Raw genomic sequence first — 144,179 nt, 5'->3', positions numbered from 1 at the left:
CAAAGGGAAGAAATCTTATTTTGTTAAATTCAATAAAACAACCTTATCTAACCGCAACAGTTCAATTTGAGTTTCCTCTGCTGTTATTCAAAAGTTGAGCCCCAATATATATTAGCTGTGTAAACTCATGACCTCTGTTCACTGTGAATGACTGCAGCCAGAGTCAGCATTAATAGTCGCCCTGCAGGGCTCCCACCTTGAACTCACCCTGCTGCTTGTTCCTCCCTATTATAATGGCTGTACAAAGACAGGATTATTCTGTTGATGCTGAATGCTGTTCCTGCCAGTGCAAGGGATTAGTTCAACACTGGATTGCCAAATCCAGACCACTTAAAACACTGTCTAGAACTTCATTCACATCAGTGTCTGAAATAATTTTTTGGCAACATTTTTTGTTTTTTTTTAAACGTAGAAATTTGAGCTCCTCTCTTATAATAGGAATTCTGTGCTGGCCCTGTGCTAGCATCACACACCCCAGTTCCTGATCTCTGACAAGTTGCTGTGGGGGAGGGGGGAATGCTGAATGGAGAAGACATTTCCCCCCACATAGAGCAGGGAGAGCAAGGGGAGGCCAGGAGAGCAAGGGGAGACAAGGAGAGCAAGGGGAGGCCAGGAGACCTGGGGAGTAAGGGAGGGCCAGGAGAGCAAGATAAGGCCAGGAGAGCAAGGGGAGTCTAGGAGAGTAAGGGAGGGTAGAAGACCAAGGGGAGGACTAGGAGAACAAGGGGAGGGCTAGGAGAACAAGGGGAGGGCTAGGAGACCAAGGGGAGGGCTAGGAGACCAAGGGGAGGGCTAGGAGACCAAGGGGAGGGCTAGGAGACCAAGGGGAGGGCTAGGAGACCAAGGGGAGACCAACAGAGCAAGGAGAGATGGGAAAAGTCACCACAAGCTAGACATTATTAGAGTAGAATTGGTTAGACCTGGGAGGATGTTGCAGCGACTGGGAGGAGATCATCCAGCCATAGATGAATGATTAGACAAAATCCACTGTGCCTTCCTATATATGAGAAATAGGTCCCTAATGGCACAAAACTGACAATTACTTAAAGCTGCAATATAATTCGAGCGATCAGAATGTGGCTGGAGATGTCTAAGGAGGAATTGGGGGGGGGGGTCCACTGGGAAATTAAATATCTAATAACAATTGGAAGACAGGGTGTTTATAAATTATAATCCCCAAAATGACGATTTGAGCAAAGCTGGGGCTATGTCTGCGCATGGCACAGGCAAACCTGTGGCAGCAGAGAGGGCTGATCTCACCATATCTGCAAAAGGAAATCACATTCTTAGAAATTGCAGGCTTTGTTAGTGAGTCAGTAATTACAGACAAAACCAAGCACAGTCTTATTTTTCATCAAAAGAGCATTTATACCCCAGGTCTCTACTTCCCACCTTTTTCTGATGTAACAGCTGCAATTGGGAACACACCATATGAAACTGTAGCCGCAAACACAAGTCCTTCCGCTTTATGAGACACTACATCATAGCTCCACAAAAGCATTCATAAGAACGACAATAAAACTGCTTTTTGGAAGAGAAAAATAAAGCTTGGAATTTTTTCTCCTGGACTTTTGAGGGCGAGGGGATTATTATACAACCAGTGAAGCATGTATTTTTGGGGTTATCAAAGGTGATTTGTAAGGCTTCTCTCTGTTAGTTTATTTTGTTGTAACGGATAACACCATGACTGTGCACAAAACTGTTTTATACCATAATTTGGTATATACTGGTCTTGGAAGGAGTGCAGCGCAGATTCACCAGAATGATACTGGGGCTAAAACGGTTAAATTATGAGAACAGGTTGCATAGACTAGGCTTGTATTCCCTTGAATATAGAAGATCAAGGGGTGATTCTAATTGAAGTGTTTAAGATGATTAAAGGATTTGATAGGGTAGATAGAGGGAAACTATTTCCTCTGGTGGGAGAGTCCAGAATAAGGGGGCATAACCTTAAAATTAGAGCTAGGCCCTTCAGGGGTGATGTCAGGAAGCACTTCTTCACACAAAGGGTAGTTGAAATCTGCAACTCTCTCCCCCAAAAAGCTGTTGAGGCTGGGGATCAATTTCAAATTTGAAAACTGAGATTGATAGATTTTTGTTAGGCAAGGGTATTAAGGGTTACGGAACCAAGGCGGGTAGGTGGAGTTAAGATGCAGATCAGCCATAATCTAATTGAATGGCGGAACAGGCTCGAGGGGCTAAATTGCCTACTCCTATTCCTATGATACTTTTGTGTTGTTTAGCTTAATTGCTTTCATGCAAAATAGACTGTTGGTTTCTTATTATAGAGCTGTGCAGTGCAGTATTATTTTATCTAGCTTTGACTTTTAAAACTTCCTGTTGGTCATGCTTGTCCTTCTTGTGGTTTTAGAATGCTAATCGTGGCATAAGGATGTCTGTGCGATTCTCTTATTTTGTTGCTCCTTTCTTTCTTAAAAAAAATGTTCTTTCTTTCTCCTTCCTGACTCCTTCTTGTGGTATGGTTCCACAGGCATCAGGAACCTGTGGTATCTCACCAAGTGCTATTATTCATGTTAGAGTCTTGACACGGTTGTGTGACCGTGGTGAGCATGGCAGCCAAAATCAATCCTTTCATCCCCCAGCACCTATACACAAGCACTTCCTGCATATGGTCACTGAATCACAATCAGGAGCAAGAAGCCTGGATGACTATTCCCTCCCTAACCTAGAGGCACTATGGCCAATTGTAACAGTTATCATCTGCCCAGTTGAGATCAGTTAACTCAGCTCAGCCAGATGGGTTAAACCTGGAACCTTCCTGGTCTGTATGGCTCAGCCACTCACTGAGCCATCAGTGTTATCTGGACCCTAAAAGCTTGTTACCTACTTCTTATATTTTTGCATTTTGTTTCCTATGTCTCACTCATATTTTGTTCAGTTCTGTTCCAAGTTTGCAATTCTGTGATGTATTCTAATAGGATAAAGCTGTAGCCAACTCTGTCACTGACTTCCCCTTGTCACTGTCCCCATGGGGATACAGCTGGCCTCCCCACAGATCCTCCTTACAGTAGCATAGCTGAGACTGTGAACTCAGTAAAGTGACGAAAGCTAAACCTGTAAAATAGTCTGTTCTCTGGAAGTGGATTGGTGGCAAATAGCTCTTCTTTTGGAGATACATGATGCGAGTTAGGCTATATGGAGTTATGATCGCATACAATGAGGAAGTGACACTTGGAAAGGTAGAGATCATCTAATAGATGAACACAGTTTATTCCATCCCGTTGTTCATAGCTCACTCTACATTTGACCCGTTTCATTTATCCAGGTGCACTAGATGCATAATTGCCAATACTGTTCTTCCTTCAAACAAAAGACAATAGTAACTAGAATAAAGGGCTGACTCTGCACATGGGGAAGGTGCCCAGATACACCTAAATACATAGAAATTACAACACAGAAATAGGCCATTCGGCCCAACCAGTCCATGTCGGCATTTATCTTCCACGCAAGCAATTAGTCCAAAACACATTTACCCACTCTGTTCTCATATCCCTTTATCGCTTTTATCTCATCCAATCTAATCTTGAATGTTGCCATAGTTTCTGGCTCAACGGCTATCCCTGGAAGTCAATTTCACAGCCTCACAACTCTGTGTAAAACAGTTTCTCCTGCTCTCAGCTTGCTTAGACTAGTCTTGTATTCCCTTGAGTATAGAAGATTGGGGGGTTATCTGATTTTTTTTTTATTCGTTCATAGGATGTGGGTGTTGCTGGCGAGGCCAGCATTTATTGCCCAGGGTACAGATGCTATAGGAAAGATAGAGCAGGAGGTAAGAGAGGAGGGGGAGTTGCGTTCTTGATTAGGGAGAACATCACGGCAGTAGTGAGAGGGGATATATCCGAGGGTTCGCCCACTGAGTCTATATGGGTAGAACTGAAAAATAAGAAGGGAGAGATCACTTTGATAGGATTGTACTACAGACCCCCAAATAGTCAACGGGAAATTGAGGAGCAAATATGTAAGGAGATTACAGACAGCTGCAAGAAAAATAGGGTGGTAATAGTAGGGGACTTTAACTTTCCCAACATTGACTGGGACAGCCATAGCATTAGGGGCTTGGATGGAGAGAAATTTGTTGAGTGTATTCAGGAGGAATTTCTCATTCAGTATGTGGATGGCCCGACTAGAGAGGGGGCAAAACTTGACCTCCTCTTGGGAAATAAGGAAGGGCAGGTGACAGAAGTGTTAGTGAGGGATCACTTTGGGACCAGTGATCATAATTCCATTAGTTTTAAGATAGCTATGGAGAAGGATAGGTCTGGCCCAAAAGTTAAAATTCTAAATTGGGGAAAGGCCAATTTTGATGGTATTAGACAGGAACTTTCAGAAGTTGATTGGGAGAGTCTGTTGGCAGGCAAAGGGACGTCTGGTAAGTGGGAGGCTTTCAAAAGTGTGTTAACCAGGGTTCAGGGTAAGCACATTCCTTATCAAGTGAAGGGCAAGGCTGGTAGAAGTAGGGAACCTTGGATGACTCGGGAGATTGAGGCCCTAGTCAAAAAGAAGAAGGAGGCATATGACATGCATAGGCAGCTGGGATCAAGTGGATCCCTTGAAGAGTATAGAGATTGCCGGAGTAGAGTTAAGAGAGAAATCAGGAGGGCAAAAAGGGGATATGAGATTGCTTTGGCAGATCAGGCAAAGGTGAATCCAAAGAGCTTCTACAAATACATAAAGGGCAAAAGGGTAACTAGGGAGAGAGTAGGGCCTCTTAAGGATCAACAAGGTCATCTATGTGCGGAACCACAAGAGATGGGTGAGATCCTGAATGAATATTTCACATCGGTATTTACGGTTGAGAAAGGCATGGATGTTAGGGAACTTGGGGAAATAAATAGTGATGTCTTGAGGAGTGTACATATTACAGAGAGGGAGGTGCTGGAAGTCTTAACGCGCATCAAGGTAGATAAATCTCCGGGACCTGATGAAATGTATCCCAGGACGTTATGGGAGGTTAGGGAGGAAATTGCGGGTCCCCTAGCAGAGATATTTGAATCATCCACCGCTACAGGTGAGGTGCCTGAAGATTGGAGGGTAGCAAATGTTGTGCCTTTGTTTAAGAAGGGCGGCAGGGAAAAGCCTGGGAACTACAGACTGGTGAGCCTGACATCTGTAGTGGGTAAGTTGTTAGAGGGTATTCTGAGGGACAGGATCTACAGGCATTTGGAGAGGCAGGGACTGATTAGGAACAGTCAGCATGGTTTTGTGAGAGGAAAATCATGTCTCACGAATTTGATTGAGTTTTTTGAAGGGCTAACCAAGAAGATAGATGAGGGCTGTGCAGTAGACGTGGTCTACATGGACTTCAGCAAAGCATTTGACAAGGTACCGCATGGTAGGTTGTTACATAAGGTTAAATCTCATGGGATCCAAGGTGAGGTAGCCAATTGGATACAAAATTGGCTTGACGACAGAAGACAGAGGGTGGTTGTCGAGGGTTGTTTTTCAAACTGGATGCCTGTGTCCAGCGGTGTGCCTCAGGGATCGGTGCTGGGTCCGCTGTTATTTGTTATTTATATTAATGATTTGGATGAGAATTTAGGAGGCATGGTTAGTAAGTTTGCAGATGACACCAAGATTGGTGGCATTGTGGACAGTGAAGAAGGTTATCTAGGATTGCAACGGGATCTTGATAAATTGGGCCAGTGGGCCGATGAATGGCAGATGGAGTTTAATTTAGATAAATGTGAGGTGATGCATTTTGGTAGATCGAATCGGGCCAGGACCTACTCCGTTAATGGTAGGGCGTTGGGGAGAGTTATAGAACAAAGAGATCTGGGAGTACAGATTCATAGCTCCTTGAAAGTGGAGTCACAGGTGGATAGGGTGGTGAAGAAGGCATTCGGCATGCTTGGTTTCATTGGTCAGAACATTGAATGCAGGAGTTGGGATGTCTTGTTGAAGTTGTACAGGGCATTGGTGAGGCCACACTTGGAGTACTGTGTACAGTTCTGGTCACCCTATTATCGAAAGGATATTATTAAACTAGAAAGAGTGCAGAAAAGATTTACTAGGATGCTACCGAGACTTGATGGTTTGACTTACAGGGAGAGGTTAGACAGACTGGGACTTTTTTCCCTGGAGAGTAGGAGGTTAAGGGGTGATCTTATAGAAGTCTATAAAATAATGAGGGGCATAGATAAGGTCGATAGTCAAAATCTTTTCCCAAAGGTAGGGGAGTCTATAACGAGGGGGCATAGATTTAAGGTGAGAGGGGAGAGATACAAAAGGGTCCAGAGGGGCAATTTTTTCACTCAAAGGGTGGTGAGTGTCTGGAACGAGCTGCCAGAGGCAGTAGTAGAGGCGGGTACAATTTTGACTTTTAAAAAGCATTTGGACAGTTACATGGGTAAGATGGGTATAGAGGGATATGGGCCAAGTGCAGGCAATTGAGACTAGCTTAGTGGTATAAACTGGGCGACATGGACATGTTGGGCCGAAGGGCCTGTTTCCATGTTGTAACTTCTATGATTCTATGATTCTATGATTCTATCCCTAATTGCCCTTGAGGAGGTGTGGTGAGCCACCTTCTTGAACCGCTGCAGTCCATTTGGTGAAGGTTCTCCCACAGTGCGGTAGGGAGTTCCAGGATTTTGACCCAGCGACAATGAAGGAACGGCGATATATTTCCAAGTCGGGATGGTGTGTGACTTGGAGGGGAACGTGCAGGTGGTGTTGTTCTCATGTGCCTACTGCCCTTGTCCTTCTAGGTGGTAGAGGTCGCGGGTTTGGGAGATGCTATCAAAGAAGCCTTGGCGAGTTGCTGCAGTGCATCCTGTGGATGGTACACACTGCAGCCACTGTGCGCCGGTGGTGAAGGGATTGAATGTTTAGGGTGGTGGATGAGGTGCCAATCAAGCGGGCTGCTTTGTCCTGGATGGTATCAAGCTTCTTGAGTGTTGTTGGAGCTGCACTCATCCAGGCAAGTGGCGGGTATTCCATCACACTCCTGACTTGTGCCTTATAGATGGTGGAAAGGCTTTAGGGAGTCAGGAGATGAGTCACTCGCCGCAGAATACCCAGCCTCTGATCTGCTCTTATAGCCACAGTATTTATGTGGCTGGTCCAGTTAAGTTTTTGGTCAATGGTGACCCCCCCAGGATATTGATGGTGGGGGATTCGGTGATGGTAATGCCGTTGAATGTCAAGGGGAGGTGGTCAGACTCTCTCGTGTTGGAGATGGTCATTGCCTGGCACTTGTCTGGCGCAAATGTTACTTGCCACTTATCAGTCCAAGCCTGGATGTTGTCCAGGTCTTGCTGCATGCGGGCACGGACTTCTTCATCATTTGAGGGGTTGCGAATCAAACTGAACACTGTGCAATCATCAGTGAACATCCCCATTTCTGACCTTATGATGGAGGGAAGGTCATTGATGAAGCAGCTGAAGATGGTTGGGCCTAGGACACTGCCCTGAGGAACTCCTGCAGCAATGTCCTGGGGCTGGGATGACTGACCTCCAACAACCACTACCATCTTCCTTTGTGCTAGGTATGACTCCAGCCACTGAAGAGTTTTCCCCCTGATTCCCATTGACTTCAATTTTTACTAGGGCTACTTGGTGCCACACTCGGTCAAATGCTGCCTTGATGTCAAGGGCAGTCACTCTCACCTCACCTCTGGAATTCAGTTCTTTTGTCTATGTTTGGACCAAGGCTGTAATGAGGTCTGGAGCCGAGTGGTCCTGGCGTTGAGGTGTTTGGGATGATTGGAGGAGTTGATAGGGTAGATAGACGCTGTTTCCTATGGTGGGGGAGTCAAGAGCAAGGGGGCATAACGTTGGAGTTAGAGCTGGGCCGTTCAGTGGTATGTTGGGAAGTACTTCTTCACACAAAGGGTGGCCTGGAACTCTCTCCCCAGAAAGCTATTGGGGCTAGGTCAATTGAGAATTTCAAGACTGAGACTGATGGATTGTTGTTGTTGGGCAGGGGGTTGAGGGTTACAGTTAGGATACGGATCAGCCATGATCTACTGAATGGTGGAACAGGCTCCAGGGGCTGAATGGCCTATTCCAGTTCCCATGTTCCTTGTATTTTATGACCCCCCACGTTCTTGACCCCTCATCAACTGGAAACAGTCTACTTCTATTTACCCTTTCCCACCTTTCCATAATTTTAAACATCTCGATCATATTGATGTGGAGACAAAATTTCCCGGCATACAGGCAATTTTCTATTTCTTTCAGACATGTTGGAATATACTCATGACCTATAAATCGTTGTGGCAAATCTGATAATCTAGTGAGGTATGGCCCTCTGCTGTTGCTCTGTAATTGTAATTGCAGTGTCTCTAAGTCCATGGTGGTTTTCTGTCTTCATCAAAACTTACTCAAAAATCTCACTATCTGTACTATATGTCAATAGAATCAATTAATATGATAAATTGTAAAATAGCCCATTTTTATTTTATATAAGTTTACACGTTCTTAGGACATGATTTCATACAGAGTACACGCTATAGTACATATGTAACAAAATTTGCAGCTATATGCAGTGAGGTTCATATATAGTTATACAGCTTTTATACATCAGGGTGAGGGGTGCTTGGTGACAGGGGGAATTTCATCCCTAACTTTGAAAAGGTTAATTGTGTGGCTTCTGTTCATAAGTTAGGACATTCTTCATCCGAACCTTCAACCCACTTTATTTCATCCCACCAACCCTATTACTTTCCCATTACAGCTTTAACGGCTTCCTGAACAAGCACACAGAACGCATGTCTCATCTAAAGGATGGCATCTCATACAATGCAGCATTCCCATAGTGCATAAGCTTAAATTGTGAGGAACTCAAACCCACAACCTTCTGACCCAGAGGCAACGGTGCTGCCAGTCAAGTCAAGCTTTTTCCTCTTAAGGTGATTGAATATTTTGTGCTGGAACTCTGATTCAGCTTTAGTTTTAAACTGTTTATTGGGCTGTTTCTGTTACCTTGGAGATGGAACAAATTGGTCTGGGTCTATTTGGGATTATGAAGAAAAGAATGTTACACTGACAAAAAAAATGGGATCATTTGGAATATCCATTATCCCACAGAACATCCGGTATCCCAAAATTAATGCCATTGATTAATGTTCCCAAATGCTAGATTTATTTTGCTGTAAGCTCAACAATATTTCATCTCTTTCTCCCCTTAATGTGGAGACAAGTGAAACAAAGAAATCTTATTCACCTCTACTAGTACCTAACTCACCATAACAGTTTGCGATTTTTTTTGAGCCAACAATGAAAGCTTTACTCACATCTCCTGGTACAATTTGGACGTAATGTTAGGTGTGTGAATCTGGCAGTATGTATCCAGTCTTTGGTGGCATAGTTGTAGCATTCATCTGAAACCCTGTTGGTCCCCATCATAGCTGCCTCGGTATATTACAATCCAAGTATCCCAAAAGTTATTTTACTGCGTATGAACAGAAAATGCAGGAAAACGCTTAGCAGCTCAGGCAGCATCTGTGGAGAGAGAAACAGAGTTAACAGCCCTGGTATTTACGGGGAGGCGGGGAGGGTGCGAGGGAGTGCTGTAGCGAGTCTAAAACTCAGAAGGTCTGGGATGCAGAGGTCCTGCTGATATTAATGGCACGACCTCATTAACATTTTCTTTTTCCGTTTCTCAACCAACAGCCGGCCAGATTGGCAGGAGGCCACAACCAGGAGAGATCGGAGCTTGGTTGGGGGTGGTGGGCCCTAGGGAGCGTCAGAGCCCAGAAACCTGGACGGCAGCTGTTAAATTTAAATCAGGCTCCCAAATGCATCGTGGGAGCCAGATTGAAATATGATAATGCTGTGTCTCACCTCTCCAAGACGGGACACTTGCACACCTCGCTACCCGTCACGATGTGTTCCCCGATTTTTAATTTTTAAACCCCCGACCTTCTCCTGCCCTACGTGGGAGGATTAATGTCGAGGCCAACATTTCAGGTCGATGCCTTTCGTTAGGCCTGAAACGTTAACTCTGTTTCTCTCTCCACAGATGCTGCCTGACCTGCTGAGTGTTTTCCAGCATTTTCTGTTTTTATTTCAGATTTCCAGCATCTGCAGTATTTTATTGCATGCTGCCCTGAAACTTGTGTTCTTTCAAAAGGACATCTTAGCATTCCTAGCTCAGCGAGGACCCCTAGTGTCCTTAGTACAAATGCACAATTTATATTGGCATTCATTTTAAAGTATGTATTACACACAGCTTACGATGAAAGAAACAATAGCAATTGATAAAAAATGAGGAATTTACTGATAAGCATATGGACGTACATCAGAGCTCACAAAACTGGTATTACTGCCCTAACAAAGCATTTACACCACATGCCTGGTGGATCTAGCAATGGGTGCTACGTGATACTGCTCACACTCATTGACAGCCAGCAGCCAGTCAAACAGAGGCCGAGCCAACATATGGATGAAATTTAATGTGAACAAATGCAAAGGCATAAGATTGGAGAAGGATAATAAACAGTTGCAATAAAAACATGATATTATTTTACAGGACACAACACAGGAGAGAAATTTAGAGTACTGGTGCTTAGATCGCAGAAGCCATTCACAAAGTTTGCAGCAGCAGCAAAGAAAGCAAATAGGACCTTGAGCTGTATTGTCAGAGGATATAGAGTGCAAATCTCAGGAAGGAATGCTTAATTTGTATGGAGCATTACTCCAGCCCCACCTCGAGTACTGTCTACAATTCTGATCACCATATTATAATGCAGACATCCACGCATTTGAGAGGGTGAAGCAAAGGGCAAATAAACTGAAGGCTGAGTTATGAGGAGAGGCTGCAGAAGCTGGAAATGTTTACAACGGAGAAGAGAAGGTGCCAGGGTGCTCTTATTCAAAATCTTAAAAGACATAGACAAGATCAATATTTAAACATAGTCACAAAGTCCATAAGAATGTATGGCCTTAAACTCAGGAGGGTGAAATGACAATTCAAATTTAACTATTTTATGCAGACAGTGGTGAATGTATGGAATGAGCTTCCAAGAGAGGCAGTGGGGTGGAATGCATTAACAAATTCAAGAGCGTGGATATGGAGGAAAAACTGATAGAGGGGTATGACAGGTGTTGTGTGATACAATATTTCCTAGACACTGGGACCAGACAGATGGACAGCTTTGGTCTTTTCCTATATTCCTATGTGCAGCCAGCAGACATGGTCAAACAGAAAGCAAGCTAACCTGTAGTAAAAAAACATAAATAACAAAATTTTCTGCAAAGTCCACTAACAGCAATGTGAACTTCCATTCTCACATTCTTAACATGAAAGGGGATCGGTTAAGTAAAATACTAAAACAAAGTGAGTCAACTGGAATGTACTGAAGTTGTACCTTCTTGTAAAAATTATGAAATAAGGGTACAAAAAGATGGAGGGGATTTAAACACCACTGAGACCCTGCTTTCAAACTTACACAGACTGGTGTAATGGAACTCTTCTTGCTCCCTAGCTGCTCTAAGCAAAATGCATTTAAGAAAACTGAGCTCAATTTCTAGTAGGTATAGTTCTAGTTGGTATAGTTCTAGTATGTATAGTTCTAACCAGAATGTCTTGTTCAGACTCCCTGATAGCAAAGCAAGTTTATCAATTAGTAGCTGAGTTATACAGCCCAATGAAGGTCCTGGTTCAAGACCAGTTTACGCCGAGTTAGCTGATCTCAGCTTGGAGGTGCTAACGTTGGACTTATCACCCTGCTTTGGGGAGGATAAAAAATCTACCAGGATTCCCACTCCTGATCACTGACTGCGACATCTACGTGTGGTCATCATATGCGTGCAAGGGAGGTTCGTCTGTGATGCCCTCCATAGTGGAATAGCCCAGCACTCAGTGGCAAAGCTCCCACATGAATAACAACCACATGGCAAAATACTATAAGATGGTTGATGCTTGTGAAAATGTACTCCAGCAGGGAGTCAATACCTTCAGGTGAGAAAATTAGCAAGAAAAGAGAAAAATAAATGTCTTGTTCAGAAAAGCCACTGAACTAGATACCAGCAGCTGTGTAAGCGTAGTGCAAGTGGTCTTGGCCTCTCGTATTTTTTCTCCTATTACTTCAGGGAAGTACCTAAGCTCTTATATCAAATATCAACTGATAGAATATGCTGTTGTACTGACTGTTCCCTATTTGCTGTTGATAACTGTTTTCTGACAGCTGGTCTGAATGGTTCTTGTCAGACAAATCTGAACTAGTCTACTGCATTCTACATGCAGCAGTTGTAAGCCCTATCAGTATGTCAAACACAAGCTGGTAAACTATGCCATCCGAAGAGATTAAATTAAAAAATACAAACACAAGAAAACAAAAACATCTCAGTCATGCTCCTTGGAATCATGTCAGCGTTGGACGGTTTCTGCAATCTCACTGGCCAAGGCAAACAGCATCCATTTAAAAGTAATTCTAGCTGTTATAAACCATTGCAGATACTTTGCCCTGAGCAATATTTCTTACAGCTCAACAGGAATGTTAAATTATAGAATCATAGAAAATTTACTTCACAGAAGGAGGCCATTCGGGCCGACGTGTCTGCGCCAGCCGATAATGAGCCACCCAGCCTAATCCCACTTTCTAGCACTTGGTCCGTGGCCTTACAGGTTATGGCACTTCAGGTGCATATCCAGGTACTTTTTAAGTGTGATGAGGGTTTCTGCCTCTAACACCCTTTCAGGCAGTGAGTTCCAGACCCCTATCACCCAATGGGTGAAAAAAAATTTCCTCAGCTCCCCTCTAATCCTTCTACCAATCACTTTAAATCTATGCCCCTGGTTATTGACCTCTCTGCTAACAGGAATAGGTCATAGAATCATAGAAAGGTTACAGCATGGAAAGAGGCCATTCGACCCATCGAGTCTGTGCCGGCTCTATGCAAGAGCAATCCAGCTAGTCCCACTCCCCATCCTGCAAATTTTTACCTTTCAAGTACTTATCCAGTTCCCTTTTGAAGGCCATGATTGAATCTGTCTCCATCACCCCCTCTGGCAGTGCATTCCTTTCGCACTCTGGGACAGTGGGTCAGACACTGTCCTTTCACACTCTGGGAAAGTGGGTCAGACACTGTCCTTTCACACTCTGGGACAGTGGGTCAGACACTGTCCTTTCACACTCTGGGACAGTGGGTCAGACACTGTCCTTTCACACTCTGGGACAGTGGGTCACTCCCTTATCTGTGATAAATTTCGTCTGCCATGTGTCTGCCCATTTCACCAGTTTGTCTACGTCCACCTTCTCAAAGGCAATTAGGGCTGGGCAATAAATGCCAGCCTCGCCAGCGACGCCCACATCCCATGAACAAATAAAAAAAAACCTGAAGTCTGTTACTATCCTTCACATTGTTTGCTACATTTCCAAGTCTCATGTCATCTGCAAAATTTATTTTCCAGGCCTGTGTCTTGCTCGACCTGCTCTTTCCCGTTATAGCTCCTTATTGTGGGGAAAGAAAGAACCTCTCTACAGCGCACAATACTCCAGCTGTGGCCTTACCAGCATTTTATACAGTTCCATCATTACATCCCTGCTTTTGTATTCTATACCTCAGCTAATAATGGAGAGCATTTCGTATGCCTTCTTCACAACCTTATCTACCTGTACTGCCACCTTCAGGGACCTGTGCACATGCACTCCAAGGTCTCTCACTTCCTCTACCCCTCTCAATATATTCCCGTTTACTGTGTCTTCCCTATTACTGTTTGCCCTCCCTAAGTGCATTGCCTCACAATTCTCCGGGTTGAACTCCATTTGTCACTTTTCCGCCCAATCCACCAACCCATTGATATCTTCTTGGAGTCTACAGCTATCCTCTTCACTATCAACGACATGGCCAATTTTTGTGTCATCTGCAAATTTGCCAATCATGCCCCCTACATTCAAGTCCAAATCATTAATATATACCACAAACAGCAAGGGACCCAATACTGAGCCCTGTGGCACACCACTGGAAACAGATTTCCATTCGCAAAGACATCCATTGACTTTTACCCTTTGTTTCCTGTTACTGAGCCAATTTTGGATCCAATTCGCCACATTTCCCTGTATCCCATAGGCTTTTACCTTTCTGACCAGTCTGCCATGTGGGACCTTGTCAAATGCCTTACTAAAATACATGTAGACAACATCCATTATTTGTTATTTATATTAATGATTTGGATGGGAATTTAGGAGGCATGGTTAGTAAGTTTGCAGATGACACCAAGATTGGTGGCATTGTGGACAGTGAAGAAGGTTATCTAGGATTGCAACGGGATCTTGATAAATTGGGCCAGTGGGCCGATGAATGGCAGATGGAGTTTAATTTAGATAAATGTGAGGTGATGCATTTTGGTAGATCGAATCGGGCCAGGACCTATTCCGTTAATGGTAGGGCGTTGGGGAGAGTTATAGAACAAAGAGATCTAGGAGTACAGGTTCATAGCTCCTTGAAAGTGGAGTCACAGGTGGATAGGGTGGTGAAGAAGGCATTCAGCATGCTTGGTTTCATTGGTCATAACATTGAATACAGGAGTTGGGATGTCTTGTTGAAGTTGTACAAGACATTAGTAAGGCCACACTTGGAATACTATGTACAGTTCTGGTCACCCTATTATAGAAAGGATATTATTAAACTAGAAAGAGTGCAGAAAAGATTTACTAGGATGCTACCGGGACTTGATGGTTTGACTTATAGGGAGAGGTTGGATAGACTGAGACTTTTTTCCCTGGAGAGTAGGAGGTTAAGGGGTGATCTTATAGAAGTCTATAAAATAACGAGGGGCATAGATAAGGTCGATAGTCAAAATCTTTTCCCAAAGGTAGGGGAGTCTATAACGAGGGGCATAGATTTAAGGTGAGAGGGGAGAGATACAAAAGGGTCCAGAGGGGCAATTTTTTCACTCAAAGGGTGGTGAGTGTCTGGAACGAGCTGCCAGAGGCAGTAGTAGAGGCGGGTACAATTTTGTCTTTTAAAAAGCATTTGGACAGTTACATGGGTAAGATGGGTATAGAGGGATATGGGCCGAGTGCAGGCAATTGGGACTAGCTTAGTGGTATAAACTGGGCGACATGGACATGTTGGGCCAAAGGGCCTGTTTCCATGTTGTAAACTTCTATGATTCTATGATTCTATCCACTGCACTACCCTCATCAATCCTCCTTGTCACTTCCTCAAAGAATTCAATCAGGTTTGTAAGGCATGACCTTCCCTGAACAAAGCCATGCTGACTATCCCTGATTAAACCACGCCTTTCCAAGTGACAGTTTATCCTATCTCTGAGTATTGATTCTAATAGTTTGCCCACCGCCGAGGTAAGACTGACCGGCCTATAATTGTTCGGCCTTTCCCTCGTACCCTTTTTAAACAATGGTACTTCGTTTGCAGTCTTCCAGTCCTCTGGTATCTCCCCTGTATCTAGTGAGGATTGGAAAATGATCCTCAGAGCATCCGCTATTTCCTCCCTGGCTTCCTTCAATAGCCTAGGAAACAATCCATCCGGCCCTGGTGACTTATCAACTTTCAAGGATTCTAGTCCCTCTAGTACTTCCTCTCTCGTTATGTTTATCTTATCCAATATTTCACACCTCTCCTCTTTAAATACTATGTCCGGATCATCCCTTTCCTTTGTGACTACGGAGACAAAATATTCATTTAAAACCCTACCCACATCCTCTGCTTCTACACACAAGTTACCCTTATCATCCCTGATAGGTCCCACATTTTCCTTAGCTATCCTCTTGTTCTTAATGTACTGATAAAACATCTTTGGGTTTTCTTTAATCTTACTAGCTAGTATTTTTTCATGCCCTCTCTTTGCTTTCCTTATTTCCTTTTTTTCATCATACCTGTACTTTCTATACTCCTCTAGGCTTTCTGCAGTATTTAGTTTTCTGTGACAATCATAAGCTTTCTTTTTCTGCTTTATCTTGCCCCATATACTTCTAGACAATCAGGGGGCTCTAAATTTGGCAGTGCCACCCTTTTTCTTTCAGGGGACGTGTCTGCATTGTACCCGTAGAATTTCACTTTTTAGTGCCTCCCACTGGCTTGCCTCTGACTTCTCCTTAAGTAGTTGTGTCCAGTCCACTTCTGCCAAATCACCTCTTAGTTCTGTAAAATTTGCCTTCCCCCAATTTAAAACGTTTACTCCTGATTTAACTCTGTCCTTTTCCATAATAATGCTGAAACTAACTGAATTGTGGTCACTATCCACAATATGGTTACCCACTGTCACTTCACCCACTTGCCCATCTTCATTTCCCAGGACAAAATCTAGAATTGCATCCCCTCTTGTTGGGCTTGTCACGTACTGGCTAAAAAAGTTTTCCTGGACACCAATCAAGAATTTTGCGCCCTCTGTGCCCCTCACACTGTTTGAATCCCAGTTGATGTTCGGGTAGTTGAAGTCCCCTACTATTATTGCCCTCTTATTTTTGCACTCAGAAATTTGCCTACATATTTGTTCTTCTATCTCCTTTTCACTATTGTAAACAATTTTACAACACCAAGTTATAGTCCAGCAATTTTATTTTAAATTCACAAGCTTTCGGAGATTTTCTCCTTCCTCAGGCAAATGTTTCACTATTTAGGGGTCTATAGTACACTCCTAGTAGTGTGACTGCCCCTTTTTTATTTCTTAGCTCAACCCGTATGGCCTCGATTGATTTAGCATATCATCCCTTCTCACAACTGTAATTGATTCTTTAACCAATAATGCTACTCCCCCCCTCCTTTTTTATCACCCACTCTATCCTGCCTGAAAACTCTATATCCAGGGATATTGAGCTGCCAATTATCCCCCTCTTTAAGCCAGGTTTCTGTTATAGCAATGATATCATGCTGCCATGTGTCTATCTGTGCCCTTAGCTCATCTGCTTTGTTTGTAATACTCCTTGCATTGAAGTATATACCCTTTAACCCCATCAAATTCCTGTGCTGAACACTATTTAGCCTTTGCTTCTTTTGCCTTTCTATCCACTCTACTTAGGCCCCTCATAATTTTCTACACCTCAATTAAATCTCCCCTCAGCCTCCTCTGTTCCAAAGAAAATAACCCCAGCCTATCTAATCTTTCCTCATAGCTAAAATTCTCCAGTCCTGGCAACACCCTCGTAAATCTCCTCTGTACCCTCTCTAGTGCAATTACATCTTTCCTGTAATGTGATGACCAGAACTGTATGCAGTACTCAAGCTGTAGCCTAACCAATGTTTTATACAGTTCTAGCATAATCTCCCTGCTCTTATATTCTATGCCTCGGCTCATAAAGGAAAGTATTCCGTATGCCTCATTAACCACCTTATCTACTTGTCCTGCTACCTTCAGGGATCTGTTGACAGGCACTCCAAGGTTCCTCACTTCCTCTGCACCTCAATATCCTCCCATTTATTGTTTATTCCCTTGCCTTGTTTGCCCTCCCCAAATGCATTACCCCACACTTCTCCAGATTGAATTCCATTTGCCACTTTTCTGCCCACCTGATCAGTCCATTAATATCTTCCTGCACTCTACAGCTTTCCTCCTCACTATCAACCACACAGCCAATTTTTGTATCATCTGCAAACTTCTTAATCATGCCCCCTATACTTGAGTCCAAATCATTAATACATACCACAAAAAGCATGGAACTTAGTACTGAGCCCTGCGGAACCCCACTGGAAAGAGCCTTCCAATCACAAAAACACCTGTCGACCATTGCCCTTTGCTTCCTGCCACTGAGCCAATTTTGGATGCAACTTACCACTTTCCCTTGGATCCCATGGGCTTGTGCTTTTTTGACCAATCTGCCATGTGGGACCTTGTCAAAAGCCTTGCTAATATCCATGTAGACTACATCAAATGCACTACCCTCATCGACCCTCCTTGTTACCTCCTTAAAAAATTCAATCAAGTTAGTCAGGCACGATCTTCCCTTAACAAATCCATGCTGACTGTCCTTGATTTCTCCATGCCTTTCTAAGTGATGGTTTAGCCTGTCCCTCAGAATTAATTCCAATAATTTGCCCACCACCGAGGTTAGACTGACTGGCCAGTAATTCCTCGGACTATCCCTCTCTCCCTTTTTAAACAACGGTACAACGTTAGCAGTCCTCCAATCCTCCAGCACCACGCCTACATCCAGGGAGGATTGGAAAATGATGCTCAGAGCCTCCGCTATTTCCTCCCTTGCTTCTTTTAACAGCCTGGGATACATTTCGTCCGGGCCTGGTGATTTATCTACTTTCAAGGATGCTAATCCCCTTAATACTTCCTCTCTCACTATGTTTATCCCATCCAATATTTCACACTCCTCCTCCTTAACTACAATGTCTGTATCGTCCCTCTCTTTTGTGAAGACAGATGCAAAGTACTCATTAAAAATCATACCAACATCTTTCGCCTACACACATAGGTTACCTTTTTGGTCTCTAATAGGCCCTATTCTTTCCTTAGTTATCCTCTTGCTCTTAATGTATTTATAAAACATCTTTGGGTTTTCCTTGATTTTACTTGCCAATATTTTTTCATGCCCTTTCCTAATTTCATTTTTAATTTCACCCCTGCACTTTTTATACTCCTCTAGGCTTTCTGTAGTATTGAGTTCTTGGTGTCTGACATAAGCTTTCCTTTTTTGCCTTATCTCACCCTGTATGCTCCTTGACATCCAGGGAGCTCTAGATTTGCAGTCCCACCCTTTTTCTTTGTGGGAACATGTTTACTCTGAACCCCTTGATTCTCTCCCTTGAATGCCTCCCACTGCTCTGACATTGATTTACCTTCAAGTAGATGTTTCCAGTCCATTTTTGCTAAATCACTTCTCAGCTTAGTAAAATTGGCCTTTCTCCAATTGAGAACTTTTACTCCTGTTCTATCTTTGTCCTTTTCCATAACTATGCTAAATCTAACTAAATTATGATCACTCCCACCAAAATGCTCTCCCACTGCCACTCCTTCCACCTGCCCTGCTTCATTTCCTAAAACTAAATCCAGAACTACCCCCTCTCTTATTGGCCTTGCTACGTACTGGCTAAAAAAGTTCTCCTGAATGCAATTTAAGAATTTTATGCCCTCCATACTCTTCACACTGTTTGTATCTCAGATAATATAAGGGTAGTTGAAATCCCCTACTATTACTGCCCTATTGTTTTTGCACTTCTCAGAAATTTGTCTCTATATTTGCTCTTCTATCTCCCCCTGACTGTTTGGGGGTCTGTAGTACACTCCCCGTAGTGTGACTGCCCCTTTTTTCTTCCTTAGCTCTACCCATATTGCCTCATTTGATGATCCTTCTAAAATATCATCCCTCCTCACAGTTGTAATTGTTTCTTTGCCACCCCCCCCTCCTTTTTCATCCCCCTCTCTATCTTGTCTGAAAACCCTGTAACCAGCAACGTTGAGCTGCCATTCCTGCCCCTCTTAAAGCCATGTTTCTGTATTAGCTAAGATATCATACTGCCACGTGTCTATCTATGCCCTCAGCTCATTTGTCTTATTCACCATGCATTGAGGTATATACCTTTAAGCACTGCCAAACTCCTTCGTTGTTTATTTTCTAACCTTTGTTTCCTTTGCCTTCCAAACTCACTTACTAATTTTCTGCCTTCCATTTCCAGTTCTGATTCTTTCCCATCTGAATCTACACTCAGGTTCCCATCCCCCTGCCAAGCTAATTTAAACCCTGCCCAACAGCACTAGCAAACCTCCCTGCAAGGAAATTGGTCCCGGCCCTGTTGAAGTGCAACCTGTCCGGCTTGTAAAGGTCCCACCTCCCCCAGAACCAGTCCCAATGCCCCAGGAATCTAAAGCCCTCCCTCCTGCACCATCTCTCCAGCCACGCATTCATCTGCTCCATCTTCCTATTTCTATTCTCACTAGCACGTGACACCAGGAGTAATCCGGAGATTACTACCTTTGAGGTCCTGCTTATTAATTTTTTTCCTAGCTCCTTAAAATCTGCCTGCAGGACCTCATCCCTCTTTCTACCTATGTCGTTGGTACTGATATGGACCACAATCTCTGGCTGTTCACCAGCCCTCGTCAGAATGTTCTGCAGCCGCTCAGTGACGTCCTTAACCCTGACACCAGGGAGGCAACATACCATCCTGGAATCATCCCTCGTTCTACCTATGTCGTTGGTACCGATATGGACCACGATCTCTGGCTGTTCACCAGCCCTCGTCAGAGTGTTCTGCAGCCGCTCAGTGACATCCTTAACCTTGACACCAGGGAGGCAACATACTATGCTGGAATCATGTCTGTAGCCGCAGAAACGTCTGTCTATTCTCCTAACTATTGAATCCCCTATCACTATTGCTTTCCTGACCTTTCTCCCCCACCACCCCCTGCACAGCTGAGCCACCCACAGTGCTATGGAATTGACTCTGGCTGCACTCCCCAGAGGAACCCTCTCCCTCACTAGTATTCAGAACCGAATACCAGTTAGAGAGTGAGATGCACTCAGGGGCCTCCTGCAATAGCTGCCTGGTTCTCCTTGTCTGTCTAATGGTCATCTAGTCCCTGACTACCAGCACGCTCTTAAGCTGCGGGGTTACCACCTTGTAAAACGTGCTATCCACGAATCACTCAGCCTCGCGGATGCACTGCAGTGACGTCAGCTGCTGCTCAAACTCCAAAACCCGGAGCTCGAGCTCCTCCAGCTGACAAAACTTTCTGCACCTGTGGTTGTCCAGGACATGGGAAGCATCCTGGAGTTCCCACAAGGCACAAGATGTGCATTCCATGGGTCTGAGCTGCCCTGCCATATCTTGATTTATTAGATTATTAACTAAACTTAATAGAAACGAACTAAAGACTTGAAAAAAACCACTCACCAACTGCCCACCAATCAGCTCCTTCCCTTGCACTGATGTCACTTTAGGTTTTCTTGCCTCGCTCTTTATCCGCTCCGCCCCCGAACTCCTTCAGGTCCGCCCTCCTTACCTTCAGGTCCGCCCTCCTTACCTTCAGGTCCGCCCTCCTTACCTTCAGGTCCGCCCTCCTTACCTTCAGGTCCGCCCTCCTTACCTTCAGGTCCGCCCCCGAACTCCTTCAGGTCCGCCCTCCTTACCTTCAGGTCCGCCCTCCTTACCTTCAGGTCCGCCCTCCTTACCTTCAGGTCCGCCCTCCTTACCTTCAGGTCCGCCCCCGAACTCCTTCAGGTCCGCCCTCCTTACCTTCAGGTCCGCCCCCGAACTCCTTCAGGTCCGCCCTCCTTACCTTCAGGTCCGCCCTCCTTACCTTCAGGTCCGCCCTCCTTACCTTCAGGTCCGCCCTCCTTACCTTCAGCTCCGCCCTCCTTACCTTCAGGTCCGCCCTCCTTACCTTCAGGTCCGCCCTCCTTACCTGCAGGTCCGCCCTCCTTACCTTCAGGTCCGCCCTCCTTACCTTCAGGTCCGCCCTCCTTACCTTCAGGTCCGCCCTCCTTACCTGCAGGTCCGCCCTCCTTACCTTCAGGTCCGCCCTCCTTACCTGCAGGTCCGCCCTCCTTACCTGCAGGTCCGCCCTCCTTACCTTCAGGTCCGCCCTCCTTACCTTCAGGTCCGCCCTCCTTACCTGCAGGTCCGCCCTCCTTACCTTCAGGTCCGCCCTCCTTACCTTCAGGTCCGCCCTCCTTACCTTCAGGTCCGCCCTCCTTACCTTCAGGTCCGCCCTCCTTACCTGCAGGTCCGCCCTCCTTACCTGCAGGTCCGCCCTCCTTACCTTCAGGTCCGCCCTCCTTACCTTCAGGTCCGCCCTCCTTACCTGCAGGTCCGCCCTCCTTACCTTCAGGTCCGCCCTCCTTACCTGCAGGTCCGCCCTCCTTACCTTCAGGTCCGCCCTCCTTACCTTCAGGTCCGCCCTCCTTACCTGCAGGTCCGCCCTCCTTACCTGCAGGTCCGCCCTCCTTACCTTCAGGTCCGCCCTCCTTACCTTCAGGTCCGCCCTCCTTACCTGCAGGTCCGCCCTCCTTACCTTCAGGTCCGCCCTCCTTACCTTCAGGTCCGCCCTCCTTACCTTCAGGTCCGCCCTCCTTACCTTCAGGTCCGCCCTCCTTACCTTCAGGTCCGCCCTCCTTACCTGCAGGTCCGCCCTCCTTACCTTCAGGTCCGCCCTCCTTACCTTCAGGTCCGCCCTCCTTACCTTCAGGTCCGCCCCCGAACTCCTTCAGGTCCGCCCTCCTTACCTTCAGGTCCGCCCTCCTTACCTTCAGGTCCGCCCTCCTTACCTTCAGGTCCGCCCTCCTTACCTTCAGGTCCGCCCTCCTTACCTTCAGGTCCGCCCTCCTTACCTGCAGGTCCGCCCTCCTTACCTTCAGGTCCGCCCTCCTTACCTTCAGGTCCGCCCTCCTTACCTTCAGGTCCGCCCTCCTTACCTGCAGGTCCGCCCTCCTTACCTTCAGGTCCGCCCTCCTTACCTGCAGGTCCGCCCTCCTTACCTGCAGGTCCGCCCTCCTTACCTTCAGGTCCGCCCTCCTTACCTGCAGGTCCGCCCTCCTTACCTGCAGGTCCGCCCTCCTTACCTTCAGGTCCGCCCTCCTTACCTGCAGGTCCGCCCTCCTTACCTTCAGGTCCGCCCTCCTTACCTGCAGGTCCGCCCTCCTTACCTTCAGGTCCGCCCTCCTTACCTTCAGGTCCGCCCTCCTTACCTTCAGGTCCGCCCTCCTTACCTTCAGGTCCGCCCTCCTTACCTTCAGGTCCGCCCTCCTTACCTTCAGGTCCGCCCTCCTTACCTTCAGCTCCGCCCTCCTTACCTTCAGCTCCGCCCTCCTTACCTTCAGGTCCGCCCTCCTTACCTTCAGGTCCGCCCTCCTTACCTGCAGGTCCGCCCTCCTTACCTTCAGGTCCGCCCTCCTTACCTTCAGGTCCGCCCTCCTTACCTTCAGGTCCGCCCTCCTTACCTTCAGGCTCTTCAAGATAATTATTCTTAGTTTTGTTAACTAATTAATTTATCGAGTTTAAGTTATTGACTTAAGCTCCTAAATCCACAATGTTTGTCACTGAAAAGATATTATGAATCTAAATAAAGTTAATTACAAAGTATTGTGCTATCAGCACGGCCACTAAGAGTGATGATATTAACTCTGTAATAAAGGGCTCCGTGCGTTTCTCCAGTTGGAAGCTGAGCCATAAAGACCAGGAGGGTCCCAGGTCATCACAATTGGCTTCAGCATTGACGAGCTAAGGAGAGGAAATTGGCCAGGACTGCCTACTCCTGATCATTTCCAACAACCTCTGCTGGACATGCAACTGTGTAGACATCAGGGGGCCGATTTTCAGGTGACGGAGCGGGTGCATTGGGGGCGGAGAGCTCCGAAAATCACTGAAATGCCGAGCGGGTTCGGAGCCCAGCTCCAACGCGCTGACTTCTGGGTTCCACAGTTACGTGTCCGGGTGTGCATGCGCCTCCCGAATGCGGGAGTCCCACCGGCAATTAAAGCCGCAGCATGATAATTTGCATAGTTTGTCCAATAGTTGAGGTACTTGAACTACTTGAACTACTTGATTGACTAGACATTTTGGCAGGGGTGCGATTTTGAAGCATCCTCAGCGTGTTTACCGTGCTGTGGGAAACACTCCCTGTTGCAACAGACGTGTTTCAGCCAGCAGCCAGTGGGAGATGCAAATGATTATTTGACAGGTGGGGAGAAAATGTCATTTATTGCAGCAGGGCACTCTGTCACTTCAGACAAAGTTTTAGCTGCAACACCTTTGTGTTTTCATTCAAAATTCTTACTTTCCACCCAAAATTCTGCTGTGCAAACATATTTAACTACTTTGCGGACCCCCTCAAACACACCATCAGGATGGGGGGGGGGGGGGGCGTCATGGCTGCATTCACCACTACATCCAAGGAAGAGCACCATCACCAGCCTCGCCAGGCACGGCGTCCACCTCCACCACGTGGAGCTCCATAACACAATGCTGCGCCACAGGCATTTGTACAAGAGCACAGAGGGCAACAACAGAGAGAGCGACGTCGTAGGAGGCACTACCCTCGCAACAGGGTCTACAGACCGAGGCTCAGCTTCCTGGACCTCTCTGAGGAGCAGTGCATACGGAGGCTTAGAGTCAGTCGCCAGGTAGTCGTAGACATCTGCAGCCTCCTTCATGCCGAGCTGCTCCCGGCTGGGCCGAGCAGTATTTCCTTACCTGTCGCCGTCAAAGTCACCACTGCCCTCAACTTCTTTGCCTCTGGATCAATCCAGAGTGCCACAGAGGACATCGCCGAGGTCTCTCAGTCGTCTGCACACAAGTGCACAAGGCAGGTCACCGACAGCTTGTTTCGCAGGGCTTCGCACTACGTCAACTTCCCGATGGACAACCTCAGCCAGACGGAGAAGGCAGTGGGATTCTACACTGTGGCTGGCTTCCCACGGGTGCAGGGTGTAATCGACTGCACCCATATAGCAATACGAGGACCTCCACACAAGCCAGGACTGTTCAGCAACAGGAAGGGCTATCACTCCATCAACACTCAGCTCGTTTGTGACCAACGCAAGAGATTCCTTGACATGTGCACGAGCTACCCTGGCAGCTGCCACAATTCCTTTATCCTCCGGGAATCCAACATCCCGCCCCTCTTCCATGCACCGAACACCCATAAGGGCTGGCTCCTCGGGGACAAGGGATACCCCCTGCACACATGGCTCATGACACCTCTGAGGATCTCCATCACCGACCAACAGTGTAGATATAACGACAGCCACATCGCTACCAGGTCTATAATTAAGCATGCTTTCGGGCTGCTCAAGATGCGCTTCAGGTGCCTTGATCGTTCTGGGGGAGCGCTTCAACATGCACTGGACAGAGAGGGATGCATCACAGTCGTATGTTATGCCCTGCACAACATGGCACAACAGGGAGGGGTGCCGCTTGAGGAGGCTCCATCCACATCTGCCACCCACACTGAGGAGGAGGAGCAAGAGGAGGAAGAGCAGGCGCAACCCATGGGCAGAACAGCGGCTCACCTGGCTGCTCATGAGGCCAGGGAGTCACTGATACGTGAACGGTTCTCCTAACATCAGACAGTGTGAAGAGTCCAGTCCTCACACCACCTGGATAGCAGCGCCCACGCCAGCACCCCTCCTCCCTGCTCAAAACAGTCTTGCAACTACTCATACACCCACTGTAGAATGACCCAATGGGTGACATCAAATGTCGGCGTTCATGATGAACCTCATGAAAGGGCCTTATTACAGAAGCCAGTCATGCATGGCCAAAACGTGGCCGTAGTGGTGACAATAACAATATTTAATGTGAGTTTAACAAAAGGCAAATATAAATAAAAAACATGACCAACCGTCAAACACCCTTGTGCATCCCCTTTGTGCTCACAAAACCTTTGCCTTTCGCTTCCGACTACTTCTATGTGATGCATCCCCTGTGGCTGCAGCAGAGGTAGTGGCAGGTTGCTCTTGTTCATGCCATGACCGATTAGATGCTTTGGGCCTATGCCCTCTGGGTTTCGGTGCCCGTGAGGGCCCCTCCAAACTTTGCTCCGCCTGCACCTGTGCAGGGGCAGACTCGACCACCTGGAGAGGAAGCAGCATTGCGGGTACTGGTTGAGAGGGGGGCAACGAGTGAGACGTGGGGGCACTTTGAGTGGCTTCCTCACTTCCATGTCCCCTTTTGCCATCATCCCTCCCCTGGGCCAGGCCCACACCACTCCTACCACTCTGCTGGACGACAGTTTGGAGGACACGTGTGAAGCCTTGTAAGGCCAGTGCCTGCCCGTTTAAGGCGGCAGAAAGCTGCTCACCCAGAGTCCGAACAGCCGTTGTCAGGGCCTGAATGGACTCATTTGTGAGCCGTGCTTGAAGCTCCATGGGGGCTAGCCTTCCCTCCATCGCAGACATTCCCGCACTTACCCGCGACGCTATCTCAGAGATGCCCTCACGTCCCTGTGACAGTATCTCAGAGATTCCCTCCCGTACCTGTGCCACCATTCCACTCATGCAGGAGTTGGACTCCTCCATCCTGTGCGCAATTGTGGAGAGTGCGAGTGGCACCTGTTCCAGCACCTCGCAAATGTGCTGCTGCCCCTCGATCATTCTCCTTTTAAAGGATGGCCCCCAGGGTCTATGTCCAGCTGAGCAGAGCCTGGAGAGGAGTGCTCCCACCAACGCAGACTCTCCACAGCTGCCCCCGCCACCAGTGTCTGCTCGTGCTCACGTGTGTGGTAACTCATCATGTGCAACCCCAACTAACTGCGGAATGGGACCCATCGAGGTGTGTGTATCTGCGCTGGTGGATGGCTCGCTCAGATGTGATGGTGCGCCCTCAGAGGCCGGCTGGTCCTCTGAGCAATCGTCCTCTGCCGTCACAGTGGTCGCTGAAGGCCCTGTAAGAGAACAGAAGGCAATATTAAGCATGATCACATATGTGTCATGTTGCGATAAGCATACTGAGGTGCTGAAAATGGCAAGGCATGTTAACACCAATTCATATTGTGTGTGCTGGATGTTAAAGTTCTGTCACCAGACATTCGTCGGGTGCCAGTCTCGGCGTCCCCGACGGACAAGCACTCGAGGGTGCGGCTCAGCTCCAGCGCCTCCTGCTCCGCATCTGTGAGGACGACGATCTGTTGCAGCCCCCCTCTGGTCCTCGCCCTCTCCCGTGCATTCTGGGCTCTCTTCTCTTACAAGGGGAGAAAGTACAGACGCGTGAGTGAGTGATGGTGACGTGGTCAATCGATGAATGCATTAGTTTGGGAGCGGCTGACCGTGAAAGAGATGCATCAGAGGGTGAGTATGAGACAGTCATGACATTGTATGAGGATTGGGTTGCGTGGTAGTGGTGGGGTGATTAATGGGGAGGTAAGGAAGTGCTGGTAAGTTGAGGATGAGCTTTCAGTGGGTTTGAGGAGTGATGTGATAGAGTAGTGTTGGTAGTGCAGAATGAATTGGGGGGTGGGGTGGTGATGTGGAAGACAGAATGTAGGAGAATGAGTACTTTGGCTGACCTAGTTAGGTCATTGAAGCGCTTCCTGCATTGGATCCAGATGCGGGAGATGTTGCTGCTGCTGGTGACCTTTTCTGCCACCTCGAGCCAGGCCTTCTTGGTGGCAGAGGCAGGCCACTTCCTCCCATCCGCCGGGTAGAAGACATCCATCCTCCTCCTCACCCCATCCAATAGCACCTGGAGTGAGGCACCACTAAATTTGGAGCAGCCTTTCCCCTGTGCTGTGTGGGTGTTTGCTCCAGGAACAGCCATTGGAGGACTGCCCCTTTAAGTAGAGCTGCTCCAGCTGACAGCCTGTGATGCGGGTGCGCAGTCCTCCCGCTACGCAGCTTTCGGACGGCAAACTCAGAAGCCACGTTAAGTGGCTCCAATTGACCCATGATCGCGTGAAGAACAGACAGATTTTATTGGGCAGGTTACCCATGCGCCCAATCGCCCCCTCGCTGCCATCTCGCCTCCCCACTAATATCGGGGCCTAAGTGAGGGAAGGATCAGGCACTCTTGCCAAAGTTCACCACTATCCATTTACTTCACCGATTCTCACCATATCTCTCAGAAAATTCTACCATATCCTCTGACTCACTGAGCAATATCATGGAAGATCCACTAATAACAAAAATTAATGCAATTCTTTTCAAGAAAAATGTTTCAAATTTAAGGAATAGTTTGTTTTTTCCAACTCAGAACCTGCAAGGACAGTGCCAAGGTGTGTTAGAGTTTACATATCAAATCATTTTAAATTGAATCACAGTAGATTGCACTGTAAAGGATATTTCAATAAATTGAATTTGGTCCAAACATTCATCCAGATGCTTCTCAAGAATATAATAATCTCACATTGCTAGATCCTATCTTTATCCCACTGTACTGTTCTCTTCTGAATACAAACACGCCATGTTCCGTCAGTGTCTGAGGTACTTTGCTAAACACAATCAAGCTGCTTTAAGAACAATTTACCATTAAATCTAAGGCCTATTCAATGAAAAGATTAACCCAAGTAGAAAAAGCATCAGCCCACTAAAACTTTCACATCTTAGCATCCAATTACTTTCTGTACATCCTTAATGTTTTTGTCTCTATTTACCTCCCTAGTATATTATTGCAGACATTTATTATTCTCAGTAAAGAAGTGCTTCCAAATATATGTTTTAAATTTGCTTTTCACTAATTTAATGTCCTCTGTACCTTTTTATATATGTTGATGAGGATTCCCCCCTCAACTGGATTCTTTCTAGATTCTATGTCTTAAACTTCTCTTATCTTTCCTCACAGCTCACCCTCTATACTTGGGATCAGTCTTGCTTTCTCAGCAGCATTAGACTGGCACACACCAAAATATGTAAACTCGGACTAACTGTGTATCACCTCACAATCATTTTACATTTAATTTGTCTTTACACTATTTTCCTCAATCAAGAGTACTAGACCATCTAATCAACAGAAAATTCCAGATTCCATTAATAATGTTCCACAGAAAGATACATTTAAACAGTGCAAAATGGATTCTTTTACTCCTTCTGTCAGACAACCTGGTTGAAAATACAAACATAACTAAAATGTATCCTGTGGTTGGTATTAGAATCATAGAATGGTTACGGCACAGCGGGAGGTCATTCAGCCCATCGAGCCCATGCTGGCTCTTTGTAAGAGCAATCCAGTTAATCCCATTCCCCTGCTCTTTCCCCATAGCCCTGCAAATTGTTTCCCTTAAAGAATTTATCCAATTCCTTTTTGAAAGCTGCAATTGAATCTGCTTCCACCACCCTTTCAGGCAGCACATTCCAGGTCATAACTACGCACTGTAAAAAAGTTTTTCCTCATGTCGCCTTTGGCTCTTTTGCCAATCACCTTAAACCTGTGTCCTCTGGTTCTCGTCCCTTCTGCCAATGGGAACAGATTCTCTTTATTTATTTATCTAAACCCTTCATAATTTTGAACACTTCTATCAAATTTCCTCTTAACCTTCCCTGCTCTAAGAAGAATAACCCCAGCTTCTCCAGTCTATCCACATAACTGAAGTCCCTCATCCCTGGAACCATTCCAGTAAATCTTTTCCGCACCCTCTCTAAAACCTTCACATCCTTCCTAAAGTGCGGTGCCCAGAATTGGACACAATACTCCAGTTGTGGCCAAACCAGTGTTTTATTAAGGTTCAACATAACTTCCATACTTTTGTACTCTATGCCTCTATTCATAAAGCCCAGGATCCCGTATACTTTTTTTAACCGCTTTCTCAACCTGTCCTGCCACCTTCAAAGATTTATGCACATATACCTCCACCTTGAAACATATAAAATTCTAACAGGACTAGACAGACTAGATGCAGGGAGGATGTTCCCGATGGATGGGGAACCCATAACCAGGGGTCACAGTCTCAGGATACGGGGTATGCCATTTAGAACAGAGATGAGGAGAAATTTCTTCACTCAGGGTGGTGAACCTGTGGAATTCTCTACCACAGAAGGCAGTGGAGGCCAAGTCATTAAATATATTCAAGAAGAAGATAGATATATTTCTTAATGCTAAAGGGATCAAGGAATAGGGGGAAAAAGCGGGAACAGGGTACTGAGTTAGACGATCAGCCATGATCATATTGAATGGCGGAGCAGGCCCGAAGGGCCGAATGGCCTACTCTTGCTCCTATTTTCTATGATTCTAGGTGTCTCTGTTCCTGCACCCCCTTTAGAATTGTATTATTTAGTTTATATTGCCTCTCTTCATTCTTCCTGCCAAATGTGTCACTTCGCACTTCTCTGCATTAAATTTAATCTGCCATCTGTCCGCCCATTCCACCAGCCTGTCTATGTCCTCTTGAAGTATATTACTATCCTCCTCACTGTTTACTACACTTCCAAGTTTTGTATCATCTACAAATTTTGAAATTGCACCCTGTGCACCCAAATCTAAGTCATTAATATATATCAAAAAAAGCGCTGGTCCTAGAACCGACCCCTGGGGAACACCACTGTATACCTTCCTCCAGTCTGAAAAACAACCGTTCACCACCACTATGTTTCCTCACCTTTAGCCAATTTTGTATCCATGCTGCCACTGCCCCTTTTATTCCATGGGCTTCAATTTTGCTGACAAGCCTATTATGTGGCATTTTATCAAATGCCTTTTGAAAGTCCATATACACAACATCAACCGCATTGCCCTCATCAACCCTCTCTGTTACCTCATCAAAAAACTCAATCAAGTTAGTTAAACACGATTTGCCTTTAACAAATCCATGTTGGCTTTCCTTTATTAATCCACACGTGTCCAAGTGACTATTAATTTTGTCCCGGATTATCGTTTCTAAAAGCTTCCCCACCATCGAGGTTAAACTGACTGGCCTATAGTTGCCGGGTTTATCCTTATACCCCTTTTTGAACAAGGGTATAACATTTGCAATTCTCTAGTCTTCTGGCACCACCCCCTCCTTATCTAAGGAGGATTGGAAGATTATGGCCAGCACCACTGCAATTTCCACCCTTACTTCCTTCAGCAACCTAGGATGCATCCCATCCGAACCGGGTAACTTATCTACTTTAAGTACAGCCGGCCTTTCTAGTACCTCCTTTTTATCAATTTTTAGACCATCCAGTATCTCAACTACCTCCTCTTTTAGTTTGTCTTGGGCAGCATCTTCTTCCTTGGTAAAGACAGATGTAAAGTACTCATTTGTTACCTCAGCCATGCCCACTGCCTCCATGCGTAGATCTCCTTTTTGGTCCCTAATCAGCCCCACCCCACCTCTGACTACCTGCTTACTATTTATATGCCTATAGAAGACTTTTGGATTCCCTTTTATGTTAGCTGCCAGTCTATTCTCATACTCTCTCTTTGCCCCTCTTAGCTCCTTTTTCACTGCTTTGTACTTTCTATATTCAGCCTGGTTCTCATTTGTATTATCAACTTGACATCTGTCATATGCCCCCTTTTTCTGCTTCATCTTACTCTCTATCTTTTTCGTCATCCAGGGAGCTCTGGCTTTGGTTGCCCTACCTTTCCCCCTCATGGGAATGTACCTAGACTGTATAAAAGGAATTTTCTAATTAAGTAGGGTATCTTCTACTTTTCTCCTTGGGTGGAGATTGTACCTACAATTGCAGCATGTGAGCATTATAAAAGTGGAATAAACAGATAGTGCTGAGTATCGCATACCAATCTAACTCTAGAAAGGGATCCCCCATCTCCAATTAAAATTGGTCTCTTTCCACATACAGTTTTGTCCACTAATCCTAAAATGGACATTCTACCAGTGAGCTCATTCTGCCCAGAATAGAAACAAACATAATGTCAGAGCGTGGAGCTTTTATCAAATGGTAACAATTAATCAATAGTGTTTTCAACTTGCCACATTTGCAGACCAACTACACCAATGAAAGCTTGGTGGAGGGAAGGGAAGCTCGCCTCCCTCCACTAAGAGCGTTAGCAGGCCTCCTCCATTTACATTAGAGTTTCCCTTCCTTTGCTCCTACATTCTGATCCCCCTGCTTGTTCCCCGCTCCCCATTCTTCACCCTCTCCCCAAATTAATACTGCACTTGGATTTGGCTTCCCATGTGCAATGCCATGGGAGATCAACTAATTATGTATGAAAACTGGCAGATGAGTCACCAATTCCACACCAATTCTGTCATACACAGGTAGCTTTGGGGGGGGGGTCAATTCAATGTTAAATGTCACATATTTCATGTCATGCTGTGTCCTAGGCCCAACCATCTTCAGCTGCTTCATCAATGGCCTTCCCTCCATCATAAGGTCAGAAATGGGGATGTTCACTGATGATTGCACGGTGTTCAGTTCCATTCGCAACCCCTCAGATAATGAGGCAGTCCGTGCCCACATGCAGCAACATCCAGGCTTCGGCTGGTAAGTGGCCAGACAAGTGCCAGGCAATGACCATCTCCAACAAGAGAGAGTCTAACCACCTCTCTTTAACATTCAACAGCATTACCCATTATCAACATCCTGACGGTCACCATTGACTAGAAACTTAACTGGACCACCCACATAAATACTGTGGCTACAAGAGCAGGTCAGAGGCTGGGTATTCTGCAGCGAGTGACTCACCTCATGACTCCCCAAAGCCTTTCCACCATCTACAAGGCACAAGTGATGGAATACTCTCCACTTGCCTGGATGAGTGCAGCTCCAACAACACTCAAGAAGCTCAACACCATCCAGGGCAAAGCAGCCCGCTTGATTGGCACCCCATCCACCACCCTAAACATTCATTCCCTTCACCACCGGCACACTGTGGCTGCAGTGTGTACCATCTACTGGATGCACTGCAGCAACTCGTCAAGGCTTCTTCGACAGCAACTCCCAAACCCGCGACCTCTACCACCTAGAAGGACAAGGACATAGGAACAACACTACCTGCACGTTCCCCTCCAAGTCACACAACATCCTGACTTGGAAATATGTCGCCGTTCCTTGATCGTCGCTGGGTCAAAATCCTGGAACTCCCTACCTAACCTCTGTGGGTGAACCTTCACCAGACGGACTGCAGCGGTTCAAGAAGGTGGCTCACCACCACCTTCTCAAGGGCAATTAGGGATGGGCAATAAATGCTGGTCTTGCCAGCGATGCCCACATCCCATGAACGAATTTTAAAAAATAAATATTATTAGCGGCTGTCAAAATAGCTGCAATCGTATACAGGTGATAAGAGGCTATATTATATTTCACACAGTGGCCATTGGGTGGCTCTGCTCCAATGTTTGCTCTATCTCAAATGCTTGGTAACTGGATTCATCATTTTTTGAGAAAGTACATTAAAATCCTGGGATAACCTATGTCAATGGTAGAAAATGGACATCTTTCCTTTTCATCCTTTTCCCATCTTAATAGTCTACCCTTTTCCTCTCCTCTGATGTTTGCCACTTAACTCAATTTTGTACTGAATATTTCCCTTCTCCCTACGCTGTTTGATGTACACTCTTCCCTTCATTGAAACCTCATTCAAATGTTGGAGATCCTCTTTTCCAGGCTTGCATTGGCCCACCTGTTTGCCAACTTATCTGCAAGCTCTGGAGATGCGGGATTGTGTATCTGCACAATTTGTATCACATTACCCTGATCATCCCGGAGCACTCGATAACTTATGGGTTCCATTGGTAGAGTGGTGGGTGCATGTTAGAACATAAGAACATAAGAAATTGGAGCAGAAGTAGGCCAATTGGCCCCTCGAGCCTGCTCCGCCATTCAATAAGATCATGGCTGATCTGATCCTAACCTCAAATCTAAATTCATGTCCAATTTCCTGCCCGCTCCCCGTAACCCCTAATTCCCTTTACTTCTAGGAAACTGTCTATTTCTGTTTTAAATTTATTTAATCATGTAGCTTCCACAGCTTCCTGGGGCAGCAAATTCCACAGACCTACTACCCTCTGAGTGAAGAAGTTTCTCCTCATCTCAGTTTTGAAAGAGCAGCCCCTTATTCTAAGATTATGCCCCCTAGTTCTAGTTTCACCCATCCTTGGGAACATCCTTACCGCATCCACCCGATCAAGCCCCTTCACAATCTTATATGTTTCAATAAGATCGCCTCTCATTCTTCTGAACTCCAATGAGTAGAGTCCCAATCTACTCAACCTCTCCTCATATGTCCACCCCCTCATCCCCGGGATTAACCGAGTGAACCTTCTTTGTACTGCCTCGAGAGCAAGTATGTCTTTTCTCAAGTATGGACACCAAAACTGTATGCAGTATTCCAGGTGCGGTCTCACCAATACCTTATATAACTGCAGCAATACCTCCCTGTTTTTATATTCTATCCCACTAGCAATAAAAGCCAACATTCCGTTGGCCTTCTTGATCACCTGCTGCACCTGCATACTAACTTTTTGATTTTCTTGCACTAGGACCTCCAGATCCCTTTGTACTGCAGTACTTTCTAGTTTCTTGCCATTAAGATAATAACTTGCTCTCTGATTTTTTTTTCCCCCATGATGTTCCCCCATGATCTTATCCGGGTCATCAGGCCGTTGTTCAGAGCCTGGATCTTCACCCAAGCCTGACGTGGTAAAGGCCACAATAACACCCTTGTGGGCTTTTAATTTCTCCTCTGATTGCCTAATTCTTTTGCTACACTCGGCATGATTAGCCGAGGGTCCTTTTCATAATTCTAGTATAGCGTTTAGTTGTTGTCCAAGGGTGCCTTTAACTCTTCGTTCTTCTGCTGTTAAGCTTTCTTCTTCTTTAAAATCTTTAGTTCTGTTTCTAATTGCTCTATTGCTTTGGTCTCATACTCTAAGTTAACAGCAAGTCTCTATCATCCCACCTGTTTAACCCATCCTTTTTTACTAGATATTTTTAACATTTCTTCCTTTCTTAATTTTCCCACCTTTCATTTTTGCAATTATTCTTTAGGTAATTAATTCCCTCACTTAAGCATACAAAGGAGTCCGCACATCTTTTCTTTTGCTTCCTGATCCGTATCAGCTTTATGTTTGACCTCCTAAGCGAGGCCTCCTACTTATTTAGACGTTAAAAATGTAATTATATAAACCTCCCTACCGATGGCTCGCAGGTTGAGTAGCCCAGTCCAAGCTTCATGAGTTCAGCTCAAACTGTAGAACCTCGCTGTAACCCAGACATACACAGGCCATAAGTATCGACCACCGTTGCCCAGATAACAAAAGCCCCTCAGACTTCGCCCCCCCACCACCAACACCCACCCAATCACGAGGCACCGGCTTGCGACCCCTGTACCCTGCGATGCAGCTTTGAACTCTGAATTCACTGTTCGGAAGCCAAATATTAGTCAAAATGTTATATTTTATTTAATTAATTCTCGGGATATGGAAGTCGTTAGTAAGGCCAGCATTTATTATCCATCTCTAGTTGCCCTGAGAAGGTGGTGGTGAGCCTTCTTTGTAGCAGTTTGATACAACTGAGTGGCTTGCTTGGGAAGTTAAGAGTCAATCACGTTGATATGGGACTGGGTAAGGACAGCAGGTTTCCTTCCCTGAAGGGCATTAATGAACCAGATGGGTTTTTACGACAATCCAACAGCTTCATGGACACTTTTACTGACACCAGCTTTTTATTTCCACATTTAAAATAAAATTGAATTCAAATTCTCAAACTGCCACTGTGGAATTTGATTTTAATAAGATGCAGGATGGCAGCGGGGGTGGGGGGGGGGCGTCAATGGGCATGCGGCAAACCCGAAAAATAAATCCTTTCTGTTCCCCACATGATCGCAACTTAATTGATGGCCCTTAACGTGGCTTCCAGGTTTGTCGTCTGAAAGCTGCGCAGTGGGTGGACTGCACACCCGCATGACCTGCTGTCAGGTGGAGTGTCTGTATTTAAAGGACTATTGCATCAATGGCTTTTGTTGGACAATGGAGCAAGCACGCAGAATGGAGCAGCAGAGGGACAAGCCAGCTTCACAATTTAATGACGCCCCACTTGAGGTGCTGCTGGCCAGGGTGAGGAGGAGGAGGAGGGAAATATTCTACCCGGCTGACAGGAGGAAGCGCCCTGCCTCTGCCACCAAGAAGGCCTGGCTCGAGGTGGCAGAGGAGGTCACCAGCAGGAGCAACATCTCCCGCACTTGGGTCCAGTGCAGGTAGCGCATCAATGACCTAACTAGGTCAGCAAAAGTGAGTACACTCACTGCTTCTCCTGTGTTCCGTGGTGCACATCACACCCCACCCCTCACATTCTGCCCTGCCAAGCCTACTCCGTCACATCATTCCTCACACCCACTTAACACTCATCATCAACTTACCTTCACTTCCTCAGCATTTCCCCACCACCACCCCCCGCCCACCCCCACCCGCCCCCTCCCAATTTGTGAAAAGGAGATGAATCCACCACTACCACACCCCCAATCCTGATCCAATATGATGTCTCTGTCTAATAGTCACCCTCTGATGCATCTCTTTCATGGTCAGCCTCACCCAAAGCAATACATTCACCGGCTGACCACTTCGCCCTCATTCACCCACACGTCTGTACTTTCTCCCCTTGTAGAAGAAAGCGCAAAATGCACACGAGAGGTCGAGGACTGGAAGGGTGCCACAACAAATAGTGGTCTTCACAGAGGCGGAGGAGGAGGCCCTCCAGATCAGCCGCACCGTCAAGTGCCTGTCCATCAGGGACACCAAGACTAGCACCCCACAAACGTCTGGTGACACAACTTTAACATTCATCACACACAACATGAATTGATGTTATTAATGATTGGCATGTTGAACATCCCAGTATGCTCATCGCAACATTACACATCCGTAATGATTCTTAATATTGCCTTCTGTTCTCTTCCAGGCCCTTCAGTGACCGAAGTGAGGGGAGAGGGCAATTCCTCAGCAGAGCTCCCGGTCTCTGAGGGTGCACCATCACATCTTAGCGAGCCATCCACCAGTGCAGATACTCACACCTTGGTGGGTTCCAGTAGTCAGTTAGTTGGGTTGGCACCTGGTGAGTCACCACACACAAGTAAGCACGAACAGACACTGGTGGCATGGACAGCTGTGGAGAGTCCACATCGGTGGGCGCATTCCTCTCCAAGTTCTGCTCAGGTGGACACAAATGCTGAATGACGGGAGCCAATCTTTAAATGGAGAATGATCGAGGGACAGCAGCCCTCTGAAATGGCCTAGCAAGCCACTCAGTTGTAAAATCTCACTACGAAAAGTCACAATAAGAATAAAACCGGACGGACCACCCGGCATCGGACCACTAGGCACCGGACACGACAACGGCAAAACACCAAGCCCAGTCGACCCTGCAAGGTCCTCCTCACTAACATCTGGGGACTTGTGCCAAAATTGGGAGAGCTGACCCACAGTCTAGTCAAGCAACAGCCTGACCTAGCCATATTTACAGAATCATACCTTTCAGCCAACGTCCCAGACTCTTCCATCACCATCCCTGGGTATGTCCTGTCCCACCGGCAGGACAGACTCACCAGAGGTGGCGGTACAGTGATATACAGTCAGGAGGGAGTGGCCCTGGGAGTCCTCAACATTGACTCTGGACCCCATGAAATCTCATGGCATCAGGTCAAACATGGGCAAGGAAACCTCCTGCTGATTACCACCTACCGCCCTCCCTCAGCTGATGAATCAGTCCTCCTCCATGTTGAGCACCACTTGGAGGAAGCACTGAGGGTAGCAAGGGCACAAAATGTACTCTGGGTGGGGGACTTCAATGTCCATCACCAAGAGTGGCTCGGCAGCACCACTACTGACCGAGCTGGCCGAGTCCTGAAGGACATAGCTGCTAGACTGGGCCTGCGGCAGGTGGTGAGCGAACCAACACGAGGGAAAAACTTACTTGACCTCGTCCTCACCAATCTACCTGTCGCAAATGCATCTGTCCATGACAGTATTGGTAGGAGTGACCACCACACAGTCCTCGTGGAGATGAAGTTCCGTCTTCGCACTGAGGACACCATCCAACGTGTTGTGTGGCACTACCACTGTGCTAAATGGGATAGATTCAGAACGGATCTAGCAGCTCAAAACTGGGCATCCATGAGGCACTGTGGGCCATCAGCAGCAGCAGAATTGTATTCCAGCACAATCTGTAACCTCATGGCCCGGCATATTCCTCACTCTACCATTACCAACAAGCCAGGGGATCAACCCTGGTTCAATGAAGAGTGTAGAAGAGCATGCCAGGAGCAGCACCAGGCATACCTAAAAATGAGGTGCCAACCTGGTGAAGCTACAACTCAGGACTACATGCATGCTAAACAGCAGAAACAACATGCTATAGACAGAGCTAAGCGATTCCACAACCAACGGATCAGATCAAAGCTCTGCAGTCCTGCCACATCCAGTCGTGAATGGTGGTGGACAATTAAACAACTAACGGGAGGAGGAGGCTCTGCAAACATCCCCATCCTCAATGATGGCGGAGTCCAGCATGTGAGTGCAAAAGACAAGGCTGAAGCGTTTGCAACCATCTTCAGCCAGAAGTGCCGAGTGGATGATCCATCTGAGCCTCCTCCCGATATCCCCACCATCACAGAAGCCAGTCTTCAGCCAATTCGATTCACTCCACGTGATATCAAGAAACGGCTGAGTGCACTGGATACAGCAAAGGCTATGGGCCCCGACAACATCCCAGCTGTAGTGCTGAAGGCTTGTGCTCCAGAACTAGCTGCACCTCTAGCCAAGCTGTTCCAGTACAGCTACAACACTGGCATCTACCCGACAATGTGGAAAATTGCCCAGGTATGTCCTGTTCACAAAAAGCAGGACAAATCCAATCCGGCCAACTACCGCCCCATCAGTCTACTCTCAATCATCAGCAAAGTGATGGAAGGTGTCGTCGACAGTGCTATCAAGCGACACTTACTCACCAATAACCTGCTCACCGATGCTCAGTTTGGGTTCCGCCAGGACCACTCGGCTCCAGACCTCATTACAGCGTTGGTCCAAACATGGACAAAAGAGCTGAATTCCAGAGGTGAGGTGAGAGTGACTGCCCTTGACATCAAGGCAGCATTTGACCGAGTGTGGCACCAAGGAGCCATAGTAAAATTGAAGTCAACGGGAATCAGGGGAAAAACTCTCCAGTGGCTGGAGTCATACCTAGCACAAAGGAAGATGGTAGTGGTTGTTGGAGGCCAATCATCTCAGCCCCAGGACATTGCTGCAGGAGTTCCTCAGGGCAGTGTCCTAGGCCCAACCATCTTCAGCTGCTTCATCAATGACCTTCCCTCCATCATAAGGTCAGAAATGGGGATGTTCGCTGATGACTGCACAGTGTTCAGTTCCATTCGCAACCCCTCAAATAATGAAGCAGTCCGAGCCTGCATGCAGCAAGACCTGGACAACATCCAGGCTTGGGCTCACAAGTGGCAAGTAACATTCGCGCCAGATAAGTGCCAGGCAATGACCATCTCCAACAAGAGAGAGTCTAACCACCTCCCCTTGACATTCAACGGCATTACCATCGCCGAATCCCCCACCATCAACATCCTGGGGGTCACCATTGACCAGAAACTTAACTGGACCAGCCATATAAATACTGTGGCTACTAGAGCAGGTCAGAGGCTGGGTATTCTGCGGCGAGTGACTCATCTCCTGACTCCCCAAAGCCTTTCCACCATCTACAAGGCACAAGTGAGGAGTGTGATGGAATACTCCCCACTTGCCTGGATGAGTGCAGCTCCAACAACACTCAAGAAGCTCGACACCATCCAAGATAAAGTAGCCCGCTTGATTGGCACCCCAGCCACCACCCTGAACATTCACTCCCTTCACCACCGGCGCACAGTGGCTGCAGTGTGCACTATCCACAGGATGCACTGCAGCAACTCGCCAAGGCTTCTCCGACAGCACCTCCCAAACCCGCGACCTCTACCACCTAGAAGGACAAGAGCAGCAGGCACATGGGAACAACACCACCTGCACGTTCCCCTCCAAGTCACACACCATCCCGACTTGGAAATATATCGCCGTTCCTTCATTGTCGCTGGGTCAAAATCCTGGAACTCCCTTCCTAACAGCACTGTGGGAGAATCGTCACCACACGGACTGCAGCGGTTCAAGAAGGCGGCTCACCACCACCTTCTCAAGGGCAATTAGGGATGGGCAATAAATGCTGGCCTCGCCAGCGACGCCCACATCCCGTGAACGAATAAAAAAAAAGCACATTTGCGAGGTACTGGAACAGGTGCCACATAAACTCGCCACATTAGCGGAGAGGATGGAGGAGCCCACCTCCTGCATTAGTGGATGACGCGGGACTGTCTGTGATGGACAGAAGGCTAGCCTCCATTGAGCTTCAAGCACGGCTCACAAATGAGTCCATTCAGGCCCTGACAACGGCTGTGCAGACTCAGGGTGAACAACATTCTGCGCCTTAAACAGGCAGACAGAAACTTTACAAGTGGGCTTCCAAGGCATCACACATATCCTCCAAGCTGTTGTCCAGCAGGGTGGTAGGAGTGATGTGGCCCTGGCCCAGAAGAGGGATGACGGTGAAAGGGGACATGGAAGTGGGGATGCCACTCAAAGTGCTCCCACATCTCACCTGTTGCCCCCCACCCCCAACCAGTACCCACAATGCTGCCTCCTCTCCAGGTGGCCGAGTCTGCCCCTGCACAGGTGCAGGTGGAGCAGTCTTTGGCGGAGCAAAAACCCAGAGGGCGTAGACCAAAAGCATCTCAACAATCAGGGCATGAACATGAGCAACCTGCCGCTACCACTGCTACAGTCACAGGAGATGCAGCACATAGAAGTAGTAGGAAGTGAAAGGCTACGGCTTGGTGATCACAAAGGGTATGCACAAGGGTGTCTGACAGATTGTCATGTTTTTCATTTATGTTTAGTTTTTGTTAAATTCACATTAAATGTTAGCATTCTCACCACTATTGCCACGTCTTGCCCATTCTTGACTGCCTTTTGTGATAGCGTCTTTTCACTTGCTTCATCATGAACGGCGAGACTTGTGCCACCCAGTGGGTGGGTTTACAGTGGCTGGATATGTAGTTGTAGGACTGTTTTGTGCAGGGTTGGGGGTGGGGGGGGGTGTTGTCTGGTGGTGGTGCTGCTCTTTCCAGGTCGTCTGAGGACTGGACTATCCTCACTTTGCAGATGTCCGTATGAGAATCGTTCAAATATTAGTGACTCCCTGGCCTCACGAGCAGTCAGGTGAGCCGCTGCTCTGCCAAGGGGTTCCTCCTCCTCCTCCTTCTCAATGTTGATGGCAGATGTGGATGCTGGATGAGGGCATGGGGCCTCATCAACCGGTAACCCTCTGTGTTGCGCTATGTTCTACAGGATGCAACAGGCGACTATAATTCTACCCACTCTCGATGGTGTATATCATCAAGCAACAGCCTGACATAGCCATACTCACAGAATCATACCTTTCAGCCAACATCCCAGACTCTTCCATTACCATCCCTGAGTATGTCCTGTCCCACAGGCAGGACAGACCCACCAGAGGTGGCGGTACAGTGGTAGACAATCAGGAGGGAGTGGCCCTGGGAGTCCTCAACATTGACTCTGGACCCCATGAAATCTCATGGCATCAGGTCAAACATGGGCAAGGAAACCTCCTGCTGATTACCACCTACCGCCCTCCCTCAGCTGATGAATCAGTCCTCCTCCATGTTGAACACCAGTTGGAGGAAGCACTGAGGGTAGCAAGGGCACAGAATGTACTCTGGGTGGGGGACTTCAATGTCCATCACCAAGAGTGGCTCGGTAGCACCACTACTGTCCAAGCTGGCCGAGTCCTGAAGGACATAGCTGCCAGACTGGGCATGCAGCAGGTGGTGAGCGAACGAACATGAGGGAAAAAATTACTTGACCTCGTCCTCACCAATCTACCTGTCACAAATGCATCTGTCCATGACATGCAACGGGATCTTGATAAATTGGGCCAGTGGGCCGATGAATGGCAGATGGAGTTTAATTTAGATAAATGTGAGGTGATGCATTTTGGTAGATCGAATCGGGCCAGGACCTACTCCGTTAATGGTAGGGCGTTGGGGAGAGTTATAGAACAAAGAGATCTGGGAGTACAGATTCATAGCTCCTTGAAAGTGGAGTCACAGGTGGATAGGGTGGTGAAGAAGGCATTCAGCATGCTTGGTTTCATTGGTCAGAACATTGAATGCAGGAGTTGGGATGTCTTGTTGAAGTTGTACAGGGCATTGGTGAGGCCACACTTGGAGTACTGTGTACAGTTCTGGTCACCCTATTATAGAAAGGATATTATTAAACTAGAAAGAGTGCAGAAAAGATTTACTAGGATGCTACCGGGACTTGATGGTTTGACTTACAGGGAGAGGTTAGACAGACTGGGACTTTTTTCCCTGGAGAGTAGGAGGTTAAGGGGTGATCTTATAGAAGTCTATAAAATAATGAGGGGCATAGATAAGGTCGATAGTCAAATTCTTTTCCCAAAGGTAGGGGAGTCTATAACGAGGGGGCACAGATTTAAGGTGAGAGGGGAGAGATACAAAAGGGTCCAGAGGGGCAATTTTTTTCACTCAAAGGGTGGTGAGTGTCTGGAACCAGCTGCCAGAGGCAGTAATAGAGGCGGGTACAATTTTGTCTTTTAAAAAGCATTTGGACAGTTACATGGGTAAGATGGGTATAGAGGGATATGGGCCAAGTGCAGGCAATTGGGACTAGCTTAGTGGTATAAACTGGGCGACATGGACATGTTGGGCCGAAGGGCCTGTTTCCATGTTGTAACTTCTATGATTCTAGTATTGGTAGGAGTGACCACCGCACAGTCCTCGTGGAGACGAAGTCCTGCCTTCGCACTGAGGACACCATCCAACGTGTTGAGTGGCACTACCACCATGCTAAATGGGATAGATTCGAAACAGATCTAGCAGCTCAAAACTGGGCCTCCATGAGGCGCTGTGGGCCATCAGCAGCAGCAGAGTTGTATTCCAGCACAATCTGTAACCTCATGGCCCAGCGTATTCCTCACTCTACCATTACCAACAAGCCAGGGGATCAACCCTGGTTCAATGAGGAGTGTAGAAGAGCATGCCAGGAGCAGCACCAGGCACACCTAAAAATGAGGTGCCAACCTGGTGAAGCTACAACTCAGGACTACATGCATGCTAAACAGCAGAAACAACATGCTATAGACAGAGCTAAGTGATTCCACAACCAACGGATCAGATCAAAGCTCTGCAGTCCTGCCACATCCATTCGTGAATGGTGGTGGACAATTAAACAACTAACGGGAGGAGGAGGCTCTGTAAACATCCCTACCCTCAATGATGGCGGAGTTCAGCACGTGAGTGCAAAAGACAAGGCTGAAGCGTTTGCAACCATCTTCAGCCAGAAGTACCGAGTGGATGATCCATCTCGGCCTCCTCCCGATATCCCCACCATCACAGAAGCCAGTCTTCAGCCAATTCGATTCACTCCACGTGATATCAAGAAACGGCTGAGTGCACTGGATACAGCAAAGGCTATGGGCCCCGACAACATCCCGGTTGTAGTGCTGAAGACTTGTGCTCCAGAACTAGCTGCACCTCTAGCCAAGCTGTTCCAGTACTGCTACAACACTGGCATCTATCCGACAATGTGGAAAATTGCCCAGGTATGTCCTGTCCACAAAAAGCAGGACAAATCCAATCCGGCCAATTACCGCCCCATCAGTCTACTCTCAATCATCAGCAAAGTGATGGAAGGTGTCGTCGACAGTACTATCAAGCTGCACTTACTCACCAATAACCTGCTCACCGATGCTCAGTTTGGTTTCCGCCAGGAACCACTCGGCGCCAGACCTCAGCTCTTTTGTCCATGTTTGGCCTTGGTCCAAACATGGACAAAAGAGCTGAATTCCAGAGGTGAGGTGAGAGTGACTGCCCTTGATATCAAGGCAGCATTTGACCGAGTGTGGCACCAAGGAGCCCTAGTAAAATTGAAGTCAATGGGAATCGGGGGGGAAACTCTCCAGTGACTGGAGTCATACCTAGCACAAAGGAAGATGGTAGTGGTTGTTGGAGGCCAATCATCTCAGCCCCAGGGCATTGCTGCAGGAGTTCCACAGGGCAGTGTCCTGGGCCCAACCATCTTCAGCTGCTTCATCAATGACCTTCCCTCCATCATAAGGTCAGAAATAGGGATGTTCGCTGATGATTGCACAGTGTTCAGTTCCATTCTCAACCCCTCAAATAATGAAGCAGTCCGAGCTCGCATGCAGCAAGACCTGGACAACATCCAGGCTTGGGCTCATAAGTGGCAAGTAACATTCATGCCAGACAAGTGACAGGCAATGACCATCTCCAACAAGAGTGAGTCTAACCACCTCCCCTTGACATTCAACGGCATTACCATCGCCGAATCCCTCACCATCAACATCTTGGGGGTCACCATTGACCAGAAACTTAACTGGACCAGTCATATAAATACTGTGGCTACAAGAGCAGGTCAGAGGCTGGGTATTCTGCGGCGAGTGACTCACCTCCTGACTCCCCAAAGTCTTTCCACCATCTACAAGGCACAAGTCAGGAGTGTGATGGAATACTCTCCACTTGCCTGAATGAGTGCAGCTCCAACAACACTCAAGAAGCTCGACACCATCCAGGACAAAGCAACCCGCTTGATTGGCACCCCTTCCACCACCCTAAAATTCACTCCCTTCACCACCGGCGCACTGTGGCTGCAGTGTGTACCATCTACAAGATGCACTGCAGCAACTCGCCAAGGCTTCTTCGACAGCACCTCCCAAACCCGCGACCACTACCACCTTGAAGGACAAAAGCAGCAGTCACATGGGAACAACACCACCTGTACGTTCCCCTCCAAGTCACACACCATCCCGACTTCGAAATATATCGCTGTTCCTTCATCGTCGCTGGGTCAAAATCCTGGAACTCCCTTCCTAACAGCACAGTGGGAGAACCTTCACCGCACAGACTGCAGCGGTTCAAGAAGGCGGCTCATCACCACCTTCTCAAGGGCAATTAGGGATGGGCAATTAATGCCGGCCTTGCCAGCGACGACCACATCCCATGAACAAATTTTTTAAAAGCGCTCCCCTAGACCGATCCAGGCACTGAAATCGCATCTTCAGCAGTCCTGTTGTATCTTAAATGACTGTCATTATATCAAAGCTGTGCCTCGCTGATGGGGCTTCTCACAGATGTCATGAGCCATGTGTGCAGGGGATAGCCCTTGTCGTGGAGCAGCTAGCCCTTAAGGCTGTTTGGTGCGTGGGAGAAGGCCGGGATGTTGGATTTCCGCAGAATGAATGAATCATGGCAGCTGCCAGGGAATCTGGCACACATTGAAGAAATCTTTTCTGGTGGTCTCAAACGAGCTATGTGTTGATGGAGTGATATCTCTTTCTGTTGATGAACAGTCCTGGCTCGTGTGGAGGTGCTCGGATTGCTACGTGTCCAATCAATTGCACCCCTTACCATTGGGAAGTCAGCCACGGAGCGGAAACCCACTGCCCTCTCCATCTCGCTGAGGTTGTGCATGGGGAAGTTGACATAGTGGGATGCCCTGCGAAACAAACCATCGGCGACCTGTTGTGTGCACTTGTGGGCAAATGACTGAGAGACACCGGCGATGTCAACAGTGGCGCCCTGGAAGGACCCGGAGGTGAAGAAGTTGAGGGCAGTGGTCACTTCAACTGCCACAGGCAACGCGATGCCACCAGGCCCAGCCAGGAGCAGCTCTGCATGAAGGAGCGCACAGAGCAGTTCTGAGTGTGAACCAAGAATTTTCAGTCTAAACACAAATAACTCCCAGCCAAAAGTTAGTCTGAGAGAACTGAGTGCCCTGCTGCAATAACTCACCTTTTATCCCCATCTGTCAAACAGGGATTTAAATGGCTGCCGGCTGCAACCCGCGTAGTTTCCCATGGAGTGCTTCACACAGCATGGCAAACATGTTGAGGCAGCGTTGAAATTGTTTCCTGGCATCAATAACAAGATTAATCAGAATTCCAATGAGTTTAACTACCTTAATTCATGCTTTAAATATCGTCCCCTGGCTTTAATTGCTGATGGGACTTCCGGGTTCCTGAACCATGCACGCACCCAGATTGCTGTGGGTCGTGCGCATTTTTCGGCGAGTTGGAGCCAGGATTCCTTCCTGCTCTGGGGAAATCCCCGATTTTGTTTGCCCTCCCGCCCCCAACGCACCCGGACTTTGAAGTTAAAATCGTGCCCATGTTCTCTAGATTTTGGTTCAGGCCTGTTGAATCAGACATGACTACAAGTGTATATTTTTAAGTATCATTTCAATCTTTAATTTATGACAGATTTCAAGTATCAACAAAGCAACAACATGACCACAGCAGCAAAAGAAAGAAAGACTTGCATTTATATAGTGCCTTTCACGACCTCATGACGTCCCAAAGCGCTTTACAGCCAACAAAGTACTTTTGAAGCGTAGTCACTGTTATAATGTAGGAATACTGCACTATATTTCTGCTATGGGGCAACCTTACCAATGGAACACAGTAATTGTCTCTGTTCCAGGAGCTATGCCAAACATGGCCTTCTTTCTTCTGTAAAGGATTTGTCGTGGCTCCCCTAATAGCCGTAGATTCTCTCCCTTTATATCCTTTCTTATATATCACTGCTATGTGACGGCTTTGTTGCAACTCCCTTTTGTTTCTCAGCTTTCTCATGAAATTTATAACACTTCTCTGAACAGATGTCACCTCTTTGCTGCAGGTGTCCTTGCAATTAGCGTTGGTAAACATCAACTATCTTTCACCCAGCATTTTCTCTCCCTAACCCTATAATAAGGGTACAGTCGCGTCGTGGGTTTTTTTCTGGATGACTACTCCAAATGCCTGGACTAATAATCCAGCAAACATGAATTCAAATCCCACTGTGGCACTTTGAGAATTTGAATTCAGTTTTAAAAAAAAATCTAGAATAAAAAGCTTATATCAGTAAAAATGACCATTAAGCTGTCAGATTGTCATAAAAACCCAACTGGTTCACTAATGTCCTTTAGGGAAGGAAGCCTGCCGTCCTTACCCTGTCAGGTCTATATGACTCAGTCCCACATTAATGCGATTGATTCTTAACTGCCCTCTGAAGTGGCCTAATGAGCCATTCAGTTGTATTACCACCTTCTCAGGGCACCTAAGGATGAACAATAAATGCCAGTCTTGCCAGCAACGTCCACATCCTGAGAATGTATGAATGAAAAAGATATCTGATAGCTATTAAACTCTAGCAGCCATCTCAGGCACATCCACAGACCTCAGCATTTTCCAACGGCATTTCCACATTAACTTATTTGTTTCTACAGGCTACTTTCTCATACAGTACCATCTGTTCAGACATTCCAAAACATTAGTTATTTCAAAATATTATGGCCTAAAACTACATTATTATGTTCAACTTTCACACAGCTACAGTATGCTCAATGACAACACAAGGCACTAGTAAAACTCCATCAAGTTCAGCTGTTACCCTGATTAACCCTTTCCATCCGGGTTTCTTATAGTCACCCAAAGTTATTATCCAACAGTGGCAGCCATTTTGCATGTTGCATAAACTCACAAACGGCAATAAGATAAATGGCCAGATAATCTATTTTTCAGTGATGGTTCAGGGTGGAATATTAGCCAGGAAACTCTGCTCTTCTTCGAATAGTGTCATGGATTTTCAACATCCATCTGAAACACTGCAATAAGCAGACAGACCTCCCTTTAAAATCTTACCCAAAAAGACAGCACCTCACTGGACTGGAATGTCTTGGAGTGAGGATTGAACTCAAAACCTTTTGACTACCAACTGAACCAAAATTGCTTTTGCTCAGCACAGCATCGGGAAAGCTTTGGAGTGAATCTACAAAGCTATCAGCATAATGATGCTCTCAAGAGTGTTACACAATGGAGTGTATCACTGTTGACATAGGAGGTGTTATCATCACCATCAGATTACAGAGTCAGATTAAGCTAAACCTTCAGCACTCACCCTAGTTCAACTTGTACCACCATTTTAAATAATTAAACTTAATAGAAGAGGAATAATTTAAACTTTTTTTTAACAATTGAAAAATCTTGGGCTGAATTTGATTTTTGTTGTCCATCAGCATTTGGTTAATATTCACATTTTTGGGAGTTTTTCTATGTAATATATGTGCTGAAGTCACTTTGATCAGGTTTTTCCTCTGTAGGTTCTCCACGATGTTACAGTGATAACTGTTCTTTCTATATTCTTGTAGTTTGCTCAAGTTTGACTTCCCAGTTTTATTCTTTGCTTCTGTTGTGGTTGGCATCCCATTATACGACACCTTTGTGTCAGTGTGAAGTAATTTCTGATGCATACTGAAAGAAAAGTAGCTGTACAACTCAAGAGTTGACTCCAAAGCTCATTTAAACAACAGCTGTGAAACCATCTCCCAACCATCTTACATCATCCGACTTTGGACCAGGTGAAGTATGACTTCCATCCAAGTGTGAAGTCACATTTTAAGATTGCCCTGGTGTCTATGCAACTTCCTTGGAACTTTACAAGAAACATAAGAAATAGGAGCAGGACTAGGCCATACAGCCCCTCAAACCTGCTCCGCCATTCAATAAGATCCTGGCTGATCTTCGACCAACTCCACTTTCCCGCCCGATCCGAATATCCCTTGATTCCCTTTGGGTCCAAGAATCTATCAATCTCAGCCTTGAACATATTCAACACTCAGCATCCAGAGCCCTCTGGGGTAGAGAGTTCCAAAGATTCACAACCCTGTCAGTGAAGAAATTCCTCCTCAACTCAGTCTTAAATGGCTGACCCCTTATCCTGAGACTACGCCTAGTTCTAGACTCGCCAGCCAGGGGAAACAACCTCTCAGCATCTACCCTGTCAAGTCCCCTTAGAATCTTGTATGTTTCAATGAGATCACCTCTCATTCTTCCAAACTCCAGAGAGTATAGGCCCATTCTACTCAATCTCTCCTCGTAGGACAACCCTCTCATCTCAGGAATCAATCTAGTGAACCTTCATTGCACCGTCTCTAAGGCAAGTATATCCTTCCTTAGATAAGGAGACCAAAACTGTACACAGTACTCCAGGTGAGATCTCACCAAAGCCCTGTACAATTGTAGTGAGACTTGCGAACATACGAATTAAGAGTAGGAGTAGGCCATTCGGCCCCTCAAGCCTACTCTGCCATTTGATAAGATCATGGCTGATCTGATTGGGACCTCAACCCTACTTTCCCGTCTACCTACTATAACCTTTCACTCCCTTGTTAATCAGGAATCTATCTAACTCAGCCTTAAAAATATTCAATGACTCTGCCTCCACTGCTCTCTGGGGAAGGGAGTTCCACACACTCACGACCCTCTGAGATAAAAAATTTCTCCTCATCTCCATCTTAAATGGGAGACCCCTTATTTTTAAACTGTGGCCCCCAGTTCTAGTCTCTCCCAAAGTGGAAACATCCTCTCAGCATCTACCCCTTCTAGCCTCTCAGGATCTTATATGTTTCGATAAGATCACCTCTCATTCTTCTAAACTCCAGTGTATACAAGCTCATCTTGTCCAACCTTTCCTCATATGATAACCCCCTCATCCCAGGAATCAGTCGAGTGAACCTTCTCAGAACCGCCTCTAAAGCAATTATGTCCTTTCTTAAATAAGGAGACCAAAACTGCACACGGTATTCTAGATGTGGTCTCACCAATGCCCTGTACAACTGTAGCAAAACATCTCTACTTTTATATTCCATTCCCCTTGCAATAAATGACAACATTCCATTTGCCTTCCTAATCACTTGCTGTACCTGCATACTAACTTTTTGTGATTCATGTACTAGAACACCCAGATCCCTCTGTACCTCAGAGTTTTGCAATCTCTCTCTATTTAAATAATATACTGCTTTTCTATTCCTCCTGCCAAAGCGGACAAGTTCTCATTTTCCCACATTATGCTCCATCTGCCAAATTTTTGCCCACTTATCCTATCTAATCCCTTTGGAGGGTCCTTATGTCCTCTTCACAACTTTCAAAACTGAGATGAGGAGAAACTTCTTCACTCAGAGGGTGGTAGGTCTGTGGAATTTGCTGCCCCAGGAAGCTGTGGAAGCTACATCATTAGATAAATTTAAAACAGAAATAGACAGTTTCCTAGAAGTAAAGGGAATTAGGGGTTATGGGGAGCGGGCAGGAAATTGGATATGAAGCTGAGTTCGGATCGGTCAATGCCCTGTGGGTGGCGGAGAGGGCCCAGGGGCTATGTGGCCGGGTCCTGCTCCGACTTCTTGTGTTCTTTAGATTTGTGGTTGGGATCAGATCAGCCATGATCTTATTGAATGGCGGAGCAGGCTCGAGGGGCCGATTGGCCTACTCCTGCTCCAATTTCTTATGTTCTTATGTTCTTATGTTCTTATGTACTTTCCTACTTACCTTTGTGTCATGAGCAAATTTAGCAACCATACATTCAGTACCTTCATCCAAGTCATTGATATAGATTGTAAATAGTTGAGGCCCAAGCACTGATCCCTGTGGCACTCCACTCGTTACATCTTGCCAGCCTGAAAGTGACCCATTTATGCCTACTCTCTGTTTCCTGTTAGCTAACCAATCCTTTATCCATGCTAATATGTTACCCCCTACACCATGAGCTCTTATTTTGTGTAGTAGCCTTTGATGTGGCACCTTGTCAAAAGCCTTCTGGAAATCCAAGTACACCACATCCACAGGATCCCCTTTATCCACGTTGCTTGTTACTTCCTCAAAGAGCTCTAATAAATTAGTTAAACTTCCTTAATCTTGTACTCCAACCCCCTTGCAATAAAGGCCAACATGCTATTTGCCTTCCTAATTGCTTGCTGTACCTGCTTGCTAACTTTTTGTGTTTCTTGTACGAGGACATATGTACCTTTAACTTTTTTTAATGTTATAAGCCAAGCACTGTTCATGCCCACACTCAACATTAAATTAGGCAGATGAGAGCACAGACTTGCACATATCCAAGCATGCATCCATAGAGCTTCTTTGTTGCTGAGTTCAATGCAAGACGCAGCTAGCAGTATGGCTTGGGTTCGCAACTGCGTTTCACACTATACAGATAGCAATCGGAGGCTGGTATCTCTAGAATAACCGCTGCCTATGTGAGTGATGATCCATGAATCGCCTATAGACTACTAACCTGCTAGTTTCTAAAAAAATTGGTATTACTACAATTTTCCTTTACTAGCACAGTAATGACAGTGCACTATCAATGCACATACTGAGGCAACAGCAATAAACCAGAGTAGTCCCCCAAATCATACATACTAACAACTTGAACCATTCAAAAATCAAGACATCAAAGAATACAGTGAATTTTATACCTTGGAGTCCTGGAATTGTGCCCAGAATAAGGAGTGTTTTTTGGCAGGCACTTAATTGCCCATTTAGACAAAATAGCTGTGGAACAAGGTATCTAATATAGGAAACATGGTACAAGTATGCAACTGGATAAAACACCTGGGCCAAATGGCTTCATCAGAACTTTTATATCTATTCTTGCTGTAACTTGCTTCTCTGCTGATTAAAGTGCTTAACCAACTTAATCCTCGGAACATGGATAGGAATAAAATTCTTCCTTTTAAAAAAAAAGGTTAACTGCTGTTCATGTAGGCCTTTAGCTTTACTAAAAGAAATGGAGTGAGAATCTAAAAATCCTCACACTCCAATTGGAAGATAATTTTAAACACAGTGCACCAAACCACCAATAATGCAGGAAGATGACTGAATTGTAGTCACGCAACAGTCTGGAAAAAGACAAATAAAACGCCTTCAATCATCTGGAATAAAGACAACATCACTATGAGAAAGAGGGATTTAATCTTGTTGGCATCTTTGTACACTTGATTCAAATACTATACTCAAGCCAATAGTTTCTAACAGAACATAACAGAGCAGAACCCCCCATGCCCACCCTCCTAAAAAGAGGCACAGGACAAGCATATTCTTCAATGCCCCTACTTTTTACCTGGTTATTAAGACCCGGCAGTCCTACAAAGATCCAGTAACAACAGTTGTGGATATGTTACTTGACTAGTGATCCAGAGGCCTGGAAGAATAACCCAGAGAACAGGAGTTCAAATCCCACCATGGAGATTTGAGAATTTGAATTCAGTTTTTAAAAAATCTGGAAATAAAAAGATTTCTGTAAAAGTGACCACGAAGCTGTCAGATTGTCGTAAAAACCCAACAGGTTCACTAATGTACTTTAGGGAAGGAAGCCTGCCGTCCTTACCCAGTCTGACATTTACGTGGCTCCAGTCCCACACCAGCATGGTGACTCTTAGCTGCCTAGAAGTGGCCTAGCATGCCACTCAGTAGGACAACTAGGGGAGGGGCAATAAATGCCGGCCTTGTCAGCGGCGCCCGCATTCTGAGAATAAATACATTTTAAAAAATGTGGCATGTTGTGTTCAAGGTGTGGACCATCACATCTTATTTTATGTAGACTATGTCCTGCTATACGTGATTGAAGCTGTTTTTATATTGTGCTAGCACCATGGCCTCTGACGCATGGATCTCACTCAGCTGCTGAAACACTAAAGATAAACTTTCCAAATTTGCTAAGGCCAGTAAAGAAATCGATATTCCCTGTTGCCATTCTTCGTGAATCTGGATATTGTATCTTTTATGTTGCCACAACTCTGTAAGCTGCCGACTGCACTAGCACAACTAGCAAGCCGACCCTTTGATATTCATCCCTAATATCTTGAGTAAGTTTCTAAAATTATAGCATGCTTTGGGCCTGTAAAATTAATCTTACTACAAAAAATAAGTGTACTGATATCTAGCGGCATAACATAAATACTGCACCAGCTTTTATTTTTATAAGACATCTAATTCAAATGTCAACCATCCATTGAACACTTGGAAATATTATTGGGTCTGTTGTATCCCACAGGCTCAATCCTATCTCCTTTAAAAGGCTTGCCTCATGGACCCCTCTGTCAAGATGGATAATTATGATCAGTGGTGTCTGAATTTACAGTGGTGCGGAGAACAAAATTGTTTACAAATTTCCTAATTTTACTAAATTATATTACAATAGATGCACAATATAAAGTAATACCATGTTACGGCATTCATTTTTAAAATTCATTCATGGGATGTGGGCGTCGCTGGCAAGGCCAGCATTTATTGTCCATCCCTAATTGCCCTCGAGAAGGTGGTGGTGAGCCACCTTCTTGAACCGCTGCAGTCCGTCTGGTGAAGGTTCTCCCACAGTGCTGTTAGATAGAGAGTTCTAGGATTTTGACCCAGCGATGATGAAGGAACAGCGATATATTTCCAAGTTAGGATGTTGTGTGACTTGGGGGGGGAACGTGCAGGTGGTGGTGTTCCCATGTGCCTGCTGCCCTTGTCCTTCTAGGTGGTAGAGGTCGTGGGTTTGAGAGGTGCTGTTGAAGAAGCCTTGGCGAGTTGCTGCTGTGCATCTTGTAGATGGTACACACTGCAGCCACGGTGCGCTGGTGATGGAGGGAGTGAATGTTTAAGGTGGTGGTTGGGGTGCCAATCAAACGGGCTGCTTTGTCCTGGGATGGTGTCGAGCTTCTTGAGTGTTGTTGGAGCTGCACACATCCAGGCAAGTGCAGAGTATTCATGTTGCTCGATACTTCTGTTTATGTCATTTGAAATATTTTGAAACCTTAATTTTCCAATAGAACTTTATCTGAAATGGAACTATGGGATAAAAAAAAAATTCATATTCCAAAACATCCTGCATTATATTGCCCTTTACCCTTCGTTAGTCTAGCCCCCTCCTATTTTTAATTTTTGCCCCCTTCCGGCTGCTGTCAGGCAGGTCTCACAGGTTTCTCTGCATTCCAATGGGTAAGGGCTAGGCCTCACATTCTGGAGTTGCCTCCCTAAACCCCTCTGCCTCACGACCTCCCTTTTCTCATTTAAGACCCTCCTTAAAACCCACTTTTCCTTCTCCAAGCTTTAGGTCATTCCTCTTAATACCTCTTTCTTTCTTAGCAACCATTTTTTTCTGATTATGCCTCTGTGAAGCACCTCAGAACTTTTTTCTTCATTAAAAGCGTTATATAAATGCAAGTTATTGTTATGGATCAGGTCCCCTCTCTTCCAGATAAAGCAGCAGTTAGGTGATCTGCTCCCAAATCTTTGTCAATTGTGCTCTAGATCGACAAGAGTGGCCCTGGATAACACACATGCCAATTTTCTCCAAATTTGCTGTCGTTAAAGCCTAACTGCAGCCCTGCAACTCCACCCAAGAACATCGCGATACTGGGAACTTACCATAGGTAGAACTGCAAGGACGAATCTACACTCTTTCATGACTCATCATAGATAATATATGAACCAATAAAAATCAATTACAATATATGAAGATTAAAGGTACAGAGGCAAAGGTTGAAGGTGAACAAAGATATGTGCTTTGAGTCAATCAGAAATATGAACCAGCAAGTAGGAAAGCTTATAAGGGAAAGACAGTCCGCAGCAGTACTTTTGTTTATAGCACTATTCCCTTCTATACAGAAAAATGATAACGTATATTTGACATTTAGTAAATGTGTCAATTTTAACGAAGGTGCTTGTGCCAGGTTCCTCTCATTGTCAGGCTACTCCTGCGATGTCACTGATGAAGAGAATCCTTGTTTCACTCCATAGTAAACAGTGGTGAGTGCAACTTCAGACTGGTCTCAAAGTCACTTTGAAGCCACAGGACATTGGGAAAGTGTCCACCAGCTGAGAATACAGATTTCTCAGACTATTAAATAGATTGGGTATTTTTTGTGCTGCTCCCAGGCTGTCCAAGTAATGTGACTCTGCAGCAGCTCTCAGGCTACTCTGAACTCAGCCTCTCTCCCCATTTAATATGGACCACTCAATGCCTGCAATAAATTTTGTTTATATAACGTATATAAAATTTTATCGAAATAAAAGTTTTGAAAGCATCTGTCACAATCCAGATGTCACAGTTTGTATAAAACATCAACAAATCACAACACACTATTGGAAGGCTTTGAGGTTTTAGAGATGGCACAATGTAAATTCACTAGGATGCTACCTGATAGGAGGAAATATGTACTCCAACCCAAGAGAACCCATGAACAATGACATGATACATGTACTTTGAACAAAAAGTACTCTCCAAACATTCCTTCCACTGCCTTGATTCCTGAAGAGGAAAAGACAGCAGAATAGGTTTAAATAATTTCCATTGAGAGAACATTTTCACAAAGCACTGACAAATTTCTACAAAATTTGCATTTTTTGAGTTTAACCATTTAAGACAAAAAAATTCCAAACATTTTAGAAGTACGTATAAAAAACTAGCGATTCAGCCCTTTTAAATTAGGATTGCTACCTGACTGGTTTTGGACTGGAGAATCCAGCTTTTGAACAAATTGCCAGGAAATTTGTAACATGTATACCAGGCACCAAAAGTCCAATTTCAAAACAGATTATTTTTTCCACTTCCTTCTATGTCTTATAATGTACAGGTATCAATTCACTGAAAACCTTAAACCCATCACCTGCAAAGGAAACTTCACAAAATTAGAAGATAGTTATGAATGAGGAACACCATTTGGCCCCATTACAAATTTCAGGTCTGCCTTAGATATTCTCTCAGGGTTTAGCAGCACTGATCACTTCCACGTGAACCCGCACATTCAGGAGTTCGTCCATACTACCCAATATCTAGTAATACGACAGTATAGTGTGTGGGGTGCAACAATAAGACCCTTGTTACATGAACTGGCTATCATGATCTGATCCTCATACATGCCCTCACATGTTTCTCCAGTCTTCCAAAAGATAGTGATTAACACTTTAATGAGATGAATCCAGATATGAATAGTTAAGCTGTTTTATTTTGTAGTCAGTGAGTATACAGACTAATAATTATAATAAATCTCACCTTACTTAAACTTAACTTTGGCCCTTTCTCATAAATAAGAAAAATGTTGAACTGTGCCAGTTTGAGCTTGTATATCTGTGTCCTACTCTCACAATTTAATTTAAAGTAATATTCTAGAATTACATTTTCCATTCCCTTATCCTCTACAACATCAGCTCTCGAAAGTCTCCTTTCTGAGCTGACGAGCCCAATTTCTCCAGTTTTTCTTCATAACTCAGACCTTTGACACTAGGTATCAACCTCGTGGCCTTTCTCTGAGCTTGAATGTCTGTTATGTGCCACATTGATCAGAAATGGACATAGTATTCAAGGTGTCACCTGACCAAAGCACTGTACAGTTGGTTCACAACATACTCTGACTTACTGTTTTGGTTATGCAGTTCAATATTCTATTGGCTTTGCTGATTGCTGCTTTGCATTGTTTTACTAAGATTCATAGGCTTGCCTATCCTTCCTTCCTATGTATTAATTTTCTGTTCCGCATACATATTTTCTCCAAAACATTCTGCAATTTCTGAGCTGACTCCTCATATTCCACCTTCCCATCTAGTTTGGTGACTACTTTGCATTCGAGTTTCTGAATCCGGGTCATTTATGTAAATTAGAAAGCATAATGATCCCAATACCGACCTTTGGAGCACCTCACTTCAACAACTTGCATTTAAATAGTGCCTTTAACATAGTAAAACGTCCCAAGGTGCTTCACAGGAGTGATATCAAATAAAATTTGACACCGAGCCACATAAAGAGATATTAAGACAGGTGATCAAAGCTTGGTCAAAGAGGTAGGTTTTAAGGAGCGTCTTAAAGGAGAGAGAGGCGGAAAGGTTTAAGGAGGGAATTCCAGAGCTTAGGGCTTAGGCAGCTGAAGACATAGCCACCGATAGTGAAGTGATTAATATTGGGGATGTACAAGAGGCAAGAATTGGAGGAGCGCAGAGGTCTCGGAGGGTTATAGGGCTGGAGGAGGTTACAGAGATAGGGAGGGGTGAGGCCATGGAGGGATTTGAAAACAAGGATGAGAATTTTAAAATCGAGGGGTCCCCGGACCACGAGTCAATGTAGGTCAGCGAGCACAGGGTTGATGAGAGAACAGGACTTGGTGCGAGTTAGGATATGGGCAGCAGAGTTTTTGATGCGCTCAAGTTTATGGAGAAATGTAAGGAATCTTACACCATGTTATAGTCCAACAGTTTTATTTGAAAATCACAAGCTTTCGGAGCTTACCTCCTTCATCAGGTGAGTGAGTGAAGGGTTCTAAAATCTCATAGCATATATTAGCCTGGGAGACGATCACAGCAATCAAAGGTGTCGTTGGTGTTCAGACAGGTTAGCCATGGAAAACATTACATCCCAGAATACTGAATACACAATGGGTCAGATTACAAAGCCAGAGAGAGAAAGAGACCTGAAAGGCAGAGAGAGAGAGAGAGAGAGAATGTCCAGTTGTATTAAAAACAGATAACTTTTTTTTCCGCTGGTGGGGTTACGTGTAGCGTGACATGAACCCAAGATGCCGGTTGAGGCCGTCCTCATGGGTGCAGAACTTGGCTATCAATTTCTGCTCAACGATTTTGCGTTGTCGTGTGTCTCGAAGGCCGCCTTGGAGAACGCTTACCCGAAGATCGGAGGCTGAATGTCTTTGACTGCTGAAGTGTTACCCGACTGGGAGGGAACCCTCCTGTCTGGCGATTGCATGCAGACACTGCGACAACGGATGAACGGACACCGCACAACAATCACCAGACAGGAGGGTTCCCTCCCAGTCGGGGAACACTTCAGCAGTCAAGGACATTCAGCCTCCGATCTTCGGGTAAGCGTTCTCCAAGGCGGCCTTCGAGACACATGACAACGCAAAATTGTTGAGCAGAAATTGATAGCCAAATTCCGCACCCATGAGGACGGCCTCAACGGGGATCTTGGGTTCATGTCACGCTACACATAATCCCACCAGCGGAAAAAAAAGTTATCTGTTTTTAATACAACTGGACATTCTCTCTCTCTGCCTTTCGGGTCTCTTTCTCTCTCTGGCTTTGTAATCTGACCCATTGTGTATTCAGTATACTGGGATGTAATGTTTTCCATGGCTAACCTGTCTGAACACCAACGACACCTTTGATTGCTGTGATCGTCTCCCAGACTAATACATGCTATGAGATTTTAGAACCCTTCACTCACTCACCTGACGAAGGAGGTAAGCTCCGAAAGCTTGTGATTTTCAAATAAAACAGTTGGACTATAACCTGGTGTTGTAAGATTCCTTACATTTGTCCACCCCAGTCCATCATCGGCATCTCCACATCAAGTTTATGGAGGGTGGAAGATGGGAGGCTGGCCAGTCAACACCCAATCATATCCATTCCTCAGCTTTTAACTTGGCCAAAAGTTGCAATCCCATTTAAAAATCTATACAAATTTGCTCTTTAATAATAAATATGGACCAACAAAGTCTGTAGCTATGGGGGGAGGGGATGCACTGAACAAGACCTTCCAGTAACTGCTGAATTTCAATCAACATAAGAAAATGCATAATCTAGAAGATGATAAATATATTGTATAAATATCCCCAACTTTCTTTACATAACCTGTTGAAGGAAGACAGCACCTAGGCCTTCCCACATAGTTACACTACCTCCACTGGTTCTGAACTACCATTGTGAACCAGGAAGAAGCATGGTCTTTGGTGGCAGGTGATTTAGTACAAACCACACACCAATCACTGCATTAAAATTCCTCTTTGCACAAATAAAAAGCTGTCAGGTTGACCAACCTTTGAACCCAAGTTTTCTGAGGATTTAGGTTGCTTTCGCCCCCAGAAACCCCTATTTTGTTTTTGTTCGATACAAACTATACCAGTAAAGAAGTAATAGCGAATGAGTTGGAATTGTATGAGTTGAATTTTGTGTGTGTTGTCCTTCTACCAGCAACACGAGCACAAAAAGAATCAGCTCGACAATTTAAAGAGGGGCTAATGATAGGGATCATTTCAAAGGCCGATAGACACTCAACATTTGCAGGGGAAACGGGTGCCCCAATTCGCCTGACTCTACAGAAACCAAATTTTACTCAGCGGAAAACAGCTTTCCAGGCAACCGGAAAACACCTGTATGAAGATACCCAGGACCTTCTGGGTTACGAGCAGAATATACACATTCTGTAAATAATGCGTCCTTTCCTCTCCCCACTCCACCCCACCAAAAAAGGGACGCGCAGCATTCATTTCAGAATTTACATCAATAGGGCGCAATGTGTGTGGGAGCCTTTAAAATAAATATATATATATCTATCTATACACTTGTTGAAAATCCTACCCAACTGAATCAGCGCGCGACTTTCCGAACCAACTGCCGTGGACGGAGCGCGCGCGCGTGACCTTCCGAAGCAACCGTCGTTGATTGCGCGCGCACGCGACCTTCCAAAGCAACTGTCGTGGAGCGCGCGGGCGCGCATGCACGCGACCTTCCGAACCGACTGTCGAGGAGAGCTCGCGCCTCCGAGATGACGCTGCCGGTGAGATGGCCGATGCGGTAGTCGGGCTTCAAGCGCTGCTTTTCGATTTGGACAACACCCTGATCGACACAGCCGGGGCCAGTAGGCAGGCGGAGCGGCAGGTACAGCATCCGGGAGTGGGTTGGTGGAGGGAAAAATGGGAAGTGCTTCCTCATTCAAAGAATGATCAGCACTTGGAATGGAATAAGGGAGAGGCTGAATAACCTGGATGCTATCTTGCAGCATTGATGAGTCACATTGGACCTCATGCCCTGCTGAGACAGGCAGCAGGTCTGTCAGCACTTGGACAGGTAGGTCAAGGTCTTGGGACCCTGTGTCAGAATCCAGTTCCTTGTTCGCTTTAGGAAGGGGGTGCAGAGGAGATTTACTAGAATGGTACCAGAGATGAGGGACTTCAGTTATATGGAGACCATATTCTCCTTAGAGCATAGAAGGTTAAGGGGCGATTTAACAGAGGTGTTCAAAATCATGAAGGGTTTTGATAGAGTAAATAAGGAGAAACTGTTTCCACTGGCAGGAGGGTCGGTAATCAGAGGAAATAAATTTAAGGATGGTGGAAGCAGATTCAGTAGTAACTTTCAAAAGGGAATTGGATAAATTCTTGGAACAGAAATTTGCAGGGCTATGGGGAAAGGGCAGGGGAGTAGGACTAATTGAATAGCTCTTTCAAAGAGCCGGCACAGGTACGATGGGCCAAATGGCCTCCTTTTGCACTGTATCATTCTATGATTCTCGGGATGTGGGCAATGCTGGCAAGGCCACAATTATTGTCCATCCCTTGTTGCCCTAGGAAGGTAGTGGTGGGCCTTCTTGAACCGCTGCATATCCTTGTGTTGATGATTCTGCCATGATGGTGTTATGTAGGAAATTTCAGGATTCCAACCCAGCGACAATGAAGGAACGGCGATGTATGTCCATCAGGATGGCGTGACACTAGGAGTGGAACTTGGAGATCAGAGTGTTCCCACAACAATGCTGCTATCGTCCTTGATGGTAGAGGTTGCTGCTCTGTGAGATGCTAGCAAAGAAACCTTCACAAGTTGCTGCAGTGAATCCTGTAGATTGTGCCTATTGCAGCCACAGTATTCTGGTGATAGAGGGGATGAATATCAAGTACGTACTGCAACCACAGTACACTGGTGATAAGAGGGTATGGACATCGAGTACATACTGCAGCCACAGTACCCTGGTGATAAGAGGGTATGGACATCGAGTACATACTGCAGCCACAGTACCCTGGTGATAAGAGGGTATGGATATCGAGTACATACTGCAGCCTCAGTACACTGGTGATAAGAGGGGATGGATATCGAGTACATACTGCAGCCACAGTACATTGTTGATAAGAGGGATGGATATCGAGTACAGTAGCAGGAATGGTGTAGAGCTTCTTGAGTGTTGTTGCTCCTTCACTGATCCAGGTGCGTGGTGAGGAGCCCAGAGGTCAGCCACTTATCACAGAATAACCAGCCTCTGCGCTGCTCTTGTAATCGCAGTGTTGATATGGCTGGTTCTATTCAACTTCTGGTCAGTGGTGACCCCCAAAAATTTTGTGACTGACCAGTTTTTTATGGTACTCTATATTCCTATGTTCCAATTTCTTTAGTTCTAGAACCTTCCAAAACGGCACAGAGACTCTTGGGAGCATTTCAGCTATTTGGTCTGCTGGCAACCACCATTTTGGATGCTTCTGCCTTGAATGGCATGCTGTCCTGGCATTTATATTGGAGGTGAAAGAGGCAGCAGCAAAAGCCATTTGTGCAGTTGATGCCAAGCATACTATACAAAAGGGGTATAATCATAGAACGTTATGGCACAGAAGGAGGCCATTCGGCCCGTCGTGTCCGTGCTGGCCGATAAAGAGCTATCTGGCTTAATCCCACTTTCCAGCACTTGGTCTGTAGCCCTGTAGGTTACGGCACTTCAAGTGCATATCTAAGTACTTTTAAATGAGTTGAGCGTTTCTGCCTCTGCCACCCTTTCAGGCATTGAGTTCCAGACTCCTACACCTATGAGGTGGCTTGACAGGGTAGTTGCTGAGAGATTATTTCCCCTAGCTAGAGTGTCTAGAACTAGGGGGCATAGTTGCAGGATAAGGGGACGGCCATTCAAGACTGAGATGAGGAGGAATTTCTTCACGCAGAGGGTTGTGAATCTTTGGAATTCTCTAACATAGAGGGCTGTGGATGCTGAGTCATTGAACATATTCAAGGCTGAGAGGGATAGATTTTTGGACCCTAGGGGAATCAAGGGATATGGGGATCAGACGGGAAAGTGGAGTTGAGGTCGAAGATCAGCCATGATCTGATTGAATGGCGGAGCAGGCTCTAGGGCCGTAAGGCCTACTCCTACTTCTTATGTTCTTACACCCGCTGGGTGAAAAAAATTCTCCTCAGCTCCCCTCTAATCCTTCTACCAATTACTTTAAATCTATGCCTCCTGGTCACTGACTTCTCTGCTAAGGGAAATGGGTCCTTCCGATTCACTTTATCTAGACCCCTCATAATTTTATACACCTCAATTAAAATCACCCCTCAGCCTCCTTTGTTCCAATGAAAACAAACCCAGCCTAGCCAATCTTTCATCATAGCTAAAATTCTCTAGTCCTGCCAACATCCTTGTAAATCTCCTCTGTACCCTCTCTAGTACAATCACATCTTTTCTGTAATGTGGTGACCAGAACTGTACACAGTACTCAAGCTGTGGCCGAATTAGTGTTTTATACAGTTCTGGCATAACCTCCCTGCTCTTATATTCTATGCCTCGGCTAATAAAGGAAAATATCCAGTACGCTTTTTTAACTGCCTTATCTACCTGTCCTGCTACCTTTGAGGATCTGTGGACATGCACTTCAAAGTCCCTCTGTTCCTCTACACCTCTCAGTATCACCTAGGAAAGCTGCTGCGTAACGAGCTTTTCTGGGGTCAGGCAGCTCTCAGGCCAGCCCAAAGTCTTGGTTTCCAATGCTTTCAATGGAGCCACTCTTGAACGCTCTCCATTGATAAGCAGCCTCGCAAGGGTAGGGCGAATCTTCATAGCAGGTAAATAGTTGATTAACTTTTTTAAAAAAGTAAATATCTTTATGTAAAAATTGGGAATACTTTGAATAAAACAATACAGTCCTCCATAGACTTTAATGATTGTGGTTAATGAAAGTAAATTGTGGGTTTGTATGTGGAAGCCTTGCAGTCCTAGTTTAAGATGAGTGATGAAGAAACTGAATAGAACTGTTCAAGATTATTTGGAACGTGTAAACTTCTAAGTCTGAGTTTAACCTGATTTCCTCTCCTCCCTGCCCCCCCAAACAAAAAAAAAACAGGTTAAGAATCTATTGAAATCACAATACGGTTATGAAGACTCTGTTGCTGGCCTAGTTATTCAGAAGTTTAATACTAAGTTAGAAGAGCATTTTGATTCCTCTGCGGAGATAAATGTCGATGAACTGCGCACATTACTGTTGGAACGGGCTATACAAGAAACAAATGGATGTGAACCAGATCATAGTTTGGCTGCTGAATGTTATTTTCTGTGGAAATCCACAAGGCTCCAACACATCCACATCCCAGATGAGGTGAAGGCTATGCTGAGGAAGCTGCGTCAGTCCTACAAGTTACTTTTATTAACCAATGGGAGCTCCACGGTACAATGGGAGAAAATTAATACTTGCCTGTGCCAGCAATACTTCGATGCAATTGTCGTAGGTGGCGAACACGAGGAGCAGAAACCAGCTCGCTCTATATTCCAGGAATGCTGCAGGCTCCTGGGAGTGAAGCCTGAGGCCTGCGTGATGGTTGGTGACAGTCTAAAGACAGACATTGAAGGCGGGGTGAATGCTGGCCTTAGTGCAACTATCTGGGTAAACAGTACCAATCTAAAGCCTGAAGGAGAAAGTGCAGTGCCTGACTACACTGTGAAATCTGTTCTAGATGTTATGGATATTTTGGAAGACATTAAATCTAAAGTTTAACTGGAAATAGTAATCTCCTCCTGTTTGTGTACTTTGCACAATTTTAATGGGGAAAATGTTTTGAAATAAAAGTTTACAGATATACTCTGTCGACTTTTCATCTTAATTGGGAGGGTGATCTTCTGATGTTTACAAGAATATCATACTATTACCCAAAACAGATGATAAATAATTTTACTTTTTCCAAAAACAAAATCTAAAAACATAATGGGTCCTAAAAATGTTAAATTTTAAAACTTAATGGTGGAAGATATGCAAGTGCTTTGGCCAATTTTTAAAATTTAGTGGTGGAAACTTTACAAATGTTTTGAACATTTATTGTTATTTCTGATGTCAAGGCTAATATTGTTATTTCTAATGTCAAGGCTAATATTCAATTTAACAAAAAAAATGAGAATCAACTAGAAGAGATGCAATGAAGGAAACCATGTTATTTTAGCTCTTCAGAGCATTCATTTTGTTTCTAGAAAGCATTGTCTGGTAGCAATTAATGTCAATTGTCAGAAAATACAATACATAGTTCAAAAACAATGTCCAATTGAGCAGAGCAGAATGAAAGTTATTAATGTTTTATTTGGTATGATGAGTTTTGATAGGGTTGTGAAAGATTATGCAAATGTTTTAATTTCTATTTTAAAACCTTAACAGTGTTCCAGTACATAGAATTTTAAGCCGCAGTGCCTTCTCCCTTCACACTCCTCCCCAGCTGATTAATTGTGTTCTGATGCCAATCCATATGGACTAGGAGGCACCATATTCAAGCTAATCTCAGCCAGATCAAGGGTTGGTTATTGGGCTCAGGAAGGTGGGAACATGCTATCTAGCAGCTCCTCCTTCATTTGAGAAGAGGATTAAGATTGCCTTTAGTCACATCCATGATTGTTTGCAGGTGATTCAATCATTGTCTAGACCCACAGATGATGAATAGGCACGTGGGTGAGGTGGAGAGAATTTTTTTTTTTTAAAATACATATTCGTTCATGGGAGGGGGGGGGGCGTCGTTGCAAGGCCAGCATTTATTGCCCATCCCTAATTGCCCTTGAGAAGGTGGTCGTGAGCTGCCTTCTTGAACCGCAAATCTCCCTGAAACTGTGAAAGATGGAGTAAATTCCACATAGAATTATGGAGGTGGATTCAGGCTTCCTAATGATTGATGGGTTGTAAAGTTCAAGAAAGTGCATGAAATATAAACAAAGACATTACATTGTGGGGAGGGGAAAATGAGATGAAACATAAACTTGCAATGGCTGAGGTAAAAATTATGCAAAAGAAAGTATGGTATCTAAATGGGATATCAGCCTACTCTTCATCTTAGTTCTCTTAGTTGAGGGGTTTAACTTTAGTTTTGAAAAACTTGAAATGACTTGTGCAGGGTGTTATATTTATGTTCCCACTAGTGGGTTATCATTGTACTTAACACAAATGAAATATGAAGTTTAAATCAAAATGCTTTTAATACATTAATTTCTCAATTTTTTTGGTCTGGAAATCACTAATGCAGTTATTTCAGGAAAAAACACAGAAGATTAAAGTGTTTGTCTTCATGCTGAATTTCTGGATCCAGTCTCTCAACTAATTACCATCAAGCCAGGGGATCAACCCTGGTTCAACGAGGATTGTAGAAGAGCATGACAGGAGCAACACCAGACGTACCTAAAAATGAGGTGCCAACCTGGTGAAGCCATAACATAGGACTACATGCATGCTAAACAGCAGAAGCAACATGCTATAGACAGAGCTAAGCGATCCCACAACCAACGGATCAGATCAAAGCTCTGCAGTCCTGCCACATCCAGTCGTGAATGGTAGAGAACAATTAAACAACTAACAGGAGAAGAATGCTCAGTGAACATCCCCATCCTCACTGATGGCAGAGCCCAGCACGTGAATGCAAAAGACAAGGCTGAAGTGTTTGCAACCATCTTCAGCCAGAAGTGTCAATTGGATGATCCATCTTGGCCTCCTCCCGAGATCTCCACCATCACAGAAGCCAGTCTTCAGCCAATTCGATTCATTCCACGTGATATCAAGAAACGGGTGAGTGCACTGCATGCAGCAAAGGCTATGGGCCCCCAACAACATCCCAGCTGTAGGACTGAAAACTTGTACTCCAGAACTAGCCACGCCTCTAGCTAAGCTGTTCCAGTACAGCTACAACACTGGCATCTATCTTACAAAGTGGAAAATTGCCCAGGTATGTCCTGTCCACAAAAAGCAGGACAAATCCAATCCAGACAATTACAGCCCCATCAGTCCACTCTCAATCATCAACAAAGTGATGGAAGGTGTCGTCGACAATGCTATCAAGCAGCACTTACTCGCCAATGCTCAGTTTGGATTCTGCCATGACCACTTGGCTCCAGACCTCATTACAGCCTTGGTCCAAACATGGACAAAAGAGGTGAGGTGGGAGTGACTGCCCTTGACATCAAAGCAGCATTTGACAGAGTGTGGCACCAAGGACCCCTAGTAAAATTTAAGTCAATAGGAATCGGGGAAAACTCTCCAGTGGATGGAGTCGCACCTAGCACAAAGGAAGATGGCAGTGGTTGTTGGAGACCAATCATTTCAGCCCCAGGACATCGCTGCAGGTGTTCCTTAGGGCAGTGAAGCAGTCCCTGCCCACATGCAGCAAGACTTGGACAACGTCCAGGCTTGGGCTGATGTCTGGCATGAATGTTACTTGCCACTTAAGTGCCATGCAATGATCATCTCCAAAAAGAAAGTCTAACCACCTCCCCTTGACATTCAATGGCATTACCGTCGACGAATCCCCCACCATCAACATCCTGGGAGTCACCATTGATCAAAAACTTAACTGGACCAGCCACATAAATTCTGTGTCTACAAAAGCAGGTCAGAGGCTGGGTATTCTGCAGCAAGTGACTCACCTCCTGATACCTCAAAGCCTTTCCACCATCTACAAGGCAGGAGTGCGATGGAATACTCTCCACTTGCCTGGATGAGTGCAGCTCCAACAACACTCAAGAAGCTCGACACCATCCAGGACAAAGCAGCCCGCTTTATTGGTACCCCATCCACCACCTTAAACATTCACTCCCTCCACCACCGGTTGCAGTGTGTACCATCTACAAGATGCACTGCAGCAACTCGCCAAGGCTTCTTCAACTGCACCTCACAAACCCGCAACCTCTACCACCTAGAAGAACAAGGGCAGTGGACGCATGGGAACACCACCACCTGCACGTTACCCTCCAAGTCACACAACATCTTGACTTGCAAATATATCGCAGTTCCTTCATCGTCACTGGGTCAAAATCCTGGAACTCCCTACCTAACAGCACTGTAGAAGAACCTTCACCACACGGACTGCAGCAGTTCAAGAAAGCGGCTCACCACCACCTTCTCCAGGGCAATTAGGGATGGGCAATAAATGCTGGCTTGCCAATGACCCCCACATCCCATGAATGAAAAAAAATTGGATGCACATGGATAATGTTTGAGTCTGAAACACAAAGTAGGTTTTTCATTCATTGTTTGTATCCCTTTGACAATTACATTTCTCCATAAGTGTGATGAGGTGGGAATGCCAGCTGATGTTTAATTAAATGAGAAGCTAAATTATTTTAATAACAAGACACAAAAAAAAAATCAACTATGAGGGAACTTTAAATAAATTAAAATGTCATTTTAACCATTTACAAGCTGTGGCTTTTCTGCTGAAGGTTACATTAAGGGAAATGCTCAGTATCTCTTGCACTAATTTCTTCTCCCCCACCTCCTGTACATACACAGCGAAGGTAGAATTTCCTCTAGGGTGCCTTGCTAGGTGTCTTGAAAGGCACAGCATACCTGTGTTGTGCTTCAGCTGTGAGGAAAGAGGTACAGGTGCACTCCAGCACAGGCCCAGCCCTTGGACCTAGCACCAGAAAACAGCTAGGGTTGCCAGCCCTCCCAGATTGTCAGGGAGTCTCCTGGAATTGAGGTTTGCTCTCCCGGGCAATAGTACTAGCAAGCAGAGAGAAAAGTACTTTGTGTTTGTGGAACTTTACCGTCTCTGCCTGTACTGTGACCCAGTCACCATATTACTTCTGGCGAAGTTAGTGTAGAGTGGGATCAGCCACGAAGGAATTCTCTGCCTTTCAATTCTGAGAATTTCAAATCTGTTCTCTAACTAACCAACCTGTAACATTTGAATGTCAATCCTGATCTCAAAGAGCGGGGTTTCCTAGTCTAAGAACATTGAGTGTAACTGCTGGGTCTAATTCCTGACTCCAATCAGCAGAGATCAAAGGTCAAGCCTGAAACTTTCCTAGTATGTCTAGCTCAGGACCACACTACACGGTACATTTACCTACTGAACTGTTGGGACAGCTCTACAAATACTTTTCTTCAGTGGTTTGATTCAAAACTTCATAAGCTACTACACTATTAAGTTGCCAATTTCAACCCTACGGCTGTTAGCCATCAAAAGGAAAGCAGCTATTTCCTAATGAGAATGTGAAATGAGGAAAAGCCTCACGTGCCCAATCTCACATGCCTAGTCACAGAAAACTTGAAGCATGTCATTGCTCAGCTCTCTGGAGCAGCTGATGTACTACCTAGGGAAACCAGATCTCTTCTTTTGTTCAAGCTAATGGGTTGACATCAGGCAAACCCAATAGCACCAGGATATCTACAATGCCCCTTGGAAGGAAGACACCAATGATAAAAACATCCTTGGCTGGGCACTTACAATCATCTGCAACTAACTCATTCTTTTCTGTATAACAACAACTTGCATTTCCAAAACTCCTTTAACATATGTCCCAAGGTGCTTCAGATAAAAATGTGCAGAACAGTTGCCAAGCCAAGTTGGAAGGGGTGACCAAAGGGAAGAAGGGTAATGCAGCACAGTTAGTCAAATCTGTGGAACTGCTGGCATCCCTTTGCGTAATCACCACTTCCTGACTTATTTCTCTTTTTTTAAATACTCTTTTCAACCTTAATATCCAGTAGATATGGGACTTGTCCTTTCACCTTAGGAGCATAGGAACAGGAGTAGGCCATTCAGTCCCTCGTGCCTGCTCCGCCATTTGATAAGATCATGGCTGATCTGTGATCTAACTCCATATACCTGCCTTTGGCCCATATCCCTTAATACCTTTGGTTGCCAAAAAGCTATCTCACATTTAAATTTAGCAATTGAGCTAGTATCAATTGCCTTTTGCAGAAGAGAGTTCCAAACTTCTACAACCCTTTGTGTGTAGAAATGTTTTCTAATCTCGCTCCTGAAAGGTCGGGCTCTAATTTTTAGACTGTGCCCCCTACTCCTAAAATCCCCAACCAGCGGAAATAGTTTCTTTCTATCCACCCTATATGTTCCCTTAATATCTTATAAACTTCGATCAGATCACCCCTTAACCTTCGAAACTCCAGAGAATACAACCCCAATTTGTGTAATCTCTCCTCGTAACTTAACCCTTGAAGTCCGGGTATCATTCTAGTAAACCTACGCTGCACTCCCTCCAAGGCCAATATGTCCTTCCGAAGGTGCAGTGCCCAGAACTGCTCACAGTACTCCAGGTGCGGTCTAACCAGGGTTTTGTATAGCTGCAGCATAACTTCTGCCTCCTTGTACTCTAGTCCTCTAGATATAAAGGCCAGCATTCCATTTGCCTTATTGATTATTTTCTGCACCTGTTCATGACACTTCAATGATCTATGTACCTGAACCCCTAAGTCCCTTTGGACATTCACTGTTTTTAACTTTTTACCATTTAGAAAGTACCCTGTTCTATCCCTTTTTGATCCAAAGTGGATGACCTCACATTTGTCTACATTGAATTCCATTTGCCACAGTTTTGCCCATTCACCTAATCTATCAATATCGCTTTGTAATTTTATGTTTTCATCTACACTGTTTACAATGCCACCAATCTTTGTGTCATCGGCAAACTTAGATATGAGACTTACTATGCCTTCGTCTAAGTCGTTAATAAATATTGTGAATAATTGAGGCCCCAAGACAGATCCCTGCGGGACTCCACTAGTCACATCCTGCCAATGTGACTACCTACCCATTATCCCTACTCTCTTTCGCTCAGCCAACTTCCTAACCAAGTCCGTACTTTTCCCTCGATTCCATGGGCTTCTATCTTAGCTAACAGTCTCTTAATGTGGGACCTTATCAAATGCCTTCTGGAAGTCCATATAAATAACGTCCATTGACATTCCCCTGACCACTACTCTAGTCACCTCTTCAAAAAATTCAATCAGGTTTGTCAGGCACAGCCTACCTTTCACAAATCCATGCTGGCTCTCTCTGATTAACTGAAAATTCTCAAGGTGTTCAGTCACCCTATCCTTAATTATAGACTCCAGCATTTTCCCCACAACAGATGTTAAGCTAACTGGTCTATAATTCCCCGGTTTCCCTCTCTCTCCTTTCTTAAAAAGCGGAGTGACGTGCAATTTTCCAATCTAGAGGGACAGTTCCTGAATCTAGAGAACTTTGAAAGATTATAGTTAGAGCATCCGCAACGTGCTCACCTACTTCCTTTAAAACCCTGGGATGGAAACCATCTGGTCCTGGGGATTTGTCACTCTTCAGTGCTATTATTTTCTTCATTACTGTTGCTTTACCTATGTTAATTTTATCGAGTCCCTGTCCCCGATTCAATATAAGTTTTCTTGGGATTTCCGGCATGCTATCCTCTTTTTCGACTGTAAATACTGACGCAAAGTAATTGTTCAACGTGTCCGCCATTTCCCCATTGTCAATGACAATATCCCCACTTTCAGTTTTTAAGGGGCCAACACTGCTCCTGACCACCCTCTTTTTCCTAATATAACTATAAAAGTTCTTCATATTGGTTTTGATATTCCTTGCAAGTTTCTTTTCATACTCTCTTTTTGTAGCTCTTCCTATCTGTTTTGTGACCCTTTGTTGATCTTTGTATCTTTCCCATTCGCCAGGATCTGTGACATTTTTTGTCTTTTAGTATGCCCTTTCCTTATGTCTTATACTGTCCCTTACCTCTTTAGTTGTCCATGGCTGTTTTTTTTGGCAAGTAGAGTTCTTGCCCCTCAGGGGTATAAACCGATTCTGTATCACGTTAAATGTTTCTTTAAACATTTCCCACTGATCATCAGTTGTTTTACCCATTAACAGATTTGCCCAGTTTACTGTGAACAGTTTCTGTCTCATCCCATTGAAGTCGGCCTTGCCCAAGTCTAGAATCTTAGCAGCTGATTCACTTTGTTCCCTTTCAAACACTACATTGAACTCGATCATGTTATGATCACTATTGGATAGATGTTCACGCACAGTTAAGCCGTTAACTAAATCTAGTATGGCTTGCCCCCTTGTTGCCTCTAGGACATACTGCTGTCGAAAACTATCCCGGACACACTTAGGTCATAGAAGTTTACAACATGGAAACAGGCCCTTCGGCCCAACATGTCCATGTCGCCCAGTTTATACCACTAAGCTAGTCCCAATTGCCTGCACTTGGCCCATATCACTCTATACCCATCTTACCCATGTAACTATCCAAATGCGTTTTAAAAGACAAAATTGTACCCGCCTCTACTACTGCCTCTGGCAGCTCGTTCCAGACACTCACCACCCTTTGAGTGAAAAAATTGCCCCTCTGGACCTTTTTGTATCTCTCCCCTCTCACCTTAAATCTATGTCCCCTCGTTATAGACTCCCCTACCTTTGGGAAAAGATTTTGACTATCTACCTTATCTATGCCCCTCATTATTTTATAGACTTCTATAAGATCACCCCTTAACCTCCTACTCTCCAGGGAAAAAAGTCTCAGTCTATCCAACCTCTCCCTATAAGTCAAACCATCAAGTCCCGGTAGCATTCTGACCAATGAAACCAAGCATGCCGAATGCCTTCTTCACCACCCTATCCACCTGTGACTCCACTTTCAAGGAGCTATGAACCTGTACTCCCAGATCTCTTTGTTCTATAACTCTCCCCAACGCCCTACCATTAACGGAGTAGGTCCTGGCCCGATTCGATCTCCCAAAATGCATCACCTCACATTTATCTAAATTAAACTCCATCTGCCATTCGTCGGCCCACTTGCCCAATTTATCTCTAAAAGTCTAGCCACGGTGACGTTTTTTTAAAATGGAGAAATAAGATTGGTCTTGAAGGATTTATTAGATAATTCTATTTCCACCAAACACCCTCAGTAAATTAAATTTACAGTCAAGTTCAAATGTTCACGACTGCTCCCAAAGTCAACCTCACTAGAATGGAGTTCATCTCAGCTACTTTTGCACATTATCCTACGAAGTTTGTGTTTTTAAACTAGGATTAAGGATGCCCAGATTTCTTTGAGGTTTTCCCACATGCTCATAGAATTAATCCACTGCATCCAAGTTGCATTTTTACTAATTGTAATGGGTGTTCTACAGTTATATGCATCTCAAATAACCACGGGTTGACTGAAAGGTAAGAATGTACCTAGGAACAGAAGTGCACGTAGCTGTTGATGAAATCAGTGCATAAATCAGATAATAAAGATAAATTGATGGCACAAAGCTTTTGGTCAGACCTGAATTTAAAAATATGATGCCTGGTAACTGGAAGGCACCAGTAGTGGTCATGGTCTACATTATATATGAACTGATTAAAATCAGATATTGCACAATTTTTGGCATGCCACAGTTTGATACACAATTAAACGTGCATGTTAAGCACCTGTATATTATAGGAAAGGTATCAAAACGCAGCCTGCTTCACTTGTTTTTTTTAAACCTGCAGAATTCAGCAACCCACCTTCATGTTGTGATCAAAAACACTATATAGAAAAAACAAAAATCTGTAGAACAGGGTGTAGACTGCGTGATGCAATCATGCCATAATGTGTAGTTTTTTTTATGCATTGTGTTAAAGTAGGTCACCATTACAACCTGAGCTGACAGGCTGAAGCTAAATTCAACCCATTTAAAATGTTTGATCTGCCAAATGGGCGATTTGCATCAGATAAGCACAAAATGATTACGGAGAGAATCATAGAAAGGTTACAGCACGGGAGGAGGCTATTCGGCCCATCGAGTCCATGCCGGCTCTATGCAAGAGCAATCCAGCTAGTCCCACTCCCCCGACCTATCCCCATAGCCCTGCAAATTTTTTCCTTTCAAGTACCTATCCAGTTCCCTTTTGAAAGCCACCCCTCCCCTCTGGCAATGCATTCCAAATCCTAACCACTCGCTGTGTGAAAAAGTTTTTCCTCATGTCACCTTTGGTTCTTTTGCCAATCACCTTAAATCTATGTCCTCTGATTCTTGACCCTTCCGCCATTGGGAACAGTTTCTCTCTATCTACTCTGTCTGGACCCTTCATTATTTTGAAAACCTCTATCAAATCTCCTCTCAACCTTCTTTGTTTCAAGGAGAACGACCCCAGCTTCTCCAGTCTATCCATGTAACTGAAGTCCCTCATCCCTGGAATCATTCTAGTAAATCTCTTCTGCACCCTTTCTAAGGCTTTCACATCTTTCCTAAAGTGCGGTGCCCAGAACTGGACAAAATACTCCAGTTGTGGCCGAACCAGTGTTTTATAAAGGTTCATCATGACTTCCTTGCTTTTGTACTCTATGCCTCTATTTGTAAAGCCCAGGATTCCATATGTATTTTTAATCGCTTTCTCAACCTGCCCTGAAACCTTCAACGATTTGTGTACATATACCTCCAGATCTCTCTATTCCTGTACCCCGTTTAGAATTGTGCCCTTCAGTTTATATTGCCTCTCCTCATTCTTGCTACCGAAATGTATGGATGACGAAGGCGACGTGGCCCATCTTAATTCATCCATCCGGAAAGATTCTAATATCCACATTCCTTCCACCCCCGCCACAACTCTGTAGCATCCAATTGTTTCTAAAAAAAAACTAGATTCCAGGGTTTTCGCCTCAACTATTCTGTATGGATTCTTTCCACATATTGATCATTGTGAGAATAATTTCCTGATTGCAGTCCTAAAATAACCTTTTACTAGTTTGAACCTGTGTTCCCTTGTTGTGGTTATGATACCAGACTGGTAATCCAGAGGACCTGAGTTCAAATCCCATAATGACAGTTTGAGAATTTGAATTCAATTAAAAAAACCTGGAAATAAAAGGTTGGACATGAAACTGTCAGATTGTCAGAAAGTCCAGAAACTTGAGCACAAAATCTAGGCTAACACTTCAGTGCAGTACTGAGGGAGTGCTGCACTGTCAGATGTGCACTGTCAGAACGGATGAGACGTTAAACCGAGGCTCTGCCCAGGTGGGCATAAAAGATCCCATGGCACTATTTCGAAAAAGAGCACGGGAGTTCTCCCTGGAGTTATGGCCAATATTTATCCCTCAACCAACACCACCAAAACAGCTTATTTGGTCATTAACTCATTTCTGTTCGGGAGATCGTGCTGAGTGCAAATTGGCAGCTGCGTTTATTACACTGCTACAGTGACTATACTTCAAAAGTACTTCATTGGCTTAAAGCGCTTTGGGATGTCCTGAGGTCGTGAAAGGCAAATGCAAGTTCTTTCTTTAGTAAACCAGTTGGGTTTTTAGAATGTCTTTTAGGAAAGGAAACCTACCATCCTTACCCGGTCTGGCCCAACATGTGACTCCTGTCCAATGTGATTGACTCCTAACTGCCCTCTGAAGTGATCTAGCAAGCCATTCAGTTGCATCAAAGCACTACAAAAGAACAAAAATAAAACCAGACAACTCCTTACCCAACAGCATTGTGGAGCACCTTCAACACACAGACTGCAGCACTTCAAGATGGCGGCTGACCACCACCTTCTCAAGGCAACTAGGTTGGGCAATAAAAGGCGATCTTGCCTACGACGCCCACATCCCAAGAATTAATTTTTAAAAACTCCTGCAATTTAAAGTAATTTTCCAGTTAACTTATTTTTACACCCTTATCAATCTTAAATACGTCTAAGATCACCTTTCACCCCTACTTTCAAGGCTGAAAGGCCCAAGTTTCCCCAGTCTTTCCTCAAGACTCAGACCTCGTGGCTCTTCACTGCACTGCCTGGCGTTTGAATGTTTCACTTGTGTCACAGCAACCAGAACCGAACACAATACTACAAAACAGTAAAATGGGATCTTTAACACCTGCCTGAACTCCTAGGACAGGGTTGAAAGGGCCCCAGTTTCACATCTCATATAAAGAACCACACCCTCAGCAGTGAAGATTCCCTGGTTTATCAGCCGACATCACAAGGTCAAATTACCAAAAGCTTTTGATGTCCCATTCTTTGCAACAGGTGTAAGGTAACAAGCAAACATACCCCTTAGGAGAAGGCAACGAAGCTCGGAAAAATAAACAAGTGCACTGCATCTCAAAAACCTTTTCAAAGCAGGCTGCGGGACAACCTCAAGTGGACATGAAGAACCTCTTTTGGCAAGGAAGAAATGCTTGGGAATAAAATAAAAGCAACTTTAAAAAAAATAAAGTGTTTTACTGTTATGCTATTTCCACACCAGTACTCCTCAGACCTTTACAACCCTACATCAGACTGTACAGTAGCAGTACAGAATTTTAGGTCATGTAACAAACTGAATACTATTAAAAAAATCTGTAAATACTGCAGTTATGGTATACAATTCACTTTAAACTGAATTTTTTTTAAAAAGCTCCTCTGACAACGTATTATCTGTAGCCCGTAGAAAGCAACTTAATTCTGAAATAAATTCCAGGACATACCAATGCATGTGCTGCCACCCAGAGTCCACATACAAGATCTGAATACAAATCAGTTGTAAATCAATTTGCACTGATCTTCCAGCACAGTAAAGCATACACCGTTCCATTATTTCCTCTTTCCTCCCCCATCACCCTCCCTTCACAAAAAATACAAAGAGTGAAATCCATTTATAAAAATAAACAAACGAATCTGCTGGATCATCTCACATTGAGTCGAACATTAATGTTCATTGCTGCCAGTTCAGCTACGAAGTATCGGAAAACATAGGGCACAGAGACAATCTCGACGGTGTCCGATTGCCGACAGACAGTGCAGTAGTGCTTCCTGTGACGCGTCGCAGACCACGACGGCGGGGGTTTTTCCAGTACTGGCGATAGAAGGCTGCCACAATTGATGCACACGTGGGCCACAGAGCGATCGGAGCAATTGAAGAGGCGGTCTTGAAGCAAGAAGGACGTTCCGTGAGCCAGCAGGGCATCGCGTTCCATCTCCCCAAATCGAATGCCACCTTGCACGTTTCTCCCTCCCAGGGGCTGATTAGTCACCTTATCCTTCGCCCCAGTAGTCCTAACTTGGAATTTGTCAGAGACCATGTGACGCAGACGCTGGTAGTAAACCACCCCGATGAAAATGTCTACCTCCAGCTCCACCCCGCTGATACCACTGTAGAGCCTTTCTGTCCCATAGTAGTTGTAACCAGCAGCCTGCAGCATTTTCCCAAAGTATTCCAGGGCAGAGTTTTCCTCAGAGAATGTGAATGGCGTGGCATCATGGCACAGGCCATGCATAGCAGCAGACTTGCCCGCCATGCTTTCAATCAGCATTCCTATGGTCATACGGGAAGGGAATCCATGAGGATTGAATAGAATGTCTGGCATCATTCCGCTCTCAGTGAACGGCATGTCCTCTGCTGGCCACAGTCGGCTCAAGATGCCCTTTTGTCCATGTCGACTAGCAAACTTATCTCCAATGGTGGGGTTACGAGGGACCCTCATGGTGATGCACACACGCTTAAACGACGCCGTTCCATTATCATTGCTACAGACTTTGATGTTATCCACGACACTGCTTTCTTTGCTCCTGTGGAAAAATAAACCAAAAAAGAATAAATCAGTACTTCAGCTATTCGCAACCTTTAAGTGTCTACAACTGTCACAGCCACAAGCAGGTTAATTCTATAAAAGTTAACATTTTCACACGGTGTACTTCACCCACAGCCTAAACTTTGACCTGGCAACAAAATGTAACCAAGTCAGCTGTGGCCATGCGGTCAGAATTTCTGGGGATCAAAATGAAACATCGTTTAAAAAAAAGTCGTTAAATTTCCTGACTGCATCCTTAAGCCCATGCATTAGAAAAAGAGATGGATGTGCATTTATATAGTGCTTTATCATACCATCAAAACATCTGAAAAGCACTTCACAAAACAAATTACTTTTGAAGTGCAGTCGTTATGTAGCCAGACGCAGCAGGCTATTCTGCACCAGCAACGTCCCACAAATGACAACAGAATGAATTACTAGTTCATGTATTTGCTTTTTTATATGGTATACGTTGAGGGAAAAATGTGAGCCATGTCTGTTAGCAAGTGTGCAGAAGGCAAAAATTCAAAAGAGCATATCCAGCCAACTTGCACAATGTACAAAGTTACAGGGAACAATTTCAAATTCAAGTTTTACTTGGATCTGTTGCCAAAAGCAATGCAAATAAACTCAGAACAAATTTCCCACAATGCTTTACATTATCAGCGTAACAACGTACATGAGTATTGGCAGTAGATTTGATCTAATTTTTACTCACTTGTAGTAAATCACAAAACTATCCCCAGTGTTGAGATTCATATAACTGTAAAACGGATCACCGTACTCCAGCACGGTTCCAATAGACGGTAGTCCATCGTCGTCAAGTTTCTGTGCTGTTCGCTTATCGCCAGGTTTGACACCGAACACAAAGTTATCATCACCTTGCTTGACCTTTTGATCAAGGTCTATCATTTCAGTCTTATAAACACTTCCATGGGCAAATCCTCGCTCCCAAGATGCTTTGTTGACAATCTTTTACATATTAAAAAAAATCATATGCTGTTAGAACCAGTGATACGCACAACTAGTTCAACACACAAAAAATTTTACATAGAATCACATCGAACGTACAGCAGAGAAACAGGCCATTCAGCCCAACAGGTCCATGCCGGAGTTTATGCTCCACACGAGCCTCCTCCCTCCTTCATCTAATCCTATCAGCATATCCTTCTATTTCTTTCTCCCTTGTGTTTCTCCAGCTTACCCTTAAATGCATCTTTGCTAGTCGCCTTAACTACTCCTGGTGGTAGCAAGTTTCACATTCTAAGCACTCTTTGGATAAAGAAGTTTCTCCTGAAATACCTATTGGATTTATTAGTGACTATCTTATATTTATAGTCCCTATTCTGGTCTCCCCCACAAGTGGAAACATTTTCTCTACATCTGCCCTATCAAACCCTTTCATAATTTTAAAGACCTCTATCAGGTCACCCCTAAGTCTTCTCTTTTCTTTGGAACAGCCCCAAAACGTGGAAATACATTTTCCCCCAAACTGTTTATAATTAACCAATTTCTTAATAGCAATAATCAGAATTACTACAGGGGCTTTTTAATTATTCAATATTTTTCAATTACATACTAATTTAGGTAAGGAATGTTTGGGGAATGGAACAATTTCCATTTCAAACATCCAGAGTCAGCATCAAGCACTCCCACGTCAGATATAGCACGGTTAGATGCAGATTAAATCCCCCTCCACACTGCCCCAACAATGCATCTCAAAACAAACCTCAGAACATGCTAAGTTGAACCAGTGCGTCAATTTCCATTTCCTACATCAGCTATCCTCAAGTGACATTGCTAACTTAGTGCCAGTTTTCACATCAGATCCTTGCAGCCATCTGAAGAGACTTTCATCCCATCAGTCTCAGCTAGATTCAAATCCTGGATCAGAGCCCACTGTCTAACTCAGTGCATCAACCAATTTGCAAAAAATAAATATCAATAAATAAGATTTTCTGCTTCAAATGGTTCCTGAAAAAGGTGAGGAAGAAAAACAGGAAAGGAATAAAAGACAGTGGTGCAGAAATTAATGCCACATTATAACTAAATAAAAAGAGGTGCTGTAATTTTCAAATATAAACAATTTTAAAAATTGACCTTAAACCTAGGTGCATGTCATTTGCAGAAATGTAAAACTTATCTGTGTGACCCTGTGCAAATACTGACTCCCAGAGATCCCCTATCCCAATTTGCAGAAGGCAGTGCCAGCTACCAGTGCTCTGGCAGCAGAAAATATTTCTATTCCTCTATGCTAATAAATGAAGTTCTAGTAAGTCAACAAATACAGACAAATATAGTAATCTGGTGGCAAACAGGCAGAGACCTTGGGGACTTTCCTTGTAAACCTCCTGGGGTTCAGGGATTCTAGTTTGAAAATGTATGGTCCAGGAGCACTGAGCGCTTGGGGAACACAAAAGGAGAATGCTGTGGTGAACTGACTGTGGGCGGGGGGCCACATTCTTAAAATCCAAGATACACCGTTCAATAAAATAAATACAGAACTTTTCTTTTTAAAATGTACAGGAGAATCATTGGACAAGTCAGTCTTACTCCACCACTCTTCCTGGCAACAATCAAATAATTATTCCTTGGAAACTCATCAAAAACTGGCCACATCAGACCTTCATTGACTTTACCAAGCAAGATGAACTACCACAGTCGAGTGTTATGGTTAAAAGTTGCGTTACAAGAGTTCTGTGAAAATTACGTTTATGGACAGCTGATAAGTCCTTTAACACACTTGTTGTCGTTGTGTTTACATGTAGGTTATTCAGTGCATCAGTAACTGGAATACATTGCTGGCCGGTGTGGTGGGTGCTGACTCTCTGTATGCCTTCAAGAGGGAGCTGGACCGGTACCTGACTGGGGCAGAGATCACATCATATAGAAGGTAAGTGTCTTTATAGATATTAGCTGGTCCATGTGATCTCCTGGACTAGTTTCAATTGTTTGAAATGCTTGGAGAGGAATTTTACAGAGTAATTTTTTTTCCTTATTGGCCTGGGTTTTTTCTTGCCTCTCAGGAGATTACATGGCTGCAGGTGTGTGTGTTTGTGTGGGTGTGGTTGGGGGGGGGGTGGGGGTGAGTGAGGGTGAGGGAAGAAGTGTTTAGCCATAATAGTCCAGCCATCATGGTGTGGGGCAGGCTTCATGGACCAGCTGGTCTTTTCTTGCCCGTCAATTTCGTATGTTGGTATGTGTTTTAATTTTACATGAAGTGCTTGGTGACTCTTTGCTTTGACCAGTAGCACAGCTGTTCTTGTCTAACTGGAAAATTTTACTTCCCGAATCAAATCATGTGGAGGAGCTATACAGGATACACCGTACGAAAAGCATAAATTATTAAAATAAGCTTAATAAATTCCAGGTGATAAAACAGGAGGCAGGCAGCGGTTACTCGAATAGGTTTGGCTTGATGGTTTCTAAAAGCAGAGAAAGACCTGGAGAAATTATAAGGGTTTCCTACAGCATTTGAAATGGCAGCTGTTTAAATTTAAAAACATTAAGATAAGTTTCCCCATGTAAGAAGATAGGTTTACATTACATCGTATTTACAGCACAGAAACAGGCCATTCGGCCCAACATGGCTATGCCAGTGTTTATGCTCCACACAAGCCTCCTCCCTCCCTACTTCATCTAACCCAGCAACGCATGTATTTGATCCCCAATACACAATGTTCCTGATTTGAGTTACAGTTACAGGATTCTACCGCAACTCCTGCAATAAGGATGAGGGGGACCTTGGGATACAGTGGTTGCTATCACATGCCTCTTGGCAACTGGCCCCAGTGAGCGCTGACAGTCTAGAGGCAGGCCCCAACGGCCCCTCTCAATAGCAGAGGTGACCGACCCAGGTGGGACTTTCAATCACCAACAAGAAAATTGAGAGATGTGTGCCCTTTAAAGACAGGTAAACAACATCACTTGTCTCAAACATTAAAGACACTAGTCGCTGCACTGGTTATGAGTGTAGAAGTGCTGACTCAGCAGAGTTAAGATTAGTTCAAGAAGCAGATACATACCATGGCATCTTCCATGTCATATCCAGTATACGAGATGACAGCTACAATAGCATTTGTCCCTATAGGATAATTATCCATATTATAGTAGTCATACATGTGCGGCCGCACAAGAGGGCTCTGTGGCGTTTGAAGACGGTACAGTTTGTTATCAGATCTGTCTGGATAAGTGTGTAGTGGAAAACCCATTGTTTGCTTGCCTAGAAGGAACGAGGAGAGGAAGTAAATCATTTGTTGGGCTACAATGTACAATCAACACAGAAAACGGCCATGTCACAAATTCACATAAAAAGAATGCAGGGAAGGGAGAGTCAGGTCTCCGCTCGTGAGTTCCTCCAATGTCCCAGGAGTTCAACATGTGTGGAATTAAAGGAATAAACCAGCTCCATTTCATTCTCCATGGTAGAGTGTGTGGATACCAGCACTATGCACCACTGCACTCCCTAGATAATTTTAGAAACAAACTTTAATTATTAGAGTTCAAACAATGGCTGAAATCGCAACAAACAATTTGATTATCTAACATACCTTTCAAAACAATTTCTAGCTTAGTTAGAGGTTGGGGTGTTGGGGGGGGGGGGGGCGGGGAGAAGAGAGACAGCGAAGTTCTTGATTAAAATAGATTAAAGCCTAAAAATGTAAACTGTAGTTAGGAAATAATAATCTTGAAACACAGCGAAGTGATTGGATGCTTACAGCATCACAATAACTTGTGGCACACAATTTATTTTCTAAACAGAAATCAGCAACACTTTGCAGACTGAGAAATAGTGTCATGAACTGTGGCTTAAAAGAATAACTGGGCAAGAAAATATCAAGAGGAAAATATTGAAATAGGTTCATAATTATATTACAGTATCCAGCACTGGCCAAAAGACATAATTTTAAAAATCTTGTCCCTCAATTGATTTCATTTCCTCCACCCCCCCCCCCCCACCCCAGCAAATTTTCTCCCCTCCTCATTCCCTGAAGATCTTGACTTCTGCAGTATGGTACCACAGGCACTGGTCACCTTCTGCGGTATGGTACCACAGGCACTGGTCACCTTCTGGTACCTTATCAAATGGCCATTCTTCACATGCGAGCTTAAGACAGTGGGTGCTGGCAAGATATTCAACTGCGAGAGGAGGATATCAAAGCAAAGGCCAATTTTGTCATCAGTCACAATCCACACACGCAGACTTCCAGCAGGGATCGCTGGATAGCAATCAGGAATGGGAACCCTGGTCGATTGCACCCCCTTAACCTAGGTGCTCCGAGTCAAATTTCATCACTCCTAACTGCCAACCCGGCGATCTCAGCACAGACCATGTTCAAATCTAGGACCTTAGGGGTCTGTGTAACTTGCTACTTATACCAACTATGGGACGGGACTCAATTTGTTTAAAGTGGGTTTTCTACACCAGAGTTTTTAAGATAAATTTTTTTTTAAATTTACTCTGATCTGATTAAACGTAAATTACTGTTAATGATTCCTTTTTAAAATCACTTTTGCGGATTTCTACTTATGATGTCAAGGCTGCTCTGAAACCAACCTGTAGGTAAAAGAGGACATACATGGCAGTCCTGATTTTCCCTTCCTACATGGAAACACCTGCCACCTCTTTGCTATTGTGCTTGCAACAGCAAAGCCGAGATAGGGAACTCACTGCCAGTGTTCCCAACATGCTGATCATACACTCACTAGAGCGGATCACTTGCCTTTGCCATTGTTATGCATGTCAGTCATTGCAATCTCATCCTCCACAGTTAAAATGAATGGAAACTGCTGTGTCATAATCTCATTCGATTTTTCTTTCCTCCTCATCATCTCATAAAGCTGTTAAGTCCTTGGAGCATGGACCACAGGCACAACAGACCCTCCTCTGGTACCATGCCCAATCAACTAGCCAATTCCTCCACCGCTATTTACTTTCCTGGCTAAATGGTTCTTTTCAGTTGCAGCCTGTGATGCTATTTTTCAGTCTCCAAACTACTGCTGATTTCTGGCATACTTTTTATTTCAGTGTTAAGGAGGTGGTTTGGAATAAACGTGGTACAATTACTGCCATTTTTACTTACCCATCTGACACTGGTACATGTTCCTGGGACTTTGGTTATGATCAGAGTAGGGGATGAAGTTAGCCACAACACTCAGCATGCTATGGGGAAAGAGCTCCTGATGGCTGGTTACTCCAGGCAGGATATCCGTCTCTGTGATGGCAATATTCATGTACAGCTGCAGTGACAAGAGTGTATTATAAACACGGCATTTAAAAAAAAAAATTCAGCATTATAGTCAAACTGTTTTCATTAGTATTAATAAAGAGAGAAAACATTAGTGTACTTTAATTGCTAAGTATTTGCCTCAGAATTAATTTCAGCTACTTTAGCCTGTTTTTTTAATAAAAGAAAATTAGTTTCCCCACTAATCCACGGGTACTCTTATCTTCACTTAAACAGGATGGGCCGGACACAAGACAAATGAACGCACGGGGCACAGCCACACTCCTCCCCACTGGTATGACACAAGTAAAGGGATGTCTGCGGAGTATTTCCACTCCAACCCACTGGTATGATTTCAGTGCAGTCAAAAACGTTACCATGTATCTTCCACTGAACCATTTGCATTGCGACATGTCTCACTTCTTAATAAGAACTGGACTCATTTAAGGAACAGCTAGATGCTGGGATGGGAAGACAGTAGGATTGGTCCGCTGGAGATCAATTAGGCCTAAGGGCCATCTTCATCCAAATTTATTTTACCATCTTATGAACAATGGGTTAGATTTTGTCAAAGTTTGTAAGTGAAAAATGCCAGTATTGGGAAATTATTACCTGTTCAAGTGTCCCAATAAGCTCCTCTTTTCCCAAAGCCAGGTTTCTCACGGGCCGCACCATCCGACACATGGTGGTAAAGAGGTACAATCCTGGGTAAATGCTGGGTTTACCCATCATCGGAATAAGAACTATTTCAATCCACGGAGGGACTTTTTTCACTTGTAGTACCTGTCGGCAATACAAATCACAGGCAATACTATTAAGATTTCCTCCTCACCATCCATTCATTTTATTCTTTTGTATTATTTGGCATAATTAATTGTAAATATGCCTACTTGGCCAATGAGTTTATCTAGCAAGTAGCAAAACCACAGATTAGGTATAGTCTAGGTCAGTGTTGAATTAGCTGACCTCAGCAGAGATAGGGGCTTTGCAATTGGTGGCAGCACTGTAAGCTGAGAGGGAAAGTTCCTGTCCCTGATCACTATCCAGCGACCGCTGCTGGATAACGGGCGCGCTGCGTTGGCCCCCTGCCACCTGTGGGTGAATAGCCTGCTGTCATTCACTGTCCAAGTTCACACATGAAGGAGGCCACTTCAACAAGATACTGGAGGGTGCCCTACAGGCATGGAACTGTACCCCTGCAAGAGGTTAGTGATATCAGGAGAGGGAGAAAGTTTGGGGGCGGGAGAAATTGGATTATCATATATTTCATTACTAAGAATGCGACGTTGTTACTTCATTAAAGGCTTCAACATTTTTTTTTAGGATCACACCTACAATTCCTGATTTCGATGGACAATGGAGAAACCCTGAGTCCCACTTTGTATCCCACTTGCACAAAGTAGTCAAGTGATTCTCCACAAGGATGGAAGGAAAAGATAGAGGGAGAGTTGCTCCCTCCCAGAGATACTTTTTCCACTGTCTAAAGCAATGCTTTTCAAACTTTTCTGTGCGTGGGGACCCCCTGCGATCATCGGCACACTCCTGAAAATGCTGACACATTCTCGGGAACCCAACCTCCAATATACACCGTCAGCTAATGAAAACGGTGCTATAATTTCCAGAAACATTTTCTATTACTATATACAGCAACAGGAACAGTGCACTAGTAATTCGACATAAAAATACCCAATGCAGGATTCTTGAGGCACTGCTTGTCGCACACAATAAGCTCAGCCCAAGGAGGACAGATCTCTCATGACCACGTGATTCCCGGGGATACTCTTAAGCCCCTTGTTTGAAAACTTACCACTAGAGACCAGCTTCAGAATGTGTCTGGCAGTTGTGGGGAAAGGAGAAAAACAAATGGGGTGGGGGTGGTGGGAAAGAGAGGGAGAAAGTGTTAATTCATTTCAATGGAAGCTTTCCTTCTGGTAACCCTAAATTATGAAGGTGCAACATGAAAATAACAAAATGAAACAGAAACGTACTTTAAAGTTGCGCAGCGTTTCAGCAACACTTGGTCCCATTTCTTTTTCTACCCAGCCAACTACAGCACCATCCAGAAGAACTGGGTAGCACTCAGAAAAAGGCTTTCTGGGTGTACCGTCCACGGGTGTAACACCTGCAGAACACGTGGAACAGAAACACTTCACAGCTGACCTTCCATTGGCAATAAAGGTAAATCACATATAGAGTCATGTTCAAATTTAACTTCAGAACATTATAGTAGTAAATGACTGGTATCAGTATTAAGGAACTAGCCATCACAACATGCTGACATCTGACACAGATATAGATTCTTGCCCTCTTTTATAATACCACAACAATGTTCTATCACATATTTAGTTAAAGTCGGCAATTTCTGGTTTCTGTGATGGGTCGGCGAGTATTTACTGTGAGTTTCTGAGCGTGCAGTAAGCTGATCGGGCTGTGGCAGGGACACTGCAATTGTGACTTCAGTGGCCACAAGTTAGATGGAGGAAGAAATCAGCTACCCAGCAATCCCTGCTGGAAGTGCGTCATACATTCTTACATTCAGCACCCTGTTCATCTGCAAATGACTTGGGAGCACATTTCAACGTGCAGGAGTCTGCAAGACTTGTAAAAATTATACACCAGGCAAGTAAACTTTAAATCTTCCTCCACTTTTGGCAGCTTATAATGGACAAAACAGCCATGCACAAACCAGTCTGTAATCATCATGCGTTATGAATAACCCAATAAATAGCTACATTTTATATATTAAAAAAAATGATATGTATAACTCCCTCATCATTTACCTAGCGCACAAAGCAGAGCTGGCAGAGAGACTGTACTTGACGTCTGGGTCACAATCTCACAAATAGCAGTCAAGTGATTCATCAGCCCACAGGGCTCTCCATCCGGAGTGTGCACAGGGCACAGGAAGCCCCAGGACTCTGGCAGTAACTTGCGTACAGAGGTCGTTCTCATCTTAGCAAAAGCAGCTCCTCTGTGCACGCAGCGGAAATGGGAGAGATAACGGATGAAATTCAGCTTGTCTGCCACAATGCACAAACCAGAATCCTGCAGCATTCCCAGACCTGGGGAGAAGAGAAATACATTTAAAATTAACATGTAAAATTTCCAGCATTAAGATTATTACGAGACACACAGCACGTCGCATCAGGTTCATGTCTGCGTTTCAAGAATAGACTTGATCACGTGTATTCTGTATATATTTTACATAATGGTTGAATGTGCCTCATTTTTGTGAAGATTCAATAAAGAATACCCACAGGTTTGTTTTTGTTGGTTTACGCAAGCAGTTTTTTGTTTACATTTTTACAGCAATGTTTTTATTTTGAGTTAAAGGCAAGATTTCCTCATTAGGTACTTTCTTTCCTTCCTTAGATTCACCAAAACACCTCACAATCTCCATGGCCAAGAGGTGACCTACTGGCAGACCTCCACCAATAACGCTTGTACCAGGGCCCTTAGCTCCTGAGAATAGCACTGTATCAAGGGACACTGATATACGGGGTGCATCATGTGGATGAAATCAGCCAACAATCCTTTCTGCTGTAAGGTGACTATCACCAAGGATTATCTGTATCTAAACTGTATTTGTTTTTCCTTTTTTGAACTGGTGCATTTATAATGTCAACTGTCCAATTTGTAATAATTTGTCAATGCTTGTGGATGGCCGAGAAACACATAGAATCATACGGCACAGGAGGCCATTCGGCCCATCGTGCCTGTGCCGGCTCTATGAAAGAGCTATCCAATTAGTCCCACTCCCCTGCTCTTTCCCCAGAGCCCTGCAATTTTTCCCAAGTATATATCCAATTCCCCTTTGAAAGTTACTTTTGAATCTGCTTCCACCACCCTTTCAGGCAGCGCATTCCAGATACAATGTTAATTATTTATTTTACTGCAGATTTCGTGTAAAAGATGTTTAATTTCTTAAGAAAATCAATTTTCCTAGGTTGAAGCCCCGGCCCCCTCAGACAAGAGAGACATTAAATTTCCTGTAACCTTCCCAAAGGGGGACTTGTTTTTGGACCCAAAGTACAGCTTCTGGTCCCCTATATTTTTATGACCTTGGTCCCACACTGGAAATCTAGACTCAATTAAACCCAGAGCAAGCAATAATGTGAAAAATTAATAATAATGTGATAACGACCCTCATTCTTGTGCTGAATCATCTTGCCTCTGTTCAATACATACCATTTTGTGGCATAGCCCAGATTGGGGACACAGCATGTTAGGGATGAGAGTCTTTACAGTCTACAATCCACCACCACTCCACAGCACAGAGTGGCTCCACTGGATCCCTCTGCAGATCTGAATGTCTCAATCATTCAATGTTAATGAATACAGCCAGAATCCAAACAGACTGGTTAAACCAAACCAGCTGAATCAGGACAAGATCAACCAAATCCTTATTGGTTTAAGCATGTTTCAGTCCATCTTGCTTTTGAAAATTCAAACAGAAGTAGTAACACCTTCACCCACTGCTGGAAGAGTTTGCATTCTAGTTGTAAGAACTATTGGTTATTACTTCGGTATTGCTTCAAGCACAGCAGCACAAGCTTTACAAACATGTGCAAATCTGCAGCAATTTCCTGTCATAGTCTATAAATATATATTTTTTTAAATCACATTTACTGACAGAAAACAAAAAAGCAGCTTCCAGGTCAGATTTGCCGAAGTAACTTTAATAAAATTGTCTATTTGCGAGCTGCTCTAATCATGTGGACATCTTGTTATAATAGCAGAATACTCACCTGATTTTGAGCGCAGGTTTCCTGTGGCCAAAAGATACTCAAATGGTCGCGTTAGATCTGCCACTAAATTAAACACTTTCATCAGGTTTTCTGAACTAATCTGGATTGTTCCTTTTTGGCTCTTTTTGTCCAATGCTAATTTTATGGACTGTAACCAAAACTCCATCTTCTCCTGTCAATGAGAATTAGGGGAAAAGAACTCAGTATTTCTTCACAAAAAAAAACAACTGCAATTAGTACCAACATCAACTTGAGTGCTAGGTTAAAATTTTCCCACACTGATTACTTAAAGTTTGAGTTTGGCTCGGTTGGTGGTACTGAATCAGAAGGCTGATATTTCAAACCCCATTCCAGGACTTGAGCACAAAATCTAGGCCGACATTTCAGTGCAGTGTGGAGGGAGCACTGGACTGTGGGAGGTGTCATCTTTCCGAAGAGACATTAAACCTGTATGTCTGTTCAGATGGATGTAAAACATTCCATGGCACTTTTTTGAAAAGCGGGCAAGGTTAGGAGACGAAGGGAACTTTGTAATTGTCCATGTGCTTGTAAATATTTTACTAAAGGGGGATTCAACCGCTACCCTTACAAAGGCCTAGTTTTCCCTTTTACACAAGCATTTTTTTTTTATTTTCCTCTTCTTTATTTTCTCCCCGCATCTTCTCTTGAAGGCATTGATTTCTTGCTGTGTTGCTGTCCCACAGCCTCTGGTTGCTCTCAGGTACCTCCTCTGATTGATCGTGCGAGCCTACACTGCACGTGTCAGCAAGCTATTTGACTGGCACAAGGTTGCCGGATAACAATCAGGAATTGGGAGCTCTTTCTGATTATTCCCTTCCAAACCCAGGGGAGCCCAGGCAATTGCATCTCTAGCCAAAAGCAAAATACTGCGAATGCTGGAAATCTGAAATAGAAACAGAAAATGCTGGCAACACCCAGCAGGTCAGAGTTAATGTTTCAGGTCAATGAAACATTAACCCTACCTTCCTCTCTCCACAGATGCTGCCTGACCTGCTGAGTGTTTCCTGCATTTTCTGTTTGCACCTCTAGCCACCCTGGCTAAGATCAGCTGATTGGCACAGACCTCAACACACCTGCCCTGTATCCCTCAGCTATTCACGGAATAAACTTATTCAGCCATCAGGGGATCCCAGAACAAAACTAACTTGAAGAGTCAAAACTCGGTGGAAACTTTGAAAGCCCGACACGGTGGGCTAACCTTCCCAGACGGCACTGTAAACAAGCAAAGCAATGGCATCCCCTACAATTCTGAAGAAATGAAACATTTAATGCTGAATATAGCACCGGGCAAAGAATTTTGTTTCTAAGCAAGCTATTGAAATTTACATTTTTTCCACCAACAGAACAGAATTCCAGTTCAAAATCCAAGCTTAATATTGCTCACTTACAACATATTTTATATAAATTGTACTTAATGTAATGTATAACCTGGGGAAAAATACACACTTATTCCATCCAAAATGTGCATCCTCTCAGCTCGTAGAACAGAAGCAATCTGTCAAATGTTGCAGTAATTCTCTTTCCTGTATCTCCAACTAATCTCGACTAAAAACCTGAACTGATTTGTCTAAACACAAAAATTAAGACCTAACTTTTTGTAACTCAAAATTAAATATACATAGCAAATTTAATATATATTATGGCATCTTAATAGGATTTTCCCACTGTAAAGCTACCTGTCACCTCTGGGATTTAGTTCAAAAATGAGAACGGGGTGAAAGCCTCCCCAGTCTCAGATTGTTAGGCTCCTATTTGAAATGAGTTTGGACAGTCTCAATCCCGTTACTAGCGAGCTCAGAGCTCAAAATTGACCTAATTTGACATATTAAAAAAAGGAAAATTGTCCAGTAAGGAATGCTGTCCTGTTTTTCTCTACATGATTGCTACCTGACCTGGGAGGGCCCTTGATGCTGAAAGTGCTCCATTCCCCAGCACTAACTTCACTCACTGTGATCACCTGTTTTCCAAATGTTGAAATTGAGGCCCCATCTGCCTGTTCCAATAGCTTAACTGGATGTTAAAGGGTCCCATGGCACTATTCAGGGAGTTCACCTGGTAACCTAGCCAAAATTCCTCCCTTAACCAACACCATCAAAAAGAGATTAACTTGCCATTCATCTCAGGTTGTTTGTGGGATCTGGCTGTGTGGAAAATGGCTGCCACATTTGCCCACATACAAGAGTCTGCATTTCAAAGTGGAGTGCTTTGGGATGTTTCTGGAAGATGCGGTAATTCATTATATATAAATTAATGTCTTTTTAATAAACCACCAGAGGGCACTACAAACTAAGGATCATTATGTATGAAATTACCTCCATCTACCATTGAATTAACCCATTATATACTGAAAAAGCAGCATTAGTTCATAATATTCAAATCCATCAGGCAAATGTGATGCACACAATGAACGGTAACCAAGCTTGCTTCAACAGCACCTCCCATTCCTGTGATCTTTACCACCAAGAAAGACAAAAGCGCCAAGGTCATGAGACTACCAACACCTCCAGGTCTCACACCATCCTGGCTTGGATATATATCTTCATTTCTTCATCATCAGTGGATCAAGATCCTGGAATTCTCTACCTAATAGCATCATGGGAACACCAACAGTTCAAGGATTGCAGTGATTCATGGAGAAGACCCAACTATCAGCCTCTCTGAGCAACTCAGGACGGGCACATCCCGAGAACAAATAAAAATCAAATGAAAAAAACCTGGAAACTACCAGTAGGGCCTTTTATTTTATATTAAAAATTGCTATTGCAAAAAATTGTTATTGGAGCTCTGGCGAGGTTGACAGCAGACTGTAAATATACTCTATGTGGAAATTGATAAAAGGTCATTCTCAGATACAGTTGACAAAAGTGTCACATTTTACCCGCTCCCCATTCAAAAAAGTTAATTAAAATCATATTTTGCAATTATTGCAAAAAATCAAAATCGGGAAATTAGGTTGCAATTACAGTAGTGTGGGTTTCAGGTGGGTGTTGCAAATATAATCTACATTTAGATATATGAGTACCAGCCCATTCCTAGTATAATGCAGTGGACTAACCTTCAAAAACATCAAATAGAGCTGTCCGGGAGTCAACACTTCATGATTTATCAAACTATCTGGATTCTCTTCCTGACATTCATCCTTGGCAAATGCAAACAGCTTCCGGGTCATCAAGCAGAGCAAATAAAACTTCTCCACATTGGATTTTAGATGTATACACAGGCACTGACTGCGGATGAACAAAGAGAGCACAATCTTATATACCAAGTATTAACCGTAGGAAACACACACTAATAAAATCATTAGCTGTGTTTCTAGGTAACAGTATTGTAGACCAATTCTTAACATGACAGTTTTTGAAGTGAATGGACAAATTTAGTAGAGAGGTTCCTTTACATATTAGCACATAGCACACGGCATTGTTTTAAAATTAAAATGTTTTTGGACCGGGTGGTCCATTGAACTTTTTGAGACCTGGGTTCAAATACAACCAAGCCTATGGGCTAAACGCTTCCTCTCCCACAAGGGGAAAATCTTGATCCAAGATCCTAAATAATTTCAGTTTATTTGCACCAAATATCAAGTTGTCGAAGAGTTCATCCTTTAAACGGAATAAGAGGCATCTCAAACTGTCATGTAAGCAAACCAGTTTGAAACACGTTTCTTTGCAAATGACTGTTACAAAATGCAAAAAAGTCTTCTCGTTTCCACTGGCTGCAAGTGTCCTAAAGCACTTAATCTAAGTTGACACTTCACTGTAATACTAAGATGTTAAACCGAGGCCCGTCTGCCTGTTCCATTAGTTCAGGGGGATGTTAAAGATCCCATGCAGTATTCAAAGAAGAATGACAGATATCCTACCCAACATTTCTCCTCCAACCAACACAACCTAAAAAAACAGACTGACTGGTCATTCATTTCACTGCCGTCTCTGTGACAATACTGTGCACAAAGTATTCACCTGTATAACAACAGTGGCTGTTAATTGTACAATAATGACTTGCATGTGAAGTGCTTTCAGATACTTCTGAGAGATGCCATATAAATATAAGAACTTGCTTGCTTCCTTCTTAACTAAAGATAAACAAAGTGATCTCAACCCAACTCCAAATGGGCAGGATTAGACGTCACAAAACTACTTAAGACAGATTCACTGAAGAAACTTTTTTTTAAAAATACAAAAAATTACAATGTATAAAAAGTGAAAGATGAATTTTCCATCCTGCCAAGTTATATAAAGTTTAGATATTTTCTTTTTGACCTGCAGCTAGCTATCCCATGAAGCACTGCTTGACTCAATGGACTGTGGTCATGTAATTCAGAGTAATTCTTTCCCAGCTCAATGATGAGACAAGACAACAGGAATTCTTATTCAACCTAACAAGACAATTTAACAGCTAAGATCAATTCTAATATTAAATTAACAATAAGGCAATCTTTTCAATTTAAGGTATTTTGAGAAGTCTAATGGACTCGTTCTTTGTTACACACAATGTTAACAGAAAAGTGGATAACTAAATAGACACCTAAATCTTTTCCAATCACTGTATACCTCCGACAAGAATATTAAGTTTTTATCCCTTGGTTTTCAGAGAAGGTGGATAAGAGGATTGTAGAATCACCAGGAGTAGGTGTAGAACAGTTGGTGAGGGTTATTATTCAACTAGAGATGGTACTAAAGAAGTTATTCAACCTTGAAAATCCATATCATCTTACTAATTTTCCAAAATTCTTTGTAAAGGAAAATTGAGAATGGAGTGGCAAATGTGACACCCCTTTTCAAGACAGGATAGAGAGATAATCCAGGAAATTCTAGGCCAGTTAATCTTACTTTAGTTGTTGGTAAACTATCAAAGTCTATAATACGGGATGAAATTACTAAGATGAGAGTTAATTAATTAATCAACAACAACAACTTGCATTTATATTGCGGCTTTAGCGTAGTAAAACGTCCCAAGGAGCTCCACAGGAATGTAATCAAACAAAATCTGACACCGAGCCACATAAAAAGATATTAGGACAGATGGCCAAAAGCTTGGTCAAAGAGGTAGGTTTTAAGGAGTGTCTTAAAGGAGGAGAGAGAGTTAGAGAAGCAGAGTTGAGAGAGTGAATTCTAGAGCTTAGGGCCCAGGCAGCCGAAGGCATGGCCGTCAATGATGGAGTGATTATAATCGGGGATGCGCGAGAGGCAAGGATTGGAGGAACGCAGAGATCTCAGAGGGTTGTAGGAGGTTGCACAGATAGGGAGGGGCGAGGCCATGGAGGGATTCGAGAACAAGGATGAGAATCGAGGGCAGTTAGCACAGATTTTAAAAAGTCGGGTCATTTTTGACCAACTGTGTGCAATTCTTTGAAGCTCTCAATAAGATGCCACATAAAGAGACTTATGAAAAAGATAATAGCACGTGGAATTAAAAGAAATGTGGCCACATGAATTGAGGGCAGAAATCAAAGGGTTAGTGTAAAAAGAAATTCCACACACTTTAAAGACGAGACACACTCCACAGGAATCTGTGCTGGGCCTACTGAACGCACAGCAGCGGAGATACAAGACTGTCACCAGCCTGTCAACCTACTGCCACTTCCCTCTCACCATTATGGTTTCGATGTCACTCATCCGACTGCTGCTTCTCTTCTAGGCATCAGTTTAATTCAGTTCACCAGTCTGGCTCCAGGTCTGGACATACACAAAAGCATATGCGCATAAAAAAAGCATCACTTACTCAAGCAGGAATTCTGCAGCTTGCTCGTTCGTGTACCACTCTGGGAGGTAAAGTTTCACACGGAATCTCTCCCCCAGATAATTCAGGACTTGCTTCTTTGTGGTGCACCCTTCCATCATCACCATTCTCAACATCTGTGCCACACAACTCTTAAAGAAGGAGTTGTCCTCTTTTCCTTTAATCAGCTCCTGGTAAATCTGGTAGTCTGTGAAATCAACCATCGCCTGCAAAATAAGACAGGAAAAACACTACTAGGTAAGGGTGAAATAAAACAGCAAATTCTGAAAATACATAGCAGGTCTGACAGCACCTGGACAGCAAAGAGTCAGGCTATCATTTCGAGTGGAGAACTGAAAAGGAAAGCGGAGAGAGCCCTGTTACAAGACTGGCCAAAGCAAAGATAAAGGTCCCCGAGTACAGAATAACTATTATTACAAAGAGGCAACTAATAGGATTTACAGCCTAAAATATATATTTTTTTTAAGTATCATGTAATATGTTATGAATAAAGACATATTCAAAAATTCAAATTGATTTTGTGTGTGTTTTGGGGTACCCCTTGTTTTTGTTTCAAAATCTTCCTTCCTTTTCTTTGCTCCATTTGATTTATTTTTCTGCCCCATTTTAGGCTCTTCCCACCATCAACTATGGGGCAAACTTGCATCTAAAGCCCCTATTAATGCCCCTTTAATTGGTATCTGCACTATTAGAAATGATTTATTTCATATTTTCACTGCCAGTTTTCCATGCTAATAATATAAATAAATAAGTCAACAAATCTTTGGTTATTTAGTAGCTTTTCTTTTGTAAATTCTTCCTGCCCAACCCCCATCTTCAGATCTTTAGTCCATCCAGCCTTGACTGCTCTGCTGCTGAGGTGATAGTCAGATAGTCTACACCCAGACCATTTCCAGTACACTCTAAAGCAGGCAACAGGAAACAGCAGAAGCAGTCATATCCGATGCTCTCCCTCCCATTTTCCCTCCCTTTGCAGGGAGATATAGAATCACGGAATCATACATCACAGAAGGTCGTCATTTGGCCCATCATGCCTCTTTGAGAGAGCTATCCACAGTCTCCCCATTCAGTACAGCTCGGATCAGGAATGGAGAAGAGCAAAGACCGAACTTACTCATCCGCTACTGCATAACTCTGAGCATCAGTGCCCAGCACCAGCCCATTGCCCCTAAGAACTAGAGTGGTTTGGTGAGATTCTCACCTGTAAAGTAAACCAACTAGACCGTGGAATGCAAGATTTAATACCAAAACACATCCCTCAAAAAGATTCAGCATGTTTTTAATCCCAGCCCAATTGCAGCCAGTGCAATATTCCATCTTACCTTAAGTGCAAAGCAAAGTGGTATGAAGAAGAGTTCCTTCTGGTAAATGAAGTTGACCATTATGGTGCCGTTGTCCAGATAGTGGAGGTTCATATTAATAGCAGTGTGCTCATCCTTCACACAGTGCATGCTGATACCTGGTAGGAGAAACGCAACACTCAGAGTTTGCATAGTTTTCAAAACGCTCGTATCATTTTCATTAACTATCACTTTATTGCAAGTTAATATTTTCTCCCCCTCAAGTCTTGCAAAGTCACGAACAAGAAATGTGAGCAGGCAACCTGATCCCAGGCCTCTCCTCAATACCATTCTAACAGCATAAGTAATAGGGAGTGCACTGAGGGGGAATGAACCAATCTTCTACCACTTCATGACACAGTTGGCTGGCAGTCAAATTAGCCCATCAAGCATGAGGATCAGGATTTTAAATTTGCAGTTTTGAGGAACCAGGAACCAATGTAGGGCTAGGAGTAATGGGTGAGTGGTGCTTGGTGCAAGATAGGATTACGGCCAGCAGAGTTTTGGATGAGCTGAAGTTTACAAAGATGGGAGGCTGACCAGGAGATCATGGGAATTTTAAAGTCTGGAGGTGACAACAGCAAGAATGAGTGTTCGAGTGGCAGATAGGCTGAGGTGGGAGTGAAGAGGTGTAGGGTTCTCCAGCGTGCTGGCAGGAAATATTCACAACTTTAGTGGTTGTACAGTCAAAGTTGCTTGAGTCATTGGTGTGTAAGAGTAATATACCTGCAGAGTAGCCCCTCTGTTCTGATGTGAACAGCCTGTGTTACTGCAGACTGTTTTCTGCCTTCGGGACTTTGTTAAAATCAATCTGGTTTAAACATTGCAATAAAATGTGGTGAGAGGATATGGGTTCAGAGGCTCAATTCAGAGAACACGGGAGGTTGCGAACAGTCTGGTTCAGCCTGCAATAGTAGCCAGGAAGAGGTAGAAAGTTTGTGGCAAATTTTCTCAGGGCAACTAGGTATGGGCAATAAATGTCAGTTTTGCTAGCGTCGCCCACATCCTTAGAACAAATTTTTTAAAATTAATAAATAATAATTGCACCATCCCTACCACTGTCCCAGCTTACTCAGCACAGATATCAAAAGTGAGATCTTCCTGGTATGTTTTGGTCAGTTACTGACTGGATAAGCTCACAGAGTCATTGAGGGAACCTTACTATTCTCGTTTATTGGAAAATTGCTGCAAGTATAGCAAGGATCATGTTCAGGATCAAGAGTTTTAAATTTGCTGACGTAACTATTGATAGTCATTGCCCAGCACATTAAAATCAATACTGATGCTGCAACACTGCAAGTGCCTTTAGTATCCTTTAGCTCTGCAGAAGTGGGAAGTCTTGGTGCAGAGACAACAAACTACGTATTAATAGGGAAGCCACACAAACACCACCTCGATCTGGTATAGAACCTTGGTTAGAATTGTGCACACTTGGGAGAACTGTGCACAGTTCTGGTCTCCATATTATAAAAAGGACATAGAGGCATTGAAGAGGGTGCAAAAAAGATTTACTAGGATGATACTAGAACTGAGAGGATATCCTTATCAGGAAAGGCTGAACAGGCTGGGGTTCTTTTCCCTAGAAAAGAGAAGACTAAGGGGTGACCTGATAGAGGTCTTTAAGATTATGAAAGGGTTTGATAGGGTAGACATAGAGAAGATGTTTCCACTTGTGGAGGAGTTCAAAACTAGAGGTCATAAATATCAGATAGTCACTAATAAATCTAATGGAGAATTCAGGAGAAACTTCTTTACCCAAAGAGTGTTAAGAATGTGGAATGCGCTTCCACAAAGAGTAGTTGAGGCAAATAGCAGAGATGCATTTAAGGGGAAGCTCGGTAAGCAGATGAGGGAGAAAGGAATAGAAGGGTATGCTGATAGGGTTACATAAGAACATAAGAAATTGGAGCAGCAGTAGGCCAATCGGCCCCTCGAGCCTGCTCCGCCATTCAATAAGATCATGGCTGATCTGATCCCAACCACAAATCTAAAGAACACAAGAAGTAGGAGCAGGACCCGGCCACATAGCCCCTGGGCCCTCTCCGCCACCCACAGGGCATTGACCGATCCGAACTCAGCTTCATGTCCAATTTCCTGCCCGCTCCCCATAACCCCTAATTCCCTTTACTTCTAGGAAACTGTCTATTTCTGTTTTAAATTTATCTAATGATGTAGCTTCCACAGCTTCCTGGGGCAGCAAATTCCACAGACCTACCACCCTCTGAGTGAAGAAGTTTCTCCTCATCTCAGTTTTGAAAGAGCAGCCCCTTATTCTAAGATTATGCCCCCTAGTTCTAGTTTCACCCATCCTTGGGAACATCCTTACTGCATCCACCCGATCAAGACCCTTCACAATCTTATATGTTTCAATAAGATCGCCTCTCATTCTTCTGAACTCCAATGAGTAGAGTCCCAATCTACTCAACCTCTCCTCATATGTCCGCCCCCTCATCCCCGGGATTAACCGAGTGAACCTTCTTTGTACTGCCTCGAGAGCAAGTATGTCTTTTCTTAAGTATGGACACCAAAACTGTATGCAGTATTCCAGGTGCGGTCTCACCAATACCTTATATAACTGCAGCAATACCTCCTTGTTTTTATATTCTATCCCCCGAGCAATAAAAGCCAACATTCCGTTGGCTTTCTTGATCACCTGCTGCACCTGCATACCAACTTTTTGATTTTCTTGCACTAGGACCCCCAGATCCCTTTGTACTGCAGTACTTTCCAGTCTCTCGCCATTAAGAAAATAACTTGCTCTCTGATTTTTCCTGCCTAAGTGCATAACCTCACATTTTCCATTATATTGCATCTGCCAAATCTCCGCCCACTCACCCAGCCTGTCTATATCCCCTTGCAGGTTTTTTATGTCCTCCTCACTCTCTACTTTCCCTCCCATCTTTGTATCATCTGCAAATTTTGATATGTTGCACTCGGTCCCCTCCTCCAAATCGTTAATATAGATTGTAAAGAGTTGGGGACCCAGCACCGACCCCTGTGGTTGCCAGTCCGAAAATGAACCATTTATCCCAACTCTCTGCTTCCTGTTCGATAACCAATCCTCCACCCATGCCAGAATATTACCCCCAATCCCGTGATTTTTTATCTTAAGTAATAATCTTTTATGTGGCACCTTGTCGAATGCCTTCTGGAAGTCTAAATACACTATGTCCACTGGTTAAAATTAATTAATTGAATTTAAATTCGCCAGCTGCCGTGGCAGGATTTGAACTCATGACTCTGGATTTTAGTCCAGGCCTCTGGATTACTAGCCCAGTAACATAACCACTATGCTACCGTACCCGGTTAGATGAAGAGGGGTGGAAGGAGGCTCGTGTACAGCATAAACGCCAGCATAGACCAGTTGGGCCAAATGGCCTGTTTCTGTGCTGTAGACTCGATGGTACAAATCCAGCTCCATGTTACGCACTCAGCAAAGATCAAAATAGGGACTGCAAATCAGCTCAGAGCACAGGAAGCTGCTACTCAGCCCAACCACGCCAGTACCAGCTCTTCAACTGGAGCTACATTCACCAATCCCACTGCTCTCAGCCTCTGCACCGAGTGACTTCCGCTCTGATTTCAACATCTCAATGTACTTTTCCCTCTCTCCTCTGAGTTCAATACCTTCCTGTCCACCCTTAACCTCTCCCTCCATATAAACTCTCCTACCCCTGTTCACGAGTCATCTCACGTGGCCTCTCTATTCCCTTCGTCTGAATCACAGACTCTTAAGACCATCTCTGATCACTTCTCTGAATCCCTCACCACTCACATCCCCCTTCCAACCTCACTTCCTTCTGCATATGCCCCTGGAACAAAGTCTCCCCCAACACCACCACCACTTTCAAAACTCCCAACCGTCTCGCGTTTGGCCCTCCGTTCACCACGATGCTTCTACAGCTATTGAGCTCTTCAATCTCACCCTCTCCTACCTCTTTGATGCCCTTGTCCCCAATAAAACGCTTTATTCTCTCTCACACCCTGGTCATTCCCTATGGTACGGCTCCCTCAAGTCCAAGGGGCGCAGGCTTGAACGTATATGGCGTAAAACTAGTTTAGCCATTCATCGTCGCTGAACCACATCAAGCACTATTGGGCCCTGCTCTCCTCCGCCAAACTGCTCACATCTCTAGGATCATCCTGGAATGCAAAGATAACACCCCCCCCCCCCGGCTTCTTTTCACCACTACCAACTGTCCATCTGATATTGTAAATGGTTCCCTCTCTGGTACCGTCCATTTCCCTTTCAAATCTTCCATCATCACGCCCTCTTGAAAAAATTTGACTGATCGCCACCCTTGACCTTGCAAATTGCTGCCCCATCTCCAACCTCCCTTTTCTCTCCAAAGTCCTCGAACGTGTTGTCACCTCCCAAGTCCGTGCCAATCTTTCCCGCAACTCCATGTTTGAACCTCTCCAATCAGGTTTCTGCTCCTGCCACAGCACTGAAAGGCCCCTAACTAAAGTCACAAATAGCATCCTATGTGACTTTGACTGTAGTGCATTAGCCCTCCTCATCCTCTCCACAGCCTTTGACATGGTTGACCACACCATCCTCCTCCAACGTCTCTCTTCCATTGTCTCCATTGAGTGGGACTGCCCTTCCCACTCTCACCTATCCAGTTGTAGCCAGAGAATCTCCTGCAATGGCTTCTCTTCCTGCCCTGCTATCTATCCTTGGCCCCCTCCTATTTCTTACTTACATGCTAACCCTCGGCGACATCATCTGAAGACGTGGCATCACGTTCCACATGCACGCTGACAACACCCAGCTTTACCTCACCACCACCTCTCTCGATCCCTCCACTGCTTCTGTGTTATCAGACTACTGCCCGACAGCCAGTCCTGGATAAGCCGCATTTTCCTCTAATTAACCATGGGAAGGCCAAAGCCATTGTCTTTAGTCCCCGCCACAAACTCCGTTCCCTTGCCAACAATTCCATTCTCTCTCTTCTTTTCCATTTCTCCCTGGCCAATGTCTCAGGCTGAACCAAACTGTTCACAACCTCGGCGTCCTATCTGACCCCATATCTGCTCCATCACAAAAACTGCCTACTTCCACAACATCACTTGTCTCCTCAGCCCATCTGCTGCTGAAACCCTCATCTATGCTTTTATTACCTCCAGACTTGACTATTCCAACGCTCTCTTGGCCAGCCTCCCATCTTCTGCCATTCATAAACTTGAGCTCATACAAAACTTTGCTGCCCATATCCTAACCTGCACCACATCCCACTCACTCATCACCCGCGCTCATTGGTTCCCAGTCCATCAATGCCCTGATTTTAAAATTCTCATCCCCATGTTCAAATCCATCCATGGCCTCGCTTCTCCCTTTCTCTGTAACCTCCTCCAGCCTTACAACCCTCCAAGAGCACTGTTTTCCTCCAAACTCCGGGCCTCATGGGAGGTTGCTGATTACGCCATAATACAGAATTACTGAACTTCAATGCGGTCACACGTGTGTTTAATGCAAAGGTAGGCTGACTGTTGTGTGTACCACTGAGCAATAGACCACAAGAGACCAATTTGTAACAGTAGTCTTCAAGAAAAAGATTGTTGACACGACAGTACAGTTTAAAAACTAGTCACTGGTTCCCCTGAATGGCTCATCAATTTTATCTGATAAGCAGCACAATCACACAGACCAACAAAGATCGCACATTCAATCGTCGGTCTGTGCTATGTGAGCTGATCTCAGCCCAAGGGGCAGTGGTCGAGGTGCTACAATTGGCTATAGTGGTTTCGGATTGGAGAGGGAAAATAACAAAAAACAAATCAGGTATAGTTCTCATTCCTGCTTGCTATCCAGTGACCCCTCTTGGAAGTACATGTTGATCGATGTCAGATGAGGACAGATTCAGGCTCAGCTGAGACATTCGACAGTCTGTCAACACCCGCTGTTAGGGCTCACACATGAATGAGGGCCAGTTGGGCCAAGGTGCCCTGTGCGCACGGAACTAGGCAGGAGTCATCACTTCAGGCAGAGGGAGGAAAATTGCGGGGAGAGGGGCGAATAAGAGGAGGAAAGGGTTGACGCCACTGGGGACGTACATGGGCATATTACTGGAAATGATGTGATTTTGGGAACCAAACAAGTGGAGGATTCAGAAAGAAATCTTCCATGAACCAACCATTACTAGCACTGGTGCAGATAACACAAAATCTAATGTGCTTTTAATTCACATTTCCCAAAATCTCAACCATGATTAAAATAACGCTCAGTTATCAAGCTCTAAATTTCTTTTTAAAATCTGCAATTACCATACTGGGTGTAGCCAGGTCCTCTGCTCTTCCACTTGGGTCTCACCATAGCAATTGGAAAATTTCGTCGTGGCATAATCAACATCCGGACGATCTTTTCTATACCATTTATTATGAAGTATCCTCCCATCTCCTGTTGAAAAAGGATATACATCAGTTTCCATCCGGTGTCTCTTCTCTAAAATTACAGTATGTCAAGTTGATCTTAATTTTGAACTCAAAGCAGCAATTCTTTGAGTACAGTCAATGATAATTACTCACCCGTCACCTCTATCTTTAAATTTTACTTTTCAAAACACAACCTTATTCGTGGAGGTCCTGTATCACCCCTGTTTAATGCTGAAAGATCACAAGATATGCTGACTTAACATCAACTGAGAAAGTCCGCTTCCAGTATGCCTATTCCAGACAATCAGTGAATGAAAACAGATTCCTCAGCAACATTTATGTGGGGATTTTTAAAGGATCTTCATGAATAGAACACACCAGGTCTAGATTGGGGGGGGGGGGGGGGGGGGTGGGGAAGAACTATGCTTTAGCGATATCATAAAAGTATTGGGACAATTTCCTGAATTCATTCTTCGCAGAGAAATTCTAACAGAAATTGTTCATAACTTTTTTTTTTATTCATTCATGGGATGTGGGCGTCGCTGGCGAGGCCGGCATTTATTGCCCATCCCTAATTGCCCTTGAGAAGGTGGTGGTGAGCAATGCTGGAGTCTATAATTAAGGATAGGGTGACTGAACACCTCGAGAATTTTCAGTTAATCGGAGAGAGCCAGCATGGATTTGTGAAAGGTAGGTTGTGCCTGACAAACCTGATTGAATTTTTTGAAGAGATGACTAAAGTAGTGGACAGGGGAATGTCAATGGATGTTATTTATATGGACTTCCAGAAGGCATTTGATAAGGTCCCGCATAAGAGACTGTTAGCTAAGATAGAAGCCCATGGAATCGAGGGAAAAGTACGGACTTGGTTAGGAAGTTGGCTGAGCGAAAGGCGACAGAGAGTAGGGATAATGGGAAGGTACTCACATTGGCAGGATGTGACTAGTGGAGTCCCGCAGGGATCTGTCTTGGGGCCTCAATTATTCACAATATTTATTAACGACTTAGACGAAGGCATAGAAAGTCTCATATCTAAGTTTGCCGATGACACAAAGATTGGTGGCATTGTAAGCAGTGTAGATGAAAACATAGAATTACAAAGTGATATTGATAGATTAGGTGAATGGGCAAAACTGTGGCAAATGGAATTCAATGCAGACAAATGTGAGGTCATCCATTTTGGATCAAAAAAGGATAGAACAGGGTACTTTCTAAATGGTAAAAAGTTAAAAACAGTGAATGTCCAAAGGGACTTAGGGGTTCAGGTACATAGATCATTGAAGTGTCATGAACAGGTGCAGAAAATAATCAAGAGGACGAGAGTACAAGAGGGCAGAAGTTATGCTGCAGCTATACAAAACCCTGGTTAGACCGCACCTGGAGTACTGTGAGCAGTTTTGGGCACCGCACCTTCGGAAGGATATATTGGCCTTGGAGGGAGTGCAGCGTAGGTTTACTAGAATGATACCCGGACTTCAAGAGTTAAGTTACAAGGAGAGATTACACAAATTGGGGTTGTATTCTCTGGAGTTTCGAAGGTTAAGGGGTGATCTGATCGAAGTTTATAAAGATATTATGGGGAACAGATAGGGTGGATAGAGAGAAACTATTTCCGCTGGTTGGGGATTTTAGGAGTAGGGGGCACAGTCTAAAAATTAGAGCCAGACCTTTCAGGAGGGAGATTAGAAAACATTTCCACACACAAAGGGTTGTAGAAGTTTGGAACTCTCTTCCGCAAACAGCAATTGATACTAGCTCAATTGCTAAATTTAAATCTGAGATAGACAGGTTTTTGGCAACCAAAGGTATTAAGGGATACGGGCCAAAGGCAGGTATATGGAGTTAGATCACAGATCAGCCATGATCTTATCAAATGACGAAGCAGGCATGAGGGCTGAATGGCCTACTCCTGTTCCTATGTTCTTGAACCACTGCAGTCCGTGTGGTGAAGGTTCTCCCACAGTGCTGTTAGGAAGGGAGTTCCAGGATTTTGACCCAGCGACGATGAAGGAACGGCGATATATTTCCAAGTCGGGTGGTGTGTGACTTGGAGGGGAACATGCAGGTGGTGTTGTTCCCATGTGCCTGCTGCTCTTGTCCTTCCAGGTGATAGAGGTCGCGGGTTTGGGAGGTGCTGTTGAAGAAGCCTTGGCGAGTTGCTGCAGTGCATCCTGTGGATGGTACACACTGCAGCCACAGTGCGCCGGTGGTGAAGGGAGTGAATGTTTAGGGTAGTGGATGGGGTGCCAATCAAGTGGGCTGCTTTGTCCTGGATGGTGTCGAGCTTCTTGAGTGTTGTTGGAGCTGCACTCATCCAGGCAACTGGAGAGTATTCCATCACACTCCTGACTTGTGCCTTGTAGATGGTGGAAAGGCTTTGGGGAGTCAGGAGGTGAGTCACTCGCCGCAGAAAACCCAGCCTCTGACCTGCTCTTGTAGCCACACTATTTATATGGCTGGTCCAGTTAAGTTTCTGGTCAATGGTGACCCCCAGGATGTTGATGGTGGGGGATTCGGCGATGGTAATGCCGTTGAATGTCAAGGGGAGGTGGTTAGACTCTCTCTTGTTGGAGATGGTCATTGCCTGACACTTATCTGGCGCGAATGTTACTTGCCACTTATGAGCCCAAGCCTGGATGTTGTCCAGGTCTTGCTGCATGCGGGCTCGGACTGCTTCATTATTTTGAGGGGTTGCGAATGGAACTGAACACTGTGCAATCATCAGCGAACATCCCCATTTCTGACCTTATGATGGAGGGAAGGTCATTGATGAAGCAGCTGAAGATGGTTGGGCCTAGGACACTGCCCTGAAGAACTCCTGCAGCAATGCCCTGGGGCTGAGATGATTGGCCTCCAACAACCACTACCATCTTCCTTTGTGCTAGGTATGACTCCAGCCACTGGAGAGTTTTCCCCGATTCCCATTGACTTCAATTTTACTAGGGCTCCTTGGTGCCACACTCAGTCAAATGCTGCCTTGATGTCAAGGGCAGTCACTCTCACCTCACCTCTGGAATTCAGCTCTTTTGTCCACGTTTGGACCAAGGCTATAATGAGGTCTGGAACTGAGTGGTCCTGGCGGAACCCAAACTGAGCATCGGTGAGCAGATTATTGCCGCTTGATAGCACTGTCGACGACACCTTCCATCACTTTGCCGATGATTGAGAGTAGACTAATGGGGCGGTAATTGGCCGGATTGGATTTGTCCTGCTTTTTGTGGACAGGACGTATCTGGGCAATTTTCCACATTGTCAGGTAGATGCCAGTGTTGTAGCTGTACTGGAACAGCTTGGCTAGAGGTGCAGCTAGTTCTTGGGCACAAGTCATCAGCACTACAGCCGGGATGTTGTCGGGGCCCATAGCCTTTGCTGTATCCAGTGCACTCAGCCGTTTCTTGATATCACGTGGAGTGAATCGAATTGACTGAAGACTGGCTTCTGTGATGGTGGGAATATCGGGAGGAGGCCTGGATGGATCATCCAGTCGGCACTTCTGGCTGAAGATGGTTGCAAACGCTTCAGCCTTGTCTTTTGCACTCGTGCTGGACTCCGCCATCATTGAGGATGGAGATCTTTGCAGAGCCTCCTCCTCCCGTTAGTTGTTAAATTGTCCACCACCATTCACGACTGGATGTGGCAGGACTGCAGAGCTTTGATCTGATCCGTCGGTTGTGGAATCACTTAGCTCTGTCTATAGCATGTTGTTTCCGCTGTTTAGCATGCATGTCGTCCTAAGTTGTAGCTTCACTAGGTTGGCAGCTCATTTTTAGGTTCGCCTGGTACTGCTCCTGGCATGCTCTTCTACACTCCTCATTGAACCCAGGGTTGATCCCCTGGCTTGTTGGTAATGGTAGAGTGAGGAATATGCTGGGCCATGAGGTTACAGATTGTGCTGGAATACAATTCTGCTGCTGTTGATGGCCCACAGCGCCTCATGGTTGCCCAGTTTTGAGCTGCTGGATCTGTTCTGAATCTATCCCATTTAGCACGGTGGTAGTGCCACACAACACGTTGGATGGTGTCCTCAGTGCGAAGACGGGACTTCGTCTCCACGAGGACTATGCGGTGGTCACTCCTACCAATACTGTCATGGACAGATGCATTTGCGACAGGTAGATTGGTGAGGACGAGGTCAAGTAAGTTTTTCCCTCGTGTTGGTTCGCTCACCACCTGCCGCAGGCCCAGTCTGGCAGCTATGTCCTTTGCTAGAAATAATCAGATCCCCACCATGTTTACAAAGTCATTAAAACAGCGACCTGGAAAAATCTTCCCCAAGGTAATAAAAGTTTGTACAATGCAAGAAACATGTTCTCAGCAGAGTTAAACTACTGTATAACATAAGAAATAGGAGCAGGAGTAGGCCAATCGGCCCCTCGAGCCTGCTCCGCCATTCAATAAGATCATAGCTGATCTGATCCTAACATCAATCTAAATTCATGTCCAATTTCCTGCCCGCTCCCCGTAACCCCTAATTCCCTTTACTTCTAGGAAACTGTCTATTTCTGTTTTAAATTTATTTAATGATGTAGCTTCCACAGCTTCCTGGGGCAGCAAATTCCACAGACCTACCACCCTCTGAGTGAAGAAGTTTCTTCTCATCTCAGTTTTGAAAGAGCAGCCCCTTATTCTAAGATTATACCCCCTAGTTCTAGTTTCACCCATCCTTGGGAACATCCTTACCGCATCCACCCGATCAAGCCCCTTCACAATCTTATATGTTTCAATAAGATCGCCTCTCATTCTTCTGAACTCCAATGAGTAGAGTCCCAATCTACTCAACCTCTCCTCATATGTCCGCCCCCTCATCCCCGGGATTAGCTGAGTGAACCTTCTTTGTACTGCCTCGAGAGCAAGTATGTCTTTTCTTAAGTATGGAAAGATTTCCTCTCTTCCTTCCCCTAAAGTGCTGCCCCCACCCCCCAAGATAGAATATCACACTAGGAGAGAAGGAAGTCAGGCTAAAGATATTAATTCATTACCTCTGCTTCTTCATGGTGCTTAATAAGATCTTGTGGAGAGAGGCGGTATAGGTTGCAGAGTTTAGATTTTACCATAACGGGGATCAAACCCAGGCTCTGTTTAATAATCCCTTTCGGTACACCATTCACTGACCAGCTAATGTCTGCCTGAGAAGGGGAAAAAAAAGAAAGTTAAAGAATTGCTGTTTGCAAAAGGCCTGACATAGATGAAAAAGACTGGATACATTGCTCTGTCCCTTTTTAAAACTAAAAATACATTGTAGGCTATCAAATAGGACACAGGTGGAACTCTCCAATAACTCGGTCATGACAGACCATGTTGATACAGCACAAACTCTGAACTCAGCTCAGGTCAGATGCCCAGTTTACATCACAGCTGCCAGTAACGCTGAATAACAGTGAATGATCAGGTATCGACAGTGTGCAGTCATTTTATCCAATGGCAATTGAGAGCTAAAATCGTGCAACTCGGTGTTCCTGGATTAGGAATGGGGCGGGGAGGGGAAATTATCCAGGGTGCCCACTCCCGATTACTACTGCTTGCAACTGGAAAGTACACAAGTAAAGATGTTGGCTGAGGACACGATCTTGCACAAGTGCGAACAGGATGAACAGCTCACCGATGATCATTGGCAAGCATAACACATGAAGAACGGCCACTTGAGTGAAGTACCAGGGGACTCCTAGTGGCAATGGAACCATGCCCGAATGCGAGTCATTGCTCGCAGATACTGTAATGGTTATAGAGCTGGATTACCAATCCAGTGGTTGTGAGTTCAACTGCCATCATGGCAAGTTGTGAAACTGAATTCAACAAATTTGGTAATTTGTGGGCAGGCACCAGAAAAATGACCAAGAACATGCCAGACAGTCATTAAAAACCCAACTGGTTCAATGATGCTCCCCTACCCACTCTGACCTACACATGACCCCAGTTCAACACTATGTGGTTGATTTTTAATGTAGAGTTCATCAATAATGCCAGCGTTGCCCACATCCCAAGAACAAATTTTAAAAATTAAGCTTAAAAGCAGGAAAATCATACGGTTGATATAAATCTAGATGCGCATCCAGTTATGCATCAACTCATCTCAAGGTGACCCAAAGGGCTGTAAACACAGGAGGTAGATTTTCCTATCATTGTTATTTTAAACTGGTTATAACCAGCGTTAAAAGTAACACCAATCGTAAAAGTCTAGGCCAACGAGATAATGATGATCTTTTACCTGGTACCAGAATAATTCCACTCCTGCAGCAGGTTATGTGAATGCAGCACTTTTTAACCTATATTGAAAACACTCTAGAAAGCTATGAGTCAGAACAAACGACACTTACTGTTAACTTGCCCTTGTAAGTACTCCGTCGTCCTCTACACTCCGCTGGGTAGACTTTCAGGTCACTGCAGATGCTACCTTTAGGTACCATGGGGGGGTTGATGACAGCATCCACTAACGCCAGGCTGATGCGCTCATTTTTATAATTGAACTCCAATGGAGGAATAGCCTGTGGTGAGCATATTTAAACCAATGTGTCAGTAAGAGATTTGAAGGAAGATTTAGAAATCACATCTCTATGCTGCACTATCACGTACGGCGCCATCTTAGAAAGACGCCCTCGGCAACTTGTTCAGTTCTGAGGAAAGGTCCATACCCAAAACCTCTTGCCTGCCCTCTCCACGGATGCTGCGTGACCTGCCGAGCGTTTCCAACACTTTCTGGTTTTTGGTCCAGGTTTCCAGCAGCTGCTGTATTTTGCTTTTTGTTCAAACTCAGCAGGTTAAAACACACAAGAAACATGGGCTGTTGAGGCTTTTTTTAAAATCAAATACGTGTATGTTCAGACAATGGGTGAAGACAGGAGTGGTCTCTGAGATGATGCCCCCTGTGGTCAAATAGCTTACCAACACAAATGCAAATAATAATAATTAACAAAAATACAAAAAAAATAGGATTGAGGGTGGACGGGGACAGACATGGAGGGAGATTTGGGGGGGGGGGGGTGAGATGGAGCGCCTGTTGAACAGTGACCCTAAACCAGAAGTGACGGGCCTTTGAGGAGGAGAGAAATCAAACGGGGGGGGAAACAAAAACACAACTAAACGAATGAAGAGCCGCCCAGGGCTGCTCCAGGGTCCGGCCCCTGGTGCACGTGCCCCGGGCCCACACTCACCTGCACGGCTCGCGTCAGCCCCTCGCTCACCGCCTGGTCGAACGACTCCACGTGAGCTCTGACCAGCTCCTGCAGGGCCTGGTGCTGCTGCTGCTGCTCGGGCCCCACTCTCCCGGCCCCCGGCTCGGTCAGGTTCTTCAGGCTCGGCCGGAGCCTCTCCTCGCCGCACAGACTCCGCCATTTGCCGGCCATGTCCAACCCCGACAAAGGCACCGGACGGGGGGGGGAACAATTGCACCAGCGACAATAGTTCCGCTTCAGGATCATCTCACTGAGCACCAACTGTAAGGGCGGAGAGGGCAATGCACAGGGCTTTCCACTCAAGGCTCATTCATATTCGTTTAAAAATCTGGCCCGTTTTCATGTATATTGTTCCAATTTAAAAAAAAATTTGTGCATACACACACACATTTAAAAAAAATGTTGCAGTTATATACAAATCATCTAGAGAGAAAAAAAGACAGGTTGACTTTTACATTGAGCTGTGTTTGTTTTTAAGGGTGGTATACAATCATCAAAGTAAGCGTAACCTGTTCTGATGTTTGTCACACTTTTTAAAAAACAAAGCATGGCTCCATATATTTAAATGGATTCGTGGCCTGGTTCACTCTTTTTGATAGTATGCATTGAAGATCAGAAAATTCAGACTTGAAAACTCTCATTCATTTTGTTTTTAAAAATGTGACTCGTTTTGTCATAGGTCACTCTTAAACAGTAAATTTCAATCTAATGTTTCTCTGTCATTGGATTTTCTGGAAATGTTAGTAAGATTTAAAGAAGGAGTACCACAGTACTGAAAAATTGTTTTACTATAATTGAAGTTATATGATGCAACAAATCCTCAGGTTTTATATTACCATCATCTTTATTATACATGCCACATTTGGATATTTCCTTCCATTTGGAAGACTTCAGTTTTGGTCATTATATCACTAAGAAAGGTATACATGCATTAGAAAATGTACAGAAAAGAGCAACAAGACTGATCTCCAGCATAAGGGGTCAGTATTAGGACCACTGCTCTTTTTGATACATAGTAATGACCAGGACTTGGGTATAGAGGGTCTAATTTCTAAGTTTGCAGATGTCAAGAAACCCAGAAATGTAGTAAACAATGTGGAGGATAGTAGCAAACTTCAGGAGAATATAGAGTAAATGTGGATCATAGAATCATAAAAAGGTTACAGCATAGAAGGAGGCCATTCGGCCCATCGAGTCCATGCCGGCTCTATGCAAGAGCAATCCAGCTAGTCCCACTCCCCCGCCCTATCCTCGTAGCCCTGAATATTTCTTGCCTTCAAGTACTTATCCAGTTCCCTTTTGAAGGCCATGATTGAATTTACTTCCACCACCCCCTCGGGCAGTGCATTCCAGATCCTAACCACTCGCTGTGTAAAAAAGTTTTCCTCATGTCACCTTTGGTTCTTTTGCCAATCACCTTAAATCTATGTCCTCTGGTCCTTGACTCTTCCGCTAACGGGAACAGTTTCTCTCTATCTACTCTGTCTAGACCCTTCATGATTTTGAATACCTCTATCAAATCTCCTCACAACCGTCTCCCTTCCGAGGAGAACAACCCCAGCTTCTCCAGTCTATCCACGTAACTAAAGTCCCTCATCCCTGGAATCATTCTAGTAAATCTCTTCTGCACCCTCTCTAAAGCGTTCACATCTTTCCTAAAGTGTGGTGCCCAGAACTGGGCACAATACTCCAGTTGTGGCCGAACCAGTGTTTTATAAAGGTTATCATGACTTCCATACTTTTGTAACAGGAGAAACTGTTTCCAGTAACCAGAGGGCACAGATTTAGAGCAGATATCAAGAAAAACTTTCATATTTGGTGAAAAAGTTTGAAATTATCTGCCAAACAAGGTAATAGACACAGAACATTGGGGTTATTTAAAATACGATTATGTACCATGATGGAAAATTTAAAGCACTAGAAGGATGAGCTTTGATGGGCCAAATGACCATTTCTCATCCTTGATTTTTCCTATTTTCTTGTAAAGGTCATAAAGTTTAAAATGTAAACAGATTGTACAATATAAAGAACAACTGCCTAGCACTTAAGTTTAAAGTAATAATTCAACCATAGTTCATTGATGTTCACAAGTCACTCAAGTATCACTTTCATTGTTTATACTGTTATCATAGCAGCCTGACTGATTTATCATCTTCTATCTCTCTGTCAGCATCTATTATGTTACTTGTACTGAAAGGACATGTGGTTGCCTAAAAGACAATATCCTATGTAATTAGCAAAGCAGAATAGAACCAGCTGGATAGAATTGGAAATAATTTTATCAGCCTTGGAAATAATTTATCTCTAGCATAATAAAGCAAGCCAAAGCATATAATAAAATCTGGTTGTTGCAGATATGAAATGGAGTTTTGTTTTTCAGTCTCCTTTCTTGTTTAGTACACTGCCCTGTGCTGATTTGTTTTGTCTTATGTTAGAGCCACATTTAGATCAATTGTATTGAATAGTTCACCCTCCCTTATCCACAATATTATCATCCACCAGCCCGACTATCCACCAGAATTTTTGATGGACAAATCCTCGCACCAGATGTCACCTCTTTGCAGGGCTTCTTTTTGTCATTTGTATTTCATCTTTTCTTGGTGAATCTGTGTATTCTTTCACGCTATTTGTAAAAGCAAGATTTAGGGATCTTCAATTATCCAGGGGGAGGGTTTCCCTTCATTACGGCTGACAGCAGACATTTCACTGCAATTCTCACAATCTACCGTAAATGGGTATCTATTGCATTATGGAGAACCATTGTTTAATTTGAAGCTCTACAACAAGAACTTGCATTTATATAGTGCCTTTAACGTAGGAAAATGTCCCAAGGTGCTTCACAGGAGTGTTATCAAAAAAAATGTTACACCGAGTCATATGAGGAGATATTAGGACAGGTGACCAAAAGAGGTCAAAGAGGTAGGTTTTAAGGAGTGTCTTAAAGGAGGAGAGGTAGAGAGACGGAGGGATTTACAGAAGGAATTCCAGAGCTTAGGGCCTAGACAGCTGAAGGCATGGCCACGAAAATAGGCAGATTTGCTGCTTTAATTCATGTCACACAGTAGGAAGATCATCCATATCTGTGTAGACTAAAGAAACAATCAGGCTATTTTTTTTTTAAAAAGGCTTAGTCCCCAAAGTCTGAATTTATCCAGTGAGTACCTCAGCCATACATACCAGAGAAATTCCAAGTTTGATTTCCGGTCTGGGCTGAGTTAGCTGACTCAGTCAGGACAGTAGTAAAGGTGTTAGCCTCTGTGCCCCTGGGTTAGGGAAGGCAAAATTAGCCAGAGAGCTCTGGTGGAGGTATGCACATGTTGGCATCAACAAGGACAGGACCAGCCTAGGCTGTGATTCCCTACCCCTTCCCCCCACCCCGTGGGCAAATAGCCTGCTGACACTGACCGTCAAGGCACACACCAGAATAACGACCGCTCACTGAGCTGCAGGAGGGCAACCGAAACCTGTGTAACAGAAACCCAGCAAGCAGTGAACACCTTCAGGTAAGAGGAGGGATGAAAAATGGTGAGTAAAAAAGTTAAAAGTTTACCACTTATTACACTTTTTCTTGTATGCCAATTTATGAAATGTAAATAATCTTAAAATCTGCAACTGAATTTTAAATCAAAACTTTTATGTTACGTTTTTACAAGTAATGATGCACGCACTTCAGAAAGTAGACAATGCTGAATTAATAATAGTCATTTGGTTAGCATTAGCTTTCTTGAGCCTCTAAGCTGCTTGTAGACGATGAGATATACAGAACTGTTTAAAACTGGTTCCTCGCTGCAGTTTAAAGCCATTATATTCATTTCTCCCCCCACTTTTGTCCACGCATTTCTTCTCTCCCCTATCTTCTCCTTTCTCGGCATTCCTTTCTTCTTCCATAACCTCCCTCTGGTACTTCATCCAAGTGACCGTTATTCATGTACGAGCCTTGACCGTGAGTGGTAGTAGGCTATTCAAGTGCAGGGGGTGGGTGGGTGGAGGAAAAAAGGAGGGGCATCACCACACCATCTGATCCCACGTGACACCCACCCTTCCGCTTTCTACCCTCACTCAACGTCCGCTTTCAGCAACGGGTCACTGGATATCAGTCAGAAGCACAAAATCTGGTCTGTTTTTCCCCTCCCCAACCCAGGGATATTGAGGGCAGTTGTAGCACTCCTGCCGCTGCCCAGGCTAAGAACAGGTAACAAAGCAGAGACTAAGGATTGAACTGGAACCTTCCTGGTTTTGGATGTCTCAACTAATCAATGGATAAACACACTTAGGCATTGGGAGAACCTGAATCTATAGCCACTCCCTAACTTGCTCTGATAGTACACAAGTCCTTTGATTTTGTTTGGTAAGATCTGAAAGCTAAGCATTGAATTTTAATTTGAGAGATTAAAATTTATCTTTTGAAAAAATAATGAAACATTGGACTGTTTATACATTGCCCTTCTGCCTGCTTGTGGATGAATACCTTCAATGGGGAACTAGGTTTTGCACTGGGTTAGACACTGGCTTTTCATCTCTGGGACCTGGGTTCAAATGCAGCCCAGACTGATGGGATAAAAGTCTCCTCTGGTTGTGTTTAACTCTCAGTTTCTTATTTGTCTGATGATGTTTCTGTATAGAGGTTTTTCATTTTAATGTTGCAACTTTGATTTTTCACCTAATAAACCACAATGAAATAAAGAACACTACCATAATAGTACACGAGACCATGGTGACCTGGCTTTCAAATGTTACTTTCCAAGTAAAATTAAGAATCGACACAGGAGAGATTCACAAATGCAAACCGGAGATCATTGGTTATTCTGTTTATTCCTCATGATAGTGTTTTGAAGTTAGATACCGAGAAACATGCACTAATAGCAACATGTCATCACAATAATCTGCTCGTGATGAGTGCGACAGCGGATAACTCTACAGTTCACTCCGTAGAGAATATTCTGGGGGGAAAAATACTTGATTAGAACTGCACTCCGCAAATACCCTGGCGTGATGCCCAGTTTGTTCAGTGCTTTCATCCCGATAATTAACACTGTAGATAGGAAGATGTCTCTATCTTCAGTAGTGCACAGAACTTTACTCATAGAAAGGAACCATAAATACTGGAGGAACAAAATATTTGACCTGTAAACATACTTGTGTGTTTGGCAGGGCACACAATAAAATGATAGTGACAACTTAGACACACGGACGGTCAACTTGGCAGGAAAAAAAAAATTGAAAACCATACATAAGAAAATAATTTTGATATTTCATAACTTAGTAACCAAAAGATCAATTACTTTCAGAAAGGAGGGCATTTCCTGTTATGAACATACATAATCTGCGAATCAGGACATAATGCATTTAGTGCATGCTACCATTTTGCAATTTATGTCATATTACTCCTCATCAGCTGTATGCAGGTGCTTTTATAGGCTGCAAACAGAATGAACTAAAGTTTGTAATAGTGCATTTCATTCTGCAGAGATCTGAACACAAGTGGCAACAACAGTAATTTGGAAACAATGCAAAAAAGTAAGCAGAAAAGAGAAGGAAGGATTTTTTTTCCACCTTCATAAAATTGGCATCTTTAAAATTCCATCCCCCACCCCCCATCTCCTGTCAGAGGATCGAGTGTTTGCAATATAATAAAAACAATATAAGCAGAATTCTTTTCTTTCTTCGTGTCCATAATATCAGTTGCATTTCAAAGAAGAGCTCCACAGTATAGGTAATTTGAATGAAAGCAGTGCAATGCAACCTTCGTTCATTGTTTCTGAAGCAGTTAACGTTCACGATTGGTGAAACACATTATGTGATGTGGATTGAGGAGTTGATTTAGGCCGTATGAGGTCAGTGATATCCATTTCTATGCACCACTCTATGAATGATATTGGCAGAATACAGCACATTATGGAAGCTGTCTATACTTTTTTTTTCTCTAAGTACAGTACCATAATTTCAGTATTCAAGTTGAAGTACTATTGAGTACTTCAATAAAACCTTTACGGGTTTAATCTCATAATCCACAAACAGATTATGTTGAGATAACTACCACATGATCCCTGCTAACCATTTGTAATAAACAGAACACATTCTTGTAGTATTTCCGCAGAGATTGAAGCAACATGTATCATTTACAGCAACTCCCATTGTCGAGCTTTGATTGTAATTTTCCAACAAAAACCTCTTAAAAGCTGTACATCTAATAAGCTGTGGATTTATACAAGTGACCAACCTTATCTATTAATTCCACAGTTTTCATGATTACTGTTAATCATGTCTGTGGTGATCTTTCAATAGACTTATTAGGGCTCTGTATAGATGTTTATCTACATGATTTACAGTTCTCAGTTGATACTGATACATACAACTTATCATCTGATTGTGAAATAAAACGGAGGTGGGAAGAAGGGGGAGAAGATGGCGCTCCGTTAACTTCCCAGTTTGATGAAGACGGACTGTTGGCTTGGCTTCTGTGGTGAGTCACTCAATGGAAAGACGCAGGAAATGGCTACATCGACTATTCCTTGACAAAGTTCAGCATACAGTTTCCTGAAAACAGCAAGGATAAAAAAAACATGAAAGATGCAGTCAAGAGAGTGATGCAAGTCCCAGTCACACCTCCATAACTTTGTCAACTCTTGCCTGATCTGTGAGAATAATATGCAATAAAAAGGGAGTGAGAGCGTTTTGTAAGGATGGAAGAGGGGGGAAAAGAGAAATATGCCATTAACTTCCAAATGTTAGAACATAAGAACATAAGAAATAGGAGCAGGAGTAGGCCAATCGGCCCCTCGAGCCTGCTCCGCCATTCAATAAGATCACGGCTGATCTGATCCTAACCTCAAATCTAAATTCATGTCCAATTTCCTGCCCGCTCCCCGTAACCCCTAATTCCCTTTACTTCTAGGAAACTGTCGATTTCTGTTTTAAATTTATTTAATGATGTAGCTTCCACAGCTTCCTGGGGCAGCAAATTCCACACTACCCTCTGAGTGAAGAAGTTTCTCATCTCAGTTTTGAAAGAGCAGCCCCTTATTCTAAGATTATGCCCCCTAGTTCTAGTTTCACCCATCCTTGGGAACATCCTTACCGCATCCACCCGATCAAGCCCCTTCACAATCTTATATGTTTCAATAAGATCGCCTCTCATTCTTCTGAACTCCAATGAGTAGAGTCCCAATCTACTCAACCTCTCCTCATATGTCCGCCCCCTCATCCCCGGGATTAACCAAGTGAACCTTCTTTGTACTGCCTCGAGAGCAAGTATGTCTTTTCTCAAGTATGGACACCAAAACTGTATGCATTATTCCAGGTGCAGTCTCACCAATACCTTATATAACTGCAGCAATACCTCCCTGTTTTTATATTCTATCCCCCGAGCAATAAAAGCCAACATTCCGTTGGCCTTCTTGATCACCTGCTGCACCTGCATACTAACTTTTTGATTTTCTTGCACTAGGACCCCCAGATCCCTTTGTACTGCAGTACTTTCCAGTTTCTCTCCATTAAGATAATAACTTGATCTCTGATTTTTCCTGCCAAAGTGCATAATCTCACATTTTCCAATATTGTATTGCATCTGCCAAATCTCCGCCCACTCACCCAGCCTGTCTATATCCCCCTGTAGGTTTTTTATGTCCTCCTCACTCTCTACTTTCCCTCCCATCTTTGTATCATCTGCAAACTTTGATATGTTACACTCGGTCCCCTCCTCCAAATCGTTAATATAGATTGTAAAGAGTTGGGGACCCAGCACCGACCCCTGCGGAACACCACTGGCTACTGGTTGCCAGTCCGAGAATGAACCGTTTATCCCAACTCTCTGCTTCCTGTTAGATAACCAATCCTCCATCCATGCCAGAATATTACCCCCAATCCAGTGATTCTTTATCTTGAGCAATAATCTTTTATGTGGCACCTTGTCGAATGCCTTCTGGAAGTCTAAATACATTACGTCCACTGGTTCCCCTTTATCCTCAAAGAACTCAAGCAAATTTGTCAGACATGACTTCCCCTTCGTAAAGCCATGCTGACTTTGTCCTATTAAATTATGTTTATCCAAATGTTCCGCTACTGTCTCCTTAATAATAGACTCCAAAATTTTACCCACCACAGATGTTAAGCTAACTGGTCTATAATTTCCAGCCTTCTGCCTACTACCCTTTTTAAATAAGGGTGTTACATTAGCAGTTTTCCAATCTGCCAGGACCTTTGCCGAGTCCAGAACTGCATCTGAACTGCCTTTCTGCTCCTTTCCCATTTAGGTTTGAAAAAAGGTATTTTAATGTAAATCCTTTCACGGCCAAATTCCATTTACTGAAATGCTGATTTATCCAAATGCTTGTTGTACTCGAGAAGCAGTTTAGATCAGACATGTAGTTGCAATGCTCTACCATTGCTTTTTTTTAGAATTGCAAAGATTATATAAGCATTGAGAACCACTAAGGAACGAGCTAATCATGAGTAAAGGCGCAGTCATACTGCTATTCAATGTTTTTGTGAGACTGTTTCAGATACTCTGATACAAAAGTGCCAGGATAGGTCAGGTTGGTGATCGGACTCCCTAAGGCACTAAAGCGATAGCTGTAAAAACCACTAATTAGTAGGCAGTCTCACAACACTTGGGCTTCACAATGTGTGCAGTAGAACTCTATGCCTAAGTTTGAGTTTGCATTTGAAAAGGTCCTCTGTACCTCCTAAGAACTTTATAAATGTATTTCTTTTTTTAAAAAGTCTTTTGAGTATCATAAGAAAACCAAGATTCCCAAGGCACGGTGAGAAGGTGGGTAGCTATAGCTGATTTCCAAAATTGAACATTATCCACCTGAGCTTTGTGCATGCATCCTGTGTCATTACCTTCATTGGATTCTTTTTTGCTGGCCACAGTACACAGAGAGTTAAAGTTAGGTGAGCTGACTTTTCAAGCTAGATAGAATAAACATGATAGTCTGGCTGGTATTCAAACCTCAGGATGAGACAGAGAGATGCGCAGTTCAGCACATCTATAAAGGATTTTAAATCCTATACATCAAAGGGTGACTTTCACCCATCAGCAGTCAGTCTGATGCCATGTGTTGTTTGACTGCTGTGATCATGCTTGGATTGGGACCCATCTAACAGGCCATTCAAAACACATGGCACAGGTCAATGAGTCAGCTTAATTCAATCAATGTAATTGACAACCTGCGAACAGCTGTCCCTCTCATAGTTGAGCGAGTTACAGTTTTTCCTAATATCCTTTGTTTCAGTATATCTACAAAAGATTCTAAATGGCACATCTCAGAGGCTGACATCTCCCCCCCCCCCCGTTAGCAGTCAGTCTGAGGCCATCGGGTGTACGAAGTTAACAGTGGGGGTTCACCATGTAGGAAGTCAGCCATTATGTTTCACGAATTAATTTTATGTTGAGGGTTAGAGCGGAAGAAGCATTTTTACCATTTGAAGGAGATTAGTAAAGTTTGTAATTATTGTAAATATATTGGTTCTACCGAACATACATTTATTTACCTGCTTAATGTTAAATAAATGTATCTCTTAGGTTATAGCCTGAGCTGCTATCTGATAAAGTGTTTATAGGGGGAAGTACATGAGGGAGAAAGGAATAGAAGGATATGTTGATAGGGTTAGACCTTGGCGTCCTATTTGACCCGGAGATGAGCTTCTGACCACATATCCATCCATCACCAAGACCACCTACTTCCACCTCCGTAACATTGCACGTCTCTGCCGCTGCCTCAGTTCATTTGCTGCTGAAATCTTCATCCATGCCTTTGTTACCTCTAGACTTGGGGCCCGATATTACCAGGGCAGCAGGGGGGGGGGGGGCAAGTGGGCAACGCGCCCGGTGAAATCAGTCTGCCCCGAACGCAATCGCAGGCTAATTGGATCCACTTACCTCTTGTTCCGGGTTCCCCGCTGCTGATCTGCGCGTCGGGCGGACTGCGCATGCGCAGTAAGGTCTGTCAGCTGGAGGAGCTCTATTTAAAGGGGCAGTCCTCCACTGACTGATGCTGCAACAAATAGGAAAAATTACAGCGTGGAGTAGCCCAGGGGGAAGGCTGCTCCCAGTTTAATGATGCCTCACTCCAGGTATCAATACATGGGGTGAGGAGGAGGGGGAGGACAGAGATCTTCCCCCCGGCAGGCAGGAGGAAGCGACCTGCCTCTGCCACCAAGGCCTGGCTCGAGGTGGCAGAGGAGGTCACCTGCACCACCAACATATCGCCCACCTGCATACAGTGCAGGAGGCGCTGCAATGACCTAAGTAGGTCAGCCAAAATGAGTACACTTACTCATTCCCCTACACTCCGTCTGCCACATCACCGCCCCCACACCACATCTCCTTCTGCACTGCCAACACTACTCTGTCACATCACCCCTCACACCCACTCAAACCTCATCCTCATCTTACCTGCACTTACTCACCTCGCCAGTACTCATCCCGCCACTACCACTCAACCCAATCCTCATACAATCTCATGGCTCTATCTCATACTCACCCTCTCATGCATCTCTTTCACGGTCAGCCTCACTCAACCTGCCACTACCTGTGCTGCAGCCACTGGGCATGCATCAGATATGTGCAGTAGGCAGCGTAAGGCAAATGTTTCGTGAGCATGAAGGAGATGCACAAGGGTGTTTGAGGGTTTGTCATGGTTTTTACTTATATTTAATTTCTGATCAACTCACATTACATATTATATTGGCACCACTACTGCCACGTCTTTGCGAATCTTGTCGGGTTTGTGCAATAATGCCCTTTCCTGAGGATCACAATGAAGACCCATAACTGATGCCACCCATTGTGTCACTGCAGAGTGGGTGTAGGTGTATTTGCAGGGCTCTTCTGTGCAGACAACTGAGAGATGTCAGCAATGTCCCCGGTGGCACCCTGGAAGGATGCAGAGGAGAAGTTGTTGAGGGCAGTGGTGACTTTGACAGCGACAGGTAAGAAGATGGTGCTCGGGCCAGCCGGGAGCAGCTCGCCATGAAGGAGGCTGCAGATGTCCACGTCTACATGTCGAGTGACTCTGAGCCTCCGTGTGCACTGCTGCTCAGAGGTCCAGGAAGCTGAGCCTCGGTCTGTGAGCCCTGTGGCAAGGGTAGTGCCTTCTGCGATGCATCTCTCTCTGCGGTAGCCCTCCCTCCTGCTGTGCAGGTGGATGTGTCACAGCACTGTGTTGTGGAGCTCCAAGTGTCAGGGGTGGACGGCGTGGCCGGCGAGGCTGGTGATGCTGTTCGCCCTCCAAGGAGGTCATGACTGCAGCTACGGCGGCCCCCATCCAGAAGGTGTACATCTGAGGGGGTCCGCAAGGTAGGTACATGTGTCTGGACACCAGGGTAAGTGTGCAAGTTGGTGAATTTTATTGTTAGGAGGAGGGTGGTAGAGGCCAAACTTTGTCCAAGGTGACAGAGTGGCCTCCTGCAATGAGTGAGAGTCTCCCCGCCCAACCTGTCAAATGGACCTTTGCAGCTCCCACAGGCTGATGGCTGCAACACGTCCATTTGAACTGGGAGTGTTTCCCCCAGTATGGGAAACAGTCCCAGTTGTTTGTAAAATCCCAACTCTCCTAAAATATCTCGTTAATCAGGTCTGTAAACGACCTGAAATACCAAAATAAATGCCTTAAGTAGCACCCCACCGGCTTTAATTGCGGGCAGGAGTCCGAAACGCGGGGGCTGCGCGCGCATGTCAGCGCGTCTGTGTGAAACCCAGAAGTGGGCGGGTTGGAGCTGGGCTCCCGACCTGCCCCGGGAATCCCCGATTTTCGTGGCCCCCCCCCCACCGCCCCCGCCAGGAACGCACCCGATCGCGGGTGCTACAATCGACCCCTTGATCTCCAATGCTCTCCTGGCCAACCTCCCATCTTCCACCATCCATAAACTTGAGCTCATCCAAAACTCTGCTGCCCATATCCTAACTCGCACCAAATCACATTCTCCCATCACCCTTGTGCTTGCTGACTTACATTGACTCCCGGTCCAGAAACGCCTCAATTTTAAAATTCTCATCCTTGTTTTCAAATCCCTCCATGGCATCGCCCCTCCCTATCTCTGTAACCTCCTCCAGTCCTACAACCCTCCGAGATCTCTGCGTTCCTCCAATTCTTGCCTTTTGTTGCTCTACCATTGGTGGCCTTGCCTTCAGCTGCTTAGGCCTTGACTTCTGGAATTCCCTCCCTAAACCTCTCCGCCTATCGACCTCTCTCTCCTCCTTTAAAGTCCGCATAGTCACTGAGCAACAAGTTTTTTTTTTATTCGTTCACGGGATGTGGGCGTCGCTGGCAAGGCCAGCATTTATTGCCCATCCCTAATTGCCCTCGAGAAGGTGGTGGTGAGCCGCCTTCTTGAACCGCTGCAGTCCGTGTGGTGACGGTTCTCCCACAGTGCTGTTAGGAAGGGAGTTCCAGGATTTTGACCCAGCGACAATGAAGGAACGGCGATATGTTGCCAAGTCGGGATGGTGTGTGACTTGGAGGGGAACGTGCAGGTGGTGTTGTTCCCATGCGCCTGCTGCTTTTGTCCTTCTAGGTGGTAGAGGTCGCGGGTTTGGGAGGTGCTGTTGAAGAAGCCTTGGCAAGTTGCTGCAGTGCATCCTGTGGATGGTGCACACTGCAGCCACAGTGCGCCGGTGGTGAAGGGAGTGAATGTTTAGGGTGGTGGATGGGGTGCCAATCAAGCGGGCTGCTTTATCTTGGATGGTGTCGAGCTTCTTGAGTGTTGTTGGAGCTGCACTCATCCAGGCAAGTGGAGAGTATTCAATCACACTCCTGACTTGTGCCTTGTAGATGGTGGAAAGGCTTTGGGGAGTCAGGAGGTGAGTCACTCGCCGCAGAATACCCAGCCTCTGACCTGCTCTCGTAGCCACAGTATTTATCTGGCTGGTCCAGTTAAGTTTCTGGTCAATGGTGACCCCCAGGATGTTGATGGTGGGGGATTCGGCGATGGTAATGCCGTTGAATGTCAAGGGGAGGTGGTTAGACTCTCTCTTGTTGGAGATGGTCATTGCCTGGCACTTATCTGGCACGAATGTTACTTGCCACTTATGAGCCCAAGCCTGGATGTTGTCCAGGTCTTGCTGCATGCAGGCTCGGACTGCTTCATTATCTGAGGGGTTGCGAATGGAACTGAACACTGTGCAGTCATCAGCGAACATCCCCATTTCTGACCTTATGATGGAGGGAAGGTCATTGATGAAGCAGCTGAAGATGGTTGGGCCTAGGACGCTGCCCTGAGGAACTCCTGCAGCAATGCCCTGGGGCTGAGATGATTGGCCTCCAACAACCACTACCATCTTCCTTTGTGCTAGGTATGACTCCAGCCACTGGAGAGTTTTCCCCCTGATTCCCATTGACTTCAATTTTACTAGGGCTCCTTGGTGCCACACTTGGTCAAATGCTGCCTTGATGTCAAGGGCAGTCACTCTCACCTCACCTCTGGAATTCAGCTCTTTTGTCCAGTGTGAAAAAGGTTCTCAGGAACAAAATGTAGCCGCTTAAATTGGATAATTTAGGGCCTATTAAGAATTTATTTTTCAAAAACACATTTAGAAGGGATCTAGTTCAGAATTAAAATATATATCATCTATCTTGTGAATTGCTCTATAAAGTGAATCTACATTTAATTAAGGTATTTCAGAATAAGCTAGAAAATTGAGTGCTAAATTATTCAAGACTTGATATTGAAACACTGTTATAAACACAATAAAATAAGCAATGCCATAGTGTTTGATGAACTGCTACATAAAACACCAGCAAACAGCACATTGACTAAGGGAAAACTTACTTAGCAAATCTATAACTTACTGGGCGCAGGCTGGAGCTCCATTCACTTCAATTAGCCAGACTTTGAGATCTTCATCAACCATAAAGTCAAACCCAAACAGTTGAAAGCTATGGTATGGGAGCAGCTTAGTGCCAATTGCAGGCTCTATACACATGAGGCAGCTTCTAAAGACAAAATAAAGTCAGGAATTGTAGCATTCACAAGTTAACAAGATTCACTAAGATCAAGGGAAAATGGGTAACAGAAGACAGACAAAACATATTTTCAAAGCAGACAATCACACTCCTTCATGACCTGGAAGTAAAAGTGTGACTTTTAGAAAAGATGGTCACACATTTTATATCCCTAGGTTGCCCAATAAATAATTTCACCAGCTACAGCATCCAGACCACCGGTGGAGGAAGTTACCAACCACACTGGGGGGCAAGATGCTCATAATTTGGCTTGATCCACAGGAACTGCATCTCTTGTAAATTATTTCACGGAAACTCTCCCGCCCTCCATCAAAGAACAGACCATGAAGCAAAAGACATTGGAAACAAAATACTACAGCGGTTAGCAAATATTTTTTTTAAAAATCAAAGCCAAAACTCACTGTACACTGCTTGAGTTCTTCACCTACGCTGAAGTCTAAATGTTACAAAGATCATGTTACATCTTGTTGTGTACAATCAATACTGATTGAAAACAGGAGCTCGGCCAGGTCAGTTCTGGATGGTGTTCAAGCACAGCGTCTGAAGAAGAAAGCTAGCTGAAGACAATACTAACCCAACATCATTTAGCTGGTTATCCCAAAGAAGGGCATCTACTGAACATTTCCAAGTGCACTCTGTTTAGATCCCTACTCTCATCCCTTGCCAGGTTCACTATGTCACCTGTGGTGACTCCCACTCATTCAATTGAGTGGACCTTTCAAATGCCATTACATAGACATCCAGAAATCCTAAACAGTAACCAGTAGACATACACCCATGACCTGAAGATCATGACCGGAGAGCAAAGGGACTCATTTACACAACATGGACACAGTATTATGCCATATAGAGAGGGTTAAGGGCAATCTAACAGAGATTTTCAAAATTATGAAGGATTTGAGAGTAAATAGTGAAAGATTGTTTCCACAGGTTGGCAAATCAGTAACAAGGGGGTATAGGCTGAGAAACATCATTAGAAGAACAATTAAGAAGAATGTATAGGGTTATTAGGACATGGGATGTTTCACCACAAGTGGTTATGGAGGCAGAAAGGAAATATAAAAGGATCAGAGAAAGGGCAGGGAAATAGGATTAGCATAGAGAATCCCAATTGAAGAGCTAGCAAAATGGGCTGAAAATCTGTGCTGTAATTTCTACGATCGTACCATCATGAAGCTCATGCAGTCACCGTATTCTAACGGTATACATTTTGGCCCAATGAAAGCCCAATGCAATAACATTGCCAAACTCCCTCTAGGGTTGAATTTTTTTTATTCATTCATGGGATGTGGGCGTCGCTGGCAAGGCCGGCATTTATTGCCCATCCCTAATTGCCCTTGAGAAGGTGGTGGTGAGCCGCCTTCTTGAACCGCTTCAGTCCGTGCGGTGACTGTTCTCCCACAGTGCTGTTAGGAAGGGAGTTCCAGGATTTAGACCCAGCGACGATGAAGGAACGGCGATATATTTCCATACGCATTCACTCAGGCTCAAACTTTGGCAAGTAAGACAGGTAATCAATCTCCACTCTTATACTGTGGTTGAGGAGGAAATATCCCTCTCCCAAAGATCAACCGTGCAAACCTGTGTTAACTCAGGACCATGAGGTCAACTTAAGTTGACCCCATAATTACAAGAGAGAAAAATGACAACACAAAAATGCAGCCTATCCTCATTTATCTTTTCCATTCCTCCTCTTCCCTCCAAATGTTTTCTGTACTGAAGGCATTGAATCGTGCTGGGATAGTTCCACAAGCAACAGTGCCTCGCCCAAATGACCATTCTTCATTCTGACCCTAGACAGTGAACGTGACCGAGCCTGATCCTGTCTTCACCCAACAGACGCACATTCCGGCAAGAGTCAGTGAATAATGATGAGGAGTGGGAACAAACTGATTTTTTTCCCCTTCCAAGTCTAATTTATATCAGGTCATATCATAGTGGATTGATGGTATAAGAATTCCTTATTTTTAATATACAGTAAATTTGCCACAGTTTTAAGAGCAATAGTTGTTTACATGTAAAGTTATTGAAAACTTTTCCATAACTTAAAACTAAAAAATGTCCCTGCTATTTTCAGTAAACATGAGTTAAACTGATGTATTCAGGGTGTTACTGGCTATTAAGTCAAATGATTGGTAAGTTCTTGGGAAGTATTGTCAGACCCACCATAACTTGATTTAAAATGAGTGCCCTGGATTAATTATTAAGAGACAACTCATCAGTGGCTGAGGAACAAACCTGAGATCTTGCTGGTCTGTATGGCTGAGTTCCACACTGAGCAGCACATTTACCCACTGCATTCAATATTGAGGGCAGCTCCCCTTGGGCTCTTCTAAAAGGAATAAAATCCCCATTACAAACTTTTACTCTGCTCCTTCAGTGCATCATTATCTGATGTGATGACAGTCTGCTCACAGGCACCTGCCACTCTACTACCAGTTGCTAAAAAGATGCATAAATGCAACCCATCTGCCTGCTTTCTACTTTCTCAACACCCTCCCATTAACCCAACGGAGTTCAGGAACTCATGGCAAGAAAAATAGGAAGCACGGAAATCTTTTAACACCCAATGACACTCACAATATAGACCAGCAGCAACTTGCAGCCCACTGCCCCCATACCCTCAGCAGATATGTGCCTCCATTCATGGGCCACCCAACAGTGGGATGTTGCTAGGGTTTAGATTCAGTGCTTTTCCCACTTCTTTAGTTGCTCTCCAGCAAAGGATGACAGTCAGAATGCCACTAGGAAGCAGCGCTATCCTGGCACCCACAGTACAAGTGAAAGGGCCTCTTGACAAATTGCCCACAATGACTCACTGGACATCAGGAACTCACCATGTGTGGGGTCGTGGGTGCATGCCCCACGTTCATGTGTGCTGCAAAATTGAGTGGCCCTCAAAAAACATATTGCTCGTGATTGTGATCCTCAACAAAATTGTAGTGACACGGCTAAACCGAAAGCAGGCCAAGATTATGATTTAAGTCATGGGTTGATATTAACAACATACATTAAGGGCTCATTTTCTGACATAGCGCTCCCAGCTGGGAGCTTCTCCTGCTGGGACGGCATATCAGAAACTTGGGCGCACGCTGCATGTGGTTTTCTGACCATTAATTTAAATCAACAGATTGCCAACGGAAAGAAAAAAGTATACGTCAGCCCACGTAAAATCTGATTAACAACAGATTGTTCTTAATGCAGGAGTTCAGAAAAGTTCAAACTGCACCTTATGATCTGCTTGATTTGTGGTAAAATACTGTTTTCCAAGTTAACATTGTGAGTATTCATTAAATATTGATTGAATTCTTCAAAGAACATTTCATTGCCATCTTCATATTTCCCGTAATTCTTGGAGTATTCTTTCTGAATACAATGATTTGTCAGGTGACTGGTTTTGTCTTGAAAATCAGTGCTATTGTATGGTTCGGAGGAAGTCCGCAATACACCTTCCTTGTAGAGGTAAATGTTATACTGGTGGTCGAGGAGTACCCAGCTTCTGGAAACACAAGGGAAGAAAACACATTGTAAGGGTTTGGTATATCAGAACAGAGACATACAATATAAAGCAAGCTATCTACCACTCTTACCATTCCCAGTTTAATGCACTCTTCAATCTCTCCAGAAAGATTTTATGTAGTGCCTTTCATGACCTCAGGACATTCCGTAGCACTTTACAGCCAATTAAATACTTGAGAAGTTGCAATGTAGGAAACGTGGCAACCAATTTGCGCACAGCAAGGTCCCACAAATAGCAATGAGATAATGACCAGATTATCCGTTTTAGTGTTGTTGGTTGAGGAATAAATATTGGCCAGGACACCAGGGACAACTCCCCTGCTCTTTGAATAATGCCACAGGATCTCTTTACGTCCAGCTGAGGGGGCAGACGGGGCCACGGTTTAAAGTCTCATCTGAAAGACAGCACCTCGGAGAGTGAAGCACTCCCTCAGTACTGCACTACTGCCTAGATTTGGTGCTCAAGTTTCTGGAGTGGGACTTGAACTCACAACTTTCTGACTCGGAGGCGAAAGTGCTACCACTGAGCTACGACTGACAGAAGGCAGTAACTCTCACTAAAGTACAGTTCCACAAGTACCAACAGCCCTCCAGTAGCCATTCTTCATGTACAAACCTAAACAGTGTGTGACAGCAAGCTGATCAACTGCAGGAAGTATGCTAGTTGAGCCCAATCCCAAGTTCAACTGATGTCGACACATGCACTCTTTTCCATTAACAGTCACTGCACAGAAATCTAGAGCAGGACCCCTGACCAATATTTCCCCATCCTAATCTGGGGCACTGAAGCCATGTCTACTGGTCCCACCACTGCCCTGGAAAAGATTAGTTAACTCTGCCCAGACCAGGACTCAAACCATAGGGCTTACATCACTGCTGCCTAAGATCAGTTAACTAAAGACCAGACCAGTGAACAAATCTGGGACCTTCCTGGTCTGTATAGCTCAGTTTAAAAAAAAGTTGGGTATCTGAAACAAAAACAGAAAATGGTGAGAATTCATATCAGGTCAGTCAGTATCTATAAAGGGTTAATATTTAGGTTTAGCCCTGTCTCAGTTTTTGCACTAGAAACTGTAAACGCACAATCGCATCAATATGTAAACCAGTGCACAATTTAAAATAAACAATCCAGCACGGAACCATCAGCCATGATTAAACATTTAGTATGATATGCAGTCTCCTTCAGAGTCTCCTTAGCAATCTGAATTGTTTTAAACATTTCAATTATGTCATTCAAATATTTAAAACAAACTTTTGATCACTCCTCCTAATCGCTCCTCCTTTGGCTTTGTGTCCATTTTTGTCTGATTTATGCCTCTGTGAATTGCCTTGGGACTTTTTTTTCTACGTTAAAGGGGCTGAACAAATGCAAGTTGCTGTTGTTTCCTGAAGGACTCATCCACTTCCATTGCATCACTTTAGAGGAAGCCTCCACATATTCTGGATTAGTTTCTTTCTTTTGGATACTGGCTCAGGACCTAAATGCCTAATGCTGAGCTTCAAGGCTTAGAATATCAATCTATTTAAAAATCGTGTCCACATATTGTTTCATATGGTCTTTGGATGGCTTATGGCTGCAAACATATTAACCATGCCCTTCTTTCACTAACTGCTTTCTATTCAGAGTTGGAAGTTGACTTCCTCCAAGCTCCCCACCCCCCTCCTCATCATTTTCATCTGATTCTCATCCCTCATGACAACCTGCCACTTTTTCTCTTTCCATTTGCCAGACCATCCCATGGCCAAAAGCACGTTGTCAGGAACTGAGTGCTACGAGATGCAAGAGAACGGCCAGAATTCATCAGCTCATTACCTCCCCCTGAGAGAGCCAACTGGGAAGCTGCCATTTCAGAAACCACATGTGTAAACCCATGGCAGACAGGTGCAGCAACATGTGATGCTACCAGACATAATCTCATCTTTCCATAAATAACTCATCACTTTTTATTGGCAAGACTCTAACATTATATTATAAATGTGTAATGCGAGTAGCTCCTCTGGGAAATACAAAAGGGCTAAAAATATTACTCACCACTTTTTAATTTCAAAATTTAAAAAAATTAAAAAAGATTCACTGCCTTTCCACATTTCTATCTTTGTAAGTTTTTCAAATAACTTGCACGTTAAATGAAGAATCAGCTTAAAAGTGTCCACGTGTATAGAAAGCATGAACTGGGGAGAAGGGTGCTCCTCACTTCTCCTTGAATGCAAGTTTCAAGTTAGGAGCTCAATCAACACCAAACACATATCTGCACTACTGCCTGGTGTGACAGGAATATACAGTGCTGCTATACTGTTTGATGAGGGCGTGCCATATATTGAAACAATGTCTTGTTATGGTTGTGTATATTTTTTTTTTAAATCTACCTTAGTCAGAGTCAACACATGTTCAGTTCTGCTTCTTTAAAAAACAAAATATTTGTTAGCAGCCCATTCAGAATCCCAATGAAACTGGTCTTTGATTTTGGAAAGTTAAGACCTTTCATTTGATATGCTAAGTGATGATCCCAGGTGCTCACAATTATGTTTGTTGAATGACATCATCACTGTGCGACTCCTTTGCATGCAGATACAAAGGCGTCCTTTTGATAGAGTTGAGACAAGAATCTAGATTCTGTTTAAATATGTCAAGAATGTTTTTTCTTGTTTGAAGTACATCAAACATCATTACTCATTATTGCAATCTACTCAAAGCACATTTCTCTCTCTCTTTCTGATCATCTAACTTCACTGTTGACTATATATCTAAAAGCATCCGTTAAATCAGTTGCCATGGTAAATGCAGAGATCAAAGGGAAATGTACAATTTATGAATGGGAAGATTTTTGCAGTTGGATAGAGATCCCAGTGCAGGTCTCTGGAAGAGGGACAGTTCAAGAATTGGAAATGCAGTACTAGAGGAGTCTTTGATGGACTGCTTGTGATTTAAAACAGCAGTTTTCCAAATTCCGGAGAGCAGGGCTCTTAAGAGGATACAATAATCCCTCATGACCTTTGCTGCAAAAAATACCTGGGACTGACTATTACACGATGCAAAATTGTCTACTCTTAGTCCTGTTTGCTACACTTTAGTGCTTTTGAAATTATAAGTAAATACTGTTGTTTTTGGCCTTTAAAAGCTCTGATCTGTGTGGTAATATTCCATCTAAAAAGGTGACTGAAAATGTAGAACAACCTAATCTAAATTCTAGTAAGCATTTTACTGTAATTAGGGTAATAGTTAACTCGGGATAACGAGGGCAGAGCATGTAAAAAAAAAAATTCCAGATCACAAGGAATAAGGTCTGTTCATGGGAACTGCTATAAAACCACCAAAAAGCAAAAAGGGTACTGGAAAACTCCAAATCATAAGAGGGTTGAAGAAGGATCACTCCCACAATAGCGTCACTTCTGATCATGAGCTATTCGGCATTTCCCTGTAAATACAGATGAGGCAGTTTCTCACCTCCTACTCGATGTGCAGGATCAGAGCAATCGGAAGGAAGGAAGAGGGGGTAAAAAAGGTTTCAGAGCGCACGTTAAAAAAAACAGTTACAGTGCCTGTTTACCTAGGTGGTAAAGAACTTGCATTTACACGGCACTTTTTACATCCTTGGGACTCCCAAACTGCTTCACAGCCAATGGATTGCTTCTGAACAGTTGTTTTTGCATGCAATCATGGCAGCCAAACTGTGCATTGCAAGGCCCCATAAACCACAGAAAGAAGAATGACCTGATAATCTGTTTTGGTGGTGTTCACAGGGAGGAATGTAGGCCAGGACACTTGCTCTTCCTCAAAAAAGTGCCATAGGATCTATTACGTCTACCTGAACAGGCAAGTGAAGTTTCAGTTTAATATCTGATCCAAAAGGTGACACCTCCAACAATGCAGCACGCCCTTAGTACTGCACCGAAGTATCAGCCTAGATTATATGGTCAATTGGTGGAAAAGGACTTGAACCACAAACTTCTGACTTAGAGGCAAATGTGCTATCAACTGAGGCAAGCTGGCTTTAAATTAGCAACGGTGTAGCAGAGTGAACAGAACTGGCTCCCTTTACCTGATGTCAAATTTGCGATGTCCTGGTTCTAACAGTAAAGGTCTCTCAAGGTATTTCTGAATCACATGGACTTGTCCTTGATTATCTATGTAGTCTAACAATTCATTGGCATCAGAGGAGATAAAAATCCCAGCACCTGAAAAGAGACATTGATGTATAAATTCAATTGGAAACATATATCGGGTGTAGGCTCAGAATCACTATCTTTCTGATCAGGTAAAGAAAGAACTTGTACTTATACAGGCCTTTGATCATGTCCTTGGGATCTCTCAAAACACTCCACATCCAATTAGAGTATAGTCACCAATGTTATGACAGCCAATTTGCGCACAACGAGGCCCGTAGTTTAAAGTCCCACCTGATGGTACCTCCTAGAATGCAGCACTCTGTCAGTAATGCACTGACGTGTCAGTCTAGATTATATGCTTATACGAGGTAGCGTTTGAACACACAAGCTTCTCGGGAGACAAAAGTGCTACCAACTGAGCCATGGTGTCATTTAAAGTATTCAATAGATGGTAAGGTACTGTTTGCATCCCAAAGTGAGTGCCCGGGTGTAAACAAACAGCACGGTGCATAAATTCTTCATTACATTCCTTAGAAGAGAATCAGAAATAGGGAAGGAACAAACCTACTGCTACATGACATTTATCTTTTCAAAAGAAAGGCCACAGCAGACAGTAAAATGCTTCAGTAGGACTCTAAGATTAAAACACAGCACCAAATTATTCAACAGCATTTCAACTCAAAAGTCCTAAAATTAAAACAGAAAATTTAGCCTTGATGACTCAACAGGTAAACACGGCGTCAATTATGGTACTGAACTATACAGGTCAGAAATGTTCACGGTCTGATGCACAGTTAGCTGATCTTACCTACAATTAGTCTCAGTGCCTCAAGGGCTTGAGAGAGGGAAATAAAGGCCAGTGTTCTAATTCCTGATCACTAATCAGTGACTTCTACTCATTAGTGCACTGGTGTGAATGTTGGACAAACATTTATAGAGCACCTATAACATAGTTAAAAAGTCCTAAGGCACTTCACTGTTGAGGGTCAGACCCAAGGTGGAGAAGTAGGGGAGGTGGTCAAAGATACTGAGCAAGAGTTAGGTTTTAAGAATTTCTAAGGAGGAGAGATGTAGTCAGACAGAGGGATTGCAGGCAGGGGTGGGGGTGGGGTTCCAGAGTGTGGGGGTAAATGGCTGAAGGCTCTACTGCTGATTATATAGTGAATGGAGAGGAGAATGCAGAGTAGACCTGGATTGGAGGAGTGGAGGGTCCAAGTAATGATGTGGAGCTCTTGAATCAAGATAATTAATCAACTCTTATCATACCATACCTATCTAGGTGTTTTATTATCCCCCCTTTCAGGATGCTTCTAACATCCATAACTGATGTTAGGTTCAGTGCCCTGCAGTTCCTTAAATGCACAGTAAAGTGCTTTCTACATTTGTCAAACCATTCCCCTCTTCCCTCTCAAAGCAGCAATTTTCCAGCTCCCACACCAGCTATCCTTATGCCTTCCCTGATTAAGGTTGCCAAACTATGAATAATTTTGTGCTGTGGACTTGCACCCACCAGGAACTGAATTGAGACTGCCAAAACGATTTCACGTAGAACCCTTACAGCCTGCAGAGAGGTGGCTTTCATCCTACTGTCTAGACTGAATCTGGAATCTGATCCCAGCGGTTAAAGAGATTGTTCTATACACTGCACCATCCAGTTACCAAGTTCTTATGTAGCAGATATGTTAAAAATCCATAATTATTATTCCACAGTTGACCATCCCTAGGGCTTTACTAATAAATGCAACAGAATTGATTTAAATGTGTATTGATTTAAGTGTATAGATAAAGACAACCAGTCTAGTTGTGGAGCATGACTGCAAACAAATTGATTTAGTCCTACCACTCCATGTTGCAATGGCACAGTAAACAATGACAGACACTACAGAAATCATTTATTGCTTTATCGTGCAGGTAGCAAGTATAGTCCATACCTTTGGCACCTGCTGAAGATTTGGCTATCCACACGTTTTTCTCCCCATTCCCTTGTCTCTTGTGGTAGGATTCCAGGAATGCTTCCCGATCATCTGTCCTCGTGTTATTTCTTTGCGCTTTGATGCCATTCTTCACAGGAGTCACCGCGGTGTAGAGACCCGTGGGATAGATCACATAAGACTCAGGAAACCAGGTGCACGATTCCATCAGTTCTGGGATCGACTTGATGAGTCTATTTTGGAAAACATAAGTTGATTCATTGGAAAACAGTGAACTGTGAGCATAGTCAAACTGCACTTTAGAAAGAGAAACTTTCAATAAACCCCTTTAGTGGCACAGTCATCTACAAACACACCTGGACTCAGAGAGTCAAGACATTTATCATTCTAATCAGAAAACAGTCTTCATTCGACAAATAAATTAATCTCAAATGATACTTCCTCGCTGAATAAATCATAAGTTCTACAACATTAACTTCTTTTATGTCAATTTTCTTCCCTCCTCTCCCGACAGTGTTGACCTCTTGTTGGAGTACAATCTGCAAAATATTTCTCCAGCACCTTTGCCGATGTTCGGAGACAAGCCTAAGTTTTTTTTTGCCAAAGAAGATAGATTTAATTAGGATGGTGTTCAAGTTAGAAATAAAAGCCAAACTAGCAACACAAAGGTTTACTCAAGAAACACACATGGTATGTTACCTATCCTATACTGACTCTGATGGTTATTGTCCTGGACCTGCAATGCAAAGGTTATGAGTTCAAACTCCACTGTGGCAAGTTGTGAATCTGAGTTCAATAAATCTGGTATTGTGTGGGCTAGCAACAAAAAATGATCATGAAAGCGGTCGTAAAAACCCAACTGGTTCACTTAGGTCCTTCAGGGAAGGAATCTGCCTCCCCAACCAAATCTGATCTGTAAGTGACTCCATACTACGTGGTCGAGTCTTAATGCCTTCTGAAGTGGCCTTCAGGGCAGCCCGCCGCTACCTTCTTTGACCGTGCGGGCATCACGGCCATGGTCCACACGGACACACGCGCGCACGCACACAGAAATACACACACAAACTTTCCAGCAGTAATCACTGGCTAGCACTCGGGAGCAGGAATACAGTCTTCCCCAACCCACAGCATGCAGGCCAAGTGTAGCACTCCTACTGCTATTACAGCTAACTCAGCACAAACCAGGGATCACACCTGCATCTTTTCCTGTCTGTATTATTTTGTTCCAAATTGGACAGGCCATTTAATAACAGTGTCATGGGGGAAGAGAATAAAATGAAACATCATTTCAGCAAGAACAGTGAAGTCTGGATGATAAATCACTGGCCAGATAGCACTTGCACAAGATCATGTGGCAGATGGTTTGCAAAGTGTTAACAAGACAAAGCAGATACAGTCGGCTTATTACAAGCTTTCGAAGACCTTTTCCTGACAGGTACAATAACATTCACAATCAGTCCAATATCTTCCTCAGCTATTTAAAGGGTTTGCAAATAGGGAAAGACGTTCCTTTTGTTCAGACCACCTAGGAGTACAATGCAACTTTTGTTGTACAATGTGCAACACCAATTTAATAAAATGAAAGCATCTGGAACAGCCACATGCATCGAATTACATTCATGCTACTGTGCTAGTCTTTAGTTACAATATCATAGTAACTTGTTTGCAAACTTTAAAGTTTTGACAAATTTTTCTAAAATAGTTATCTAAAATATCATACACATAAGGATTGCTAACCGTTAGCTCCTCTTAATACTGGTAACCCTTTCGGCATGCTTACTAACTTTGAGGCTGTATATATCACAAGGATAAAGGGTTTGAGGTGAAATGAGAATTAACAAACAACGTCTACATAAAAGGTTTTCCCTACAGTGTTTTCATCAATCCCCATAAAGTACAGGTATGTGCCCACAAAATAATTTCAAAAAGTTCTGTGATTTTTTTTCCCCCACAGTACAATAGCCTGGGCTGCTAAATTTAAATAAGAAAGTATTGTACTTACTTGACTAACGAAGCCTTGCGGCACAGTTTGTCAGCGCCCCTATAATAGTTCACAAGCTGTGCGAGTCCTGGTTCATGACCTGCAATTAACCAGCAGAAGCACTATTATTAGAGCACGCATTGTTGTACTTAGCACTGTACAAAACCCATAACTCACCCTTACTTATAGGGGCCACATTGTATCTATAGGTGATCCTTGGTGTAGCCATACCAGCCCAGAAGAACCCAAGTTCCATTCCAGTTCTCAGCCAAGTTTCCTAATCTCAGCCAGGGCACGACCTCAGGATGTCCCAAAGCACTTTACAGCCAATGAAGTACTTTTTTTTTTAAGTGTAGTCACTGTTGTAATGTAGGAAATGCGGCAGCCAATTTACGCACAGCAAGCTCCCACAAACAGCAATGTGACATGGACCAGATAATCTGTTTGTGATGTTGGTCGAGGATTAAATATTGGCCAAGAGATCGCGGAGAACTCCCCTGCTCTTCTTCTAAAGAGCGCCGTGGGATCTTTTACGTCCGCCTGAGAGGGCAGACGGAGTTCCGGGTTTAATATCTCATCCGAAAGACGGCACCTCCGACAGGGCAGCACTCCCTCAGTACTGTGTAGTAATGAAAAGACATACAAATAGCTAGGAGGCTGAAAAAACATGGGGAGACCCCCCACACAAGAAAAAATAGGGCAAGGAGGAAATTTGGTGAGACAAATAAATAAATATCTACCGATACAGGAGGTCTGAAATGAAAACAATAAAATGCTGGAAGCACACAGTGGGTCTAGCAGTCCGGAAAAGAGAAGAAACAAAAAGCCGATATCCCAAGCTGTGTTCTAACGAAGGGTCTACATCCAACCCGCTTCCCCTCTCCCAGATGCCTACAGATCCACCTCGTCTCCCCAGCATCCCTGCTGGAAAGAGTGAAGGATATTGTTAAAGATTGAAATTACTAAAGTCGTGGGGACACACTAACCTGGATGCACTCCGGACAAATAAAGAAGGGGCAAAAAAATTAGATGGGATTCCCGCTTCTGATGACTATCCAATGAACCCCTTCTGGAGGTTGAATATCTACAGATAGTGGTTGATGCAGGATCGAGCTCGACTGTGATGCCTTGTTGTGATTAAATAGCCTACTAATGCTTACAGTCTGGTGTCAAATTAAGAATGTCCACATTGGTAAGGTCCTGTAAGGTTGACAGCCTCTTAGACCCCATACCCTCAATATCTTTAAGACGGGTGAGAGAAAACTGAAGAAAATCACGATAACCAGAAAAATGTTCTGTTTGCACTTTGAGTACATTATGACATTGGTTCTTCTCAGTAGTGTACAAATGGCTCCATAAAGCAGGCACCATGTGTAGTGAACTGCTGCATAAAACTTTACTATGCTGCACCCTGGGTATCTCCCAAATAGAAGATGTGTGTTCTGCATTTTGAGTCAGATGGGAGAAAGGTTCTGTCGAAGCGCAACTCTATGTACCTGAAGCAGTCCTTAAGAGTCAGTATCTGAAAGACTCTATAGGAATTGTTGGCCCATTGGGAAGGATTATGGAGGAAAGGGGTTAGAGAGGAATGAAAATAAATGAATTCTACAGAAAGTAATATTTTAGTATCCCCATGGGGCACACATTACACAGTAAACAGTATAGAGAAGGTAAAGGCTGAGCACGACTTCAAGTTATGCCATGAAAACAGGACAAGGTCCAACGGATTTGGAACGTGAGGAAATTCTTCTTCATATAAATAGTGAGTAATACTTGAAATGTACTCCAAGGTAGTGGAGATAAAAACCTTAGAATCATTTAACAGACAGTTGAACAGTGTGTTGGGATACAGTGGGGAAATGTTTTTTCTACATCGATGAACTAAGATGGCCAAATGGTCTTCCGTACTTTATTTTACAATCTCAAACACATGTACAAAGTAATCACACTTAGAAGTTCTGAATTACAGTTTAGATACTTTCCTTTAAATCAGTGTACTTTAGCGACTTTACTAGTAAATTCTCTCTTATTCTAGCAGTTTGCGCTGAATTATAAACATCACAGGTTTGCACAGGGTTATTAAGACTGGCAGACTTAGGTTTGGTGAGCTCTGGAACTACATGACTGCTAGATCCTACAGAGGGGACACAGTGGCGTGGAGGTCAGGACAGGCCAGCCAGGATGGAATCTGTACTCTTCTATTCCATCCCTCACACATCATATTGGCAATAACTATGCTAATTGAGATGATCTCTCACCTAAAGTATGACAGTAGACATTTTTGTCTCAGATGGGTTTTTTGGAATGGGGCAAAAAGAGAGAAAAATTTAGATAAGGTATTCTAGCTGAGAGGTGAAGGATCCACTAGTTCATATCATTTTGTTTCCTTTTTAAACAAGTTTCTTAAAAAGTCACTTATATATCAACTCCTCCTTTCTTAAACTGCAGGAGGCTCTGTAATAGCTTGGGCAGGTGTCCGCTTCTCGACTTCTGTCAGTGCTGCCTGAGTCAGCTACTAGGAAGTGCGGTCAATGTAAATTCATCCTTCTGGTTTTTTTTTGCTCTCCCTCTCACTTCTCCAGAGGAGCAACTTCCCTCCCTCTCATCACCCTGCACCCCCCCCCCCCCAACTCTCAATAACAGTCAAGATCAGAAACTTGCTGTGTGGGTACTAGAAGATTAAAAGCCAAGTCCTACCATTCCTGTCATAGAGTGCAATGCAGCAACACCACTCTGCCCCACCCATTAGGGTAACGTGGAACTCTTCCAGCACTATTCCCTACCAGTCACAAAGCTAGGAAGTAGCAACGAAGGGATTGATGTCATTGATTTTGTGAAACACGGATGCATAACATAACATATTCATGGCAAATTGCTGGCCAGCCCTGACCCAGCAGCTTGGCATACTACAATGTATGCGTTGCAACATTTAAACATCTGCCACCACCAACTCACATGCAGCAGGCCAAGTAATGGAGGTTACTGAAGCTCCCTGCAAAAACACACACACACAAATAACCCATACAGATGGATCCTCTCCCAATGCCTCGGTACCTCTTAGACGAAAGCGTACTGCACCTACAAGGTTCTGCATCATGAGGGCGGTCTGTGTTCAATTTTACAGCACAAGTATGAATTTTTATTACGTCTGTTGGAAGAGTTGTGCCCGAAATGTTAACCTATCTTTCTCATTCAGATGCCAACTGACATGCGGCACATCTCCAGCTTTTATTATAAACTGTCATTCTTCATAACCCCATTAATGTTAATTATTCTATTACATTATTCATAATCAGAATTCAAGAACTTGTGAAGCTGTACCTTTCAAACCCTCTACCAAAGCTAAAAGAGACCTGAGCCTAGGGGGAAGGAACAGGAAGGGAGGGGAATGAAGCCGCATTTCCATCTTCTATCATAAATGTTGGTAGTGACGTTACTTAAAGCGACCTGCATGTGCAAGATAGGGAGAAGGGGGGGGGGGGGGGGGCGGGAAGGGAGGGGAATGAAGCAACATTTCCATCTTCTATCATAAATATTGGTAGTGACGTTACTTAAAGCAACCTGCATGTGCAAGATAAGGTCTTGGAAAAAAGTGACTGTAAGGGCCAAAGGGACCAGACATTTGGTAGGGAGAGGAGATGTTGTGCCCCTGCAATAGCCTGCTGACATTCACCGTCAAAGCTCATACATAAATAAATGGCACTTGGGCAAGGCACTGGAAGATAACTGGCACTTGTTCAACTGTATCCCTGTGAGGAGTCAAAGCTTTCAGGAGGGGGGGGGGGGGGGGGGGAGAAAATTGGCACAAAAAAAACTGAATTGCTCCATACAAATAGTATATAAATAATGCTAGAAGTGCATTTACATAAATATTTACCGAAATACGTTGCTTGAAAACAGATTCGTTCTGGAGGCTTACAATGGAGAAACAAAAGTTCAGCAGATATCACTGCATGACTTGCTGTAATTGTACAGCAGAGGTGTAAAACTGTTCAAATTTGCTTTAACTTGTTTAAAGTCTTAACAAAAAAATGGTTGCTCCCTTTTCTCCTCCAGTTAAATTGAATAAAATATTATAAACTTTATTAGGCATTATAGAAAAAAAACAAAAGAAAATTCTAGAGCCAAATAATTTAATAGCGGAGAGAGCTTGATCCTGTAGATTTGGTGCAATGAAGGTTTAAATCCCCTGGGTCCTGGTTATGGATAATGTAATAGAATACATTACAGATAAACATTAAGGCCACCCCACCGAGATGTGCTTGAGGGACAGAGCGAGAGAGAGAGAGAGAGCAGGACACCGCCCAGATCTGCAATGCAAACCTACACTGATCTGGAGATGCCGGTGATGGACTGGGGTTAACAATTGTAAACAATTTTACAACACCAAGTTATAGTCCAACGATTTTATTTTTAATCCCACAAGCTTTCGGGGGCTTTCCCCTTCCTCAGGCGGTGTGGAAGTGACAATCTGGAGATGACAGATCACAAACCCCCTCCCAATGAGGAGACACACACACTCAAAAAATGATTTAAAACCATCTCCAAACAACAAAACAAGACGATGCAGGCAAATTCCCTCCCTCATAAGCAGGTCTTACCCAAGGTCCCGAAAGGCAGCTTGTTCCTCTCCCCCAGCATCAGGTTGAACCTGGGGTTGTCCCTCTTGAGTCTCCGCCATTGACCCGTGGAGATCAGCACTTTGCCCACTTCGGTGTAGATGGAGCTGTTTCGATCCCGGACCACAAACGTGAACATAATAGAAACGGGAGACCTGGCACCGGCTAGCACCTCCACACCCACCGGGCACTTACTGCCACTCACACACACTGGGCACTAACTAGCAGCCCTACAACAGGCTCTAACTAGCAACCCCACTGAGTACTAACTAGCAACCCTACTGAGTACTAACTAGCAACCCCACTGAGTACTAACTAGCAACCCCACTGAGTACTAACCAGCACCCCCCCCCCCCAACAACAGGCACTGACTGGCACCCACCCCGCCCTGGGCACTGGCTGGCACTCCCTCAGCCGCACCACTTGTTATTAACACCGGACAGCAATGCTCCCTCGCACTGAGCTCTGTGAAAGAGGCCGAAGCCGAGCCGGGGTCCTGGTCAGTGGGCTGGGGATCAGGCACTGGGAGGAGCGGGGCGACTCCTCCCGGTTCTCAGAGGGGCGGGTCTTCTCTTTGGTTTATTTACTCTTCTTTGTTTGCCGAGTTGCTTGCCGTTGCAGTCCGCTCTCGGGTCTAGTGCCGGGGGCTCCGTGTCGGCCGTGCGGCAGTTACTGCCGGTCCCATTCTCGGCGCGGCTCGGCTCGGCTCGGCGTGGCCCTGACCCTGCTCGGCTCGGCTCAGGCTGCGGCTTCTCCTTCTCCTTCTCCTCCCGGTCTCAGCTTCATTCTTCTCGCCGCAGCTGACGCCTCACATCGATCTGAACAAGGGGAGAGGCGTCGCGTTGCGACGCACTTTGCGCATGCGTCCAGTGTCGCCCGCCCGCCCAAAGCATTCTGGTAATTGTGGTTTTACGCAACGCAGACGAAAACTACGACTCCCAGAATGCAACGGACAGGGTCAGGCTTCCCACGTGGGTGCTGGCACAGATGGGCCAAGTTTCAGAAATGTTGGAATTGTAGCGTGTCCCAGAGGAAACTGTGGGGATGGTGCACAGGATTATCCAATTGGTGTGATATCATAGTAGGTACAGCACAGGAGGAGGCCATTCGGCCCATGGTGCCTGTGCCAGCTCTTTGAAAGAGCTGCCCAATTAATCCCATTCCCCTGCTCTTTCCCCATAGCCCTGGAAATGTTTTCCTTTCAACTATTTATCTAATTCCCTTTTGATGCTGAGAGGTTTTTTCCCATGGCTGGAGAGTCTAGAACTAGGGGGCATGGTTGCAGGATAAGGGGTGGGCCATTTAACACAGAGATGAGGAGGAATTTCTTCACTCAGAGGGTTGTGAATCTTTGGAATTCTCTACCCCAGAGAGCTGTGGATGCTGAGTCGTTGAATATATTCAAGGCTGAGATAGACAGATTTCTGGGATCCAGGGGAATCAACGGGTATGGAGATCGGACAGGAAAGTGGAGTTGATCAGCCATGATCTGATTGAATGGCGGAGCAGGCTCGAGGGGCCATGTGACCTACTTCTATTTCTTATGTTCTTTTGAAAGTTGCTATTGAATCTGCTTCCATCACTCTTTCAGGATCCAGATCATTACGACTCACGTAAAAAAATGTTTCTGCATGTCACCTCTGTCTCTTTTGCCGACCACCTTAAATGCAAGTTGTTGTTGATGAAAACACTGCACAGAATGGTCCTGGGATCTTGGAGCATTGGTAGAGCTGCCAATCCTCCAAAAGTCTTCCAGGATTAAAGATTAATTTCCTGGACGCTGCTGGGAGTTTACCCGGGAGAAAAGTCATAGCGGCATTATTTGTGTGGGTTTTTTTCATTTTCTTTGAACACTTTTGTTTATTAGTTTAAAAATATTGGAGATGGGTTGGGGGGGAGGCTGTTTTGACTCACAGCCAAGAATCATCCATACGGGTAACAAAGAGTCTGATCGCTTTCCAATTGGCGTGGAAAAGTGGTGCACAGTGAAGATGGATGTGTCGGGCATCCAATGGCGGGAGCATGCAGGTGGGGTGGTTGGAGGTGAAAGAATTTTCAGTGATTTTATGGACATTGCAATTTACAGTGGAAAAAAGCTGACACAGAAGAGCGACAAAACAATGATAACAGGAAGTAACATTTTGTAGATAAGAAGAGTGCAGAAATTAAAAGGGCAAGGGAATGGGACTAGGTGGTTAGATCTTTGAGAGAGCCAGTACAGGTGCAATGGGATAAGCAGTCTCCTGTGCTGTAGTGAAAAAAGCCCAAGTTTCTTCTAGATCCTCTTATTATGGTATAATCTTAGTGAAAATAGAAAAAGCTACCCATTCTGAGTTGCAGCCTTACTTTGCAAGCAGCAACATGAACTTCTGCATTGGACTTGTACTTGCAGTGCCATTGGGCAGATTTTTTTTGGAAACGACTATTTTTACAAGCAAAACATTTTAGCCTGATTTTTTTAAAATTCATTTTCAGGATGTGGGTGTCACTGGCAAGGCTGGCATTTATTGCACATTCCTAGTTGCCCTTGAGATGGCAGTCTACGTAGTGGAGGTGCTCCCACAATACTGTAGGTAGGGAGTTCCAGAATTTTGACCCAACGACAATGAAGGAATGACAAATCAGGATGTTGTGTGACTTGGAGGGGAAAGTGGGGGTGATGGTGTTCCCATGCACCTGCTGCCCTTGTCCTTCATGTCTCACGAATTTGATTGAGTTTTTTGAAGGGGTAACCAAGAAGATAGATGAGGGCTGTGCAGTGGACGTGGTCTACATGGACTTCAGCAAAGCCTTTGACAAGGTACCGCATGGTAGGTTGTTGCATAAGGTTAAATCTCATGGGATCCAAGGTGAGGTAGCCAATTGGATACAAAATTGGCTTGACGACAGAAGACAGAGGGTGGTTGTAGAGGGTTGTTTTTCAAACTGGATGCCTGTGTCCAGCGGTGTGCCTCAGGGATCGGTGCTGGGTCCGCTGTTATTTGTTATTTATATTAATGATTTGGATGAGAATTTAGGAGGCATGGTTAGTAAGTTTGCAGATGACACCATGATTGGTGGCATTGTGGACAGTGAAGAAGGTTATCTAGGATTGCAACGGGATCTTGATAAATTGGGCCAGTGGGCCGATGAATGGCAGATGGAGTTTAATTTAGATAAATGTGAGGTGATGCATTTTGGTAGATCGAATCGGGCCAGGACCTACTCCGTTAATGGTAGGGCGTTGGGGAGAGTTATAGAACAAAGAGATTTAGGAGTACAGGTTCATAGCTCCTTGAAAGTGGAGTCACAGGTGGATAGGGTGGTGAAGAAGGCATTCAGCATGCTTGGTTTCATTGGTCAGAACATTGAATGCAGGAGTTGGGATGTCTTGTTGAAGTTGTACAGGACATTGGTGAGGCCACACTTGGAGTACTGTGTACAGTTCTGGTCACCCTATTATAGAAAGGATATTATTAAACTAGAAAGAGTGCAGAAAAGATTTACTAGGATGCTACCGGGACTTGATGGTTTGACTTATAGGGAGAGGTTAGACAGACTGGGACTTTTTTCCCTGGAGAGTAGGAGGTTAAGGGGTGATCTTATAGAAGTCTATAAAATAATGAGGGGCATAGATAAGGTAGATAGTCAAAATCTTTTCCCAAAGGTAGGGGAGTCTATAACGAGGGGGCATAGATTTAAGGTGAGAGGGGAGAGATACAAAAGGGTCCAGAGGGGCAATTTTTTCACTCAAAGGGTGGTGAGTGTCTGGAACGAGCTGCCAGAGGCAGTAGTAGAGGCGGGTACAATTTTGTCTTTTAAAAAGCATTTGGATAGTTACATGGGTAAGATGGGTATAGATGGATATGGGCCAAGTGCAGGAAATTGGGACTAGCTTAGTGGTATAAACTGGGCGACATGGACATGTTGGGCCGAAGGGCCTGTTTCCATGTTGTAACTTCTATGATTCTATGATTCTATGGAGGTCACAGGTTTGGGAGGGAGGTGCTGCCAAAGAAGCCTTGGCGAATTGCTGCAATGCATCCTGTAGATAGTACAAGGATGGTGGAGGGAATGGATGTTTAAGCCAGTGGATAGGGTGCCGATCAAGCTGACTGCTTTGTCCTGGATAGGATACAAACTATCATCTGCTATATTACCGTAAAACTAAAAAAAAACTGGCAGTGACCTCTGAACTTGAAGATCAGAAGTGCACAAAAGTGTTGTACAACAGGAGAAACACCTTCTAGTGATCTACATAAAAGCTGCTCGATACCTACCACAAAAATCAACTAGGTACAGAATGAACACAAACAAAAAACGGTAACAAAACTGATCCTAACCGTAAACAGGATGAGCTATGAAAAAAGATCAGAAAGTGCAGCCAGATTATTTCTTCAAAGTAAACCAAGAGAATAGGACCGGAGGACATAAATTAAAGTTAGTGGGCGTAAGCTTAGAGCAGAACCCGAAAAAATGCATTCATTCAGAGTGATAAATGTTTGAAGTAATCAATACTTTCTAAAAATTGTTTTTTTTTTGGATACAGCACAATTGGATGCATGATGGTAGGGTTAATATAGGGATAAACTCCGATGGGCCAAAAGTTATTCTCTTATCTCTGATTTATGTTCTTCTTTCTGAACTAATAAGGTCGGAATATGATACATTGGATACAATGAGGGTCAGTATGTTTTCTGTTTCCACTCACGAAATGTGATAGTAAATGCAACAAAATACGGACGATATTCCCAGTTTAAGAGGATGAGCTAAGGATTCGTGACTGACTGGATTGTTTATTGTTTGCACCGCTGCAGAAGTAGTTTCTTTTTGTAAATTTTGGTTGGATATACAATACCACAATAGCTGGGGGCAGAGAAATATAAATGATTTGCGATGTTAACGTTAACATAACTTCCTAACATTCACTAGCCAGTTTTACCTTTGATTATGAAAGTGGGACTAATTGGATAGCTCTTTCGAAGAACCGGCACAGGCATGATGGGCCCAATGGCCTCCTTCTGTGCTGTCGGATTCTAAGTGCTGCTGGAGCTGGCTGCCTGGACCAAACATGACTAGCTAAGAAGATGGAAATAAGCACAGTAAATGGGCGAAACATATTTGAACTACAAAACGACTGACAAAAAAATAGAGCTTTCATCCTGCACTATTTACCTTATGATCCCACTGACAGAAGTGTCTAAATAACACACACACACACACACACACCAGCTCTCTTTAACTATTGTACCCAGTGCTGCAGCGCTCTGGCTGTCGTGCGTTGGCGCGGCCTCTCCCGGATCATTGCCTCTCAGAACGTAGCCCGGAGTCGTGAGACAGGGTCAATGGCGGTTGCTAAGAGACGGGAACGCGCTGCCAACACAGGGTTCGATCCGGACCTCCGGCTTCGGGTGCACTTCATTGAAAAGCGCGGACCTTTCCCCCGCGTCCTCGTCCAAAGGGGGCTGCCTCGCTGCCACATTCCCAAAATTTCGGTACTCTTCACGGATTTTAAGGTAAGAGGAAGAGTGAGAGCTGTAGCGTCAGGTCTGTCACTGTATGTACCGTGCGTCGATCGCCTGCAAAATGTGTGCCCCATTTATTGTGTCCGACCAGTTATCAGATTGACACAATGCATTTGACCATTAATTATGGAAAAGCTCAGCAAGTGAGGCAGCATCTGTGGAGAAAGAAACAGAGTTAAACGTTCAGGTCGAAAGCCTTCAGCCAGAACTGGAAGATAAGAAGTAAGAGATGGGAGCAAGAGCAGGCCATTTGGCCTTGGAGCCTGCTCCACCATTCAATGAGATCATGGCTGATCTGATTCTGGCCTCAACTCCACCTTCCCGCCTGTTTCCCATATCCTTTGACTCCCTTGCTGATCAAAAATTTGTCTAACTCAGCCTTGAATATATTCAATGACTCAGCCTCCATGCTCTTTGGGGCAAAGAATTCCAAAGGTTCACAACCCTCTGAGAGAAGAAATTTCCCTCATCTCTGTCTTAAATGGGTGATCCCTTATTCTGAGACTATGCCCCCTAGTTCTAGATTCCCCTATGAGGGGAAACATCCTCTCAACATTTACCCTATCCAGCCCCCTCAGAATCTTATATGTTTCAATAATTCTTCTAAATTCCAGTGAGTATAGGCCCAACCTGCTTAATCTTTCCTCATAAGAAAACCCTTCCATACCCAGAATCAACCTAGTGAACCTTCTCTGAACCGCCTCCAATGCAAGTATATGTTTCCATATATAAGGGGATCAAAACTGTACGCAGTACTCCAGGTGTGGTCTCACCTGCACCCTGTACCTGCTTTTATACTGTATCCTCCTTGAAATAAAGGCCAATATTCCATTTGCCTTCCCAATTACCTACTCCACCTGTATGCTAACTTTTTGTGTTTCATGTACAAGGACACCCAAATCTCTCTGTACTGCAACATTCTGTAGTCTTTCTCCATTTATATAATATTTTGCTTTTTTATTCTTCCTACCAAAGTGGATGACTTCACATTTTCCCACATTATACTCCATCTGCCAAATTTTTTTCCCACTCGCTTAACCTGTCAATATCCTTTTGCAGACACTTTGTGTCCTCCTCACAACTTACTTTTCCACCTATCTTTCTATCATCAGCAAATGGTAGTGGTTGTTGGAGGCCAATCATCTCAGCCCCAGGGCATTGCTGCAGGAGTTCCTCAGGGCAGTGTCCTCGGCCCAACCATCTTCAGCTGCTTCATCAATGACCTTCCCTCCATCATAAGGTCAGAAATGGGGATGTTCGCTGATGACTGCACAGTGTTCAGTTCCATTCGCAACCCCTCAGATAATGAAGCAGTCCGAGCCTGCATGCAGCAAGACCTGGACAACATCCAGGCTTGGGCTCATAAGTGGCAAGTAACATTCGCGCCAGATAAGTGCCAGGCAATGACAATCTCCAACAAGAGAGAGTCTAACCACCTCCCCTTGACATTCAACGGCATTACCATCGCCGAATCCCCCACCATCAACATCCTGGGGGTCACCATT

General features: G+C 44.3%; 3 protein-coding genes across 6 annotated transcripts; 1 reads left to right on the top strand and 2 right to left on the bottom strand.

Moving 5' to 3' along the window:
* Positions 1–58,594: 58,594 nt before the first annotated feature.
* Positions 58,595–83,504, top strand: nanp (N-acetylneuraminic acid phosphatase). 3 transcript variants are annotated; one of them, XR_010962950.1, is made up of 4 exons: positions 58,595–58,802; positions 78,196–78,320; positions 81,892–82,001; positions 82,978–83,504. XR_010962950.1 is itself a non-coding variant. In XM_067985122.1 (2 exons), exons 1-2 carry the CDS (start codon positions 58,707–58,709, stop codon positions 62,666–62,668), a joined length of 744 nt encoding a protein of 247 aa, XP_067841223.1. In that variant the 5' UTR covers positions 58,595–58,706; the 3' UTR covers positions 62,669–62,775. The 3 variants fall into 3 exon arrangements, 2 of the variants coding, with proteins under 2 accessions (XP_067841223.1, XP_067841224.1); XM_067985122.1 differs by lacking the exons at positions 78,196–78,320; positions 81,892–82,001; positions 82,978–83,504 and adding an exon at positions 62,021–62,775; XM_067985123.1 differs by lacking the exons at positions 58,595–58,802; positions 78,196–78,320; positions 81,892–82,001; positions 82,978–83,504 and adding exons at positions 58,851–58,991; positions 62,021–62,775.
* Positions 74,079–107,241, bottom strand: polr1b (RNA polymerase I subunit B). Its single transcript, XM_067985121.1, has 15 exons — positions 107,026–107,241; positions 106,192–106,359; positions 104,857–105,003; positions 99,770–99,902; positions 93,485–93,621; positions 92,145–92,368; positions 89,479–89,650; positions 86,403–86,574; positions 84,435–84,716; positions 83,643–83,776; positions 82,267–82,437; positions 81,511–81,667; positions 79,453–79,649; positions 76,146–76,399; positions 74,079–75,425 (listed from the first exon to the last, which is right to left on the bottom strand). The coding sequence occupies exons 1-15, from the start codon at positions 107,215–107,217 to the stop codon at positions 74,543–74,545; spliced, it is 3,423 nt and encodes a 1,140-aa protein (XP_067841222.1). The 5' UTR covers positions 107,218–107,241; the 3' UTR covers positions 74,079–74,542.
* A 4,598-nt stretch (positions 107,242–111,839) lies between these two features.
* On the bottom strand, positions 111,840–138,032 carry ttl (tubulin tyrosine ligase). 2 transcript variants are annotated; one of them, XM_067985119.1, is made up of 8 exons: positions 137,153–138,032; positions 132,573–132,651; positions 130,571–130,803; positions 128,573–128,708; positions 124,243–124,512; positions 120,840–120,983; positions 116,930–117,044; positions 113,469–113,583 (listed from the first exon to the last, which is right to left on the bottom strand). In XM_067985119.1, the coding sequence occupies exons 1-8, from the start codon at positions 137,307–137,309 to the stop codon at positions 113,569–113,571; spliced, it is 1,149 nt and encodes a 382-aa protein (XP_067841220.1). In that variant the 5' UTR covers positions 137,310–138,032; the 3' UTR covers positions 113,469–113,568. The 2 variants fall into 2 exon arrangements, with proteins under 2 accessions (XP_067841221.1, XP_067841220.1); XM_067985120.1 differs by lacking the exon at positions 116,930–117,044 and having other exon boundaries at positions 111,840–113,583; positions 137,153–138,028.
* Between the last annotated feature and the right edge of the window lie 6,147 nt (positions 138,033–144,179).

This window comes from Heptranchias perlo, chromosome 5, assembly GCF_035084215.1.
Source record: "Heptranchias perlo isolate sHepPer1 chromosome 5, sHepPer1.hap1, whole genome shotgun sequence".
Classification (NCBI taxonomy): Eukaryota; Metazoa; Chordata; class Chondrichthyes; order Hexanchiformes; family Hexanchidae; genus Heptranchias; species Heptranchias perlo.
This window is presented reverse-complemented; position numbering and strand designations above follow the sequence as displayed.

Excerpts from the sequence above, each read along its gene's own strand:
- nanp (XM_067985122.1), top strand. The coding sequence starts at position 58,707 with ATGGCCGATGCGGTAGTCGGGCTTCAAGCGCTGCTTTTCGATTTGGAC. Across the intron at positions 58,803-62,020 it reads GTAGGCAGGCGGAGCGGCAG|GTTAAGAATCTATTGAAATC; the intron begins GTACAGCATCCG and ends AAAAAAAAACAG.
- polr1b (XM_067985121.1), bottom strand. The coding sequence starts at position 107,217 with ATGGCCGGCAAATGGCGGAGTCTGTGCGGCGAGGAGAGGCTCCGGCCG. Across the intron at positions 89,651-92,144 it reads GCTGCAGAATTCCTGCTTGA|TCAGTGCCTGTGTATACATC; the intron begins GTAAGTGATGCT and ends GTTCATCCGCAG. Across the intron at positions 86,575-89,478 it reads TCTATTTGATGTTTTTGAAG|GAGAAGATGGAGTTTTGGTT; the intron begins GTTAGTCCACTG and ends TCTCATTGACAG.
- ttl (XM_067985119.1), bottom strand. The coding sequence starts at position 137,309 with ATGTTCACGTTTGTGGTCCGGGATCGAAACAGCTCCATCTACACCGAA. Across the intron at positions 124,513-128,572 it reads CATCGCAAATTTGACATCAG|AAGCTGGGTACTCCTCGACC; the intron begins GTAAAGGGAGCC and ends TTGTGTTTCCAG. Across the intron at positions 120,984-124,242 it reads CAAATCAAGCAGATCATAAG|AAGCTGCCTCATGTGTATAG; the intron begins GTGCAGTTTGAA and ends TTTTGTCTTTAG.